At 40.0% G+C, this 109,811-nt stretch overlaps 9 protein-coding genes across 10 annotated transcripts in view; 3 read left to right on the forward strand and 6 right to left on the reverse strand.

Moving 5' to 3' along the window:
* Positions 1–633: 633 nt before the first annotated feature.
* On the reverse strand, positions 634–17,111 carry LOC139458836 (proteasome subunit beta type-1-like). Of its 2 annotated transcripts, XM_071240265.1 has the most exons (7): positions 9,665–9,757; positions 9,096–9,349; positions 5,594–5,695; positions 3,670–3,751; positions 2,832–2,961; positions 1,763–1,869; positions 634–1,363 (listed from the first exon to the last, which is right to left on the reverse strand). In XM_071240265.1, exons 2-7 carry the CDS (start codon positions 9,269–9,271, stop codon positions 1,184–1,186), a joined length of 777 nt encoding a protein of 258 aa, XP_071096366.1. In that variant the 5' UTR covers positions 9,272–9,349; positions 9,665–9,757; the 3' UTR covers positions 634–1,183. The 2 variants fall into 2 exon arrangements, with proteins under 2 accessions (XP_071096366.1, XP_071096365.1); XM_071240264.1 differs by lacking the exons at positions 634–1,363; positions 1,763–1,869; positions 2,832–2,961; ... (1 more) ...; positions 5,594–5,695; positions 9,665–9,757 and adding exons at positions 11,794–12,533; positions 13,512–13,609; positions 17,048–17,111 and having other exon boundaries at positions 9,217–9,349.
* A 4,056-nt stretch (positions 17,112–21,167) lies between these two features.
* On the reverse strand, positions 21,168–25,402 carry LOC139459576 (proteasome subunit beta type-1-like). Its single transcript, XM_071241130.1, has 6 exons — positions 25,230–25,402; positions 24,309–24,416; positions 23,656–23,737; positions 22,900–23,029; positions 22,264–22,370; positions 21,168–21,492 (listed from the first exon to the last, which is right to left on the reverse strand). The coding sequence occupies exons 1-6, from the start codon at positions 25,337–25,339 to the stop codon at positions 21,307–21,309; spliced, it is 723 nt and encodes a 240-aa protein (XP_071097231.1). The 5' UTR covers positions 25,340–25,402; the 3' UTR covers positions 21,168–21,306.
* Positions 25,403–25,582: 180 nt separating this feature from the next.
* Positions 25,583–31,111, forward strand: LOC139459577 (U6 snRNA-associated Sm-like protein LSm2). Its single transcript, XM_071241131.1, has 4 exons — positions 25,583–25,607; positions 27,561–27,628; positions 28,900–28,990; positions 30,090–31,111. Exons 1-4 carry the CDS (start codon positions 25,605–25,607, stop codon positions 30,216–30,218), a joined length of 291 nt encoding a protein of 96 aa, XP_071097232.1. The 5' UTR covers positions 25,583–25,604; the 3' UTR covers positions 30,219–31,111.
* A 2,525-nt stretch (positions 31,112–33,636) lies between these two features.
* Positions 33,637–37,948, forward strand: LOC139458838 (myogenesis-regulating glycosidase-like). The gene is made up of 2 exons (XM_071240266.1): positions 33,637–35,434; positions 37,235–37,948. Exons 1-2 carry the CDS (start codon positions 33,637–33,639, stop codon positions 37,501–37,503), a joined length of 2,067 nt encoding a protein of 688 aa, XP_071096367.1. The 3' UTR covers positions 37,504–37,948.
* A 6,344-nt stretch (positions 37,949–44,292) lies between these two features.
* LOC139458839 (uncharacterized) lies at positions 44,293–50,254 on the forward strand. The gene is made up of 5 exons (XM_071240267.1): positions 44,293–44,332; positions 45,593–45,640; positions 46,843–46,925; positions 47,584–47,655; positions 50,024–50,254. The coding sequence occupies exons 1-5, from the start codon at positions 44,299–44,301 to the stop codon at positions 50,141–50,143; spliced, it is 357 nt and encodes a 118-aa protein (XP_071096368.1). The 5' UTR covers positions 44,293–44,298; the 3' UTR covers positions 50,144–50,254.
* Positions 50,255–52,157: 1,903 nt separating this feature from the next.
* On the reverse strand, positions 52,158–70,280 carry LOC139459439 (probable glutamate receptor). Its single transcript, XM_071240887.1, has 12 exons — positions 70,211–70,280; positions 64,731–64,912; positions 63,864–64,016; positions 62,528–62,686; positions 61,325–61,425; positions 60,397–60,484; positions 58,312–58,678; positions 57,404–57,621; positions 55,840–56,102; positions 55,121–55,319; positions 53,888–54,028; positions 52,158–52,247 (listed from the first exon to the last, which is right to left on the reverse strand). Exons 1-12 carry the CDS (start codon positions 70,278–70,280, stop codon positions 52,158–52,160), a joined length of 2,031 nt encoding a protein of 676 aa, XP_071096988.1.
* A 5,758-nt stretch (positions 70,281–76,038) lies between these two features.
* LOC139458840 (glutamate receptor ionotropic, kainate glr-3-like) lies at positions 76,039–82,758 on the reverse strand. The gene is made up of 9 exons (XM_071240268.1): positions 82,692–82,758; positions 82,243–82,424; positions 80,175–80,325; positions 79,538–79,704; positions 78,935–79,035; positions 78,576–78,663; positions 76,999–77,386; positions 76,450–76,667; positions 76,039–76,305 (listed from the first exon to the last, which is right to left on the reverse strand). The coding sequence occupies exons 1-9, from the start codon at positions 82,756–82,758 to the stop codon at positions 76,039–76,041; spliced, it is 1,629 nt and encodes a 542-aa protein (XP_071096369.1).
* A 4,834-nt stretch (positions 82,759–87,592) lies between these two features.
* On the reverse strand, positions 87,593–97,873 carry LOC139459440 (probable glutamate receptor). The gene is made up of 9 exons (XM_071240888.1): positions 97,801–97,873; positions 97,231–97,409; positions 92,009–92,170; positions 91,427–91,527; positions 90,617–90,704; positions 89,066–89,453; positions 88,498–88,715; positions 88,091–88,353; positions 87,593–87,818 (listed from the first exon to the last, which is right to left on the reverse strand). Exons 1-9 carry the CDS (start codon positions 97,871–97,873, stop codon positions 87,593–87,595), a joined length of 1,698 nt encoding a protein of 565 aa, XP_071096989.1.
* Positions 97,874–100,673: 2,800 nt separating this feature from the next.
* The window catches only part of LOC139459441 (probable glutamate receptor), a 10,964-nt gene continuing 1,826 nt past the window's right edge, over positions 100,674–109,811 (reverse strand). The window contains exons 3-10 of the mRNA XM_071240889.1: positions 107,582–107,732; positions 106,984–107,150; positions 106,441–106,541; positions 105,615–105,702; positions 104,327–104,714; positions 103,781–103,998; positions 103,376–103,638; positions 100,674–100,755 (exon numbers count right to left, since the gene is read on the reverse strand). Coding sequence (XP_071096990.1) covers positions 100,674–100,755; positions 103,376–103,638; positions 103,781–103,998; positions 104,327–104,714; positions 105,615–105,702; positions 106,441–106,541; positions 106,984–107,150; positions 107,582–107,732 — 1,458 coding nt within the window. The remainder of the gene's footprint in view (positions 100,756–103,375; positions 103,639–103,780; positions 103,999–104,326; positions 104,715–105,614; positions 105,703–106,440; positions 106,542–106,983; positions 107,151–107,581; positions 107,733–109,811) is intronic.

Below are 109,811 nucleotides of genomic sequence, written 5' to 3' on the forward strand. Positions count from 1 at the left end.
TTACCATGGTTACAGTAATCTGTCATGGGACAGAATGGTATATTGGGACAGTGCACCACTGTTCAAAGAGGGATTAACCAACTCATCAACTACAAATATCTGCATCACTTGGGGTTGTCCTCCCACATCAAGCTGACAAGCCTAAACCCAAACCCCCAAACAAATAAATTCCACACTGAAACATTTTGAAAACACGCGAATTGTGACTCTTGATACTCTAGTGAAGGATGCTTGTGTCAAGATAGGACAACGTGAATGAGGATTCAAACTCAGACACCATTATTGCAATGTTGCATTCCTTCAGGTCTCACTACCACATACATTTTTCTTTGTTTTCTGTCAGTTAACCGGAAAACTATTTCCCAAATTATACTTTGCGTTTTCTTAGTGTGGGTGTATAAATGGAATGGCATTTGCAGTCATTCTCCTGTACCTCTTGCTCCTCGCCTTTAATTTGAAGTGACTGTAAGGGACGGGAAATATACTGACAAGTCAATACTTGTTTTATGGCTCATAAATTTTCAACAGATATTTGATTGTACTATATATGGATGAATGTGTATAAAACACAAAAACAGTCTTTGGAATATTTTAATATTAAATCAACATTATATTGCAACAGTATATGGCTTTCATTTGGTCCATTATCTTAATGGAGTCTGTTTCCAGTCTGTGGCTGATATCGGTGTGTCTGTCCAAGCTTGGGGTTGGGGATTGGGTTGTCATGGTGTCCACAAAACAAAAACAAACACAAATACTATATTTTTAGACATATCTTGTGTCTAGTGTCAACTGGAACACACCCACCCACTGTAGCTACAGTTTCAAACAGTGATCCCCATTCCTTCCTTTCCCATTGGCCTCTGTCATCCATTAAAGAAAATCAAAACCAAAGTCCCTGGCTATAATCACAAGACACTAATATTTCTCAACATTTGCGAAGGACCAAAATAGCCATGTTTAGTCAAAGGTGTGGTCTTTTGAATATGTATATGGTATATGTGCGATTGGAATAATTTGGGTTGGGGTATTGAATATAGGTCAAGGCCTTTCTGGAACTTTCTTCCAACCATGTAGACACTAATATTGCGGTTTTGGTAAATAAGTATAAAAATAATATATTGGTAAATAAAGCTATGATGATGTACAGTATAAAAAAGAGTGGAGTGTGATATTCCCTTCCTTAGTCCTTGACCCGCCTGAACTGCTCCATAGTGCCGGTCTTGGTGATGGTGTAAATGACGACAGCATGGCCGCGGAATATTCTCTGTTCTTCCGCCTCACTGAAGACGGAGGTCACAAGGTCAGCAGCCTCGTTTTCGTCCTGGGACACATGGATGGAACGCTGGTTCTTTAAGTTTACCTGGAAATGATTTATTAGAGGCGATGTATTAGAGGTAACGTAATGTTTGTTTGGTTTTTGTTGTGTAACGCCGTACTCAGTTCTATTCCAGCTATATGACGGCGGTCTGTAAATAATCGAGTCTGGACCAGACAATCCAGTGATTGACATCATGAGCATCGATCCACGCAATTGAGATCGATGACATGCATCAACCAAGTCAGCGAGTCTGACCACCCGATCCCGTTAGTCGCCTCTTACGACAAGCATTGTCGTCGTTTACGGCGACAATAAACCAACCAACCAATCATTATGTTATGGGGTGGTAAACGTCTAAGACCTGCATCACTTCGGAGTTGCCTCCGACACCAAGGTGACACACCGTGATATAACTGGAATACTGTTAAAAGTTGGGCTCACCTTTCTGGCTAACAGCCTGTGCATGTTGAGTGAGGACGACCCACCGGCGCCGAACGCCTCTCTCTTGAAGCCGCCCAGTTGGTCGAACACGTACAAACAGCCGCCATCTAAACACAGTACAATTTCATGCACACAGGTACAATGTCATGAACACAGGTACAAGGTCATGATTGGTTTGTTGTTTTACGCCGCACTCAGAAATATTACAGCTAAATGACGGCGGTCTGTAAATAATCGAATCTGGATAAGATAATCCAGGGATTAATATCATGAGCATCGATCCACGCAATTGGGATCGATGACATGCATCAACCAACTCAGCGAGCCGGACACCCGATCCCGTTATTCGCCTTTTACGACAAGCATAGTCGCCTTTTTTTGGCAAGCATGGGTTGCTGAAGACCTATTCTACCCCGGATCTTCACGGGTCTACAAGGTCATGAATCGATGTACTGTTTTTTTCCTAATCGGGGCGTTGGATTAGTCTAATGGCGTTGTCTCGTTACACTTAGAAGCTAGAAGCAGCTAATGACCTGAAATTAATGTTAATTTCCTTATATACCCAATTTGCCGGCAATCGTAGCTGATTCGTGATTGGATCGTGAGCTTTGTACCTGCGTGTATTCGTGGGATTCGTGACAGATTCGTAGCCGATTCGTCGTAAAACCACAAATTCACGAATCCCCGAATGAGTTAAGAATACCTACGAATGCCTACGAATCGATTACGATTCAGTTACGATGCCTAAGAATGCATTACGAATTTGTTACGAATTAACAACGATATTTTTGAATCGGGAGTTCGTGGCCAAAACTTTGAACAGCTCAAAACTTTTGCCACGTATTCCCGATAGCTCAAGAATTGTAAGAACTAACTACGAATATGTGCGAATCAGTTAAGAATTTCACGAACTGATAACGATTCAACTACGAATCCTAAAAGTTATCAATTCGTGGGATTCGTGGTCTGTGTGGAATAGTAGCATAAAGTATCTTGCGAAGTTTGAAAACGATTGAGCCAAGCGTGGGAGTCCCCGCCTTCTATGTACTTGTATAATGGCGGCACGCACCGTGTTGGTCTACTCCCGCGAGGATGTTGCACTTGAAGTACGTGTAACACCGCCGGTTGTACAGCAACGCCTTGACGATACCCGCCGTCCCCAGAGTCGACATCTGCTTCTTCAACGTCGCCTCACACTCCTGCAACATCGTCAACGACCGAAAATGAAAATTATATTCAAAGAATTTTATCGAAAACAATACATTATCCCCGAAAATAACTGGTTAAGTAGCTGTAGGTGAGTTTAATTTTGATACAAACTCCCACGACCCTCCCTCCAGAATATCAAATGGTCGGTCCCTAAGATGAGAAAGAACACGGGAATAGATGAGCATTAAGCATGTCCTGGGTTGTAGCTTTATTAAGAGAGTTTGTAGTCTGTTCCACTATCTTGATAAATACCACCAAAACAGTGGTGTAGACAGCAGCAGCAGCAGCAGCTATACGCCGTCGGGGCAGGATGCCCTGTTCTTGTCAGTGTAACAGCTGAACAGTGCCCCTATCACAGGGTACATATACTGGAATGATAACACGGCTGGAATCTGAAGTTCTCATTATATTAATGGGGGCGGTAGGGTAGCCTAGTGGTTAAAGCGTTCGGTCGTCACGCCGAAGACCCGGGTTCGATTCCCGACATGCATGGGTACAATGTGTGGAGCCCATTTCTGGTGTCCTCCGCCATGGTATTGCTGGAATATTGCCAAAAGCGGCGTAAAACCATACCCACTAACTCATTAAATTAATGAACTTATATGACTTTCTACTACCAATCCCAAACTCAGATTATGTGTTCAGTAGTAACACTCTCTACTTGTAACTGTTCCTACGATCAGTACCACTATACCTACATCTATCTTATTCCGAAGGTCTTTGTTGAAGTTGAGGACGTCATTGTGGAAGCCATGAGACGCTAGGATGTTTTTGTCGTTTCTGCAAATAGAGTAAACAAATTTGGATTAACAAAGTGTGCACAAAAACAAACTCACTTTTGAAATTTTGTGAGTGAGTGAGTGAGTACGGTTTTAGCAATATTCCAGCAATATCACGGCGGGGGACACCAGAAATGGGCTTCACACATTTTACCCATGTCGGGAATCGAACCCGGGTCTTCGGCGTGACGAGCAAACGCTTAAACCACTAGGCTACCCTACCGCCCTTGAATTTTTTTGACATCATTTATCAACATCATGTCATTTAGGGGCGGTTAGGTAACCTAGTTCGGCTAAAGCGCTGGCTCGTCACGTTGGCATGTAAGAGCCGGATTCGATCTCCCTCATAAATCCAGTATGTGAAACTCTCTTTAAGTGTCCCCTGTCGCTTCTGGTAAGAATATCGCTTCGGTGCACAACCAAACACACCGGTGATATTATAATAATCAATGGCAAATTTCTTAGCCCATTTGGATCAGCTGTCCTCTACGACAACCAAATATGGTCACGTCGATGCCCCGGATCAATGAAGTAACAATTCTTATATCATTCCAACAGCTTATTGTTTCTGACCATTTCATATCCTGGGGGATGGGATCTTAGAAAATCCTAAAAAACAAATAAATTTGCGTCAGAAATTGTCTGCCACAAAAATTACATTGTTTCAAGGTCCCTTTATTGAAAAGAATATATGGTTTTACAGCTGACCCAGACAAAATCCACACACACACACACACACACACACACACACACACTACTCTCCTCCCCGAATATCAAGTGGTCGGTCCCTTATGTCTACATAGACTGAGTTGAGTAGGTTCCATTCCCCTTGAAAAAAATTCCGACAGCATCACAATTTGAAACACGAAGAATGGGCTTCACACATTGTACCAACGCCAGGATTCGTACGCACGTCTTGGGCTTTAACCACTCGTGTCTGTACCCGGCCGTTCACATCATACGTAAACCTGAACCACCTCCAGATGACAATAATGAGATAGAATGGGTTAATTTAAACCATGCTGGACGGTGCGCTGAGCAAGGAGTTCCCCCTGTTATGATTGGTTGTCATTGGATTGTAATTTCACATCTTTGTTCTCTTCTACACGTCAAGGTGCCTAAACAACCAATATGTCATCAGGATCACTGAACAAAATCTTGACACTGAACAAGTTCTCTCCCGAATTGGAATACAACCCCCGTGACGGTAGAGTGGATGCCCCAGACACAAAGCCCACTCCCCCTCTACACTTACAGTTCGACAGTCTTATTGATCCGTGATTTATGTATATACAGGTGTTCTATGTATACTGTGTATAGTACATCCTGCAGGCGATAACCAACGCCCACAATGGTCGATGTCAGTGTCAAGCCTACTTGTGGGCGATAGGTAGTGGTTGAGTGCCGGGGTTCGATTCTGCTCTTGGTGTCTTTTACGGCGTTCTAGACAATCGTATTAAGCCACCGTCAGCAATATTCCAACCATATCAAGGCGGCCTGTTAATGATTGAGTCTAAGACAGACAAACCACGCCGTCTTGTTTCTCAATATCGACGTTTAGGTACAGTTTATAGGTGACGTCACATGACACGCAATCAGCCTCGTCCCCAACGTGACCAACCAATCCATGCATTTCAGCCGTCACTTACCCTAAGCATAAGCTGCTGGAGACATTTTGAAAGTCTTTCCATACACGTTACTGTATCAAGAAATGTCTTTTATCAATTATTTTCTTCAAATATTTAGGTATACTAGGTATAGATACTTCATAGTGCCAGATTGGAAAACGAAAATCAGACATTTCAACTGTAAACTCCATTTCTCTGTATCGACGTTTACGTACAGTCTGTAGGTGACGTCACGTGGTGGAAGCGCCTGACCTTCACCTTGGCCAACCCCGCACGCAATCACCGTGTAGTTGGCCCCGGCTATGGCAAGCACGTAGCTGTTGGGAGAGAACAATTGAATAAAAAAGTGGAAACTATCCCAGGAATATTTTGTACACGTTAATCATCGTTTTACTCATCCGTAGTGTTTTCTATGGCCGTTAAAACAAATAGCATGTACTCGGAAATGATTCATCAACATCTTATCATCTTACAGACCAGCATACAATGAGTGATGGGGGTTTAACGCCGAGTTCATCAGTAATTCAGTGATATCACGGAATATATGTCAGATTAATGTAAAGCAGTGAGTGAGTGAGTGAGTGAGTATGGTTTTACGCCGCTTTTAGCAATATTCCAGCAATATCACAAGGACGGACACCAGAAATGGGCTTCACACATTTTGCCCATGAAGGAATTTGAACCCGGGTCTTTGGCGTGACGAGCGAACGCTTTAACCTCTTGGCTACTCATCCACCCTAATGTGCTGGTGCACAGGTTTTGGTTTGGTTTGTTGTGTTACGCCGCATTCAACAATATTCCAGCTATATGACGGCGGACCAGACAATCCAGTGATTAATATCATGAGCATCGATCCACGCAATTGGGATCGATGACATGCATCAACCAAGTCAGCGAGCCTGACCACCCGATCCCGTTAGTCGCCTCTTTCGACAAGCTTAAACGTCACCATCGTGTTCCTGTGTCTCAGAGTCTCTATGATAGATTGGTATATATACGGACAGAATCAGATCCTCAACACACGACCATCGGATCCAGGCACGGCTAAATGACCAGTAATCTCCATTTGCAATGAGATTGTCTCCATTTGTAACTTTTTTCAGAGTTGTCTAGTGAATATTAATCTAAACATACAGTAAAGTACGGTTATAACGAACTCAAAGGGACTACTCTTTTTAGTTCGTTATAACCGTAGTTCGTTATAAGCATATATACAGCAAATAGTCGGGACTAAAAAGTTAGTTCGTTATATCCGTCAGTTCGTTATAAGCGTGTTCGTTATAACCGTAGTTTACTGTATTACAGTTTGCAATAGTGATGGGTAATGCAGTGTTCTGCGGGGTAGCCACGTGTCACACCAAACACCTTAGTTCGATTCCCCCAGGGCATAATGAATATAGCCAATATCCTCGGTACCCCCCGCCGTCATACGCGGGAATATTACTTAACGCGACGTAATAACCATAACCACTCAGTGTAATGTCCGCAGACACAAAGGACATACAATAAATATTGACTGCAGCAGTTATCCATTAGGCAACCTAAGACGCGCCAATCATGCATGCAGCTAGAAATGTTGAACATCTCTGATCTCGCGGGGACAACCGATTCCCCGAGGCGGTGTCACGTGACATGATTGTTTGCGTACGTTTCCGTTTTTCGTGTGATTGCTGATGTGGTCGGTGTTTAGTTTCAGGACATGTTTGCTGTCGATAATCATATTGCGACTACAGGTGATAAATATAGGCCTCCTTGTCGATGTCAATTGATACTATGTATTGACTCATTGAGAAACGTTCTAGTGAGAGGGTAGTATTTGCACTAGCAACGGTTATCTAGTTGGGAATTATATTCAAGATTGTCTTGGGGAATGGTGTGGCCAATCATATTTTTTTCTTTACAGTGGTTGAAGACAACATTGGTTGGCTGTGTTGTAAATTTGTTGTATTTTACAGTGATTAGTTCTATTTTATAACGTTTGGTTAACCACTACTGCTACAACTACTGCATCTGCTACAACCACTATTACTGCTGCTACAACCACTACTGCTGCTGCTTCTGCTACTGCTGCTACTGCTGTTGCTACCACTACTGCTGCTGCTACAACCATTACTGCTACTACAACTACTGTTGCTGCTGCTACCACTACTGCTACAACTACTGCTGCTGCTGCTACAACCACTGCTACTGCTGCTAAAACCACTACTGCTGCTACAACCACTACTGCTGCTGCTACTGCTGTTGCTACCACTACTGCTGCTACTACAACCATTACCGCTACTACAACTACTGCTGCTACAACCACTGCTACTGCTGCTAAAACCACTACTGCTACAACTACTGCTGCTACCACTACTACTGCTACAACTACTACTGCTGCTACAACCACTACTGCTGCTGCTGCAACCACTACTACTGCTGCTAAAACCGCTACTGCTACAACTGCTGCTGCTACCACTACTGCTACAACTACTGCTGCTACAACCGCTACTGCTGCTGCTACAACAACTACTGCTACAACCACTACTGCTGCTGCTACAACTACTGCTACAACCACTACTGCTGCTGCTGCAACCACTACTACTGCTGCTACAACCACTACTGCTACAACCACTACTGCTGCTGCTACAACCGCTACTGCTACAACCACTACTGCTGCTACTGCAACCACTACTACTGCTGCTAAAACCGCTACTGCTACAACTGCTGCTGCTACCACTACTGCTACAACTACTGCTGCTACAACCGCTACTGCTGCTGCTACAACAACTACTGCTACAACCACTACTGCTGCTGCTACAACAACTACTGCTACAACCACTACTGCTGCTGCTGCAACCGCTACTACTGCTGCTACAACAACTACTGCTACAACCACTACTGCTGCTGCTACAACAACTACTGCTACAACCACTACTGCTGCTGCTACAACCACTACTGCTGCTGCTACAACCACTACTGCTGCTGCTACAACTACTGCTACTGCTGCTACAACCACTACTGCTGCTGCTACAACCACTACTGCTGCTGCTACAACCACTACTACTGCTGCTACAACCACTACTGCTGCTGCTACAACCACTACTGCTGCTGCTACAACCACTACTACTGCTGCTACAACCACTACTGCTGCTGCTACAACCACTACTGCTGCTGCTACAACCACTACTACAACCACTACTGCTGCTGCTACAACCACTACTGCTACAACTACTGCTGCTGCTACAACCACTACTGCTGCTGCTACAACCACTACTGCTGCTGCTACAACCACTACTACAACCACTACTGCTGCTGCTACAACTACTGCTGCTGCTACAACCACTACTGCTGCTGCTACAACCACTACTGCTGCTGCTACAACCACTACTGCTGCTGCTGCAACTACTACTGCTGCTGCTGCTACAATCACTACTGATCGTGCTACGACTACTCTGACGTGGATGTATGTACTGGTACTCCTACAATTACTACTTCCACTACCATAACCACCACCACTATACTACTACTACTAGTTACTTTTACTACTACTACTACTACTTCTGCTGCTGTTACTAATGTTACTGTGGCTACTAAACAAACCTATAATGATCCTGACACTGACAGTTAATCCCCCTGTCCAGCAACTTTCGGGGAGAGGCTAATATCAACACAATAATGATAACATATTACACTAATCGATAACAAATCAGCGCTAATCGATAACCAATATCCTACCCTCTGTATTTGGGGAACCGGTTTCCACGTGGGTCCTCCTTCATTTCGCTGGCTCGGATGCCGTTTCGCGGGGGAAGAGCCCGTCCAAGCTTCTCAATAGTAATATTGTCCACAAATTTCCTTTCCAAGCCTTTCTTTTTATCTTCGTCCGTTTTACCTTGCTCTGTGGCCTCCATGTTGATCCTTGACTCCTGTCAGTACTAGCGGAAGGAGGATCGCCCCAGCGTCTCTGAGAGCCCCCATGGGCGTGTTCGCTTTAATAAGGATAGCGCGGTTTACAACGTTATAAAATTGGCTGAGACATGAATTTACGATTTATAGGTAAACAAAACATACGAGATGAGACACGCTCCTATCTCGTCGTCATATATATAAGCCAATATTTGTTTACATTTTGACCTCACCGTATGGACACACTCGAGATGTTAATGGGTGGCACTGTGAACATCATACCTCTCTCCTTCACCACACAAACATATCTACCCGTATATCAAAATGATGTAAAAAAATATCGTTCATACTATCTTTACAAATACAAAAACCTAGAAGTATTAACTAACAAAACCTACCTGATGAAAACAAGCTATGAGAATATACGCACACCTGTATATTTAACAGGTATTCCCGTGCAGGTACCCCAGGCGATACGAGGTCTACCGGAGTTTCTCAACATACAACTGACGTGTATACATCACATCACATCATCAGGCCTCGAAGGACACCGTCCTTAAGTTGTCATTGCCGCATCATGTAACCATGGTAACATAATCAATACATCATCTGTACTAGAGCGGTTATGGTTCATTGTTCTCAATGAGGAAGGAACCCTCAGGTGACTGAGACTGAATGGCATGTCAGCCAGAAACAAACACGTCTCGGCTGAGTGATATCTGTTATGCACCTTAGGGTAGTTTTATGTTACGTTGTTTTCTGTGGTAGGATCTACCTATTTGTTCGTTTCTTATGAACGCAGTCACAGACAATAGAATCTTAGTCAACAGAAACTGAATTCTTGTCATTGTATACCTGCGTTTGTATAGATCCCTGGCTAAATGATAAGTTGTTGATTCGGGGCTCAAGGCTAATGCATTCTGTATACAGGTGTTGCCGTTAACCATATGTGGGAACATTGACGAAAGCACATCGTATTGCGTGTCAATATGAAATAAAGGTTTATTATTAAAACACCATGGGTATATTAAGAAACATGTACAATTGACATGCTCAGCCAGTGACACTGACCCGTGAAGATTCCGGGGTAGAATAGGTCTTCAGCAACCCATGCTTGCCGTAAAAGGTGACTATGCTTGTCGTAAAAGGCGACTAACGGGATCGGGTGTTCAGGGTCGCTGACTTGGTTGATGCATGTCATCGATCCGAATTGCGTGGGTCGATGCTCATGATATTAATCACTGGATTTTCTGGTCCAGACTCGATTATTTACAGACCGCCGTCATAAAGCTGGAATATTGATGCGTGCGGCGTTAAACAACAAACCAACCAACCAACCAGTGACACTACAGAATTCTCTAGTAATTATGTGATAATTGTGTAGGCAGTAACGACCAAAATATAAAATGAAGGGTAACGTCCCTTGGATGCCTTGATCCACCGCGTGCGAGTTCGAATCCGCTTATTTTCGGAGTTCACCAAAATGGTACGGACAATATGATTGGTTAAAGTAATAGAGATCATAAAACCAATTTCAGTGTTATTTGTTTTGAAATTACAATTAAACAGTTAAAACAGTGTAACCTCATTACTATAATGATCGTGGTTAGAATAGGTCTTCAGCAACCCATGCTTCACGTAAAAGGCGACTATGCTTGTCGTAAGAGGCGGGTGGTCAGGTTTGCTGTCTTGGTTGATGCATGTCATCGTATTCCAATTGCGTGGATCGATGCTCAGGATGTCAATCACTGGATCCCCAACAACATCTTCTGACCCTTGTTGTTTATTGTTTAGAGCGGTCTGTACATAATCGAGTCTGGGCCAGACTAACCAGTGATTGACATCAGGAGCATCAACCTACGCTATTGGGATACCAGACATGCATCAACGAAGTCAGCGAGCCTGACCATCCGATTCTGTTACTCGCCTCTTACAAGCATGGGTTGCTAAAGACCAATTCTAACCCGGATTAATGACAGACAGTCGTCGCATAGCTGCAGTTTTGCTTTATGCTTTGTCAGATAATTCTTTTCAAAATGAACTCTCAGAAATCGGACCAAGGGACGTGAATCAACCAGTCGCTGTGTGGATGAAACATTGCCCGTGCGACGTGAATCAACAGGTGGGGTGAACCAGTCGCTGTGTGGATGAAACATTGCCTGTGCGACGTGAATCAACAGGTCAACCAACGCTGTATAGATGAAACATTGCCTGTGCACGTGAATCAACAGGTCAACCAACGCTGTATGGATGAAACATTGCCCGTGCGACGTGAATCAACAGGTCAACCAACGCTGTATAGATGAAATATTGCCTGTGCGACGGGATCAATAAGAATCATAAAAAATAATCAGCAAACCTACTTCCGACATTATTGGCCGTTTGGTTTAAATCGGCTGGTCCGTTTTCACAAATGTATTTTTTACTTTATTGATAAATTACAAAACCGATTCTTATGACAGTTATTAACACTGATTACATTTGATCCAACTTAACCAAATCTGGTTCATCACAGTGAGCTGCTTACCCGCTTAGTCTTGTACAGCTCCAGTAAGCACTGAAACACACTTTCCCCATTTCTCAACATATCCACACAAATACCGTCTGGTTCCTTTTCGTCTTCCCACAACTCAAGTTCAAGGTCATCCCCACAGTTACATTCTTTTCTGTACCACATGAAAGCGGATTTGAGTTTTAACGGTCGCAGAGCAGAACCCGCGTTAGTTTGACTTTTCTCCCTTTTAACTAAACCATCACAACAATATTTCAAATAGTTTGTAAAATTCAGATGGAAGTAAGCGTCCGTATCACTGTAAGGGACTTCCCCTACTGACACCTTGCTTACACGTGATTGGTCAGACGGCCTCTCCAGAGCGTGGAATCTCATTGGCTCGCCGGTTCCACACAGGTGCCCGTATGTATTCTTCCACTCCTGGGGAATCTCAATCGGCTTTCGAAACGTGGTATCTAGTAGTATTATCTGACTTCTAACTCGTGCCAATGGAATGTCTCCCGCCTTCATTGCTGTCTCCATGACGAACGTGCTCCTCCCGACGTTGTTGATGTTGCCCTCGAGACACAGAGGAGCCTTCACGACATCCTCATCATACAGTTTTTCGTGAAAGTCCGCCTTTGAAGTGACGATAAATGAATGATATTTCTGGAGTTTATACAGGCCGAGCATGGAGTCCCTGCCGTCAGCTGGTTGTAGGAGACAGGTTTGTGTGGAGTCCATCAGGTTCACCACGCTCCACGGCTGCGGGAACGCTGTGAATAGAGAGGTGAAGATGAAATAGGGTCTCGATCTTTTATTATTTATTATAGTGACATGCATGCACTTGTGTGTGTGCCTGCGTGTGTGCCTGCGCGCGCGTGTGTGTCCGTGCGTGTGGTTGCTTGTACTAGTCCAGTCTAATGCCGGTTTTATGTGATAGCCCACTGAGATACCACTGAGATAGTTTGACGTGGAAGTCTGACATAGTATACTGACTTGATTTATCCCCATATGTCGAGCGCCAGACCTGGTAACAACAAGTACAATTTATTGACGTGTTCAGGTATGACGCGCTGGGGATCGAACCTCTATCCACTAGACAACGAGCGAACGAACGCTGCGATTATCAATATAATGAACTACTACAGTATATATAGTTGAGGCTTGTGGATAATCGATATTTGAGTATGGTTCAACGCCACTTTAAGCATGACTTCAGTTACATCACGACGTGTCAGTTTGAAGTGTGTAGAAGTGAGGTGAAATGTGGTTTAACGTCGCTTCCAAGATTATTGCACTTATATAGCGACGTGCATGCACGTGTGTGTTTGTGGCTGCTTGTCCGGACTGGTGCCAATTTGTAGTGCTAGCCCACTGAGATAGAATGTCGCAGTTTAACATGAATATCCCACTCAGACACTGGATACTGACTCCGAGCCGACCAGCCCTTGTTTTAGCCCAATAATGCCGAGCTCCAGACAGGGTAACAACAAGTACCATCTTTTAACTTATTTTGGTACGACTCGAACCCCAGACCTTCCGCTCTCCGGGCGGACACTCTACAACTAGACCACGGAGGCGGTCTGAAGTGTGAGGAAAGCCACGCAGTCATATCACATTTTGTTACGATTCCTATTAGAAAATTATATATTGTACCATACAGTGCATACGACAATAGACACATTCTTCCTGGAGGTTTTGCTGACACACTTCTATTAGTTCCAACCCTAACGACAAATATACTGACTCACAGTGCCCGTCAAAGGCTGTGTAGGGCAGGCCAGGAACGATAACTCGTCCACAGTTAGGCGCCGGGAAGGTTCTTTCATATCCAAGCTGTTTAATAATTCTGAAATATAGAAGATTGTAAGCTCACACGCATGGAAATATATAGACTTTATTAGACCACTCAACCACATTTACATGACATGTGACTATAGTATTTGACTAAATAGCTAAACGTTGTTATTATTAAGTATTTTCATAGGTTTAAATAGTCTCAAAATCACAATGTATTTTTCAAACAAGTATATATATATATATATATATATATATACTTGTTTGAAAAATACACAAAATATTGGTGTCACAGGAACTTTTGTAGTTGAGTATACATATGTATGTATGTATGTATGTATGTATGTATGTATGTATGTATGTATGTATGTATACTCAACTACAAAGGCTCCTGTGACACCAATAATTTGTGTATATTTTGTGTATTTTTCAAACAAGTAAAGTTTGGTTTTCAATACTGTAGTACATGTATGGAATCAAGTCACAAATACGCAACTGCTACAGATAAACATGCATTCCATGCAAAGTTTTGTGCAAACCCCATGCATTTCACTACCCAAGAATGGATATAAAAACGTGCGTTAACGGGATTCCATATGCATTGTTTAGCATCGTGCTGACAACAACCACTCAGAAAAACAACAAAATTACGCGATTATTCAACATTACGAAATGCCCCGCCTGTCCGAAAATGAGCGTCTGCGTGCCATTGGTATGCTTGAAGCAGGATCGAGTCAACGTGATGTGCAAGACAATATAACGTCCACAGAAACACCATTTGGTGTTTATGGCAACGTTGGCAACAGACGAATGCAGTCATAGACCATCCTCTGAGTGGCAGGCCGCGCGTAACCAATAATCGACAAGACAACTGGATTTGAACAACACACCTACGAAATCGATTCCAGCCAGCAACAGTGACTGCGAGAAGCATCCCTGGCCTTCAACGAATATCTTCACAAACCGTACGTCGCCGCCTCAGCACGTCTACAGTGGTGCAGACAGCGTCAACGCTGGACGGCCATGCAGTGGGGACAAGTTCTATTCACTGACGAGTCTCGTTTTCACCTCAGCCACTACGATGGACGGATTTGAGTGTACCGACGTCGAGGTGAACGTTACGCCAATCATTGTGTCATGGGAGAAGATCGGTTCGGGGGCGGCAGCGTTATGGTATGGGGTGGGATTACAGCAAGACAGAGGACCCGTTTGATAGTGGTAGAGGGAAATCTCAATGGACAGCGCTACCGCGACGAGATCATCGGCCCTGTTCTACAGTTTTTGCGTCGTCATAGCCTAGGCATTACCTTTCAACATGACAACGCCCGGCCTCATATTGCTCGACTTGTTCAGGATTCTCTTCAACAAAACAACGTGAATGTCATCCCCTGGCCAGCACGCTCGGGGACTTGGTGTCATCATATCCCGATCACTGGTTTGACCGGTCTATATTCGATTCTTTACAGGTCACTGGGTTCGATTCCCTTCCGCGTAATACCAAAATAAGTTAAAAGATGGTACTTGTTGTTATCCTGCCTGGCTAAAACAAGGACTGGTCGGCACGGGGTCAGTATATACTGTGTCTGAGTTGGATATTCATGTTATACTGCGGCATGGTATCTCAGTAGGCTAGCACTATAAAATGGGCCTCAGCTACAGCTAATGGTTTACTCCCATCATGTTTGGAAACATCCTCTATATCTCCATGGCCCGTATTTCGGGTTACCTACTGTAACCCCTGGATCCAACCCATGGTTCTCGCGATCCCAAATTATCGGCCCTTGATTTCCTTCGGCCGATTTGATTTGCTACACAACTCTGTCTAGAGGACCAATCAGAATGCGAGTACAAGCCAGCCTCAATGTTGGGTTGGCGATGTCAACATGGATAAGATAGAGTTTGCGAGATATCCAACATTGAAAAACTGTATGACACGCTAAAGAAAGCCCATTTCAAGGGAAATCGTATTACTGTATCATTGTATTATATACTCCCCGCCGAGAGAAACGCGAACCATAGAAACATAGTGAGTGTGTGAGTGAGTATGGTTTTACGCCGCTTTTAGCAATATTCCAGCAATATCACGGCGGGGGACACCAGAAATGGGGTTCACACATTGTACCCATGTCGGGAATCGAACCCGGGTCTTCGGCGTGACGAGCGAACGCTTTATCCACTAGGCTACCCGACCGCCCCCATAGAAACATAGAGACGTATGTACGTAAAGAAGAGATGCTTCTGATGTGTACCGGCCCTTGAAGATCCGATCGGTTGGTTGGTTTGTTGTTTAACGCCGCACTCAGCAATATTCCATTCCGGGAACGCTGTTAACATTCTGCCAACCATAAATTTACTATTGGGTCAGTTTGACGGTGCACACAAAATATGGATCGACACTTGATATAGGCTATGTCTTAAATTAATAGCATGAACTATCTTGACTGAGGGCAGATTTTAAATATATATATATATATGTTACAGTCAATGTGTAAAATGTGATTCACTTATGCAATTTACAAACTGCCTAAATATTTCTGTCATTTTACAAATTGACTGAAAAATAAGTCCAATTATATGACAGACTGACCAAACATTGCTAAGAAGGTCAAAACGGCTCAAAGACATCATCGACTTATTATGATAAGATTAGAATAAAATAAATTATATATACATTGACGTCGGTTTTCTTTTAATCCTGGGGCGGTGGGGTAGCCTCGTGGTTAAAGCGTCCGCTCGTCACAACTAAGAATCGGGTTCGATTCCCCACATAGGTACAATGTGTGAAGTCCATTTCTGGTGTCCCCCGCCGTGATATTGCTGGAATATTGCTAACAGCGGCGTTAAACCATACTCACTCTTTTTATCCTATGAATTTTAGTCACATGGTTATGAACTTAAGCATCAAAATGTTTAGAATTCGTTATCATGATAAATAAATGGAAACTTGATATAAAATGGCTGAACTATTTCAGCTTTTTGTAAATTTCCTTCATGATAAATAAATGGAAACGTGATATAAAATGACTTAACTATTTAAGCTTTTTGTAAATTGCCTACATGATAAATAAATGGAAACTTGATATAAAATGACTGAACTATTTAAGCTTTTTTTAAATTGCCTAAGTGACAATTTCAGTCATTGTACACATTGACTGTAACATATATTTCGCACTGGGGAGCGGACACTTCCGTCTTGGAATTAATCCCTGTCGTATATAACATTGGGTGCTTATCTAAATGATTCCAATACTTACAGACCGCCGTCATATAGATGGAATATTGCTGAGTTAAACGAGAAATACGCAAAACAAACATAAACAGAACCTTTAATGGAAACATTACGGTACAGTGTGACCTCGTTCCCTCACCGCCGAGAACAATCTACAGTGTTGTACGCGCCAGTTTTGAGAAAATCGGTATGATATAGGTGGAAAATGATGGTATTTACATCGACAAGCATATAGAGTGTTTTTGTATGTATGATAGTTACCTTGAAAAGCCTGTTGTCATCTTTGAGAAGAGAAACCGCGGGATAAACAATGACGTGTGTTCGGTTCCGCGTATCTGGGTCAAAGGTAAAAGTTCATGTTTATGTCACTGAGGCTCCTGGGATCGATGAGGCACAGCCAACACATCTGTTCCAGTATACTATGTATCGGGGTATTCCACGCTCGTATAACCTGTCGTGTACGTCATCAAGCGATTCACTGTTTATATCGATGCTAATATACACAGGACAACGGATAGCCATACTATACTGACTGTACTGATTACATTAAAAAAAGAGAAGGGAGGACACCTCCGCTGATCGAAAACCGAACAATGTTTCCATCCCATTTTTTTAATGTAATCAGTACAGTCAGTATAGTATGGCTGCTATCCGTGGCCCTGTGCTAATATAGTCCCGTGCTAGGAAAAGTTGAAAAGTTCGATGTAGGATAAAACTCTTAAATTCTTATTTATTTAGATTAAAAAAAATAAACATCTGAAAAATGAATATCTTCGTAGGATTTACACGAGCTGCGTGTAAAATAGTCAAATTAACATATTCAATATATCTTCGATTTGCAAAGCCAGGGATATTATTAAATACCCTGAGACCATTAGTCACCATAGCTTTGTTTTGGAGTGATTATGGTTTTACGCCGCTTTTAGCAATATTCCAGCAATATCACGGCTTCACACATTGTACCCATGTCGGGAATCGAACCCGGGTCTTCGGCGTGAAGAGCGAACGCTTTAACCACTAGGCTACCCGACCGCCCCGCTTCGTTTTGGAAGTGTCCCCGTTTTTCCAATCTCTTAGCACCCATTTCACCCACACAGGAGAGTAATAACTCCGATATTTGCACATGTGCATTTTAGATATTCTCAATGTTGATTGGTCAGCCAGTACTTCATTTTTTACGACAATAACGTCATCCATTGTTAATGACGTCACAAACTAAGTACGTTACGTCATCTGAAGAACAATATATTTCTTCCATTTTAGCTCGAAACATGCTACAAAAGTCAGTAATATACAGAATAACCTACAAAACACTCGCCTAAGGCTCAGGATTAACGCCATTTATTTACTCGGGTAGATAATCCATAATTGGTCGTAGCTCGTTGGTTATTGTCTAATTATTAGTATGGTTCCATTCGAATCATGCCCCAATCAGAGGTCTAATTTGTTTTGTTTAACGATTCACTCAGCTAGCTGCATGGCGATAGCCTATATATAATGGAGGCTAGACTAGACAATCCAGTGATTGATATCGCGGGCAACGATCCTCGACGTAGGGGTATGTTGCCACGCCATCAACCAACTCACCAAGCCAGACCACCTGATCAATAATGTTGCATCTTACGGACTAGTACTGAGGTTGTTAAGGGCCAATTATGACACGGAATTCCAAAATTAGTGGCTTCCTACGACTGGCAGTGGGATCCTGGCGATACATTCTACCTCAGGAGCCAAACCAGGGACTTCTTGCATAGTTCATTCAGCTGATGGAGAAAGTGCAGTCTTGTTGTTTTAGACAGATGGCTCTTCCTGCTATAGGTACAACTAACCTTTGTCAGCTCCATGCATGTCTGTGGTCCTCATACAACTGAAATATAGCTTGCCTGCTGAGTATGTCAACATTCACTCACTCCATGTGGCTCTGCTTGTTTGTTTATTTGTTGTTTAACGCCGCAATCAGCAATATTCCAGCTATATGGAGGCGGTCTGTAATTAATCGAGTGATTGATTTCATAAGCATCGATCCACGCAGTTGGGATACGATGGCATGCATCAACCAAGTCAGCGAGCCTGACCACCCAACCCCGTTAGTCGCCTGTTAGTGCAAGCATGGGGACACAGGTGTGTCGTCTAAAGCACAATCGCCAGAAACCTATGATTGTGGGTTCGATTCCCGATTCGCCCCGATTGTTTCAAGAATTTTCAGCACCATACCCGTGTTCGTGGGTTTCACCAAAGTAGTAAACGCCACTTCGGGCTTTCCTGCCACATTTATCTGACATGAAGTGATTTAACTGGGATACTGTTGAAAGCGGGCGTTAAACTCATCTCACTCAACTCAAAACAATCTTAAACATAACATTTTAGTTGAAAACTAGAAAAGTGTTTGAAACAGAAGCAGACGATCCTAGAACGCCCTTAGAAATCATTACACACAACCGCACATTTCCAGTGTGATATCATTATCTTCGGTTTGGTGAAATGCTTGCTTACATCACACCAGATTAAAGTATGTCGCCTCTGGCTAACATCCCGAAGATTCCAAAGGCTTTCCCACTGAAGTTACAACAGTTCAACTCTAGTGGCATCGTCTCTGACTCAGAAAGTCGTATACCTCTAGTTATGTTATAAAAATGTTATGTCCACTTCCAGTTAAAATATATCCACTTCCAGTTAAAATATATCAAAGATATGTAGTGGGATCTAAAAAGAAAATGTCCTATACCTCCAGCTACTTTAATATAAGTAGTAATGGTTGCTTTGTTTGTTGTACCTTGTTTGACTCTGCACTCAACAATATTCCAGCCATATGACACTTAACGGCCTGTAAATAATCGAGTGTGGGCCAGAAAATTCAGTTATTTCTGTTGCGAGCAACGATCCATACGACATACACCCGTCATTTCTGCTGAATATACGTAGGTTTCTTTGAAGAAATACTGTGTGGGGTTTTGGTTAAAACTCGAAATTTCTGAATCTTAGAAAGCTCCGACTGGCTCGCTCATACAAGACTGTCACAACTCTTCATACAAACGTAGTCAAATAAAAGAACTACAGCATGCACGTCTTTGATATTTACAGAACAAGCTGTTTGAAAATGGTAAAATACTTGGAAGGATCTTATGACCTTATTCATAGGTCACTCCTTACCTATTCTTGGACCTGTCTTATGATATGCAGTGATCTGCAGTTAATGCTTCTTTGGTGAGGGAATTAAACCTTTTTACAGGTCACGATATTTTGAGGATGACACAACCCTTCACATCAGTGACCAAAAACGTTTCTCGGGACTAAAAAGAATACACATAATACATCCTCTTTCCTTTATGACGTCTTCAGTAACAACCAAAATCACAGGGGTGGAAATGTCAGGAAGTCTGACAAAGGACAATGAAAACTTCCCTGCGAAAAATGAAATAAAAATCTCAACCTTGTCTTAAAATTAAAAAACAGTAACTCTTTCACCACAATGCTGCCAAATGGTGTTGGTGTTAAAAGTGATGCTTTTACTACTATGCTACCCAATGTTCGTGTGACAAGCAACGCTTTTACCACAATGCTGCCAAATGGTGTTCGTTTGACAAGTGATGCTTTTAGAACATAAGGTACCCAATGTTCTTGTGACAGGCGACGCTTTTACCATATGCTACCAATGATGTTTGTGTGACAAGTGATGCTTTTACCAATATGCTACCAATGATGTTTGTGTGACAAGTGATGCTTTTACCACAATGCTGCCAATGATGTTTGTGTGACAAGTGATGCTTTTACCATATGCTACCAATAATGTTTGTGTGACAAGTGTTGCTTTTACCAATATGCTACCCAATGATGTTTGTGTGACAAGTGATGCTCTTACCAATATGCTACCAATAATGTTTGTGTGACAAGTGATGCTTTTACCAATATGCTACCAATGTTTGTGTGACAAGTGATGCTTTTACCATATGCTACCAATGATGTTTGTGTGACAAGTGATGCTCTTACCAATATGCTACCAATAATGTTTGTGTGACAAGTGATGCTTTTACCAATATGCTACCCAATGATGTTTGTGTGACAAGTGATGCTTTTACCAATATGCTACCAATAATGTTTGTGTGACAAGTGATGCTTTTACCATATGCTACCAATGATGTTTGTGTGACAAGTGATGCTCTTACCAATATGCTACCAATAATGTTTGTGTGACAAGTGATGCTTTTACCAATATGCTACCCAATGATGTTTGTGTGACAAATGCTTTTCCATTATGCTACCCAATGATGTTTGCGTGACAAGTGATGCTTTAACCACCATGCTACCCAATGATATCTGTGAGATAAGCAACACTTTTACCAATATGCTATCCAATTATTGAATAATAATCAGACAAGACAAATGAGATATGAAGTTTAATCATATTTTCATGGTATTTACAGTAATGTAGAAGCACATCACATATACATGAGAAATGGAACAGCACTTGATATTTGGGTCTACATGTCGCAGTGATGTTAAATGAAAATGATCTAGATTGTTCAGTCTCTCCGTAGTGGGAATTTCTCCACCCTCACGCCGTCCTTGGTGATGACGTTGATGACGATGCCGTCCCCTGTGTAGATGTCCCTCTCAGCGGCAGAGATAAAGACGTCTTTAACGAGAGCTACACACTTCTCTTGTGAGAGGGGAACCTTGGTTACACCCTCTTGGTTCTTGAAGCCGATCTGAAATTATTAACATTATATAAAACAATTTAGTACTTTGATGGTGTCTGCACTATTTCAGTCTGCGACTTTAGCCACGAGCCTGAAGCCGGAGTCTTGTAAACTTCTGTTCCGTCTATTAACTTCAGCTGATAACAGTCCATAAAATAACACTAAATTCTACTGAAAAGGTTGCTAGGGGCCATGTAAGGGCTAATAGTTTCAAAAGCTTTTGGTACAGACATGTACAACTGTTTGCTGCGACAACTGAATCTTGGCAACTGGTGTCACATAGTTACACAGAGGAAGGGAGGTAACTCCACCTTGTTACTCAAGCAAACCCAAGAGCATGAGAAAACCAGAGCAATCATAAAGATGTAAGGCAAATCGCCTTAAAACATTTATTCAGTCAATCTGACACTGCTTTTTTAAACACTATTTCTCTTATATCACAGCATGACAATTAAATGAGAGGAAATCCTAATGTCATGCAGGCTGTAGATGATTACCACAGTATCAGCAATGATACAAGCAAATGATCATAATCAAGGTGATCCAAGGTGCCACACAACCGGCCATGTCATTGCTCCACTTCATAATAATAACCTAATTTCAGGATGGGTAATTTCCCAACTTTACCAATTACAGAGACAATCATTATATCACATATTCTTTCTACCGATGGGAACCACAGGTTTGTCAGGCCCAGTATGAGTATTTACAGATCCATATATTGATGACTGTGACATGGAAGGACAACAAACTATACTTCCGTGTGTGTCCCTGACTCACCTGGTTGTCCAGGAGGGGCTGCAGCATGGCACTGGCTGACCCCCCAGCTCTGTATGCTTCTCTCTCATAGGAGCCCACCGGGTCAAAACTGTACACACACCCTTTACCTGCAACACAACGGGAGTACAATTTACCTCGGAATGTACATCATGGTAGCTTTCCCTATTGAACATATTCAGCAAAATTACTAATATTCAATAAACTTAGTTGGCCAAGTTAATTTCCTTTTAGCATGTTTAACTTTACTGATTTCTCTGTCCATGTGCCAGGATGCAGGAGGCAAAATTGACATTGTGCTAATTGCCAGCTTACAGATACATAACGCCATATGTTGTATAATTTAGGGTATACATATATTTTGTTCATCAATTTCCATTAAAAAGCCAAAATTAAAATAACTATAGTAATATGAAAGAATGTGGTGTTCTTGCCCTTCTTCTTGGTAGTATGTATGTACATTGTATACAATGCATTTGATCAATTATTAATTCAATGATTACCAGTTACTTGTTTGATTTTTGTAGATCCATCAAAATTGAGACTTTTGGATTGCAATTTGTAAACCTAAACATGAATATGCACACTGCCTTAGCATGGTAAGATCTTACTTATCAATGTTTGACAAACATGTTCTACCTTCGTCGTCAAGACCTCCGATTATGTTGTAAACATAGTATGGAAAGAATCGTCTGTAGTACAACATTGTTGACAGCATAGCTGCTATAGCGGATGTCGTCATCTTCTTGTGGTGATCATGGTCATAGATCTGAAGAAAACAGTTCAGGATAGCAAAAGAGGTGAGATGAAATGGAGGTTTAACGTCACGTTCAAGATTAATGCACTCATCTAGCTATGTGAATGCCATGCGTGTCTGGACTAATGCCGGTTTTATGGTGCTTTTGTTTGTTTGTTGTTAAGCGCAGCACTCAGCAATATTCCAGATATATGATGGTGATCTGAAAATAATCGAGTCTGGAGCAGACAATCCAGTGGGAGACATCATGAGAATCGATCTATGCAGTTGTGATATGACATGTATCAGCCAAGTCAACAAACCTGACCACCCGATTCTGCTGCCTCTTATGACAGCCATAGTTGCCTTTTACGGCAAGCATGGGTTGCTGAAGACTCACTTTAACCGGATCTTCACAGGTATTATTTAGTGCTAGACCACTGGAAAAGAAGTATTACCACGTATGAATGCAAAACCTATCTGGTCTACCAGAACTACAAAGCTGTGGACAGTTTTACAGAACTGTTCTGAAATTCATTGAAAGGATTCGAATGACTACTCTCAGTCTCAGTCTACAAAGCATCGCTTAAAATGTCCTTGGTATATATACTCAACTTACTCTTTTGATATTTATGATATTGTCATAGGAATGAACTTACCTTTAATCTTGCCTTGAGAACTTTAGTAAGTGTCAATACATCACCATGGAAACCACAGGCACCCAAAACAGTGTTATCAGTCCTGAAAAATTTATTATATGTTGTTATTTCTAAAGTAAATATTTTTGTACAGTTCATCTGTCCATTTTACAGTTAGTTTTCAAGAAGAAATGATTCCATTTCATGTTCCATTACGAACAGTGCAAAATCTATCAATAGACTAAAATAGAACATTATTTCATCTTCTTTCATAGACATATCTTCACTTCAAACAATGGAACTGAATGATATTGCAGGATTTTATTATCAATCAGATTCTCATGGTCCAAAGTGTGTTATTGAGTGAATGATGTGTAACATTACATCAGTGCAATCTGTAAATATCAAGTCATGGCCAGAGATACCAGTGGTTGCAAAGCAATGACCAAAATATATACCTGGTATACTCAAAAAGTGTCATATGACAGTAATATTTGTTAACAACATGACTTAGCTCCTTTATTGGGGATAAATCACTTTTCTGTATAATTATATTACTGTCGCAAATCATATATTTTCATATTCCTTTACCAAGAATAAAAGTTAAAGATAAATATTATTGAAAGACAAACGTTCTGCCTGAATACAATAACCATAGGTAATGGTATACTTACATCTGATAGGTCTTGGGCATCTCTCTGGAGTGAATGGAGAATCCTTCACTCAGCCTAGTATCAGATGCAACCACTGAAAAATCCTCTCCCGCTATTGCCAGAACAGTGCTGAAAGACAACACAGCATGAAATATGTTTGTCATTACACTTACAGATGAGTGAGTGAATATTTGTCATATTATAGCATGGCAGCTCAATGTGAGTGAGTGAGTGAGTGAGTGAGTGAGTGAGTGAGTTGGGTTTAACGCTGCTTTTAACAGTATTCCAGTTATATCGCGGCGTATCAGCTTAATGTTGGAGGAAAGCCCGAAGTGATGCAGGTCTCAGACGTTTACCACTTCGGTGAAACCAACGAGCATGGGTATGGTGCTGACAAACCTAGTAACATAATCGGGGCGAACCCGGATTCGAACCCACAATCATTGGTTTCTGGCGTGCCCATTGGACGCAACTCTGCACAGCGAATCACAGCGCCTCAGACGACTGGGCCACCTGTGCCCCCCAGCTCAATGTGAAAGGGGAGTTCAAAGTGATGTTGGTCAAATATACACTAACCACTCAGTGTCAGGTGACACAGCCAACCATGTCCCAAGGTGCTGGTATACAAATGATGATAATCATCATAATCATGGTGAACATGGTGAATCTGGGATACAATCAAATCAAATCATAACATAGTCAGTACTACTACAACTACTAGATCTAGAGCATTATCCATGTTCAACAAACGTTTGCTGCACAATTTTACTTCTTTGTTGAGGATGTGCTATTGGAACTCATACACTAAGTATGTGCCTCGATCAAATGTTGAGAATAGGCTACATGCTACATCGAAGCCTATCCAACATCATCATTCAACACTGTTCACGTCTTGCTTGTAGCCTATTAAAACCAAGTGTAAGTGTCCAAATTCCTGCTTACCCTCCGTTAAATGTGTATGGGTTGAAATAAGCCTGCTTTGGATTCCCGTACTGATACATTTCTCCTCCTTCGGGATAACCCTGAACAATTGCAGGATCCATCCTCAGCATTTTCAAAGTATGACTTAGCTCTTCTGTTTGGGAAAATGGCAGACGAAATCTCGTTTCACTTGTCACGTGACCTGACCATATTTGTTCGTTGACAAGTAATAAAGGACGATTTGTGCCTTTACTACTAAACGCACACTTAAAAAAGTAAATAGTCACGACATGGTTTATCGTAACACTTAAGTATAAGGTTTTCTTGGAGTCTTTATCTTTATCTTTTAAGACAGATCTCGCCTCTACGAGACTTCATAGAAGCGGCATATTCAGCATGGTAATTTGAGTTCGTGATAGATTGTCACAAATACAATCGCAACGGGATATTTTCGTCCTTTTGAATATGTCACTTCAGTGCATGACTGCAAAGTATGGTTGTTCATCATGTGTTCAGAACTAATTTAGGCGACATCATGAAATAGTTACGCTAGCGTTGATTTTGTAGCAGGTGCTTGTAAGTTCGTTACCCGATCGTAAACGTGACGAACCTACTATATCTTGAAGTAAGGGTTTAATAGGCTTTATTATGATCTTAGTGACATAACCTTTTCAACTCTTGCATATTGTATCGCATTGTTTCATTGATATATATCTATGACAAAAGAAATGTTTAAATAAATGTCAGAAGGGACATAAAATCACTCAATGGTGGGGCCTCGCATTGTTTTCTAGAACTGTGTCGTGCATCTCGTCTTAGTTTTGATTTTAAGGGAGTCAACAGATTGGCCACATCGTCTATGCTTTATTGGCATGAGGCCAGACTGCAGATTTCTTGTCAAGTTGCATCCCTTTTGTAACTGGCATGATCTGCTGATTGTCGAGTTGTATTCCCATTTGCCCCGATTTAGTGAGAATGATCCTTGATCTTTGTTTCTCAACATGATTCACATGATAATCGTCTATAACCTGCAACACATTGCACTTCCCGTCTATAGCTTTGTAGTAGTTGGACCATACACTGATGCTCCAGTTGATTGCAATATTTTACTTCTCGATACAAGTATCGATCGAAATCGCACACTAAGTATTGGTTCTTACCTTAAATGTATCCTTTAATAAATGTTACACCAAACACCAATTTCTAATGAAAATGAGTAGTGAAAACATTTTCATCAATATTTTCATCCATTGTGCCATATTTGACACTGACACTGACAAATCGTTAGTGTGCCAGGTATTTGGCCACCCTGTCTATGAAAAAGATGGCTTATGCACCACAGATAAGGGCACATAGAAGTATTGTGATACATATTGGATTGCACAAGTGGCGTATCGTCCCAGCCCTAATAACTTGCAACACATTGCACTTTGCACTCTCCGTCCATAACCTTCCCCCTTTATTGTAACAGTGTGCAATAAAACTGAAATACAACCCAAATAAACCAATTCATTCACTTGACAGAAAAGGTTCCCACTGCATAGGTGTTTTGTTACTAATTTTACATCCATCCACAAATTCTCTGAGGCCCTTTTACTGTAGTTAACCATGGTACTTTGGCAGGTTACTCGTGATTATCCGGGTTAGAATGGGTCTTCTGCAACCCATGCTTGCTGCATGTGCTGTAATAGGTGAATATGCTTGTTGTAAGAGGTGACTAACGGGATCGGGTGGTCATGCTTGCCGACCAACGCCGACTTGGTTGATGCATGTCATCATATCCCAATTGCATAGATTGATGCTCATGATGTCAATCACTGGATTGTCTGGTCCAGACTTGATTATTTACAGATCGCTGCTATATAGCTGGAACATTACTGAGTGTGTTGTTAACCAACAAACAACAATCTTTGATAGGTTGGTTTGAAGGGCAGAGAAAGGCTGTGAAGCAAGGAAGATAGGCATGCTGAGTAAAATGCACTATTCAGTCAATGTCTGACTTCCCACAAATGTGATGTAAACACTTCATTCATATTCACATGGGGCGGTTGGGTAGTCTAATGGTTAAAGCGTTCGCTTGTCATGCCAAAGACCTGGGTTTGATTCCCGACATGGGTACAATGTGTGAAGCCCATTTCTGGTGTCCCCCGCCGTGATATTGCTGGAATATTGCTAAAAACGGCATAAAACCATACTCACTCACTCATATTCACATGTCATTGTAATATTCAGACAACCAAAGGGAGATAACTCTACAAACTTACATGAAAGTATTGGCTCAGATTGTTAGAAGAGCTTCGCTGTGCATCTGTTTTTGTCACTGATATATGTTTCAATATTTTGTCCTTTCAGCTATTCTATTCCTTTTTCAAGTCCCTTGTTGGGAAAGATGTGGTGGTAGAGTTAAAGAATGACTTGAGGTAGGTACTTTTGTTATGATGCATTTGGGGCCATGAGTGGCCCAGTCATCTGAGGTACCGTAATTTGCTGTGTCAGATTGTGTCCCTTGGGTTTGCCAGAAACTGATGATCACTTGTTTGAATCTTGGTTCGTCCTGATTGTGTTTTTAGGTTTTGTCAGCTCCTTACCTGTGCTCATGGGTTTCACCAAAGTAGTCAATGTCTGCATCTCTTCCTTCCTCTCATATCAAGACACACGCCATGATATATCTTCAATACTGTTCAAAGTGGCATTAAACCCAACTCACTCACTCGGTCACATACAGTGGTTTGTTATAGTTACAACTTTAAGCATGTGTTAACTCCCTTATATGTGTATGAAACAGTACTTGTATGATTCACGACTGGGAGTACCTATTTCCTGTTTCAAATGATAATTATCATATTCCATTTTGATAAGAACAATACAGAGATAGACACCAATGTCACTGTGTTGTAAATTAGAATGTTTTACCTTACACAATAGGTCTGTAGTAATTGTAATCATGGTAGCCACACTCAGGGTTAGCAGCATTAGAAATGGTCCTTGTCCAACTGTCCAATGGTTAAGGTATGACAAGGAAAAGTAGAATTAGGCCGTTTTTAAGGGTTTTGCTATGTGTAATCATTATAAAGGCTAGTGAACTAAAACTGTTAGTTTCTACCACTGGGTTAGGGTTAACCCTTATCACTGAATGTAGGTTAATTGTAATACTCTTCAACAGCATTATCCTACCTTTTATGAAACACTTGGTCTGGCACAAATTTAGTCATCATAGACTGAATGCTTGTGTCACTGACTACATCATGAGTTGGATGGAAACTAGTCCATGGTTATTTTGGCCTACCAGTTTACATTACTAGATATTGTGAGAATACAGCTAGTGCTTTCAGATTTTCACTACAGCCTTAGAAATTCAACTTTTTTAAAACTACTCCAGATGACTTGGAAACCTTTATTCACAATTCCTCAGACTTTGCAGGTAGTCCTGTTTGAACAAGACCAAAATGTTTACCATGTTTACATTTTCTGTTAAGTTTTGTTCAGTTCCACAATGTAGAAAAATTGTAGTCTTAAGACCTGGTTCAGAAGTATGTCACTCAAATGCTACTAGTCAATGAAGACTACCATCATTGGATATTTACTTGTCCTCAGCACCATTTAGTTGGGGCAAGCGAACTAGCGTTAATTAGGAATGTTGCTCTTGTGTGTGATAGATGATATGTTTATGTTCTTCATGTGTTTATTTCAGTATTTGTGGCACCTTACATTCTGTGGACCAGTTTCTCAATATCAAGTTGACAGATATCAGCATCACAGATCCTGACAAGTACCCACACATGGTGAGCCGCCCAGTAGGAGGAAACTATGTCCTACTGGCTAGCATACTTCCAGTGTTCATAGTATCATATAGCAACACATGCTTGCTGTAAAAGGTGACTATGCTTGTCGTAAAAGGCAACTAACGGGATTGGGTGGTCAGGCTCGCTGACTTAGTTGATGCATGTCATCGATCCCAATTGTGTGGATCGATGCTCATGATATTAATCACTGGATTGTCTGGTCCAGATTCGATTATTTACAGACCGCTGTCATGTAGCTGGAATATTGCTGAGTGCGGCGTAAAACCAACCAACCAACCATAGTATCATATTCATGTATAGAAAGCATATCCTGGACCCTTTTGCCATCATAGCTTTGCAGTCTTGTTAGAATGACATGATAAATGATAAATAGCTGTCCAATCAGTCTTTCCTGATTGAAACAAGCAGTGTCATCACCAGTACATGACATCCATCTCTAATATGACTGAGCCTCTTGCAGCATAATGCTTTCACTCTCCTTGTCTAATAAATTAAGAAAACCTCTATTCCAGTTAAAAGTTCATGGAAGACAATATTAACTTATTATTAAATATATGATGCACTCACTCATATGGGGCCACTGTTTTGAATGTGGATTAATGACAAACGCCAATTCAGAAGAGCTATTTTGATTGGTTGTCAAATTCAAGCTCAAGAGCAAGAGAAATTCATGATGGTGAATGGGTCCAAGGTATTTATTAAATTATTATAATATATTGTATATAAAATAAGCTGTATATTTATTCTATGACTAGGCAGGTTTCACTGCTGAGAAGAGACACTGTTTACTTTACCATCGAAATGTATCCTGGGTACAAAACGATATATATCTTAGTGTACCCTGATTTTGGACGTCTTGCAATAGTTTGTCATAAGTGTATTCACGGTCAAATTACAGCATTTAACAACATGGTCACTCCCTCCAGACTGTATGTTGTGGGTGGGTTACTGGCAAGAATTCTTTCAAGTTGTCAATGCCAACATTAAATAAACACTACTGCATTTTCCCCCTCGGCAAGAGGCTGCCGCTGATGGTCAGTTTGATCCCGGAGTTAATTCCTCTAATGTTCCCTTTCAGTTGTCAGTGAAGACATGCTTCATTCGAGGATCTGTTGTGCGATATGTTCAGCTGCCTGCGGACGAGTGTGACACACAGCTGCTGCAGGATGCAGCACGCAAAGAGGCAGCTCAGAACAAGCAGCGATGATGCTCCGCTCACAGGACAGTGAGAAGCACTGTGGACTTCAGTGACATTGAGAGAATGTGGACGTGTGTGTTGGAGAGATTGTGTTGACATCAACGGAAGCATGGAACTTGCATCACCTAGCAGATCATTGTCAATACTTTATGGGTTTGTATACTCTATGTTCCTCACCTGGGAATACATACTGTGGTATAGTTTCTCATTTTAAGCCAGGTTCATTATAGAGGGAACCATCTAGTGCTCCTACCAGAAACAGCTATTATGTCTTGTGCACATGTGCCTGCATCTACATACTGCTCTAATCCAGCACAGGTAAGCTTCATACATGCTACCTACATCCCATGAAGATGGGGTAAGGATTTGCCTTCAGCAACTGATGCTTGTCATAAGGGACGACTAACGGGATGGTTTTGCATGTGACTATTACTATTACTCCACATCTCTGCCCAGTGAGGCAGGTGAGGGAGGAACCCAGTGTATACAAATCTGTGAAGTACTGACGATGCCAGCTGGGGACTGTTGTACAGAACATGGACTATGTCTGGACTGGCGCCTTCTTTGATGAAGGGGTTGTAACGTCGGTTTTATGAAATATCACATTCGGATCATACAAATGTTGGAAGTTTTTTTCAGCTGTTCTTGAAAAACCGAAGGATCAAGGTTTTAGTTCAAAATTGGTAATAATTTACATCAGGGTCAAAATTGATGGTAATATCACCTTTGATTGGTATTTGACACAATTTATTGCAGTCAGGTAATTGATTTGTTTACTGTATTGAGAGAATTCTTTATTGACTTTTGTTGTCAAAGTTTTTGAAAAATGATGTGAGAATGTGAAAAAGTTAATTTTTTCAGTTTTATGATACAAGTTAAATCTTTTGTAAATAAAACATATACATGCTGAAATTTGTTTTTCTATTATAAGTATCTTAAAGATGTGAAGATGGTTCTTCAGTAGCATAAGAGAAGCTGTCACCACATACAACTTGCATATCCTGAATGGATCCAGGATTATGAATAAAGAGGAGGCTGAGGTGGAGTGAATGACAACTGAATCCCAGTCAGAAGTCACACACTTGAGGAAGCCACTGCCTTAGGGTTGTCATGTAGGGTGTCTGAAAAACAGGGGTATGCAGTATTTGAATTATTCATTTGTTATACCCCATACTGGGTTTATCAACATTAGAAATTGTTTTGCTAATATCCCGGCTGATGAAATTTGCTGAAACTGACATGAAACATGAAAACAAGTATGGTTTCATACATGACTACTACAGTACTTACAGCTTAAGTCAGCCTCAGGGGTACACTGGTTAATGGCCTTACAGTGAGTGAGTGAGTGAGTGAGTGAGTGAGAGGTGTTTAACGCCCCTTTTAACAGTATTCCAGTTATATCACAGCATGTCAGTTTACCACTTCGGTGAAACCCACGAGCACAGGTATGGTGCTGACAAACCTAGAAACATAATCAGGGTGAACCACAATCATAGGCCTCTGGCGTGCCCAAGGGACACAACTCTGCACAGCGAAGATCAGCGCCTTAGACGACTGGGCCACCCATCCCCCAGCCTTAAAATGAAAAGGATGCAAGTTTGAAACCCTGGGCATCATGACTTGTGTTTTGATAAAAATCAGGATTTGGAGGAAAACATTAACATAAGTAATCTTAGCATGGCAACACCTTATAAATGTAGGGGTATTATCATGAAGCCTGTATGTTTGGAAAGGTTGGTTGGTTGGTTTGTTGTTTAACGCCACACTTTGCAATATACCAGCTATATGACGTCTGTCTGTAAATAATCTAGTCTGGACCAGACAATCCAATTGGGATTAATGACATGCATCAACCAAGCGAACCTGACCACTCGATTCCGTTAGTCGCCTTTCACCCTGGATTTTCACAGGGAAAGGAGGTACAATCAACTCAGAAAGAAGAAGCCATGGCGACGGGTATTGGACACACCAACATTTCAGTAGCGATAAAGCCTCTTCTATTACACTGAGCATGATCCTTGGAAGATTTATGGACAAGAGAGATAACTCGCTGAATATTTCACCTCCGTAGATTTGTTTGTTGTTTAACGCCGCACTCAGCAAATAATCAAGTCTGGACCAGGCAATTTAGTGATTGACATCATGAGTATCGATGTACACAATTGGGTAGCTTCAACAAAGTCAGCAAGCCTGACCAACCGATCCTGTTTACAAGCATAGACGCCTGTTAGGGCAAGCATGGGTTGGTAAATACAAATTCTATCCCAGATCTTCACGGGTGTAGAGAACAAAGAGAACTTTCATTGACTTATAAACATGACCGACAAGGTGAAGGTTTCTGCCTCCAGATAAAATGTCTGATTCTAAATAAAGAAGAATATCAAATATTCTGACTAAAGCAAGACTAGATGATTACCTAAGAATGCCGGCCGCTAAAGCCCTGTGAAACATCATATAACAAATTTCTTCTTTTGATGGGGAAAGCAAGACCTACAAGATACCAAGATAGAATATTTGGTTGATAATCATAATTTAGAATTTAGAACTGCTGAACATAACTATTTTTAATCAAGTTATAAATATGCCTTTCTTTACAAAATATGAAACATGAGGGCTTTATGATTATTGGGGCACGCGCTGCCCAGTCGTCGAAGGCGCAGCAGTTCAATGTGCGAATGTTTAAATTTGTGCTATTTTGAGCATTTTGTGTGTTTTTTTCTCTCATAACTGTTCACCAGGCCTTCGAGGGCATTTAGTCATTCATGAATGGAATGTTTGCTGTTTTATTTACACAGCAACAGTTTGGTTCTCCATCTGCGTACTTTGGTTTCGGTTGTGGAATAAATGGTAAGACTTTCGACCGTATTCCCCCTAAAAAAATATATGATTAAAAGGATTGAGCGGCAATGCATAGGAGATATAAGTTTTGGAGGGGATATATGGGCGGAAGTCTTTCCTAATAAATCTTATTGGGGGTAAAAACATCTTCACAGGTCTGCTAAATTGCCCGAACCAAGTCCCACTACGAGTGACATGACATTGCGTCACGTTCACCCAAACAGTGCCCCGCGTCGATCAATAAAGATCATGTGATCAAAGTGCCCACGTGACACGTACAGGCTCAAAGCAGCGCTTCAACAGCAAGTACCGTACAAAGAAAACCATTGAGGCTATAACAGAGGTTGAAAAATCTCACCCATTCTTGCACCCGATTTACTTGCAAACATCTCAAATAAAGAAAAGGTTTGTATTCTGTCAGACTGTTGTGTCGAATCTTGATTATGTTATGTAATTCCTAAGGGCTTCCTCCACACTGAAAACAGTTGTCTACGAAATTAGTATAGAAACATTAAACCCTATATGGGCCCCAAACCCAAACTATTAATAGATACTAAAACTTCTAGTTCCGGTTCCGGCTAGGAAGCCAATGGCAATTCCAAAACGGAAAATGGGAAGATTACTTAAAATAAGTGGTGTAATTGTGATTTTAGCATTAGTACTTTTGATATGCCGCTCTTTAATAAGGAAAAAGCCAGTCCTCGATATAGATCTGAATCTTTTTGACTTTAGACACAAGTTGGGCCATGTTTATTTTGACTACAGCCAGAGAACCATCACTTTCTCCGAACATAATGATGGTGACTCATATTTAACAGTAACTTTTCCTCAAGAACTACAAAGTGCGCCTGACTTGACTTGTGATTCGAAAGATTCAAACAGCCTTTGTTTAAAATGGCTACACAGAGGAAAGTTGGAGATAAAAGAGTCCATTTCTCAAAATGCAAGGTGTTATAATATTGTTTGGACGCCCAAGAACAATGGTTTTGTGCCTTATGACTGTTTCCCTTTATCAGACGCCCACTGGTATGGGGGAAGTGCACATTACACACATGACTGGCCAGTAGAACAGCTGAGTGTCCCGCTACAACCCTACATATCATCACCTCTCCATGTTGCCAGGGAAACAGGCAAAGAAGTGTTTGGTCCTGTTCTTGAGCGATACTGGTTCAGTTCAAAAGGAGTAGGGGTGTATGTCGACAATTCTGTTCCTTTGCATGTGGGCATCAATGACAACAATAGTAACAAGATGTGTTTTAAAGCATCATATATCACAAACCGTTTCCAGAATCCTGAAAATCTTCCACCAATTTTGCGGTATTTTGTGTGTAAGGCTAATAATGCTAAAGAAATCCATGAACATATGTATAAAAAATGTTTTAAAGTTCCCACTCGCATACCAGATGAATTGAGAATGCAAAATCCCATGTGGACATCTGCGAAATTAAGAGACCAAACTAAACAATCAACTGTGTTAACTTACACAAATGAAATCAGCAAAAATAAATTTCCTAAAGGTTTCTTTGAACTTTATGGCAGATATTTCAGAGCATATGGAGATTATAATTTTGATGATAAAAAGTTTCCAAATGCACATCAAATGATTGGAGAATTGAAGTCCTCTGGTTTTGAAATCGGAACATGGGTCACTCCTTATATGGATCTTAAGTCACTCCATGCTGAAACTGGGAAGAAAAATGGATATTTTGTTCATGATGCCGACTCGGAGACATTGCCAGCCAGCATAGCTTGGAATGGCAATGTATCTTTGTTTGTAGACTTTACAAATGAACAAGCTTACAAGTGGTTCCATGATATACTGGAAAATATACAGAAAGATTACAGAAATACTGCTTTTGTATTTGATGGAGGCGAGTCTTCGTCCTTTGATCTCAGTCAGTCAATGAAGACTTTTATTCACAATCCATGTGAGTACAGCACGAAGTATGTGGAACTTGCTGCCAGTCTCGGAGACAAAGGGACAGTGAAGGTTGGATACCAATCCCAGCAGTATGCCATGTTTGTCGAGATCACAGACAGACAGTCCAGCTGGGATTACAACAGTGGACTCAAGTCAATCATCCCGACTGTTCTAACTTACGGTCTCCTCGGTTACCCTTTTATCAACCCTGGTCCTATTGGTGGAAGGGGAAGTTTTTCTCTGAAGCCGTTCAAAAATGAAAGTTTTGAATCCAAAATTCTGCCCGAGTCCGAGCTGTATGTGCGATGGATGTTGCTGTCAACTTATTTACCCATCATGCAGTTCTCCTATGCCCCATGGGAATACAACAACGAAACAACACTATTAGCTCTTCAACTTGTTCAATATCATCGAAATAAGGTCTTCCCACTACTAAAGGCTGCTGCGAAAGAAGCAGAAGTGACAGGTAATATGCTTGATCAGTTTCGACAGTTCCTTATATATGAGGGGGATGCACGGGTGGCCCTATCATCTAGGGCACTTCAATTTGCTATGTAGGGTGACATACCTATGATTGTGGGTTTAAAGTCCAGTTCACTCTAATTATGTTTCTAAGTTTGTAAGCATCATACGAAATAAGTGGAACAATGTTCAAAGCGGCAGTAAGTCCAACTCACTCACTAACACATTACGACAAATTTAGTTGGTTTACAGATTTTTATCCAACAAATACTTGAACACAGAGTAAAAAATAAAAACTTTCTGAAGTCAATATGCTCAACATGCTCAATCATTTCTGGTGTCCCCCGCCGTGATATTGCTGGAATATTGCTAAAAGAGGCGTAAAACAATACTCACTCACTCACTCACTCACTCAACATGTTCAATGACTAAATTTGTTCACCTGTGAAGATCCGGGTTAGAATAGGTCGTCGGCAACCCATGCTTGCCGTAAGAGGCGGAAATGCTTGTTGTAAGAGGCGACTAATGGGATCGGGTGGTCAGAATCCCTGACTTCACATCCCAATGGTGTAGATCGATGCTCTTGATATCAATCACTGGATTGTCTGGTCCAGACTTGATTATTTACAGATTGCCGTTGCTGAGAGCGGCGTTAAACAACAAACAAACACACAGACAAAGGAAACTAAATTTGTTACTGCATTGTACCTATTGACACGTTTTCTTGTTGGGGTTATTATAATTTGAGACTAAACATGCTAAAAGCTGGAGAGAACATACACTGTGAAAATGTTAAAGTAATTGTATATATTTGGATAATAGGCTACTAAGGCAAATATTTCCTTTTATCAGATTATGCAATTTGTAAATTTCTGTTGAAGTTTTGACTTGACACAAAACTACTGGTGCATTTGCAAAATAAGTAATAAAGTTGGTCTTGCTTTATGATGAGATGTAATGGTTAATTGTTACAAGTTAAGGCTGTGTGTTCAATACCAGGGATTATCAAGGCTTTTAAACTTAGTGCCCCTGGCAGGCAAATTGGGAAAAACATTGTTACTTCGTTTGAAATAGGGATTTTTTAAAGTTATTTTTTTCTTAAATTCAGATGTTTGCCTATTGTAACATTGAATTTTGAGATTGCATTCAAGGTGATAATATGTAACTAAGCATAACAACCTCTTCCTATTTATTTGTCCTGTTATCAGTGAAATACACTTTATCTCTACGAAGCCATAACATTATCTATTTGTTATAGATATTAACATAAATTGGGAAACTTTTAATTCCATTTTGCAAGTTTCTACTGTCATTTTCTGCAGACTTGGGGCTGGATTTAGGCCATTGGGCAGGTCCAGATAAGTCTCTGAATAATCAGCAACTGTGACACTGACAGATTAACTATAGACCTTTGAAACAATTGTGTGTTCTTCAGCTTCTTTTGAGTAGGGTATATTCAAAATTGATAGGCTCAGGATATTTATTAGTCTGTCTTACAGACCCTAATACAAATATATATCAAATACAGCCCATGCAAGTCTATAATGTTTGGCAAGTCTAGATTACTGCAGTATCTGAAAATGAAGAGAGTCACTGGGCTCCCTTTTATTATATTTTTATTAAGATAACTGAACAACTGTTTTTTCTGTACGATATGTTCATTTCAGAGACTAGATGTTAGTCTAGATATTTATCACAACAGAATTGAGACTGAATACGCTGGATTCAGATAAACACACAACATGAACACAAAAGTGTGGCGTTCTAGGAAGGAATAAATTGTTGCAACTTTCTTTCTTGTCAGGGATGCCAATTATTCGGCCAGTCTGGTGGGTGGCACCAGAGGACATCGTTGCCCAGCGGGTGGACTGTGAGTTCTTGGTGGGGGATGCCCTCCTGGTGGCGCCAATACTGGAGAAGGGGGACAGGGAACGCCAGGTGTATCTTCCAGCTGGGAGCCGGTGGAAGGATAACCTACGACAAAAGCATTATGATGGCGGACAATGGCTGGAGCATTATCGCGTAGAGCTGATGGAAATTGCAACTTTTGAGCGAGAAAAAACTCCTTTGTGATAATATTTGGAAGGAGGAAGAATCTACAGTGTGATGAGTGAGTGAGCTGTTGACATTGTTTTAATCCTGCTATGTGGTGATTAGCAGACATTGATCAGGAGTGCTTTGGGATAGTTATGCAGTAAGTGAGTGGTTTTGTGCAGCTTTTACCAATATTCCAGCGACATCACGGCGGGGGACACCAGAAATGGTCTGCACACATTGTACCCATGTGGGGAGACGACCCCGGATCTGCTGCTTGATGAGCCAAGGTTTTAACCACTAAGCTACACCACAGCCCACATATTTAAGGAAGTCTGAAGAAATTGTTAAATGGTCATAGTTTTTGATATCTGAAATTTCATATACAATTTATACTCACCGATTATATTATCTTATAAAATTGGATTGTCTTGATAAGATTGATTACTTTTTTCTTATTTTTCTATTTCATGATGGTTTTCTGAACAGGTTTTCTAGTCATTGGTAATCATGACAATGTATTGCAATATTTAAGTTAAGTGAATATGCTTGATGAAGTCAATGAATTTGAGAGAATTGTGAGTGGTTGAGTTGGAATGCATGTAAACATATCCTGATTGTGTAGATCAGCTGTAGACTGATGCTGATCATGGCAAACAGTTCATTGTCTTGTTATGACTGCTATTGCCTAGTGTGGTGTTGAACAACAAACAAACAAACTAAATACAGCAGCATGAACTTAAGTTAACTCTTTCAACACCAGTCAACCAGAAGTGTTTACTGCTGGGACACCGAGTTCCCAGAGACTCGTGTGTGATAGATGAAGCCAATATTTACACCCACGGATACATGTTAAAACTGAGCAGCGCAAAACGGACTCAAGAATTAGGTCAAAAAGCTCATGAATGTTTCAACCCTCATGGTCCCGGGCTGTCAGCTGGCTTGGTACACCGCTCAGTACCATACTGTGATGATGTCGAGGTTTCAAAAACCTATACATTGTATCAAAAGTGTTACAACGTTCTTATTTCTTCACACAGTGTAACCAAATTGTATAACATGCAACCCCAGTTGATTGTCTTTCCAACAGTATCTAAAGTCAACAATTGGTTGGTTGGTTTGTTGTTTAACCACTGAGGGAAAATGTGAGTTTGAGTCATTTGAAACATAATTTGGTAAGCTAGCTAGAGTAGTTGTGAAGCTGGGTTGTTAAAAAATTTAGAAGATATTATTTTTAAATCAATACAGAATTATGACATTTTGACCCAGAGATATTTGCCTGTATGCAAGTGAGCTGTGTTTGTATGTACAACATATTACTTGACACAGTTGTGGTCATGCAAATAATCACAGGACAAAAATGAAACGAAGAATAATGTGTTATTACTTAATAATAAATCTGTGTTGTGCATTATTTCTCTAAAAAGATACTTATTGATAATATTACCAAAAAGATGTAAATAAAAATAATAATTTCAAGCAAACAGCATTTTAATCATGTTAATTGTTATTTTTGTTTTATTTTGGAAAAATAAAGTTAGCCTTATGTCATGTATAAGTGAAACAAAGAATATATTGGTCTAGTCTTAGATAGAAATAGCCGTACCCAGCTCAGATGTTTCAAATACCTTTGCCAGAGAGCATTGCCTTTGTTTTATCAGTATTAACTTGAGACTGTGTTTGTGAAGTTCCTTCAAAGTGCTTCCTATGTTGATCCAAGATGTCAAATATTGCATGAGTGTATAACATGATTCTTAACCCAATCTCTTCCGGCTGTCAAGTTTATGTGTTTGATCATGTACTCTATGGATACAGAAGAACTGTTGTGAAGTCAGCTGGCTTTCAGCAACATTTCATGTATATCACACAATTTATACTACTATGCATTTAATCACATTCATAAAGACCTCACTTTTGAGGGTTTGAGGGCTGGGGCTGCAGTGTGGTTGTAGGAAGTAGAAAGTTTATGTTGAACTATGGTTTATGGTTGTACAATCACTACATGGCATAGTCAGATGATACAAGCCACCTGATGTGGTACTGTGGCTCACCGGTCTTGGATTACAAACACATAGGAAGATGTTTGAATCCCCATGTGAGCGTACTTTCTGATGACAATTTCTGTTTAACATAGCATGTGACCCCCTAAACAAGCCCTCAAGAACTTATTTACAACACTCCACCTCTGTCCCCTCTTCCCTTTTGTAGGAACAAGTTTGAATCCCCACCTGAAGCCAATTTCTGTTTATCATAGCATGTGACCCCCTAAACAAGCCCTCAAAGACTTATTTACAACACTCCACCTCTGCCCCCTCTTCCCTTTTGTAAGAACAAGTTTGAATCCCCATCTGAAGCCAATTTCTGTTTATCATAGCATGTGACCCCCTAAAGAAGCCCTCAAGAACTTATTTACAACACTCCACCTCTGCCCCCTCTTCCCTTTTGTAAGAACAAGTTTGAATCCCAAACTGAAGCCAATTTCTGTTTATCATAGCATGTGACCCCCTAAACAAGCCCTCAAGGACTTAAAAACAACACCAATATCTACCCCCAGCCTTCTCACATTCACTCCCCAGTCTCTCTTCTGATCTCTCTACATATTTTGTTATCAGGGTACACTGTTCAGAGTGTGCAGGTTGATTTGTACAAAAGGTTTGATTTATATGCTCAAACCAAGTGTACAACTCCGTACAATGAAACCCTGATGTCACCCAGAGTTCTGTCCCTTGGTGTTATTTGAGGGGTCTGTCTTTTTAAAAATGAATAATAACCGTTAAACATAGTAATATGATATTCATACTGAATATGCCAAAAAACATATTGACAAAATATTATTACATAATAATGTTTAGTAAATGTAATTTTAGAATTCAACGACATAATCATGATAATGGATATTGTACATGTTTACATAAATATTTCTGTACAAGTTATTTGCAAGTTCCCTGCCTCGGGGAAATGATAAGACTGTGTATGTGTGTACTGTACATGTTTTTGTACAATTTTCTTCAAGACAAAATATTAATTTCACGAGTTTTTCAATCCAGTTTTGATTTCATCAGTTTTTTTCCATACTGGACTCGCTGGAGTAACAAACTTATTATTTTTGTATATTCTATTGGACAATAGTTTTTCAATGGAGAGCCAAAACATTTCGTTTCTCACCTGTTTGAATATTGCAGGACACACAGATAAATATATGGCAATTGTTATGTGACATTGCAATTATGTATATTTTTGTTTTTATAACTTAATGAACAATTCTATGTTTTACCCTATCATTCCATGAATAAAGAAGTATTATAATTTGAAACTAACCCCGTGTCTAGTGATTTCACAACATGTAAAGTTGATAGTACAATACTCCATAATAATGGTTTTGGTTGATTGTGTGTCATGATACGCTGTGTATCGTTGCTGACAATATCGATCACTTGATTTCTGGACCATACTTGATTATTTACAGGCCTCCATCATCTGAGATCCGGTGGTTGTGGTGTGGTACTGGACTGTGTCATCCTGTCACCATGACAACAGTCTCAGTTTACAACTGCCCCATTGGGATTCTGAGATAATTAGACCCCAGCAACGTCTGTGTGGTGGGTTATCAATGCAGAGTGATGTGTTTAAAATAAGATTGTTATGATGACACTCACTGGCCATGCTGTCAACTATTCTGCCACAGAATCCCCACAGGGAGACAAGCATGGGGTACTGGGCATCTAGCCTGCCATGGAATCCCAACCGGGAGACAAGCATGAGGTACTGGTAATCTAGTCTGCCCCTTAATCCCCACAGTTAGACAAGCATGAGGTACTGGGAATCTGGTCTGCCACTTAAACCCAACAGTAAGACAAGCATGGGGTACTTGGAATCTAGTCTGCCACTTAATCCCCTCAGTTAGACAAGCATGAGGTACTGGGAATCTGGTCTGCCACTTAAACCCAACAGTAAGACAAGCATGGGGTACTTGGAATCTAGTCTGCCACTTAATCCCCACAGTAAGACAAGCATGGGGTACTTGGAATCTAGTCTGCCACTTAATCCCCTCAGTTAGACAAGCATGGGGTACTGGGAATCTAGTCTGCCACTTAATCCCCACAGTAAGACAAGCATGGGGTACTTGGAATCTAGTCTGCCACTTAATCCCCACAGTAAGACAAGCATGGGGTACTTGGAATCTAGTCTGCCACTTAATCCCCACAGTAAGACAAGCATGGGGTACTTGGAATCTAGTCTGCCACTTAATCCCCTCAGTTAGACAAGCATGGGGTACTTGGAATCTAGTCTGCCACTTAAACCCCACAGTTAGACAAGCATGAGGTACTGGGAATCTAGTCTGCCACTTAATCCCCTCAGTTAGACAAGCATGGGGTACTTGGAATCTAGTCTGCCACTTAATCCCCACAGTAAGACAAGCATGGGGTACTTGGAATCTAGTCTGCCACTTAAACCCCACAGCAAGACAAGCATGAGGTACTGGGAATCTAGTCTGCCACTTAAACCCCACAGTAAGACAAGCATGAGGTACTTGGAATCTAGTCTGCCACTTAAACCCCACAGGGAGACAAACATGGGGTACTGGGAATCTAGTCTGCCACTTAATTCCCACAGGGAGACAAACATGGGGTACTGGGGATGTCTGCCACGGAATTCCCACAGGGAGACAAGCATGAGGTACTGGGAATCTAGTCTGCCACTTAAACACCACAGTAAGACAAGCATGAGGTACTGGGAATCTAGTCTGCCACTTAAACCCCACAGTAAGACATGCATGGGGTACTGGGTATCTAGTCTGCCACGGAATTCCCACAGAGAGACAAGCATGGGGTACTGGGTATCTAGTCTGCCACTTAATCCCCGCAGGTAGACAAGCACGGGCTACTGGGAATTTAGTCTGCCACTTAATCCCCACAGTTAGACAAACATGGGGTACTGGGAATCTAGTCTGCCACGGAATTTCCACAGGGAGACGAGCATGAGGTACTGGGAATCTAGCCTGCCATGGAATCCCCACCGGGAGACAAGCATGAGGTACTTGAAATCTAGTCTGCCACTTAATCCCCACAGGGAGACAAACATGGGGTACTGGGAATCTAGTCTGCTACGGAATTTCCACAGGGAGACAAGCATGAGGTACTGGGAATGTAGTCTGCCATGGAATCCCCAACGGGAGACAAGCATGGGGTACTTGGAATCTAGTCTGCCATGGAATCCCCACAGGGAGACAAACATGGGGTACTGGGAATCTAGTCTGCCACGGAATTGGCACAGGGAGACAAGCATGAGGTACTGGGAATCTAGTCTGCCATCTAATCCCCACCGGTAGACAAGCATGAGGTACTGGGAATCTAGTCTGCCACTTAATCCCCACAGTTAGACAAGCATGAGGTACTGGGAATCTAGTCTGCCATGGAATCCCCACAGGGAGACAAGCATGAGGTACTGGGAATCTAGTCTGCCATGGAATCCCTACAGTGAGACAAACATGAGGTACTAGGGACCTTCTCTGCCGGGTAATCCCCACAGGGATAAAAGCATGGGGTACTGGGGACCTATTCTGCGGGGTAATCCCCACGGGGAGAAAAGCATGAGGTACTGGGGATCTATTCCGCCCTAGAATCTCCACAGGGAGACAAGCATGCGGTACTGGGAATCTAGTCTGCCATGGAATCCCTACAGTGAGACAAGCATGAGGTACTGGGAATCTAGTCTGCCATGGAATCCCTACAGTGAGACAAGCATGAGGTACCGGGAATCTAGTCTGCCATGGAATCCCTACAGTGAGACAAGCATGAGGTACTGGGAATGTCTGCCATGGAATCCCTACAGTGAGACAAGCATGGGACACTGGAATCTAGTCTGACACCTAATCCCCACAGTGTGACAAGCATGAGGTACTGGGAATCTGGTCTGCCACGGAATCCCCACAGTTAGACAAGCATGAGGTACTGGGAATCTAGTCTGCCATGGAATCCCTACAGTGAGACAAGCATGAGGTACTGGGAATCTAGTCTGCCATGGAATCCCCTCAGGGAGACAAGCATGAGGTACTGGGAATCTAGTCCGCCACCTAATCCCCACCGGGAGACAAGCATGGGACACTGGGAATCTAGTCTGCCATGGAATCCCTACAGTGAGACAAGCATGAGGTACTGGGAATCTAGTCTGCCATGGAATTCCCACAGCGAGACAAGCAAGGGGTACTGGAAATGTAGTCTGCCACGGAATCCCCACAGGGAGACAAGCATGGGGTACTAGGGACCTTCTCTGCCGGGTAATCCCCACAGGGAGAAAAGCATGGGGTACTGGGGACCTAGTCTGCCATCTAATCCCCACAGGGAGACAAGCATGGGGTACTTGGAACCTACTCAGCCACGGAGTCCCCACAGGGAGACAAGCATGAGGTACTTGGAATCTAGTCTGCCACGGAATCCCCACAGTTAGACAAGCATGGGGTACTGGGGATCTAGTCTGCCACGGAATCCTCACATTGAGACAAGCATGGGATACTGGGAACCTACTCAGCCACGGAATCCCCAAAGGGAGACATGCATGTGATACGTGGGATATATGAGTGCATAAAATTTAATGGTTCTCAAACAATACCATTCTAATACTTAAATCGCACAAGACTCAAAGGTATTAGTCACGCGTCTCCAAATATCATTTTTTCCAGATCTACCGCACCTGATGAGCCAGGTATTTGTAGTCTCATCTCGGGTCTATATATGGACCCCATGTGCTTTTTGGGTGCCTAGTTCCAGAAATAGCAGATAACAGGCTGGGCCTGTCCCACACATGTCCCGCTCCCACACCCGGCATTGAACCACCATGGAGGCTTTTCACATACTGTGTCTCATCATCGGTGAGTTTCTTTGGACAAACATTTAAAAACTGTTAATACTAATTGAAATCTTGACAGTCGTGTGGTATGCACTTTCTGTTGTGGAAGGGGTTGGTGGGTTGAAACAATGAACTGTATAAGTGAATTATTTTATCGACTCCTCGAGCAATATATGTCAGTTTTATAAGGGTGTGTCAGCTTATTGTAACACTATGAACAGACTTGCAGCGAACAACGAGCACGGGTATGGTGCTGACTGTACAATGAACATTTAAAGTGGTTCAAATTCGATTAGGGGATCCTTTCACGGTGAGGCTACTCTTCAAGCCAAATTGCGGAGCCTTATATACACAGTCGAGCCTGACATGTTCCCTGAAACTGCTAATGACTAAAAGTACATACTTACATTAAAAAAGGTAAGTTATTAATTGAATCATTGAATAATCACAGGACAAGTTCAAGGCCAGATACGGTGGTCGCGAGGGTTCGAGATAATGCGGGGTTTGCGAGACACATGTGATGAACATCTCCAGCCACATGAAGCTGACGAACCGTGATATATCCGAAATACTGTTTAATTGAGTGACACGCCGTGATATAACTGAAATACTGTCCAAAGTGAGTGACACACCGTGACATATCTGAAATACTGTCCAAAGTGAGTGACACACCGTGACATATCTGAAATACTGTTTAATTGAGTGACACACCGGACATAACTGAAATACTGTGTAAAATAACTGACACACCGATATAAAACTGAAATACTGTTCAAAGCGACTGACACACCGATATAAAACTGAAATACTGCTCAAAGCGACTGACACACCGATATATAACTGAAATACTGCTCAAAGCGACTGACACACCCTCATATAATAACTTAAATACTTCTCAAAGCGACTGACACACCGATATATAACTTAAATACTTCTCAAAGCGACTGACACACCGATATATAACTTAAATACTGCTCAAAGCGACTGACACACCGATATATAACTGAAATACTGCTCAAAGCGACTGACATACCGATATATATCTGAAATACTGCTCAAAGCGACTGACACACCAATACATAACTTAAATACTTAAATACTCAAAGCGACTGACACACCCTCATATAACTGAATACTGCTCAAAGCAACCTCGATACTTCACGATTATTGCTCCCAACGGAAGAACATACTAGCTGAAGCACCTTGCACCGTGCTCATCATCATCTGGTACAATAGCATCCCCACTCGATAATGTGGTGATTTATACAATTGTCTGTTTTAGTTGGAGCTGCATTTGTTGTTGCACAGTTTCCGTTTCAACCACCAAATGGTAAGTATTATTATATATAGTACTTTTACTTCACCCGAAGGGTTCTACAGGGTAGCTGTAATTCTCAATACACAGCACATAAACTCGATGCAGTGGTCGTTCAGATAGCCTCTCCTTGAAAAAACTGAGTCTACGCCGATTTGATAAGGCACTTCGCTTGATTGACATTCATTTCTGTTATTATTTACAGATTAAAATAATAAAATTGCAGCAATGAGGGTTTGGGTGATCCTGGCACAGTCAGGCTGGTTTGGCTCATCATCAGTCCAGGGCCCTTGCCCCCCTCTACAGCAGCCAAGACAGCGAAGGGAACTTCTCCCAGGAAGCGCTGCCTAGTCAAACCCAACCGAGAACTTTTCGGAGAATGTGAAGACTCCCCAACACTGCAGCCTTCAGCATTGTCAGACGGGCTGTATTCCCGGTAGCAAAGCCGAGTACTCTTCCAATGTCAGTCAACAAATTGGGAGGTACCAAACTTAAGCCACCGAAAAAAATGGGGCGTCGGACAACTTGGTACTTGGGATGCAAACGTGACATTTCAAAAGCGAGGTGTGCATATTTGCCATGTTTTACCCGTGTCGTGTCAATCACATTAGTGTCAAAGAGGGACAGAAAATTCAATAATATAAATGATTTCATTGGATTTATCATAACGGACAATCAGGTTTTTTTTGCCTGGATATGTCTGAAACAGTATACGGGCTTATTCCAAAGAATTTTGTATTTATCATTTTCCATGACACCCTCTACATATTCTGGGTCGTACCATGGATGGACCACTGAGTCAAAACCATAAGCAAGGTGAAGACGGTAATAAAAGGATCGAGCCACTCCATCATGTCGCTTAAGATACTGTGTTTGTGCCAAAGCTGGGCATCCACTGACAATGTAGTGGACAGACTCCTTAAATTCATTGCATAATCTACATTTTGATGCAAAATCACACATTGATGGTTTCGAGTGGGAAGTGACTGGTCTTGACCAGCAAACAGAAAGCATTCTGTTTCGTTTTTCGAACAAGCCGACTTCACCCAAGCGAAGGACTCTGCAGGGTTGCTGATCTCTACACACTGCACACAAACTTATTTTTCTTCTTATTTTATTGATGATGAACCGACGAAGTAAGATGGTTAAAAAAATATAAAATACGATAATTGAAAAATAAATGAAGGAAGTGAAATCTAACTAAGATTATATTTCAGTTCCCTCGCAGTCCTGTCTGACGTGTACCTATCTGAGCGACCCAGCTGACTGCAAGCATTCCAAGAAGTGTTACCCTGGTGACGTGAGTTACAATGTTACAATGCTGCTACTTACCGATTCAATATGCAAACAATAATGGCATTCATGTACTATGTAATGCATGAATTTAAATACAGTTAGACAGACCCGTGAAGATCCGGGGTAGAATAGGTCTTTAGCAACCAAAGCTTGCCGTAAGAGATGACTATGCTTGTCGTAAGAGGCGACTAACGAGATCGGGTGGTCAGGCTCTACTACTTGGATCGATGCTCATGTTATGAATCACTGGATTGTCTGGTCAAGACTTGATTATTTACAGACCGCCGTCATATAGCTGGAATATTGCTGAGTGCGGCGTCAATCAATCAATCAATCAATCAATCAAATACAGTTAACCTTTTATCCCATATAACTAAGGGTATCTTTCTATCTCCTGGTTTAAGACCATCAGATCAAAAACTTTATTTTGAAATTTAAACAAACAAACAAACAAACAAATACATACAAATAAATAAATAAGGTATGATAAGGAGGGTAATGTAAAAACAGTAGAGACAATTATGTAGTTCTACCTTCCGATTCGTAATCCCATTCACTTATGTTTGGTAGAAGAGCAGATTCTTGAAATGTATATTTTATTTCAAATATTTAAATGTATTTATCACATGCCTACCGTGCATACGACTCTGTCTCTGTTTCAGTCCTGTTTCCTTGGCGAAGTACACGAGGCAGACAATGAGACCTACTACATCCAGTATTGCTACCCTGAACCTGTAAGTCAAAATATATTTTGTCTCAGGAAATAATATGTGTCTTGCAAAATCACGCCAGCAAAGTGTTGAAGCATATTGTTGAAGGTATTGTGTGATGGCCCACGATTCGCTGTGCAGAGTTGCGTCCCTTGGGCACGCCAGAAACCTATGATTGTGGGTTCGAATCCCGGTTCGCCCAGATTATGTTTTTAGGTTTGTCAGCACCATACCCGTGCTCGTGGGTTTCACCGAAGTGGTAAACGTCTGAGACCTGCATCACTTCGGGCTTACTGGAATACTGTCAAAGTGGCGTTAATTTCAACTCACTCACTTTAAATCCAGCAGCATCGGATTGTATCGAAAAAACCCCATTTGTCCCAGAAAATGCTTGAAAAAACTCATACTGTTGCAATGAAAAGGAATTGTCTGCCACAAAAATACAGTATTTAAATAATATGTATATTTAAGCTCATAGCTTTAAGCAAATTAAATATCTGGTTTTGCAACTTAGGTGAAAAATATCTTCTCTCCATACAAAATCCCGGCGCCGTTAAACTCACTCACCCAAAATTCACCGTAACGTAGCCCTGGAACCTGATTCGAATTTCAATAATAAAGCAGTACATACATAATCAGTTACAGCAAGCAAAATAATGATAAATGGGCAAGTGATGTATACTAACCACATACATGGCGTGATACAAACAACATCTAATAATGGTGCCTTCGACGAGAAAGCTTAAGTATGTTATTTCTAGAAACAAACGTTGTTGAACATACACAACATGTATTTCGTCCCATTCGGGAATACGTATCTGAAATTTCAGTTGGTTGGTCTGTAGTAATAACTGATAGACTAGAAACGGAACAGTTAGAAACAGCGAGGGTGGCTGCATATCTTCCAACATTTTCCAAAGCCAGTGAACATTATGAGACAAGATGTTTACGTTAAGTATTAGAAAAACACAGACAGAAAAAAAGCTATGCATATTCTACAAAATTATTCATTGCACCAAGATTATCTTCATGCCTTACCTGAGCTCCTTAGACAATTGAAACTTTCATTGATTGTAAACTACGAACCAAATTTAATCGTTCAATCATCAGATTCAGAACAATAACTGTACAAAAACCTTCATTTATGTTAACAGCTTTGTGTGGAATCAGGGTGGCTCAGTCGTCTAAGGCGCCGCGATTCGCTGTGCAGAGTTGCGTCCCTTGGGCACGCCCGAAACCTATGATTATGGGTTCGAATCCCGGTTCGCTCGATTATGTTTTTAGGTTTGACAGCACCATACCCGTGCTCGTGGGTTTCACAGAAGTGGTTAACGTCTGAGACCTGCATCACTTCGGGCTTTCCTCCCACATTAAGCTGATACGCCGCGATATAACTGGAATACTGTTAAAAGTGGCGTTAAACCCAAACCCAATCAGAAGTAAGAGGAGCAAGTACATTACAAGTATTCAAAAAGAACATACGTCAGAAACAAAGCACTATGCCTTGTTTTTACCCGTCAGGAAACCGTTAACTTTACACGCAAGACTTCTTAACGCTGACGTTTTCAAGGCAAATCTTGTTAAATTTGACTGTAATTGTGAATCAGAATCTGAAAATGTTTCCTCGAATGTCGCAATAACATTATATCGCTATAGCGTTTTCCAAATTTGGCATAAAATGTGGTCTATATACCATTCTATTTTGTGTCAATGAGTTCCAGGTAAATAGTTATAGTTTATCGACTAAAGGATTTAAATAGTTCATGGGTTTGTCTCCAAATATGTTTGTTGAAAATAATACTAATGTTTGCATATATTGATCTTTTGGACAAATTGTACTTTTAAAGAAAGGGCGAGATCGGCCCCTGGAGCTTTTCCCAATCCTTTTAACTGTATTCAATCAATAAATTATGTACAACACAACGAGTGTCACGTTGTCTAACACAGTCCAAGTGAACCTTTACAGTTCAACCATTTGCGACATCCCCGCTTGTAAATCATCGTGTTCTTACACAGTCCATGTGAACCTTTACATTTCAATCAAAGGCGACCGACGTAACATCCCTGTTTGTAAATCATCATTATATAACGCAGTCCATGTGAACCTTCACATTTCAACCAATGGCGACCGATGTAACATCCCTGTTTGTAAATCATCATTATGTAACGCAGTCCATGTGAACCTTCACATTTCAACCAATGGCGACCGACGTAACATCCCTGTTTGTAAATCATCATTATGTAACGCAGTCCATGTGAACCTTCACATTTCAACCAATGGCGACCGACGTAACATCCCTGTTTGTAAATCATCATGTTCGGACACAGCCTATGTGAACCTTTACATTTCAACCAATAGCAACCGAGCTAACATTCCTATTTCCTGCTGTAGGGCTGTTTACAGATGAAGAGTCTGGTCGAGCAGGGGAACAACGAGCTCCGCGGCTACCACTTCAACTGGATCTCCTGCTGCAACACCGACGACTGCAACAACATGATACCTCAACCCTAGACGCTAGTGGTCACGTTTACATTGCATGGCATGTTCATCTTAGTTCGTTATATGACGTCAGCCATTTTGTGCTTTTTGTGTGTAACTTTAATGTATTTTCAAATTTCAGTTGTTCGGTTTGGTTAAGATATTAAAAGAGATTTCAACAAAAAAAACGTTATCTAATCCTTCATGCTCAAAGAATATATTGTTTGTCGAAATCGCCCTTTTTTATAACGAAACAGTTCCCACCGTGTGTACAAGTAATTTTTCATCCCAAACTGGCTCCCACAGGAGATATCGCTTGGGTGAGATCAAGCGATTTATAACTTGTCCGTGAAGAGATCACCCGTTTAATAAACATACAGCTGTATTACACATCGTGTAATACCAAAACGCGTGCTTTTGTACTCTTTTGAAACCTACCAACATCCCTTGGCTTATTCAACGACATTGCGTGTGGAGATGATAGATCACTGAGAGGAGCTTATGCACGTTCGATTACCCCAGCAACCTTGTTGCTAAGCTGACGTCACATGGCATTGTTTCGTCGATGGGTCTTGAAATAAAATTCCAGAAATTACGTCATCGGGTATTGTGACGTGATTGTAAACTTTGATCGCTCGTAAGTCTATGATGACAGTTGTCTGTTGGGCACCCAGTTCTTCTTCAAACAGATGCAAAGGCAAAGAGTTGTCTCCTAACCAAGCGGATTAGGTCGCGATCTTCGCGTCCTGACGTCACACGAGGCCGTCCAGACCTTGGAAGGTCCTTTACCTCATGCCTTTGTCGATGTTTTCAGGGAACGTTTACTTTTACCTTTATATCGCTTATATTATTATTATTATTATTATTATTATTATTATTATTATTATCCACCAGCCTAAATAACATTATCTTCCGTAAAAAAATTATATTAAGAACTAAGAGGAGCATTACATTCAGGGAAGTACGTATTAGACAATTCCCATGAATCTTAATTCGTTTCTTCTTACCACAGTATTGAATTACTGGCATACTTTCATGAAACGTTATGTCACTATACACTTTTGAAAGTGTGAAAACGATTTGAAACAACTACCAGAACCATTTAAGTAACAAACCATATCATGATGTAAACAGTTTCTGAGAGAATATATGGAACTGCATCTTCCCGAGGCAAGGGAGTTAACTATGAAAGTCCAGTTTCCATCCTTGCCGAACTAGGCTGGTATTATGAAGTTACATTTTGGCTGGACTAACGAGTCTATGCATCGTCCAATCAAAATCGCGAACCGAAATCGAAATCAGGTTCGTAAACTGTCATGCAGATTTCGGTCGATTGCAGGATTTGTAAAGCATGCGCACCCCCAACTCGTTGTCAACAGATATTTTCTAAGTCTTTTCTAGTTTTAAATCAAGGTGCTCACATGATTTGATACACTTCGCGATGTAAGACCCGTTTTATCACAATATAGATCTTGATTATCGATCAGATCGTCTAGTCTGGGCGCCGCCTTTTTTGTTCTCATTGTTTACATTGCGGAAGTAGGCTAGGGTAGAAAATAGGTCACAGCCTTGCTTCGATTAGGGAATTCCCTTTTCGCTTTTCGACTAACGGTTAAAGTAAGGGAACAAACATTTTGAATATGCCTACCAAGTAGAGGCTAGATGTACGCAGCAACAGTAACTGTCAGTAATGTCAGTAATTGTGTTATACCATGGATGGAACTCTGTGTCAAAACCACAAGCATGACGAAGACAGTTATAAAATGATCGAGCCACTCCACCATGTCGCTTAAGAAACTGTGTTTGTGCCAAAGCTGTGCATCATCCACTGACAATGTGTTGAACAGTCTCACTAAATTCATTGCATATTATACATTTCACACTTTTATTTTGATTTATAAATCAATGCAAAATTTCGAGTGGGAAGTGACTGTTCATGAGCAGCAAACAGAAAGCCTTCAGTTTTACTTTTCAGGCCAGCCGACTACATCCAAGCGAAGGACTCGGCAGGGTTGCTGATCCTCTCAAGACAATGCACATAGACTCGTTACAATGGTCGTTTAGGTAGTTTCTCCTTGAAAAACTGAGTCTTGTTGATTTGATATGGCACTTCGCTTGGCTGACACTCATTTCTGTACTGTTCAGCAGTACAGAACCATTAACAAAATCAACACTGACATTGAGATTATGTCCCACATCCTTGGCTCATTTATGAAAACTGTGGAATGCCTTATTTTCATCATGAGTCTTGACATCCTTCACAAGACGATCATCAGACAAATAAACGTTTACAAAAGTGCACAATACAATTCCATCATGAAGTACATCCACGTTAATTAAACCACGCCATCCCATTATGATGGGTAAATATATGCGTTTGAGGGAAGAGCGAGTGTAATGGGATCTACTGTCTGACATGATTCTTTGTGTGAGGGTGTCAATACCCTGAATTTCTTGTTTCGCCTTATCAACAACACCAAAAGAATATGAAAGGACGGGTACAGCATAAGTACTTGTGGCTTTAACTTCATTGCGAGGGTTCAAATCTGAAATCCAGATTTTCTTAAGTATCAATTTGTACTCTGCCCAAAGTGTTTCCTTGATATGGGCATTCTGAATCTTGCCCCTCCCCTGCATCCCTAAGTTCTTTAGTCTGACCTTCCATGAGATGGTCAATAACTCCAAGTGAACTGACCGATCCTCCTTCTTCTACCTTGCCACGTTTCAGATGAAGAATGGTGCATTTGTCAAGTCCAAAGACATGCCGATACCATTAGAAAAAGACCCGACACGAGGAATCTGTTTTTTAATGTGGCTCCTCCATTGGCAATAAGTTCAAGATCATCCATGTAAAGGAGGTGAGTAAGGGGTGTTGGGGATCTGTGCTGAGGCCCATGATGAAAATCTTCTTCTGTGCTAAACAAAAAGCTTAAAGGATTAAGGGACAAACAGAAAAGCAAAGGACAAAAAGAATCGCACTGAATTATTATTATTATTATTATTATTATTATTATTATGCACTGAATTATTATCATTTTGCACTGAATTGTTATTATTATTCACTGAAATATTATTATATTCACTGAATTATTATTATTATGATAATACAAGTTGACTTTATTTTTCGTTCAAGTTTGGGTTCATTACAATACAATGTTTTATGGGTGTTATGTGTCATTAATGATCAATGCAATGAATTTTGGCTGCACCTGTTTCAAAGACATTTCTTAGTTGACGGGTGACAAAGTAGACACAGTTAATGGATAACAACTGTTTTATTTACTTCCAGGCGACTTTTCTACTCGACCTTCTTCGAACAGCAAGTCCGCGCACCACCCACCCAACCCATTTCATGGTAAACAAAAGTCGACGACACCTTTGTCATCCTTAAACAAGACCAACCCTGCTGCTACAACATCTACCTGACATCATCCCCGAGTACAGTTCACCATTGAAACGGAAAAGAATAACTACCCTTTCTTGTCTCCAGAACCCCAACCAACAGAGACCCGTGAAAATCCGGGGTAGAATAGGTCTTCAGCAACCCACGCTTGTCGTAAAAGGCGACTATGCTTGTGTGGCCAGGCTCGCTGACTTGGTTGAAGCATGCCGTCGATCCCAATTGCGTGGATCGATGCTCATGATGTTAGTCACTGGATTGTCTGGTCCAGACACGATTATTTACAGACCGCCGCCAAACGTCTCTACCCCCACCAATTGAGCCATCAACCTTCTTCTTCTGGCCCCAAATCTGAGATCGATCAAGTCTATACTCACCTCAGCAATTATCCACCCAAACTCGTCGACAAAGTCATCGCCCTCCAATTTAGAGGGAAAAATCCCCACATCATCAGCCGCCTCCTCAAATAGCGAGTCAGTACTGACACCTACTTCACCAGATACACCACCCTCAATACCCTTATGAGAGTTTACGGTAGAAACACGCCAACAACCTAAAGGTGTAGTTTATTAAATTGACTGTAACTGTGGACAATCCCATTTGGGTTAAACATTCCGCCATATCAACTCCAGAATCAAAAAGCACAAGACATCAACCATCAAATCAGACAGAAAATCAGCCACCTCGGACCACATCAGCAACTGGGAAAACGTCCAAATCCTATCCAACAACTTCCGCGACTTCACTAAAAGAAAACTAACAGAAGCAGTCCACATTCGCCACCACAAGCCATCAATCAACAGAGACCAAGGTTATTTCATCCCATCCGCCAACTATGAATTCATTAAGCAATAATCACCCCACCTGAAAACTTGAAACTGTTTGATTGGCTTCCCATCTCACTGGCTACCCCATCTTGTGTTCGTTCTCCTTCCATCATGTTGTTACAGCATAACAGGCAGACATGAGGGTATTGCAAGAGAACACAGACTTTGTAGAATTTGAAAAACTGATTGTATTGAAGTTTTTTATGTGTATGTCCAGTATATAATGATTTGAGAGCGAAATATCTAAATAACTATTTCTACCACAACCCTAACGGTAACAAATTTTGCAAATTAATGACATGTGATTGTACAGAAACTGTGAGAAATTTATCAATGTCCATTTATCATGCTATGAAACTAAGAAAGTACTATAGGACTTTGGCCTCATCAGTGCCATGAATAAATATTGATTGAGTGAGCATTATCCTTCTGTTGGAATTATTTAATCTACTCATGTAAATCTCACTCATTTATGCAATTGTTGTTACTGTTAATCCACCACATACAATGTAAATTCTGTACCATGTTCATTATTCAGCCTTGCTTGAAAACAGTAGAAGGATCTATTCCGAAACGACGCCTGTACAGTAAAACACGAAGGTGTTACCCATAAATTTCGTCCACTTTGAAATATCACAATGTTCATTGTTAATGATGTTCACGATGACTGAGCACAATTCAATTGACACGGTTTCCGTTTATTCGGAACAATATTTTCTGCGAATGTCAGATTTGGAAAAAGGAGATGGCATTAGCAATTATCTTTGAAAGATCTTGTTTTACCTTGTACCATACAATCTCTGCAACCAGTATCAGGAAACTGCAGATCAGCCCAATTCCCACAGCAAAGAACATACTCTGGATCTTGATGAGTGACACAGCTTTAGGGAAACTCTCTACTGGACATTTGACCTTCGGGGCAGACTGAAGCCATTCTTGCATGGTACGCTGCAGGATACCACTGTCGCGTAGATGATACATCCTGGCAGTGACAACGATTTACATAGGATTACATCCCAAGGATTACCAAACAAAAGAACGCTAACGGTCTAACGGTACAATGTAAAGCGTTGTCAAAATACACAGAAATCATCAGATGAAAACAGAGATTCTATTTATTGATGGAAAAGAAAATGACTTGACTATCGTTTTATAGGGGCAGTCAGATGGTACGACTAGTTTATTGTATCGGGTCAACAGCTATTCCAATGAGCACCAGCCTTGTAATATTTACATATCCATTTTACAACGATATGGCAAACCCTATAACTGAGTAAATATGTAAAATAGTATAAATTGTCAGACCGGTAAATATTCATAATTCTAAATGAGGAAACTTCAAAATTAAACGTTAATGCAAGAGGATACTTCTGTGACAATTTGAAAGAAAACTCGATGAGGTAATTAACTAAGTATTATTTAATTATTAATTAAATAAGTATTATGTACACTCATTATATTCGTCAATCTATTAAGTGAACAAATGATCGATTCAGACCTACGTTTTTTCCAGATCCTGTTTGAAAGGAGAAGACTTTGGAAGATGGAAGGCTGTGTAGGAATGTCCAAATTTAGTGTCGAGTAATTGCAATCTGCAATCAGCATAGCTTAAAGGGACAATGACTGTGCCCGAGATGAAAGCGTATTTTCCCTCATGGACTCTTTGCAGGTGCTTGGTGATGTTGATACCGAGTACGTCAGGATCTGTGACAGATAAGTCCCGGACTCGTTGTACGACACCCTTGATATCTGATTGCTTGGTATTCTGAAAATCATTGTGGAGTGGTCACATGTCTTAACACTAATCTAAATCTCTTTTAATGCAAACGTATGTATGTACAATAATTAGAACTGCGTTGCACATACCTATGTCTTGAGTATTGCATGTAATCTATGTTCTTATGGGAAACAATCACGTGTATAGTGTAGACCTGTCAACTGTTCCAATCGTATCAAGATGATCCATTTTCAAGCCCCGTTTTTAATTAGATATTGTAGGTATTTGTCATCTAACACTATATTAAATATACCATGTACATCGACAGAACTGAAGCGAAATGGAAATCCTTTTCGTCTACAGAATGAAGACACAGTTGACATGGATTTCAGTTTCAAGCAAGTTGATAAGGGCACTAGCACCTGTACTGACCGTGAAGACCCGTGAAGAGAATAGGTCTCCAGAAACCCATGAATGCCATAAGAAGCGACTATGCTTATTGTAAGAGGTGACTAACGGGGTCGGGTGGTCAGGCTCGGTGACTTGGTTGACGCATGTCATGGTATCCCAACTGCGTGGATCGATGCTCGTGATATCAAATATTGGATTGCCTGGTCCAGACCGCCGGCATATAGCTGGAATATTGCTGAGTGCGGCGTTAAACAACAAACATACTGTGCTGAAACGTCACAACTAAAGAGCAAGAGGGACTGAAATCCACAAGTCAACATTGTCTTCACTGTTAGTACATGCCACTTGAACATACCACTACAGACGAAGAATCAATACATGGCTGGGTCACGTGTTCAAATTTTCACATTGAAAACACCCTTCCTTCGTTCTATTCGTGCTTTAGTGAAAAGTCTGTGCTGCAAATACTTGTGTCAATAAATGTAGGACATCGTATCTCGTTTCAAACACAGCATTATTGGAATTAAAGATTATTTGTGGGTGAAAACGAACTGACACTCTATGTTCCATTCCACACAGTCAGTCATCCTTGAGGATAACACAAAACCATCTCTCAAGTTACATTTCAGGAGATATGGATATACCTCATGGATGAATGGCTGTGTCCATAGCTATTGATAATTAGTCAAAACATTTGGGTAAGTTTTCTTCCAACTTTTTTAATTGCTCTTATTGAATTTTAATCTTTGTATGATAGTGCAGAAAAAAAGTATTGACAAATGTGACATTCTTAAATTTGATATAAAAAATCGATTTAAAGAAATTACTAATTTAAATTCCAATAAAGGAGTTATTAAAACAATGAAAGAAAGACGGGATAATATAACGGTGCCTCATATATGACCACTTGTTAAATAACGTTGACATTTTTTCTTTACCTGGAAAAGGTTTTGAGTAATGCTTGATGAATCGTAGCCTATTTTGTTGTCTTCTCTGGCTACAAGTTCAGTCAGGTTTGAAAATGGTGGCTTTTCTAATTTTATAGCAAATGTGGCCACGATGGTCCCAGAGTAGACAGCAGAGATAATGGTTGTAAACATCCACCATGCCGCAACAAAGATCCGATCCGAGTCATGTGATACATGTCTTTCTGATCCTGTATATGAAACGTGATTATAAGCAACACATTTATTCAAGTATTATACTCATTCACTCATAAAGTAGGGACATAAGCTATTAAGTCAAACAATTTGTTGTAGTCAAATAGATCACTTGACAAAAAACATTTGAATCTGGAACTTGCAAACCTATCCAAACCTAGAATAATACAAATATCTTCTTTCAAAATGTGGTTATCTTTTAGCATGCACTTAGAGACTATCTAATAGTCGATGTAATGTCGAACGACATTTTGTTGTAGATGAGTACGGGAGTGTGTGAATGTTGTTGAACAGCATAATTAACAGCAATATTCGAGCTGTATGAAGGCGATAATATCCAAAAAATAAAGAGACGGAAAGATCCACACATTCAGTGTCGAATGGCGCGCAATCAGCCAAGTCACAGAGCTTGATCATTCAATCAGTTCAACTTGATTCTTGTCACAGGAACCGGTTCAAAAATAAATCGGCGTGTGTGTTTGTGCGTTCGTGCGTTCGTGCGTTCGTGCGTGTGCGTGATAATTCTCCACAAGAAAAGATTCATCAATTGCATATTTCAATCTTTTTGCTTTATACATTATGTTTGATAAATTTACTAAAAACATAAGAAGTATCTGCTAAACGCAGAGTACGAATCACAGTGGTTTACTGGTTGTTTTAACAACAACAGAACAATATATTCTTACCTTGCTTCAAGCAGGCCCCATATAGTTCAAATGTTGTTGATGTAACAGTGTCCATGTTATTTTTCCACGATGGGCACAGTTTTTCAGTTCGCAGATTGTGGTCCACATTCTTATCCTTGGAACTCAAATGCGACTTAATGAATCTCACAGAGGACAATAAGACAGTAGAAAAAAACAGTGACACTCCAAGCACAATAAAGACATGAGATTGGAACGGTCTGAGAAAGACCAGCAGATGGTCCTGATCAGGCTCTTCCTTCCTGAACAATACAATGCGTTTGTTCTCAAACACGGGTGGCAAGATGAAATCCGCCACAGAGTAACGGTCGATGTGGATTGTGATATGGTCAGCTGCCAAGTCGGCCTCCTGTGTTGACGCGCCAGGATGATTACATGAAATGAGTTTGACATAATATATCATAAACATTAATATCAACCGTAAAAAGACCACTGATGTCAGAATCAGTGACTGCCATATGTCATGAGTAAACACGTATGGAAATATATGTATTTCTGGGCATGGTATAACATATCTAGACTAGTTTTAACTAAGCTTGGTTTTCATAACGATAAGGTAGCACCTGCCCTAGTCACTGTACAATAAAGCGATAAAACCCTTCCATGATCATAAGAAAGCTCTGCTAAAGAAGAGTCCAGGGTCAAACGCATGCAAAGGCAAGTCAATGATTCACCTGAACAAATATAGGAAGATATGGTACAAGACAAAATAAGAAATTGCATGGGACATAATTTTAGTCACCGATGCTTCAAGTGTGGAAATATCCTCCACGTGCCTACCATAAAACTTTGTAAAAGGTTTACTTTGACCTTGAATGTTGTAACCCTAATCAAACGTTTGAGCAAGAGTCATGTGGTACTGATATGACGCTCTTAGTCGAGCAAGCACGATTTCACGTCAAACGTGTACCAGAGGCATTAGCTGTTCGAATGTTGCTTGGAATATTTGGATTTTCTTAAACGTTTTTGTCACTTTCATAAAAGAGTTCTAAAAACAAATGAGGCGTTTTCCCTATTATCTTTTATTTCCATTTCCCTTGGGAAAATCAGTGGAGGGGAATTGGTTACTTGACAGTTTAATTTAATCAAATCATTGATATATCTTAAACGTTATTTATATCTGTTTTCAGTTTGCCAATCCGAGAAGAAATTTCGATTCACACGCATAAAGAAACAGATAAGTAAGAAGGGAAACACAACTGGTGCCCATGGGGATGCCTACTTATTGGCTAAATGTCCTATCTTCACATTTCAGATAGATGTTATTTATCAGGAAGTCCAACATGTCACATATTACCTTCTCATGAAACCGCAGATGACATTTGTTTTCACGTTAGTCAAATTGCCCCGACCCTTAGAAGATAGAGATGACGAATTCCATAAGGATCAAAAGAGGCACTGGATATACATCCTCTTCCCTAGCAGGGATATCTGCCTAACAGAGGCACTGGATATACATCTACTTCCATAGCAGGGATATCTGCCTAACAGAAGTACTGGATATACATCTACTTCCCTAGCAGGGATATCTGCCTAACAGAAGTACTGGATATACATCTACTTCCCTAGCAGGGATATCTGCCTTACAGAAGTACTGGATATACATCTACTTCCCTAGCAGGGATATCTGTCTAACGGAAGTACTGGCTATACATTTACTTCCATAGCAGGGATATCTGCCTAACAGAAGTATTGGATATACATCTATTTCCCTAGCAGGGATATCTGCCTAACATAAGTACTGGACACACATCTACTTCCCTAGCAGGGATATCTGCCTAACAGAAGTACTGGGCATACATCTACTTCCCTAGCAGGGATATCTGCCTAACAGGTCTCATATCTTGTAAACGTCAAAAGGTGAAATTTATACTTTGTAAACGTAACTTTTGAAAATTGTTGACAAATGGACGGGTCATGTGAACAACAAATAGCCAATCACATTACCGGAAAACTCTTCAAAACTTCAAAATAGTTTGTTCTATATAAACTACTGTATCACTAGCCTTGTATTACATATTGCCTGTACCAAGTATGGCATGTTCTTACTGGTCTGTCTCTACTTACCCTTCTCTGCAACATGCCGAGCACCCCTGTCCACGAACCATTCTTGTTCTTGCCCCATACACTTTCTCTTGGCGAGATGACCTCATAACTGTTATACGTAATAATAATAATTATATTGCTTGTTCAGAAGGTTAGAAATTGCATTTAATGCTTCTGTGAGCAGTCTGTTATATTTTCAAATAATACAATAAGAGAGAACCAGGAAGCACTAATGTGGGTCCAATAAATTTCCACATAGTGGAACATACTTTAATCTGCCTAACAAAACCACTTCAACCAAACAACATATGGGCAAGAAAGAGTATGTACGTCAAAAGTTGTGACATGTAGACACAAAAGGCAAGATCCGATGGAGTATGAGTTTCAAGCTGAGTATTGTCATACAATCGTGTGGATAGTTTCTTTTGTCTCTCTGAATCTTTATGCATAGATCTAAATATTAAACACATGAGGCGGTTTCACTTCTTTTTCTTTTAATTATTTCACACACTGCCTCCTCAGGAAACCTGAGATGACGTTTGCTTTTTTGACAAATCTTCCCGAACCTTAGAAGATAGAGAATTAACTTTACGTCTATGGACAACGTGTGACAAATAGATCATGGAACGAATTTTTCAGCGCAGGTGTGTCGTTAGACAAGGTGGTTAGCAAAGCCACTATTAGGATGAACAACTATTTTTTAATGATGTCAGTGCTTTATCAATTCAGCATAAGTTCTTTTGCAGGGTCTATTAATGCATGAAACAGATTCCCCATTTTCTATTTCTGTCTGTGCTGAATGCATGTTGAAATGCATACATTCAGTTCTAAGATTAAAATTGCGGAGATATATCACATTGCACCTTATTTTTTTTCATATCGGAGTCTCATATGTTTTAAGTTAAGATTGTGTGCAGCAACTTACAGATGTCCAAAGGATAAAGTTCACCTGAAATTTAGATTGACTGCCAACATCTGCAATATGTGGAGTGACAAGCTGGACACCTTCCGCTTGTTGACAATCTCGTAGCCATAGTTCCATGGATGAGTCTGCAATTACACATATGGGTGAAGGTATGAGAGTTTACAAATATACAGCAACACAATCCTTTCCATAATCATAAGAAATCTCTGCTAATACCAGACTACACTGTACGATTACGGCGAGGTATGTGATTTTGAAATTCTTCTTTTGTACTGGACACCAAAGCTCTATAAAAAGCCGTACAATGAGGGATATATTGGTGGGTCGAGCAAATGAACCGCCAAATCCTTGTCTCAAAGATGATCTAATCCTTAGTGGAATTATGAAAGGACTTCCTTAATATTCACAGAACGTATTTGAGAAGCAGAAAATACGATCAGTCCAATAATATAATGATGCGACAAGACTCTAACCTTTACAAAAATTAGGTAGCGTTAAGCAGTTGCTACATTTCGCTTAGCAGTTGCCCTGCTGATCTGTTTCTTAATGCGTATGAATCAAAGTTTCTTCTTGGATTGCTAAAATAAATACACAGGAATTTGGCCAAGACGTTTAACTATTGCTTCAGGTACATAGATGATCTGATATTTTTCAATAGTGGTGAAATACCCAATTCCCTTCCTCATGAAGTAAAAGACAGCCTCTTATGATTCATATTTAGATCTCTGTATAAAAATTGACTAAAGTGCAAGCGTTTGGTAAACTTTTAAGGAACAATCGAGCTTGCTCTCACGAAGATTTCAAAGAGCGTCATATGACTCTTGCTCAAAAGTTGTTTGATAGTGTTGCAAAACAAAAGTGCAAACGATATTCCGCGACTAGGTCTTAAATTGAAGTTGCAAAACTTATTGAACACCTCTCGTATGTCTTTGAAACACTGCCATAGCCTTTCGGCATAGTAGGAAATGTTTTTTACATGCAAGTGAACACGCTCAGTTCTAATCTAACAGATAGAGTACCAATGCACGGTGACTTGGCTGATGTTAAGTCATTATACCCTGGCGGAATAGGACGTGATGTTCTCGATTACTTACATGCCATGTAGTTTTGAAACAAAAACAAGAAACAACCCACCGAGTCACACATAACCGGTACGTTTTCTGCAGCTCTTATAATCTGCAGTAGGTTCTGCCAACCTGGATGTACGTGACTTAATGGATGGGGTACCTTCATGACGACTGTCAGTTGCCGGCCATTGTAACCGAACCTCACGTTGGAGAAAACTTCTGTGACATTTCCTTCTACATCAGAGAGAGCCACGTCCGCAAAAGCTCGTCCATTGGGGTGAATCATCAGTGTCCACATCCTTGGCTTTGTGAAATCTCCCTGTTATCAGACAACCATGTATACGTATGCCATTGAATTATTAAAATAACTTAATGGTTGGGACAGTCAAGATACATTATAAATAATGTGTACAGTCCCTTTGAACTCAGAATAATTTATTAACACTTATAACGTAATGTTACCACGATTCTCATTTGTTAATACTTATGCAAATTTAATAGACCATGACGACATACACGACTACTTCCTTTCCTACCCGTTACTGAATAACAACCAACTATTTACAAGAATGTATGACAAGAAGGGTGACTTCAACCTTCACTTTATGCCGAACATAATTCCAGCAGATCTAACCTTTGTGTTCACATTTCACAACTTTTGAGTTAAAACTCGAGAATGGTCTTTCTACGAAGATGTCAAAGGGCGTCATATGACTCTTGACCGGGGTTACAACTTTAAAGGCTAAAGCTTTCAAAGGGTCTTATGGAAATGTGTAGTTTTGATGTATTGGTGACTCAAATGGCGTCTGGTGCAATTCCCTATTTTGACTTGTGTCATATGTTCCCGTGTTTTTTAGGAGAACGTTTGTCTTGTCTTTGGATGTTTGTGTGACTGTGACGGGTGCCGTCACTATTTGATAGCGAATAATAAACACAATCTCATGCTGATGATAAAGTCGGAATCATAAAAAGGATTCTGCTTTCAGCAGAGATTTCTTATAATTATGGAAAGGGTTTTGATGCCTTTATGGAAATACCATAATGTCATCCCCTTTATCCTATATGTATTTTCTTACCCCTATACATATATAGTATATTTTTTTTTACCCCTATATATTGTATCTTATTTTCATTGTATCATGACACATACGCTGGACTCATTCCCTATTGCAGCATTGATTTGAGTCCGGTTGAACATATAGCCGTCCAATCTTATCAAACTCGTGTGCGAGAGAAATCCGTTATCGGTTTTATCTTGCCACATACCTTAATGGAGGAGGAAGAACAAATAGCATGTATCAATGAAAGGTTCTGTCAAGGATGATAATGGAGGTGAATCAGGGATTCAAAACTCGGATCATGGCAAATTATGAGGCGCCTTAGACAACTAATCATCAATACAATCAATACAATGCACTCTAAAATATTTAAATATTTGGCCGTTTTCACCATTGAGGATGAAACTGGCACCATCCAACTGTTTAAAAAGAGCATACTTGTCCTGTAGGCAGTTCCAGCAGTGCCACATTCTCCAGTTTAATGTTGCTGTCCAGGAGTACAGGTAAATCATCTGATTTACCGACAACCAGCACCCGTGAGACGTGGCACCAGTCAACCGAGGAGTTGGATCTAGTTCCACAGATTCCAGACTGGCTAAGAGAAACTAGTTTTCAATTTCATTCAATGATTAAACAGAAAGTGGACATTATTTTACGAGAGATAAAATGATTCTTTCACTAAGTTTCATCATGATCTTTGCATTTTTTATAAAAAATATATAGAATTATGTGTTGTCGAAGACAAACGCATTGCTGGCTTTTGAACATGGGACCGATAAGAATTTTCTTAGCGCCCAAAAGTCACACGTTTTATATAACGTACAAGTATCGACTTAATGACATTCGAGTCTTAGAATTTATGATATTATTGGCTACAAATCTCTCATTTATCTAACACATTTCCCTAACATTGCAACTTAACTGCTTGAGGTCGTAACAACAACTGATAGTTTTAGACGTGTAAAATTTCTCTGCAACTCTGCTGTGCGGAAATAATTTTGTGATGTTTCAAAAGCCTTGCTTTTATAGAAAATGATTGATGTAATGAAATATTACATGCTGAAGAAAAAAACATATGTTGTTTATATAGTATGTGAAAAAGAAATCTTTATGAAATTATTTCTGCACTGACAAATTGTAGAAGGAAATATTTGGCAAAACAAACTCTCCCAACTTGCAAAGTCTCATACTCTTTACAAAAGGTTACAATGAATCCAATTTACGACTATTTGAGATTAGAACAAGTGGTAACTGAGTTCTTGTTTCGACGTTGTTCCCTATTGTGTTTTCCCATGCGTGACGAACCAGTTGACGTAAGACCGAAACAGTGGTTGTGACGTCACAGAGAAGCAGCACATGGATGTGGGGCTGGAGGACATTCTCTACATCTCTCAGCATTGTCAGCAGGTCTTCCTCTTTTGAGGAGCTAATGTCATAGTCCACATAGGAAATACCTGATGTTTCCAACGAGTGGGGGAAGTGTACACCTGAAACGTATAATACATACTTAATATGAACGAGATTTAGGATTTTCAGTGATCCATTCATATAATTTTTACCTTTATTTTGCCTGCTACGCCTAATGGAATCTGTTTCGGCAGTAAATCGAAATGATTTTATATTTTCGTTTTTTGGAAAATAGTAGGAGTAGTTTATTCCGAGGTAATATAGTCCATAAGCCCAAGGTGCATATTGAAAGAAACCGAGTGCGAAAGTATATTATTTTGAGACAGGTGAGTTGAAATTGGATTTAACGTCGCCTCCAAGATTATTGCACTTATATGCACGTGTGTGTGTGTGTGTGTGTGTGTGTGTGTGTGTGTGCGCGTGCGTGCGTGCGCGCGCGCGCGCGCGTATCAAACCCCGGACCTTCCGCTCTCCGGGCGGACGCTCTACCACTAGACCACGGAGGTGGTCATTTTGAGACAGTCTCACTGATATGGCTTCATAAATATATATGAGAGGTGACAAGCGTTTCCAGATGGTTACATTTGATGATGACATAAACATATTAAATTTATGGATTGTTGGATAGCCATAAAACTTTAAAGGAAAGAACAATTGTAATACTTGATATTTGTTCCAAATGTGTAAGACGTGATAATCATCTTTTATCTAAGGCAATTTACAGATATTACATTATATCTCAATTCCAGCTTTTCCAATATACCTGCCAGTTTCTATTCATAGTTTATGAGAACCAGAACTGAACTGAGCAAGAGCACGTCTATATTTCAAATAGTTGACTCTGCGGATTTATAGTTCACTACCAAAAATTCGTACGAGTATCCAAGTGTTTATGTGGCATTTAATAATGCAGAAAGCCAATAGTTCTGTAACGAAAGTTCTAGTCTACCTAAAACTTTATTTAAAAATGTTCTTGCCATACAAATCCGACTTCTTAGGCTTGAAATCTATGTTGAATCCTAGATGCCCAAATTTGACAACCAACGCTTTCATTGACTAGGATCGTATGTTTCCGAGTTTGTTTTACGTGAACAGTTCACTTGTCTTTGCGTGTGTTTATGACGTGTGCCACCGGTGGGTCAGGGTACCCTTACCTTTTCGCTGACACATGGTATCATAACTCAATCTGTTGTATGATGTATTGTCGGCGTTTAGCAGGAAACGTTTTCTCTTTTCACGAGAAACATGGTTTCATCACTGACTTCAGCGATCCGTTCATACTATTTGCACTCCTTTTTTTCTCCTTGCACAATGGACTTTGTTTCGGCGGATAATCGAGACTGGTTATTTACGTCTTTTAACAATCCAGTTACCTCTTCTAGATGATCTTGGCAGTTGACTACTTCCATAATGTAACAACTGTTATATTTGGGATAACACTTTCTTAGTAAAGTACAGATTCTCGTACTTTTTGGGGTTGAGTCCCGTCCGGGACACATTCTTAAGGTGGGCCGTTGCATGATATTAAATTAATACGTGTCAACGTTTGACCTGCTTAAAGTTGTTTTGTTTAACTCAATTGGATTATGCTATGGATCGCGTAGATGACTGCCTATATTCACACACGACATTGAAATTCTAAAAAAAGGTTTTAAACGGCAAGTAATAAATAAAATACTAAACTCGCCCCGTTCAGTACCAATTTAAATGCAACTCGTGAATAGTTCTGGTATCTGACTCGCTTTCGCTCGTAAGATACCAGAACTATTCACACGTTTCTTAAAATTAGTATTACACGCGAGCTCGTTTAGTATTCTATATTTATTAGAAAAGTCATTTTCCGAAGCAAAGCTACTTGAATTACGTCTGGTAGGTACTAAGACTGGTACCAAGTTGTAAAACGATGCCTGCGCAACGCATCTACGAAACACTCCCAGTCTGCTTGAGGGAATCGTTAAACAACACAGTGTACAGCAGGCGATGCATTGACTTAGCGAAGCACATGTCGTGAGAAATGGCTGTCACTAGCGATTTCTTGACATTCAATGTTGACAGTCGTGAAACGGAGGAGGGAGGGGAATAATTAGAGATAAGCAGTGGGTCTTCCGATAATGGACCAGCTGCTAATGCGCTTCAACTGATTTACCCACCTGAACCAGAAATAAAGGAAACCGGCTCGTCCATTTCATATTTAGGTCTATGCATAGACTGTTGGAAGCAGTCAAAGACCGCCTCCGTGGTCTAGAGGTAGTGCGTGCGCAAGGTCCAGGGTTCGATCCCCGGCTGCGTCACACCAAAGACTTGTTGTTACCCTGTCTGGTACTCGGCATTAAGGGGCTAAAACAAGGGCTGGTCGGCTCGGAGTCAGTATACTGTGTCTGAGTGGGGTATTCATGTTAAACTGAGGCATGGTATCTCAGTGTGCTCGCACTATAAATCGGCACCAGTCCGGACTACTTCAAGCAGCCACACACACACGTGCATGCACGTCCCTATATAAGTGCAATAATCTTTGACGCGACGTTAAACCATATTTTACCTCACCTAATCAGTCAAAACGTTCAATTGCGTATTTAATCCTCTCTACGAAGATATTTACCATAAGAAATCATCTTTTGTTCCACCTCTCGGACCAAATCAAATCTTGCCTGCTTCTAATATTAAACTTCAAGATACAACTCCCACTCAACATTCTTCATCCACTCCTTGGCAAATGGTAAAGCCAGTGGTAGACCTTATATTAACCAAACTATAGGAATCAGATACTAACCAATTAATTTACCAACAAGAATACAACCAATTAAGAAATATTTTTGACACTTATAATATCTTCAAGATTACCAGATAATAATTCAATATTCACAGCAGAATCAAATGCCATTTTAACAGCCATGAAATATATCACCAACCAATCTAAGCATAAACAGTTCATATTTTTTTCAGATTCTCTTTCGAAATTGTTGAACCGTTTAATGATCTTGCTACTGGATAATACGATGTAGTTTTTTGTTGGTTACCCAGCTACGCTGGAATCATGGGTAACACAATGGCTGATGCTGCAGCTAAAGGAGTTCCCAGAACAATCTCTTATACCACTTCTACTTCTATACAATGGTTATAAACCTTTGATCAGATGTCACATCAAGGATCTTATGCAAAAGAAGGGGGACACCCATGTAAGTATCAATAAATTACATCAAATTAATTCGCTGTGATTCGCTGTGATTCGCTGTGCAGAGTTGCTCCCCGTGTACATGCCAGAAACCTATTATTGGGGGTTCGAATCTCTGTTCGCCCCGATTTCGTTTCTAGGTTTGTCAGCACCATACCCGTGCTCGTGGGTTTCACCGAAGTGATAAACGTCTGAGACCTGCATCACCTCGGGCTTTCCTCCCACATTAAGCTGACACGCCGCGATGTAACTCACTCACAGGTAATATTGTCCTTTTAAAAAAATAAATAAATAAAATTACTTTATAAAAGTGTGTTATTTCAAAATTTGGTAGCGTTAATTAGTAAGTTAAATTGTCAGTTGCTGTACCCTTGAGGAGGGTAACGTAAAAGTATTGTACCTACAAGAGGGTATGTAAGTTCCATGTCATTTAAAGTACTCACTCACTCACTGTAAACTATAAAATGTCCAGATGAGTTACACAATTAGTGAGGTTTTTATTATGTTATGTATGCTTTTCGCAATCCCGCTCTATTGCTTGTTCAACAAACAATACACACAAAAATATGGATGGCCTGATAAGATATCTGCGATGCATAGCTGAAAACATAGTCGAAAACACATGGTGAACGAGAGTTTATATCTGAACACCTTGTCTATCACCGTGTGAAAAAGGTTTAACAAAAGCTCCAATCCATGCCCTCCAAAGTTCAGTGGAAATGACAATTTGGTTTGGTTTTATGTTCATGACAGTATATTGACCCTGTTTTAAGCAGAAATCTGAGAATGTTGTTGAAAATCCACACACAACAAAAACTTCCCAACTTTCTCGCTTTGGGGAGTTCAATCTAATATCATACTGGAGCAACATGATACCAAGTGTATTTCGATATTTAAATAAGCATTTACATGAAATGACGTTCCTAACTGTTTGCTGATGATACACCATTATCATTATTGATCACCCATTATCAACAAGTAGTTCAATTAATCATGATTTGTAATGTATTTCTCAATGGACTAAAACTGGGAAAGTAAAATTTAATCACGATAAAACAGAAGCAATTCAATTTTCAAGAAAACGTAACGTCACTGTCCGGGCTGATCTGTTCATGAATGATGTAAAAATAAAGAATGTTAATAGCCACAAACACCTCGGGCTAACTTTACAAAGTGATGGGCATTGGTATAGCCATATTGAAAATCTAACTGCCAAGGTTAGCTCATTGATAAATTGCTTTCGTAGTCTGAAATATCGTTTGAACAGACACAGTCTACATTCGCTCTATTGTTCATTCATATTACCCTTGTTTGATTACTGTGACTATATATGGAATAATTGCACAAAGGGTCAAGAATTGTCCTTAGAAATGTTACATCTAGATGCACTCAGGACAATATGTGGTGCCACGAGGGGCACGAGTCATACAAATTATATAACGAAACCGGTCTATCCTCTTTGGCTGAGAGACGATACTTTCACAAATTATGCATTTTATAAAATGGAAAGTGGGACAGCGCCAAGTTATTTATGTGATATGGTACCTGTAGAAACCTTGGATCACCCACATTATGAAACACGTAACACAAATGAATACTCTGAGCCTAATTGCCGAACTGAATTATTTAAAAAATCAGTTTTACCTTCCACAGTCTCCGCCTGGAATGTACCAGATTCTTCTTAGAGAGAAGCCCATTCATTTTCTCAGTTAAAAAAACCCTGTATAAGTGTAATCCTGACATATTTGAAAATATTGGTTCACAAAATTGAAAGATGTTTTAGCGATAATGCTGAATGTACATGTGCTTTTTTCAACAGAAGTGCTTTACACTACCTATTTACTTGCCCAACTTATACTGAGATTAGATCTGAAAGCTATCATTGTGTTAATGGATATGACCTACGAACCGTCCTGTTTGGTAACGTCAGCCTAGACAAAGAAAAACTGACTCTGTACATCATTTCTTCTCTATGAGCAAAAGAGTTGTCTAAACATATACTCTTATATAAATCTCACTAACAACTGTTTTATCTTTGATGTACCACATATGACTTAATACCAAGTCTATACTACTAAATAATTATACTACTGAAACTTGTTCGGATTTTGTCGGGGAGATATATTTACGAGTATATAGGCTCTGCCTGTTTATCAATCCCCTTTCACTATACCAAGTGGAAATAAATATTGTTTAAAAAACTTACCTAACTCAAGTTCACGTAAAACAAGAACGGACTGCCAGTTAAGAGCAATCAGAAGATTGACGAGCAGCATGGCCTTGGGTTGTTACTGATAACTGCGATAGTTAACTTCTGAATAGTTTTTAAATAGAGGAAAAGTGGAGGACCAGATATATATTAACAACCAATTAGATTGGAACGTTTGTCAACACATTAGCTAAACAAATAGATACTTAACTTTGAATGTAATCCTGATCCTATTTCGTATTTCTCTTTATCTGTTTACTTGTCCCTGTTTCACAGTACAGACTTGTTTGATGAGTTTTCCGAAGAGTATGGTCAACAGAGAATACAAATTAACATTACTGACAGAGACAGGCTGTTTTTGACATATTGATTTTCTCGTCAATGTTTAATAACCATATTACATTAAGTATATTTGTACTGTATTTACAAAGCCCTCCAACTGTGTGAAGTATAACCGGTCGCCTGGTTACAGGAGATAATGATCTGGAAACGACGATCATTATATTGTGATAAGTGACTTTCATATTGCTCGTGGACTTGATATTTCGGATACAAATATGCTTATTCCAAAAGTACATACCCAAAGAACATAAAATGTTTGCATTTTATAGAAGCATTTACACATTATCTCTTGTTAATTTCGGAGCGCTCCTTGGCAACCCCGGGTAGAATGTGTCCCCAGCACCCCATTGCTATTCTTAATAGGCGACTTCATAAGGCAAACCGTTTGCCGTGGGATGCGCTCCTGTGTCAGAGGTGGTCGGTGAGTCTGGTGGTTGAATGTCTCTTTTCCCAACACACCTCTTCGACCCTAACACCACCCAGACGGGTGGTATGATGGGCCAAGTTCTAGTCATCGACTGGATAGACCAATCCCTGTGCATTATATTTTGCTTGCACAAATTTAATTCCTAATTTATTTTTGGGGGATATTGGTCAAACTACTTCACTACACATGTTGACTTACATTAAAATGTTTAATTTGCCTAGATCCGCATACCCAGGAGGCAGCATCTTATTGGGCAATCAGAGACTTTATGACATATACATCAAAGATCTTATTCTATGTAATACTCTCCCCCATATCCGCATGTCCATCCTGTAACGCCCTCTCACTTCCTTAGAAAGTGCGGAGATAGCTGATAACATCATTACAGCAAAAAATGACCTGACATTGACGTCAGTTGACGTCAATACTCTCAACACCCATTATTTCAATAGAATAGGAGCAGATATAAGGCATTAGAGAGAACATTCACGTCAGTCAAAATCCTTTCCCTCACCATATCCTCAAGCATATCATGCGAATCACCGGTTTCAGTCCCCAACTCATCACCCAGGTCATCACAACTTCAGCTGTATAATCAAAGACCCCAACCCATACCCTTCAACGACTCCATGATATTCCCATGTAAATGTAACGCTTGATCTATCGAACCAGTTCCTGCTTTTGTAAACCTAGTGCTAAAAACCTAGTGCCTAATCAATACCTGTCAACGGTCTTTTAATAAACATATGATTGAATATCCTTGTAGTATAGGGGTCTCTTCACTCTGCCATCACCTATTGTCATGTGTGTGGATTTGAAGAACAATAAGAGTCACCAGGGCTCATCTCGACATTTTATTGCACATTGGTAGATAACTACACATGGTATACTGCATGTTATACAGACTATTTTAAGAATTCATACATTCATACATTGCACAGCAAATAATATGATGTGTCTACATGTCATTATAGCTTATTAATACATGTATTACTATATACACTACACAGCCCATAATAAAATTCAAAATTACAAATTATAGCCCTACAAGATGTGAAACGGAACCTGCATATTGTGCACGTGTCTGGTCGGCGTCTTCAATGGCATACCACCAGACGTTGTCCGTGTCACCAATCCTCACCAACGGCAAGACACAAGCACGTTTGACATACAGGTTCACGACTGGGTCAGTATTGAATTTTGTCTGTAGTCCAAATCTCTAAATGATTTAATACTTTCATAGAGTAAAAACGACTTATCTACCATCAACCTGCTGCCTCATGAGATTAACTGTGTTCACTGTTAGGGACCTGTAGCTATTGATTGTCAAAGTGAGATCAGTTCACCTGCCACCTTTGGACATGCTCCCCTTCCTTGTGAAAACACCACCACTGTTAATCCCCACAAGCCTTGTGTCAAAGCTAGGATAAGCCGTATTATATATGGCACCCTTGGTCTGAGTGTGAGGCAATGGTGTTGTTGTGTTGAAGTGAGTTATATCATTAAACGATGTCTTGAATACAAGATGTTTGAGTTTTGACATTATATAGATACGTGACTGCACGGCGTAGCGCGTGTGATTGTGAGTGTTCAGACATTATGATGTAATGTTTACATGTCTACTCAACCGTGATGATCCGTGGTAGAATAGGTCTTCGGCAACCAATGCTTGCTTTAAAGGGCGACTATGCTGGTCGTAATTGGTGTCACATTTACACGGACGGATCCTCAGATCCGACCTCCAAACACACGGGTTTCGGAGTCCATACCACACAACCAACTAAAACCACACAATCCTTCCGACTCCCAAATAACCAATCAATATTCACGGCAGAACTAATGGGCATGGCCTCAGCCCTCCACAATCAAGAATCCAAAAACCACCAAAAAATCCTAATACTTACTGACTCCCTAAGTGGACTACAAGCCCTCCAAAACAAAAATACCAAAAACCGACCTAAATTAATGAATCAAATACTTAAAAGCTCCAACGACCTAACAAAAGCAGGCAAACAAATAACCTTCTTGTGGATACCCGCCCACGTAGGAATATACGTTAATGAAAACGCCGATAAAGCAGCTAAACTGTCCCTCAAAATCCCAGAAATAAGCTTAAACTTACCCATCTCAAAATCAGAAATTAAAAGTGTAAACAAACAAAAAATCACAAAAAAATGGCATAACCTATATCTAAACTCAAATAGCCAAATCAAAAGAGTGCTCAGCAAACCACTAACCAAACCAAAAATTCTCCATCCATCAAAAAAAATCGACAGAGTAATCACTAAACTCCAAACAGGACACACCAACCTAAATAACCACCTAAATGTTTTTTAAAAACACACTACAGGTAACTGCCCACACTGCAAACAACCAGAAACCCCAGAACACGCTCTCATCCACTGCACACACTACCTAACACATCGAACTGCATTACAAACCACCCTCAATCTAAACAAGGCTCTCACTCTAGAAGCAATACTAAACCCACAAAATAAACTAGAAAACTTCAAGGCCTTAGGCGTATTCTTAATAAAAACGGAACTAATAAAACGCATCTAAAACCATAATAACCTACCAAATCAAAATCACATAAACAAACAATCATCCACCATACCCAGCTCCCTTAGTTCTCCTCCCCAACCCCATCGGCATCTATTCCAAATCTCAAAATTCCCAAATTCTATATAGGCAACCCCTAAAGCCCCCTCTTGGGTTGCACAGACCACCCTCGCCCCTTTCGGAAACACATTAAATGGCCTGGCCGGGCCCGTGTGCGAAATACGCATCAGTCGGAAAGCGCACGTTAAATCTCCAAAGTAAGTAAGTAAGTAAGTAAGTCGTAAGAGGCGACTAATGTCCACTAATCATTGACAGGTGTCCATACTTGCCATTTTTCATTAAAATTAAAACAATAGTGTTCCTTAGAAACTTTTCCTACCCATTCGAACTAATTTCCATGCCTGTTGTACCAAAGTCTTTTGAGTAAGATACCAAGAACGAGAGGACGATAAATGCACACCTAGATATTTATAACTAGGGACTATGTCAATGACAGAATCTCCAATCCTAAACTTTTCATAAGATCTAAGTTTGCCGCCATTCCTGAATATAATCACTTTGCTTTTTTGAGTATCAATAGTCAATTTCCATTTATCAAAATATCACAATACCACAACATCAAGACGTTTCTGTAGGCCATTAGCTGTTACATCTAACAAGATTATATCATCTGCAAACAATAGAATAAATAATTCAAAAGGACTTAAAGTAACACCATGAGCTCCCTCAAAATTCCAAAATTTCAGTGAGGTGGTCAATGGCCGGGATTTAATTGATACGATTTAATCGATTGTATATTTATTTGTTATTAATTTTGATCATGTTTGTTTTATTCAAAACAATTATATACCTAACTGTTTTACTGTCCTTTGTCGACATATATTTTATAATGAATACCTTGTTTTCATTGCTTTTTCATATTGCCGATGCGATGTAAAATATTAACTCACTCACTCGATTTCGGAGCTGGAAATATTTACAAAAGTAATGCCCTGAATATTGCTCTGAGATCGCCACAGATTGTTTCAGGTTTTCCAGTCCTTATAACGGACGCAAGGAAGGTTTGTTGGCATTTTTGTACAATACAGGTTGCAAAAGGGACCACCTATCCCAAATGCGTGGACCGATGCTCATATAGCTGGAATATTGCTGAGTGAATGAGGCGTTTAAAAACAAACAATCCTAAACATAGCTGACCAAGGAATATAAGCTTATATTTTAAACACACGCTTGTGTTTCCACAAATGGTCCAAAGTTCAAAAGTGCATTCATGCGAGGACAGCTATATATGTCCTTATAGATAGATCCTTTTGTTTGGCCTGGATATCATTACTCTACATCCGAAGAGACAGGTTTTAAGTATAATTCTTGGGCATATTTTCACAATTGACACTGGATGAAAATCGTGCCACCCTTTTCATAAACAAAGGTATTTATCGCGTATTTGCAGTAATCTTCAATCGTTTAAACACCATCCTTCCAATAGTCAACTTTATGGGCAAATAATATTTCCGCACAAGCCCTTGGTGTCTATATTTCACAACTTTTAAGGTACAATCTAGCATGCTCTTTCTACCAAGATTTCAAAGATGATCATAACACTCTTTGATCAAGGTTTACAACATTCAAGGCCTCATTAAAGCTTTCGTAGACATGCGGATGCCATTTCCAAATTTGACGTGTCAGTGACACAAATGGTGTCCGATGCAATTCCTAACTTTGACCTGTACCACATGTTCCCGTGTGCGTTTCAGATGAACACTTGACTTGTCTTTGCATGTCGCTGCAACGTATTTGTCTAAATTTTGTAAACATTTCCAGCAAGCCTCACCTTTGAATAAGGAGAAAGTCGTTGATGTTGATCTTTACTGAGCTTTCGCTGACCAAAATGTATTGCCGGGATCCTTGCTTCTAAGGAATTCAAAGGTTATATCAGCCCCCATCTCTGATTTCTTTACTGTCTTTTCCTTTTCCTTCAGACCCTCTCAAAACAAGGAGATGACGCTATGCAAACCCATTTATCTTTGATAGAGTTTCTGTTTTATCTTATGCCAAACAATCTCTGCCATCAGCACCATGGAACCACAGATCAATCCTATTCCCACAGGAAAGAAGATACTCTTGATCTTGATGAGTGACACGCCTCTAGGGTAATCCTCTTCCGGACATTTGTCACCTGGAGCGGACTGTGACAACTTTTGGGTTCGCTGCAGGATGCCACTATCGCTGAGAAGGGACATGCTGGTGAGAACAATATCAAACATATTATTTCGAAAGTTTACCATATTCAACAGAGTATGGAACGAATCATTGGATTCTATTCTAATTCTATTAGGTTCTTCAATGCACTGATGTCTCTGAATTACTGACTACAGCTGACGAAACTCAATCACCCCTCCGAACGGAATATACCAATGTGGTGTGAACAGTCTAGGTAAGATCGACACTTTCCTTTCGGTATGTGTTTTAAAATAATAAACACATCTACAGGATCCTACCTTTCTTGGAAATCTTGTTTGAAGGGGGACGACTTTGGAAGATGGAAAGCCGTTAAAGACGTATCTAGTTTGGCATCAATCATTTTAAGTTTGCAATTTGAACTTTCCAATTGCGTAAGGAATACGCCTGATATGTAAGCGTATTTTCCCTCCCATACTTTTTGCAGGTGCTTGGTGGCGTTGCTGCTGAATACATCAGGGTCTCTGGCAGATAAATCTTGAACTCTTTGTTTGATTGCCATGACATCTGACTGAATTGAATTCTAAAATTAATAGAAAAACGGATTGGCTTGACTTTGTATCTTTAATTTGGTGCCAGAAATATTAATATGACTGCACTTAAGTCATTGGCGTTATAATATATGTAGATTTATATTTCTAAACATTCTCCTTGTCATTCACTTTACCTGAAACAGATTTTCAGTGATGCTTGATGAATCGTAGCCTATTTTGTAGTCATTCCTGGCTGCTAACTCAGCCATGTTAGAAAATGGTGGCTTTTCTGATTTGACCGCAAATATCGCCATGATGGTCCAGCAGTAGACAGCAGAAATAATGGTTGTAAACATCCACCATGCCGCAACAAGGATCCGATCAGAGTCATGTGATAATATTATTGTTGATCCTGTATGCAAAGTGGTACATATAAAGCACATAGTAACGACTGGGACACCCGTGCCCCCTTCTAAACAGTGAAAGTCCTCCAATCCTTTTTACCCATTATTATCCATTCATCCACAAGTGACAATTTATCTGGGAACAATGCCTATCCTTTTGAGGGGATTCACGTCAGTGTCGTATTGAATAGCAATATACAAAAGTCCCCTAACTACGTACACGCATCGGTAACGGAACAAAAAAAGACGGAACAATTCTTGGAAAATCTAAAATAAATACCAAATATAGGAAACCATAGGTTTTGTCAGTTTTAGTCTTGGAATGCTGCATTTGCTCACCTTGCTTCAAGGTGGCCCCACAAGTGGCCAATGCTGCTGCTGTACCAGTCTCTATTGCACTGGTGTCGGCTGGACAGTTGATTTCTAATCGTATATTTCGTTCAGTTTCCTTGTCTTTTGAAGTCACAAGAGCATTAAATTCGCCCTTATTATGAATTAATCGTATAAAGGACAGAAGGATAATACATGTAATCAGTGACACACCAAACATACAAAAGACATAAGTTTGGAACGGGCGGAGAAGGATCAGCAGATTGTCCTCGTCAATAATATCCTCTTTCTTGTACATAATCATATGTTTGCTTTCACCAATTGTAGGCAGGATGTAATCAGACACCTTAAAGCGGTCAATGTGGATTGTTAGCATGTCCGCTGCCAAGTCTGCCTCCTGCAACAAACAAATGTGCAGTACAAGCTGGGCCTTAAAGTTATTCACCAAAAATCTGAACCCGATTTCTTGAACAGATAAAGGTATAAAGTCAAAGATATTCGGGTTAAAGGGTATTTTATTACATCACGTCTTTAGCATATTGTGTTATACTTTACCCAGTGAATAAAACTTCACCTCACTATCCCCTCTTACCTTGTTTCCTGATAACGACTCCTATTTCTCATTAAGTGCAATGTAGGTTTCCCCTGAAGTCGAACATTATTCCAGCAGCTTCAGACTTTCGTGTATTAGTATTACAGAGTGATGAAAGCTATCCACAAGACACTTGTATGACAAGAGGGATGACGTCAACTTTCCAGTGGTCAACTTTCCTTAATGTCGAACAATATTCTATACAACTTTTGAGGCACAACCGAGCAAGCTTTTTCTATGATTTAAAGAACGTCATACGACTCTTGCTCGGAATTTTGATGAGGGTTATGAACCATTAATTATCTGCCGACGTAAACCTTCTCGGAAACATCACAAACACTTCTGTCCATAAGCTATTAATCATGGGCTACTTCTAACCATTCTCTACAACATCCTAAACACTTCTATCAAGAACCATTTTTCATGTGCCAAAGCTTATCCTTCTCTACAAAATCCCAAACATCACTGTCATGTGCCACACCTACACCTTCTCTGCAGCATAACACACACTCCTGGCCATTAACCATTAATCAATCATGTGCCACACCTACACCTTCTCTGCAGCATAACACACACCCCTGGCCATTAACCATTAATCAATCATGTGCCACATCTACACCTTCTCTGCAGCATAACACACACTCCTGGCCATTAACCATTAATCAATCATGTGCCACACCTACACCTTCTCTGCAGCATAACACACACCCCTGTCCATGCACCATTACTCACGTGCCACACCTACACCTTCTCTGAAGCATCACAAACACTCCTGACCATGCACCATTCCTCACGTGCCACACCTACACCTTCTCTGAAGCATCACAAACACTCCTGACCATGAACCATTTATCATGTGCCAAAGCTTATCCTTCTTTTGAACATCCCAAACATTCCTGTCTATGTACCATTAATCATGTGCCACACCTACACCTTCTCTGAAGCATCACAAACACTCCTGATCATGAACCATTAATCGTGTGCCAACGCTTACCGTTCTCTGCAGCATCCCGAACACTCCTGTCCATGAACCATTTATGTTCTTGCCCCAGTCATCTTCCCTTGGTGGTATCACCTTGTAACTTTCAAATAAAATCATGCTATGATAGTTGGTGAGAATGCGTGCCATACTTTTAGCAGTGTACCATGTTAAATTTAAATGTTTAAAATACATGTGTATGTGAAAGGTTTTTTTTATGAACTGAAGGTCAAAGGCCCACAACACAACGGAAATTGGTCGTAGGGGGTGAGTGATAAGTTTTGTTCAACATTTTGGTGACGTTTATAATTTTCTTTTGACGTTAGTACACAAATTGTATGCACGGATGTTTTGTGTATTAATGATAAGCTCACCTGAAGTTCATAGCTTTAGCCAGCAGTTTCAATACACGGAAAGGGTATGAAAACAACCTCCGCTTATTCACTACCACGAATCCGTATCCGTAGTGGTTGTCCTGTAAGTAAATATGACGATCCCATCATCACATATAATGGATCAAGAGAAGTGAGTGGGGTGGTGGAGCAGTTAGGTGCCGTAACCCCTACCCTTTTCTAAGCATGACGACATTTCTACTTTTACATGTTTCATTTAAGATCGGATATACCAGGTCTGAACGTATTACCACACTATAATTATCTAATATGGCGATATGTTTTCCACAAACATCACCAAATAAAAGTTTTTGTAATTTCCATTCCTCTGGAACTTAAACTACGATAAAAAACTTTTTAATGCATTCCTCCATATCCAGGAATCCCCCTTCCTACTAGAAATACCGCACATTATGGCATATTATAGGCACATCATAAGACATGGCAGGCACAAAATAGCAATAAGGATGGACGGATGGATTGTTTGACTTCTGTGAAACATGCTGTGGAAATTAAGATTATACAATTAAGTCCACTGGTATTAACCTTAATTAAAAAAAATATGAAAATAATATTTGTTGCTACCTTCATGACAACAGTGAGTTGCCGACCATTGTAGCCGAACTTCACATTGGGAAACACTTCGGTAGGATTTGTCACTGTCTCATTGGAGAGAGCCACGTCTGTGAAAGCACGTTCATTGGGGTGAAACATCAGTGTCCACATCCTTGCCTTTGAAGAATGTCCCTGGTATCAAACATACATGTATTAGTTAACCTGGCAATGGCTTGGGAGCTTCAGGCCATGTTAACACAGTGGAGACTCCAGAACAACTCTATCACCTGGTTACTCGTTATATAAACAAATGACAAATCATTATTTATTATGTGAAAATGTATTGAGACTGGAACAACGTTCGTGGAGGTCGTCGAGGTGCTATCATCGTACCCAACAAAGGTTGTTCAGTGTCGACACCCAATGCTGGAGCTGCTGGGATATTACTCGACATAATGGAAAAGTTGACTATTGGAAAGTTAAAGTTATCTCTTTTGTCACACCGTCCTGTTGATATTCTTTGAGACTCTGAAATTTTATGCACTGAAAGGATTTACAGCTTTGCAATTATGTATGAGTTTCAACATTCTCTACAACATTCACTCGTATAAGATCATGGGATTAAAGTCCATCAATCATACTCAGTTGTTGAAACAATAGCTCACCTGTCTTGTAGACAGTTCCAGCAATGCCACATTCTCCAGTTTAATGTTGCTGTCCAGGAGTACAGGTAAATCATCTGATGTCCCGACAACCAGCACCCGTGAGACGTGACACCAGTCGACCGAGGAGTTGAATCTTGTTCCACAGACTACAGACTGGTTAATGAAATCAATTTAATTTGTCTCAATGTTTTAATAGATATTGCTCAATGAGGAGCTCCAGAGAAATCCCACTGAAAACTCAAAAATTCAAAAATCATTATAATTAAAATACTTATAATCACTGTTGGAACCATTTCATATTATCATCGCATGATCGTTGTATACCGCTTGTAAATCGGACTATCCATTAAAATCTCAGAAAGGTTGAAAGGATGGTTGTTTGCACGAATGCATTCTTTTTGGATATAATCAAAGCTACCGTCAAATGAAAGTCGTACAAAGTTCCAACTAAATTACCGGTGTGAGTGAGTGAGTGAGTGAGTTAAAATTTAAAGTCACATCGGCAATATTTCAGCCATATAGTGACTAAATCAAGTTATAAAGTAATAATACATACATATAGACATTAAAATCTGTCGACAAAGGATAGTAAAATCACTAGATTATCACAGATGTAGATTTAAAACTAGCATATCATCATAAAATTTGAACAATTCATAACAGTACACAATAAAAATGGGCTATAGATCACCAATAACCAAAGGTAGGTCACCATACTAGGGACCATTGGGACATCATATCCGGATTGGGCAAACATACCCAATCCAGTAAATCTTGAAATCCGAAAGTCACATTTCTCTAGCTACCTTAATAAAAAAGGTGCCTACAGTTCTGATTTAATGGCATTTAACCTTTATGCAACTTATGAAAAAGGTGAATACCTCTGGGTGGAAACAAGAGTACTTGTTCTCACAAACACCTGGTTATCGCAAACAAATATGTTTTTAAACTTGGTGATCTCGTAGGGAAATAATTGTACATGTAAGCTGTGGGATGCGTACTACGAAAGTCTAATGGTGGCACGTTGGTAGCATAATTTTCGAGTATTTTTCTTGTTATTTAAATTATTTAATATGTTTTCGAAATTTCTCTCTCGTTATTTCAAATGTTTCCTCGTAATTCGACATCTTTTTTCCAATATTACAAATAATAAAATTACCAAAGTGGCGTACGGGATTTACGAACTGAACTTTCGTATACGTTCGTTTAAAGTTTGGTGTGGACATGAGTTATAACACATTGGAGTTTTGAACACATCCCAAAAATGACTGAAATGTGTTAACAAACATACATTATTATGCAAATTGTGTCAGTGGCAGGTGCTACCGCTAGGGCAGGACATATTTACCCTTTTCGCGAACACGTGGTGTCATCAGTGATTCTCAGTTATGCATTCAGATAATATTTCGCCATTATTGCGACATTTAGTCGCAATGGAATGTGTTTCGGCGGATATTCAAGGTACGGTCAGATGGATAAATCTATATTGACAGTTCCTAAGAGTTTGAGGTCGTAATATAGTGAGTGAGTGGGGCTAGCTTCACGCCACTTTACACAGTACTTCAGTTGTATCACATCAAGTCAGCTTACTGTTGGTTGGTGGTTACGTGATGGTGGTTGCAGATGTTAATCTCTTTGGTAACATCAGGCATGGTTCTGACAAGAATAATTATCTTGGAGAATCTGGGTTTCCAGCTCACGACCAGCGTATTCTGGATTGGCTGTCAGAACACGGCAGCATAAAACATAACTCACTTCGATACCAGGGCAGTCGGGTAGCCTAGTGTTTAAAGCGTTCGCTCGTCACGCCGAAGACCCGGGTTCGATTCCCGACAATGTGTGAAGCCCATTTCTGGTGTCTCTTGCTCTGATATTGCTGGAATATTGCTAAAAGCGGCGTAAAACCATACTCACTCATTTCGATACAAATGCCTTGAGATCTATCCATATTAACATCACCCGAAACGCGTTGCTCTGGATATCTGCAATTTATTACTGGAAACACACGAAGAATAAGTTCCTGTTTCCTTTCTTAGCGATTGTTATATATGTATATATTTTTTAACGTACCATTTGACGTAAGACTGAAACAGTAGTAGTGACATCACAGAGGAGGAGTACATTGATTCTGGGCTGGGGCAGCTTCTCCACATCTCTCAGGATTGTCAGCAGGTCCTCCTCTGTTGAAGAGCTAATGTCATAATCCATATAGGAAATACCTGCTGCCTCCAACGAAGAACTAATGTTGGCATCTGAAATGTATTACGTATTGAATACATATGCAATAATATCCCATAAATAATATTTTATGGATTATTTGAGGTAAAACAGTAGTACATTTGTGATGTTTTAGCAAAGGAACCAACTATAACAGCCGTTACTACACATATACAAATATTTTACCTCTCTCCTTTAACCTAAAATTAACTCTAACAACCCTGTTAAGACTTCACTTTGTGTTTAACCAAGGTTGTAAAATATTCTTGAAGAAAGATCAAAGAAGAGAAACTTACTCAGACCATGCTCATGTTCATGCAACACAAGAACGGACCTCCAGGCAAGCGATAGCAGAAGCTGCACAATCATCGCGTTATGCTGGTATTGACGACTGTGTCTTAGATATATATGTAATACCTATTATAACCACTTAAATACTTTAGCCATGATAAACGTAGGTGGGAGGGGTATAACTGTATATACTAAGTCAGTATTACTTGGAGCGCCCGATTCATTTTACTATGTCTCGAAATGTCACAAAATGCAAATCTGACTATTGTCATAAAATGTTTCGTGTTCAAATATCTTAATCGGATCTGTTCGATACCTTTCATCAATGTCAATGTTTATATGTCTAGTATAGTCTCTATTTTTGTCTCGTCTTGTTATATCATTCAACATTAATGTCCATTATCGCTAACTTACATGTAGCTGCTTGCTGCCCATAAAACACAAAGACGTGTGTTAAACATATCTGTTGTTAAGAATAAATGTAGATTTTAATTGGTAATGTTTGAGGTTGTTTACATTTATGTCATCCAGGCTGTTTAATTGTAATCTGTGTGTTTATACATCCTGTTCTAGGTGTTGATTCCTGCTGACTGACTGCTAAAGCATTTAATCAACCGCAATAAGTCCTAATTTGCTGAATATTTTCCATCCTCTGAAACAATATCTGGTAAATATATATGTTATATTTAGCCATGTACTGTTTAGGATACATTTAGAAGCACAAGCCTCACTTAGTTTTTGCTGTCCTTATTACTCCCTATTATGAGACATTCATAACACAGATAATGTGCAAATGGATACTCTTTATGTGGCAGTAACAGGTTTTTTTTATATTTCTTGTATTTTACATTTTAAGCATAATTCATGTACATAGTTAATGCAGTTTATGCAGTTCATCTTGTTTAATTGCTCAGCCTACCTACAACATTCACTTTCATTTATATCCCCTTTTCTAAGCATTCACACCCTGTGCACTAACACAATAGCCTGAGCCCTTTCCCCACACAGGACATTTTGTCTATATGGCCTTCTTGGGTACTCATCTAAGCTATGGACTGGACAATCGGTGGTCACTCCACATATATTCTTCGAAGGATAGACATATACATATATCTATATTCTGACTTGTGATTCGTAAGGCCATTCTCTTTAGATCGTTCTATGGAACATTATATCAAATTCCACAGTTAAAATTTTAATGTTAAATAGGGGATTATATTCTTTAATTGTATTTGTAATAGTGTCTATATGGTTCGATTTTGGATATATGTGTGTTTAGACCCGAATACACGGATTCTGGATTCGTGATTATTGTTGTATCATAAATTCATTAAAACGTGTTTAAGTTTTAAACTTGGTGCCCACAAAACACAAAGACGGCGTTAAACATATCTGTTGTTTAGAATAAATAAAGATTTCAATTGATAATGTTTGAGTTTGTTTACATTAATATCATACAGACTATCTCAAAAGAAATATTCATATTTTTAGTATATCTCATCTATGATATAAGAGGTAAGGCTGAGCGAGCATGCATGTAATGAATGAATGAATGCATGAATGATTGAATGAATGAATAAAGGCAAGCATTAAAGATTGAGTGAAGGTAAGCATACTTGATTGAGGTGAAGGTAAGCATAATTATTGAGTGAAGGTAAGCATAATTATTGAGCGGGGGTAAGCATAATCATTGAGCGAAGGTAAGCATAATTATTGAGTGAAGGGAAGCATGATATAATGAATGAAATTATTGCTCTACCATGCTCAGTTACATGAATACTTGACTATATGATAGAAGGTATTCATGCCGAGTTCTATACTTCTTATTGGCATGTCTGCGTGTACTGTATGTATTGCTATTTTACTCGGTAGATCGTCCCAAGGTGTAGTATCAACCCAGCCCAGCATACCTGGCAGGTTTGCATGTCGTTTATGTATCGTTTATATGTTATTTATTAACTGTGTATATTGTCTATCTGGTGTATGCATTTGGTTATATATCGAGACAGAACTACTTTTGAGATGTACTTGTATATGAAAGTGTATTTACTTGTTCGTAACAAGTATGTATTTACATGAAAGTATTGAACACTGACAACTATAACCTGTGCATTTACAGGGGCGGTCGGGTAGCCTAGTGATTAAAGCGTTCGCTCTTCACGCCGAAGACCCGGGTTCGATTTCCGACATGGGTACAATGTGTGAAGCCCATTTGTGGTGTCCCCCGCCGTGATATTGCTGGAATAATGCTAAAAGCGGCGTAAAATCAAACTCACTCACTCACTCACTGTGCATTTACAACAAATGCTACCAACTGCATCAGTATGTTTATAAAGTGAAGTGTATATCTGTGTTGTCATATTTTTTATATATATCTGTTATATCGTAGAACTGATTGTTTCAATGATAATTTTCATATCAATGGCATAAACATATCGGTATAAACACAGCAGCGTCTGTTGTCTGTCCGCGGCATTTGATGTTAGTGTCCTAAACTCACTCATTGTTTCGGGAGTCAGTGAAAGTCAGCATTGTAGATGATTTTTCTCTGGTGCAGTTTAAAGTGTTGGTTGATAGTCAAATGTTTAGAACATTCATTTTCCCACGATAATTGGTGTTCCTTACCATGATATAACTCACAGCTTGGCAACGTCAAACCCAACTCACCCAACAAATGAAGCCTTAGGATTATGTCGAACTTATAGGACACATTGGTGAAATAATCCGATGAGCTTTTCGCAACAACCTTACTAAACGTGGTTAGCCACGATGACCTGGCTGATTGCGTGTCATCATGACCTAGTAGGTGGATAATTTCTCCCTGGTTTGTTTGGCCAACATTCGAGTACTTACAGGCCACAGTGGCACAGATGAAATGTATTTGACCGTGGCGTTAAACACCATTCACTCACTCACTCATGCGTGTAGATAGCGTTCAAGTTGTTGGTCCTGAAAACGTTTCTCCCTTGGAGTAAGTAGTTGACTGAAATGTAGATTCTGTATAATATATATTTGTAATTACATTCTTGTTTGCTGATAATGTATACTGATTTGCATTATCCCAAAGATAAAGTTGTTGTTTTTGGTTGCACAATGTATCGCATCTATAGGATATAATCTTTTGGAACCAGACAACCTGTTGGAGTGTTTTGTAAATGCGTCGTGGAATGTGAATGAAACACGATTATTGAATATTTACCAAAAATCTCAACATTGGCATTAAGAGCCTGTCGTTAAGTTCAATGTCGTCAATGTCATCATGAAAACTCATCTGTCAGATTATGTACTGGAAATCACAGATACACAAACAAGCAGATTGAAAAAAGAAACAAGATTGGTATAAGATTCCAGGTTAAGAACATATTTGCTTTGCTAATGTATTGCTTCGTGAACACATTAACCTTGTAATACTTTTATAAAGTTTACTATCCCAGTGAAGTTCAGTCAATCAGTGCAAAAAGCTCAACATGATGATATTTCTTCTCATATCATCTTCGCACTGTCAGTTCTTGCCAACTCATCTGTGGCAGTTGGTCAGGGTGACAGTGGACCTAACTTTTATTAATCACATAAACAGACCAGAAACTAATCAGTTAATATATCAGCACAATGGCTGATGCTGCAGCAAAATCAGCCCTCAACCCGTGTTTAGTTGTCACATCATAAATCTAACGCATGTTATTTAACAATGATGGTAACTGTGTTGCATTGTTTTTGTTGAAATTCGGTAGTAGTGGCATTTAATCAAAGCTCTCGACGGGAAGTTACTATTATTAGATGCTAGTGTGGTGTGTAAACTTCCGCACACGACGAGACTGGTCCCCATTGTATAGAGCCTTACAGCATGGTCGGAAAAGTTCTGGAAGCTAGATAAACTGTGAAAATAGTAGGACAAGACAGCGCCTGCCTCATCTCTTACTCATTCACGACCACTTTCGCCCCTGGATGAATATACATTATTATCACTGACTTTTGCCATCACCATTATCAAGCAACTTCTTTGAAGGGTCTTTTTTAAAAAAAATGTCAGCGCTCATTTAATTATCTTTAACATAAATAGAATTATTATATACGGTTTGAGAGTATTGGAGGTGGTGCCTTGTTCTCATTGCTATGTGGCATTGTGATATTGTCGATGCGATTTAAAATGTGAAATCACTCACTCGATTTCGGAGCTGGAAATATTTACAAAGGTAATGCCCTAAGTATTGTTCTGAGATCGGCACAGATTGCCTTTGGATTTCTAGTCCTTGCAACGGATGCAAAGAATGTATATTTGCAAGGGTTTCCAATGCAGGTTCCATAAGTGACCAAGGAATAAATGCGTTTATCAATTCACACTTATGCAAATACAGATATATATTTCCTTTTAAATAGATCGTTTTGTTTGGCTTGGATATCAGAACTACTGTATATCCAAAGAGCCATTGCACAGCATTGGGGATGCCACTAATGATGTAATCGCCACAACTGTAGCTGCTGAAGTCGATTACGTTAGGTAAAATAACACCCAATATGGGAGTTTTGTTGCAATTTACGTTGCAACAGTGTCATGTTACGAAGTGAAGGACATTGAAGTAGTGGTTGTGTCCTGCTGTGGTGTTGCAGGGTCTGACTTGTTTAGGAGTATCCCTGGTGGTGCCTTGTTGCCAATGTCTTGTCCAAAGTCAGAAAAGAGTTTTGTAACCCTTTATCAGTGGTACCTTTTATTTTCGTTTAGCAACATTGGATACATTCCATCCACAAAATGTGACAAAATTATTCGACTAATTTTTGTGAACAATTCCAGCAAGCATCACCTTTGAATAGGGAGAAAGTCGTTGATGTAGATCTTCATTGAGCTGTTGCTGACCAAGATATGGGATCCTTGCATCTGAGGTATACACAGGTTATATCAGCCCCATGAAACCCATTATTGTTGATAGAGTTTCTGTTTTATCTTATGCCAAACAATCTCTGCCACCAGCACCATGGAACCACAGATCAATCCTATTCCCACAGGAAAGAAGATGCTCTTGATCTTGACGAGTGACACGGCTTTAGGGTAATCCTCTTCCGGACATTTGTCACCTGGAGCGGAGTCTGACCTCTCTTTAAAGGTTCGCTGCAGGATGCCACTTTGGCTGAGAAGGGACATGCTGATGAGGACAATATCAAACATTATTTAGTTTCTGTTGAGTTTACCATATTCAGCAGAACATGAAACGAATCAGTGGATTCTATTCTAATTTTATGAGGCTCTTCAGATCACTTTTATAGCTGACACCTGATACCTGATAGCTGATAATGTTACTAAAATACTGATTACAGGTGACCATCCGAACAGAATATACAAATGTGGTGAGAACAGTTCGACACTTCCCATTTGGTATGTGATTTAAAAAGAATAAACACATCTAAAGGGTCCTACCTTTCTTGGAAATCTTGTTTGAAGGGGGACGACTTTGGAAGATGGAAAGCCGTTAAAGCCTTATATAATTTGGCATCAATCACTTCAAGTTTGCAATTTGAACTTCCTAATTGGGTAAGTATTATGCCTGCCATGTAAGCGTATTTTCCCTCCCATACTTTTTGCAGGTGCTTGGTGGCGTTGCTGCTGAATACATCAGGGTCTCTGGCAGATAAATCTTGAACTCTTTGTTTGATTGCCATGACATCTGACTGATTTGAATTCTAAAATAAATAGAAAAACGGATTGGCTTGACTTTGTATCTTTGCTTCGGTGCCAGAAATATGAATATGACTGCACATAAGTCATTGGCGTTATAAATTATCTAGATTAATCTTTCTAAACATTCTCCTTGTCATTCACTTTACCTGAAACAGATTTTCAGTGATGCTTGATGAATCGTAGCCTATTTTGTAGTCGTTCCTGGCTGCTAACTCAGCCATGTTAGAAAATGGCGGCTTTTCTGATTTGACTGCAAATGTCGCCATGATGGTCCCGCAGTAGACAGCAGAAATAATGGTTGTAAACATCCACCATGCCGCAACAAGGATCCGATCCGAGTCATGTGATAATCTAATGGTTGATCCTGTATGCAAAGTGATACATGTAAAGCACATAGAATTGCGGCACCTGTAACGACTGGGACACCTGTGACACCTACATCATAGTGAATGTCCTCGAATTCTTTCTGTCCCTTATTATCCATTCATCCACATGTGACGATTTATCAAAAAACATTTCCTTTCCTATTAAAGGGATTCACTGCAGTGTCGTATTGAAAAGCAATGTTCAAATGTCACCTCATTACGTACAAGCATTGGAAGTACCGGAAACAAAGAGAGATGGAACAATTCTTGGAAAATGTAAAATAAATACATACATATAGGAAACCATATAGTTTGTCAGTTATAGTCTGGCAGTGCAATATGTGCTCACCTTGTTTAAAAGTGGCCCCAAATATGGCAAATACTGCTGCTGTGCTGGTCTGTATTGCACTTGTGTCGGTTTGACAGTTGACTTCAATTGGCATATTTCGTTCAGGATTCTTGTCTTTTGAAGTAACATGATAATTGAATTCGCCCTTATTATGAATTAATAGTATAAAGGACAGAATGATAATACATGAAATCAGTGACACGCCAAACATACAAAAGACATAAGATTGGAACGGGCGGAGAAGGATCAGCAGATTGTCCTCGTCAATAACATCCTCTTTCTTGTACATAATCATTTGTTTGGTTTCACCAATGGTAGGCAGGATGTAATCAGACACCTCAAAGCGGTCAATGTGCAGTGTTAGCATGTCCGCTGCCAAGTCTGCCTCCTGCAACAAACAAATGTGAAGAAGAAGCTGTTCCTTTAAACTATTCACCAAATATCTGAACACAATTTCTTCAACAGATAAAGGTATAAAGTCAAAGATATTCGGGTAAAGGGTATTTTATTAGATGACTTTCATATGACATGTTTTATACTTTACCAAGTGAATGAAACTTCACCTCACTAAATCATTCTCTACCTCCTCAAACCTTTTTTCGTGATAACGACTCTTATTTCTCATTAAGTCCAATGTAGGTTTCCCTTGAAGTCGTATTCCAGGAGCCCCAGCCTTTTGTGTCTTAGTATTACAGTGTGATAAAGACTACCACAAAACACTTGTATAAAAAGAGGGATGACGTCAACTTTCCAGCAGTCAACTTTCCCTTCATGTCGAGTGTTCCAGCATTTTTTGAGCTTCAATCGAGCAAGCTTTTTCTTTGATTTAAAAGAACCTCGTACGATTCTTGCTCTGAAGTTTGACCAGGGTTACGGCATTCAATGTCTTAGTAAACAAGTGCAAAAACCTTTCAATAATCAAAAGCATGAACATTGTACGATTCCGATTATATCACAAGCAAAGGCGAAATGGTGAGCGTATCATGTCCCACCGATGGCTCCCGTCAACCGTGTATTAACATATGTCTATGAACCATTAATTATCTGCCACAATTACCCCTTCTCGGAAACATCACAAACACCTCTGTCCAAAGACCATTTATTATTGCCTACACCTTACACGTCTCCAAAACATCCGAAACACTCCTCTCCATGAACCATTATTCATGTGCCACACCTACCCCTTCTCTGCAGTATTACAAACACTCCTGTCCATTAACGATTAATCATGTGCCACGCCTACCTCTTCTCTACAGCATTACAAACACTCCTGTCCATTAACGATTAATCATGTTCCACAGCTTACCCTTTTCTGCAGCATCCTAAACACTCCTGTCCATGAACCATTAATCATGTGCCATAGTTTTACCTTCTCTAAAGCACCCCAAACGCTCCTGTCCATTAACCATTAATCATGTGCCACCAATTACCCTTCCCTGAATCACAAACACTCCTGGCCATTAACTATGTATCATGTGCCATAGTTTAACCTTCTCTGCAGCACCACAAAAACTCCTGTGAATTAACCATTAATCATGTTCTACGGCTTACCCTTCTCTGCAGCATCCCAAACACTCCTGTCCATGAACCATTAATGTTCTTGCCCCAGTCATCTTCCCTTGGTGGTATAACCTTGTAACTTTCAAATAAAATCATGCTTTAATAGTAGGTGAGAATGCGTGACATTCTTTTAGTAATTGAACATGATAAATTTAGGTCTTTAAAATACATGTGTATGTAAGATTTGAAAGTTCTGTTTTCACAATTGAAGGCCATAGGTCCACAGCACAATGAAAATTGGTCGTAGGGGTGAGAGATAAGTTTTGTTCAACATTTTGTTGACGTTAATAATTTCCTTTTGACGTTTGTAGTAAATAAGTTTTTAGGTCTTTATAGTGTGTTCATCGAGGTATCACACGATCTACACAATAACACAATCTACATTTTTCATTTCCATTTTCAGTGGTGTCAAACATATTTTATAAGAGATCAGATCATTGTCATCACATTGATATTGCGCTATTGTTATTCTTAATTTTAATTCAGATATTTACAAACCGTAACACATTTTTCACACACTGAATGTTGTTTGCCCAATGAGTAGGAGGATGTACATTTGTTATTTAGTATATTTCCAGTCAAATCATGTTGAAAACAAAATGATTACACCGTTGTTGTACAAGTGATAAAATCATTGAGACATTTCTTGCTCCAACCATGGATGTCCAATGCCTAATTCAAAGAGTGTAATGGTCGAGACCATGAAAGATTTGTGTATGCAGTTCAAGCAACCACTACAGTTGATGTTTCATGAAGTATTTGCACCATGACTTGTGTTTTATGTATTAATGTTAAGCTCACCTGAAGTTCATAGCTTCTGCCAGCAGTTTCAATACACGGAAAGGGTATGCAAACAACTTCCGCTTATTCACTACCACGAATCCTAATCCGTAGTGGTTGTCCTGAAGGTAGATATAACGTTCCCATTATCACAAATGACCGGGGATGGGGTGGTGAAGCAGTTAGGTACCGCAACCCCTCCACGTTTCTAAGCATGACAGCATTTCCACTTTTACATGTTTCATTTAAGATCGGATATACCAGGTCTGAACGTATTACGACACTATCTTCTTTCGCAATATATTTACGACAAACCCCACCCACTAAAACTTTGTAATTTCCATTCCTCCTTTTCCAGAAATCCCCTTTCCTACCAGAAAAATCGCAAATCATGCCATATTATAGGCACATCACAAGACATGGCAGGCAGACAATAGCAATATGGATGGATTGATGGATGATGGATGATGGATGATGGATGATAGATGATGGATGGATGGATTGTCTTATGTGAAAATGGCTGCGGAAATTAATATTATCCAATAAAGGCCAATGACATTTACCTTGATATTTTCAAAATATGAAAATAATATGTTTAGCTACCCTCATGACAACAGTAAGTTGCCGACCATTGAAACCATACTTCACATTGGGGAACACTTCGGCAGGATGTGTCACTGTCTCACTGAAGAGAGCCACGTCTGTGAAAGAACGTCCATTGGGGTGAAACATCAGTGTCCACAGCCTTGTCTTTGAAGAATGTCCCTGGTATCAAACACACATGCATTAGTTAACATGGCAGTTGTTTGGGATATTCAGGCACTATTAACCTTGTAGAGATTCCAGAACACCCCTACCATCTGATGTGGATCGTGACTCGTTATATAAACAACTGACAAATCGTTACATTACTAGTAGTTATTTTTGGCCCACAGGTATCTGCTTTATTGATAAATTGAGAATGGAACAAGCATGTGCAACGTTCCAGGAGGTCGTCGAGGGCGCGAGCATTGTACCTGAAAAGGTTGTGTAAAGTAGACACCAAAGGCTGGATCTGCTGGAAATTGCTCGACATAATGGGAAAATTTACTATTGGAAAGTTGAATTCATTCCTTTTCTTTGCGATCTTGTATGGGTGTCTACATTCTCTACAACTTTCCAGCATGTAAGATCTTGAGATCCAGCAATCATACTCGGTTGTTGAAATAGTAGCTCACCTGTCTTGTAGACAGCGCCAGCAACGCCACATTCTCCACCGTAATGTTGCTGTCCTGGAGTACAGGTAAGTCTGCTGATTTCCCGACCACCAGCACCCTTGAAACGTGACACCAGTCGACCGAGGAATTAGATCTTGTTCCACAGACGCCAGACTGGTGAATGAAAGCAGTTTCATATCAACTTGATTTGTCACAATGTTTTAACAGATATAGCTCATTAAAGTGTTCTGGGGAATGTCAAAATTAATTCATCGAAAGCTTACAAATGTACTTTCTTAACTCTTGAAAATACTTATAATCACAAATGGCAACATTTCATATTTACATCACCAAACTCAAGGCATGGCATGATCTTTGTATACCGTTTGTCCATCTGACCATCCATTAACTTCTCAGAAAAGCATATTTCTCATAACCTAATTGAGATGTTTCTACAACAAAAGATCCCATAACTAGCTACAGTTATATGCACATCCTGTTTCCTGATATCGCCTGTTTAGGAAATAACATATCAAATGAAGTCCCATACCTCAAGCTACCTTCATGAGAAAGTCGGGTAAAGTTCCAACTTAATTACACCATATCAGGATTGGGCATACATATCCAATCCACTGAATCTTGAAATGCAAAAGTCACATGTCTTCTAGCTACCTTAATAAGAAAGGTGCATACAGTTCTGAACCACGTTAAACAATCTAGATTTCTGATTGGCCAGTATCCTTCTTGTAAATAAACCTTACAGACTGGCTGATTGATCTGTACGGACATAATAAACCTGATAGTTGCAAACAAATAATTTAATAACTTTGTTATATTGTAAGTAAAATTTTTTTTTGTAAACTGTCGGGTTTGTACTCCGAAAACCAAATGTTGCCGATTTGGTAGCATAAATTTCGAGTATTTATTTTTTGTTATTTCGATTATTAAATATCTTTTTCGAAATTTCTCGGTTTTCCCTCGTAACTTCGATAGTAGTAAGGGGCCGTACCCTGGTATCAGGAAGTGGTTCTGCGCATGCGCGAAGACGGGCACTGTGGGTAATGCGTGACGTCACTTCCGGTTCCAGGAGGGCGTGCGCATCCAAGATGGCGTCACTTCCGGTTGCGATAGGCGTGCGCCTCCCAGATTGCGTCACTTCCGGGGAGGAGGAGGACATAAGAAGCGCTCGTAAACGAAAAGAAGAAACAGAAGCGCACGTAAAATCCTCCACTTTGAATAAAAAAGCGCGGCGACGGCGGCGGAGGAGGAGGGGGAAGAAGGGAGGGAGGGAGGAGGCGGCGGCGGAGAAGGGAGGAGGAATGAGGGAGGGAGGAGACGGCGGTGGTGGTGGCAGTGATGGTGGTGGCGGCGGCGGCGGTGGTGGTGGTGCAGGAGGGAGGAGGAGGATAATTATACAGTCCACTCCAACAGTCGGGGATGACAACTCCGCGTTGTATAGTTCGTTGTAATGCTGTAATAGCCCCAGACTTGTTCTTAAACCAGTGCGGGCTCTGCGATAAGATCGTCTCCGATTTATCAGGTGGGTAGACCACTATTGTCCACGAATAGACTTAACTCATCCACGGACATTGTTGACTGTTGGTCTGGCACTTCATACAGCTGTATCGAAACAATGATGTGGTGGTTCAAGAGGCATCACCAGATTCGTTTAGTAACGTACATCATAAGTAGATGCCCCATAAACCACCGCCAGTCTGTTAGTAACGTACATCATTAGTATAGTTGTCACGTGAACCATCTGCAGAATCCCTTAGTAACGTACAACATTAGTATAGGTGCCTCGTGAACCATCACCAGAGTCTGTTAGTAACGTACATCATTAGTATAGGTGCCCCGTGAACCATCCGCAGTATCTGTTAGTAACGTACATCATTGGTAAAGGTGCCTCGTGAACCATCACCAGAGTCTGTTAGTAACGTACATCATTAGTAGATGCCTCATGAACCACCACCACAACGAACTATACAACGTGGAATTGACATTCCCGATCGATGGAGTGGACCGTATTATTATCTAGTATCGAGATAAAGGAAAGGTCGCATTATTATCTAGTATCGAGATCAAGGAAAGTAATGTAAAACAGAGACGAGCCTTGTCCAGTTTCGAGTTTCCAGTTTGTTTCCAACGGCCTTTCAGGGCCCCCCACTCTCCCGAAAGAATGCTTTCATCATTGCTTTGCCAACCAGCAAAACACACACACACACACACACACACACACACACACACACACACACACACACACACACACACACACACACACACACACACACACACACACACACACACACATATGCACAAACGAACACACACACACGCACACGCACACGCACGGACGCACGCACACACACGCACACACACACACACACACACACACACACACACACACACACATCCTCCTCCTTCACCACCACCACCATCACCGCCGCCGCCGCCTCCTCCTCCTCCGCCACTTTTTTCGCATTTAAAAAAATGAAAGTGGAGGATTTTACTCGCGCTTCTGTTCCTTTTTTACTTTACGAGCGCTTCCTAGTCCTCCTCCTCCCTGGAACCGGATGTGACGCCAACTTGGATGCGCACGCCCTCCCGGAACCGAAAGTGCCGCCATCGTTGATGCGCACGAATTACCCACAATGCCCCTTTTTGCAGAACACCCATATAAGACTGACTGTACAACCCTGTAAGACTGTCTCTACACACCAACTGTCTCTACCACTTCCGGATACAAGGGTACTACTTTCGATTTTTTTTTGTCATTTCAATTATTTTCTTGTAAATTCAATTCATTTTAAAATTCGAAATTTCGATTTTTTAAAATATATTTAAAATAACGAGACAAAACTTGAAATTTCGAGAAAAGACTGGCTGATCGATGTATACGGACATAATAGACCTGATTGTCGCAAACAAATAATTTTTTTGTAACTTTGTTATCTCGTAAGAAAAAAATGTTTGTAAACTGTCGGATGTCTATACTCCGAAAACCAAATGATGCCACTTTGAGTGCATAATTTTCAAGTATCTTTTGTTCTCGTTATTTCAATTATTTAATATCTTTTTCGAAATTTCTCGTTTTTCCCTCGTAACTTCGAGGATTTTTTTGTCATTTTCTCGTAATTTCAATTGATTTTTTAATTCGAAATTTCGAATTTTAATATATCTCCTTAAAAAAACTTGAAATTTCGAGAGAATAATCAAAATAGCGAGACAAACCCACGAAATTTCGAAAAAGTACACACAAAAATGAAACAAAACGAGTGAATGAGTGAGTGAATTGGGTTTAACGCCGCTTTGAACAATATTCCTGTTATACCCCTGCGTGTCATCTTAATGTGTGAGTGAGTTATGATTTAACGTCACAGACGTTTACCTCTTTGTTTACCACGGGTATGATGCTGACAAACCTAGAAACTCGAACTCACAATCATAGGTTTATGGCATGCCCAAGGGATGCAACTAAACTCCTCAGACGGCTGGGCCACCCAGTTCATAGTAACAGACAGATACCAATGTTCAAAGAATCCTTTAAAGGTTGGTGTGCATGGATGTGAGTTACATGTATAACACATCACAAGTTTTGAACACATCACAAATATGGCTGAAATGTGTTAGCAAACATATATTCCTATATTTTCATGTAATAGGACTTATCATATAATGGGTAGGTTTCTCGGCAGGATAAAGCCAACGGATAAAAACGATGTCCGTTGGGGTCAGAGATGCAAACATCAAAGGTCAAGTAGGACTACTTTCAGTGTTTATAAACACACATGGCGTCGCCCTTGTCATTCAGCGATCGGGTCAGAATTAACCACCGGGTATATGGATAAACTACAGGGATCATTGCTATAATTATCAAAGGAACAGTCTAATATACTGAAATCAATATCTAACTGTGACGTAGCAAAGGCATTTTATAAGTTTTGGCAACTTTGGAGATATAGATTTCGAAACAATTTTGCCAGGGCACTAGGCCTAGCCCAGCGGGATCAGTTGCCATATCTGTGCTTGTCGACTTCTGTGTCTTGAAAACTTTTTTCACAAATAAAAAAAAGTTGGATTTGGTCGAAATATGTTTGAATTGTTTCCTTGTTTCGTTTTGTCGCTGTGTTTACATATGACTGCATTTCCTAACGTTTTGACGGGATAGGCCGACTGTCAACAACGTCTGAACGTGGCCGTGATGTCTCATAGACTAGGGTTAGAGTAGCTTCCCTTTGACAAAGGGCAGTTACTCTAGCGGACAGACCGATGCATTACCGCGAAAGGCAAGTAAAATTTTGTTTTGTTTTGCATATATGTTGCTTCGCCACAGTATATGAAACATATTTCAGTTGGAACTATATTGGCTACTGTCACTGTCCGACTGACACATCACTTACCCTGTGACGTTATAAATATTAAAGCGCGCATTCCAGGAAAACTCGCAAATTTTCGGTTATGTTTGAAAGATTTTCAAGCAGAGAATTAAAGAATGACATTATATGATAAAGAGATTATCACGCTTGTGTGTTAGGGGATGGTAAATATCCTATATCAGGAAAAAAACACTATGTACTTAGCTCGCCAAAATATACAATATTTATTCCTAATGTTTAATGCTTAACGTACCATTTGACGTAAGACTGAAACGGTGGTTGTAACGTCACAGAGGAGAAGTACATTGATGCTGGGCTGGAGTTCATTCTCTACATCTCTCAGAATTGTTAGCAGGTCTTCCTCTGTTAAGGAGCTAATGTCATAATCCACACAGGAAATATCTGATGCCTCCAACGAACTTATGTTGGCATCTGAAATGTATTAAATATTGAATACATATGCAATAATATCCCATGTCTAATATTTATGGAATATTTGCTGTAAAACAGTAATACATTTCTGACTTTTTACCAAAAGACGCAACCACCCACCGATGACAAAAATTAAAGGAACTTGAAGGAACTATGGTAAAGCAACGTTAAAGTAAAGTACCAATGGTCGTCGTATTATAAACTTTTAGATTTTTCATGGTAGTTCTTGACAATCAAAAATCGTATCGGACGGAAACAGCCGTTACTATACATACAAATATTTTAATCCCTCCCCTTTAACCTGAAATTTACAACCTTGTTGAGACTTCATTTTGGGTTCAACCAAGGTTGTAAAATATTCTGGAAGAAATGCGAAAGAAGTAGAACTTACTCAGACCATATTCATGTTCATGCAACACAAGAACGGACCTCCAGGCAAGCGAAAGCAGAAGTTGCGCTATCATCGCGTTATGTTGGTTTGACGGCTGTGTCTTAAATATATATATGTATATGTCCATAACACAAATCACCGGAAATGTGGAAATGAAATGTATTTGTCATGCTGTTTAGACCGTAAAAGCAAACAGGCAGCTAATGGTGATAATTGCAAGTGGACTTAGATCAATAAAATAAACTTCAATTTTACCGAATAGTCCTAGGCGGCTATATTCATCAGAAGCAATGCATGATCATAGTTTAGATAAGGGTATAGACACTTAACACCCCAGCCAAAGAGGAAATAGGCAGTAGGCGTATAACAGGTGAACATTAAAGCCAGAGTGAACAAAGGTAGGAGGGATATAGCCAGTCAATACTTGAGACTGGGCGAACACAGATGGGTGCATTTAGTCAATCTGCACCTGAGTCAGAGTACATACAGGTTTGTGGGTATAGCCACTCAGCTCACAAGAGACGGGTGGGGGTCGGGTAGTCAGGCTCTATAAGAAAATAGAATCAGTATCACGTGGTCCGTCTGATTCAATATCACCTAGTCCGTTTGATTCAGTATCATTTGGTCCGTCTGATTCAGTATTACCTGGTCTGTTTGATTCAGTGTTACCAAGGCGACCTGTGAAGATCCGGGGTAGAATAGGTCTTCAATAACCCAAGCTTACGCAAAAGGCGCCTATGCTTGTCGTAAGTGGCGACCAACGGGATCGGGTGGTCAGGCTCGCTGACTTGGTTGATGCATATCATCGTATCCCAATTGCGTAGATTAATGCTCATGATGTCAATTACTGGATTGTCTGGTCCAGACTCGACTATTTACCGACCAATATAGCTGGAATATTGCTGAGTGTGGGGTTTAACAATAAACAAACAAACAAAAATTACCAAGTCCGTTTGATTCAGTGTTACCTCGGACGTCTGGATCAGTATTACTTGGGGCGCCCGATTCAAGCCCTTTGATTTGATGATTGGAAATAGTTCTTAAACTACAGCATTAGTATTCATTTTGCTGCATGCACTAGCTTCAAAACGACATTAAACACAACTCCCTTACTCACTCACTATATAACTGCAATAATCTTGAACGAGACGTTCAACCATGGCACTTCATCTGTGGTTAACTTGATTTTCAAACGTTTTCCCTTATTGAGTTAACAACCTCCACTCACTCACTCACTCAGTGTTTGCTGTCCTTATTACTCCATATTATGAGACATTCTTAACACAGGTAATGCCCAACATACTCTTTATGTGGCAGTAACAGGTTTTGTATATTTCTTTATTTTACATTTCAAGTATGATACATGTACATAGTTAATGCAGTAATTGCTCAACCTACCTTAAACATTCACTTTCAATTACATCCCTTTTTCTAAGCTTTCACACCCTGTGCACTAACACAGTAGCCTGAGCCCTTTCCCGAAACAAGACATTTTGTCTATATGGTCTGCTTGGGTACTCAGCTAAGCTGTATGCTGGACACCTGAGAAGGTCCGTGGTCATTCTTCGAAGGATAGACATATACATATATCTATATTCTGACTTGTGATTTGTAAGGCCATTCTCTATAGATCGCTTTTTGGAACTTTATATCAAATTCCACTGTAAATATTTTAATATTGGATAGAGGAGTATATTCATTAATTGTATTTGTAATATTGTAGATAGAGAGAGAGAGAGAGAGACAACTAAACTAAATAAGTATTCAAAATTCATTGAAACGAGTATAAGCTTTGAACTAAAAAGTAATATTAGTAATTTTAGTATGTCTGCTTTTGTGATATGAGAGGTAAGTCTAAACGAGCATGCATGTGATATAATGAATGAATGGAGGTACGCATAAATAATTGAGTGAATGAAGCATAAATGAATGAATGAAGGTAAGCATGATGGAATGAATGAAAGCAAGCATGAATGAAGCATTTTATAGTCTCTACCATGCTCATCTACATGTATGCTTGACTATATGATATGAGGTATTCATGCCGAGTTCTGTACTTGTTCTTATTAGTATTTCTTGCATGTTCTGTATATATTGTTTTTTAACTCGGTAGATACTTGGCGCGGCATCGTCCCCAGGTCTGGTATAAACCCAGCCCAACATACCTGGCTGGTTTACATGTCGTTTATGTATCGTTTATATGTTATTTATTAACTGTGTATATTGTCTATCTGGTGTATGCATTTGGTTATATATCGAGACAGAACAACTTTTGAGATGTACATGTATATGATAGTGTATTTACTTGTTCGTAACAAGTATGTATTTACATGAAAGTATAGAACACTGACAACTATAACCTGTGCATTTACAACAAATGCTACCAACTGCATCAGTATGTTTATAAAGTGAAGTGTATATCTGTGTTGTAATATATTGTTGTATATATCTGTTATATCGTAGAACTGATTGTTTCAATGGTCATTTTCATACCAATGGCATAGACATATCGGTATAAACACAGCAGCGTCTGTTGTCTGTCCGCGGCATTTGATGTTTCTATCCTTAACTCACTTATCGTTTCGGGAGTCAGTGAAAGTCAGCATTGTAGATAATTTTTCTCTGGTGCAGTTTAAAGTGTTGGTTGATAGTTGAATGGTTAGATCATTCATTTTCCCACGATAAATGGTGTTCCTTACCATGATATAACTCACAGCTTGGCAACGTCAAACCCAACTCACCCAACAAATGAAGCCTGAGGATTATGTCGAACTTATAGGACACATTGGTGAAATAATCCGATGAGCTTTTCGCAACAAACTCACCAAACGTGGTTAGCCACGATGACCTGGCTGATTGCGTGTCATCATGACCTAGTAGGTGGATAATTTCTCCATGGTTTGTTTGGCCAACAATCGAGTACTTACAGGCCACAGTGGCACAGGTATAATGTATCTGACCGTGGCGTTAAACAACATTCACTCACTTACTCATGCGTGTAGATAGCGTTCAAGTTGATGGTCCTGAAAACTTTTCTCCCTTGGAGTAAGTAGTTGACTGAAATGTAGATTCTGTATAATATTTATTTGTAACTATATTCCAGTTTGCTGATAATTTATACTGATTTGCATCATCCCAAAGGTTCATTTGTTGTTTTTTGGTTGCACAATGTATCGCATCTATAGGATATAATCGTTTGTAACCAGGCAATATGTTGGATTGTTTGTATATGCGTCGTTGTATGTGAATGGAACACGATTATTGAATATTTATCAAAAATCATCAACACTTGCATTAGGAGTCTATCTCTGCCAATAACGTTAAGTTCAATGTCGTCAATGTCATCATGAAAACTCACCTGTCAGATCATGTACTGGAAATCACAGATACACAAACAAGCAGATTAAAAAAAGACACAAGATTGGCATGAGATTCCAAGTTAAAAACATATTTGCTTTCCTAATGCATTGCTTGTGACCAAGCGCACAATTGACCTGGTAAAACGGTTAAATGTTTACCATCCTCGTGAAGTCCAGTCAATCAGAGGTCAGGAAAAGCACAACATGATAATCTTCTTCGGACTGTCAGTTCTTGTCAACTCACAAATGGCAAGTGGTCATGCCGACAGTGGACCTAACTCTTATTAATCACATAAACAAATCAGAAACTAATCAGTTAATATATCAGCACAATGGCTGATGCTGCAGCAAAAGCAGCCCTCATCCTGTGATTAGTTGTCACATCATAAATCTAACGCATGTTATATGGCAGTGTGTTCTGTTATTTAACAATGCTGTTGCATTGTTTTTGTTGAAATTCGGTAGACGCTCATTGCATTGTATTTTGGCAGTGATTAGTCGTCAGGAATGCATTTAATCAAAGCACTCGACAGGAAGTCACTATATTTAGATGCTAGTGTGGTGTGTAAACTTCCGGACACGACGAGACTGGTCCCCATTGTATAGAGCCTTACAGCATGGTCGGAAAAGTTCTGGAAGCTAGTGTATATAGTTGGACAAGAGAGCGCCTGCCTCTCACTCATTCACGACCACTTTCGCCCCTGTATGAATATACATTATTATCACTGACATTTGCTATCACCACTATCAATATACCTTTTTGAAGGATCTTTTTCAAAAAAATGTCAGCGCTCATTTAATTTTCTTTCAAATAAATAGAATTACTATATACGTTTTGAGAGTATTGGAGGTGGTGCCTTGTTCTCATTGCTATGTGGCTGTGATATTGTCGATGCGATGTAAAATGTTAAATCACTCACTCACTCGATTTCGGAGCTGAAAATATTTACAAAGGTAATGCCCTAAGTATTGTTCTGAGATCGGCACAGATTGCCTTTGGTTTTCTAGTCCTTGCAACGGAAGAAAAGAATGTATATTTGCAAAGGTTTCCAATGCAGGTTCCATAAGTGACCAATGAATAAAAACGTTTATCAATTCACACTTATGCAAATACAGATATATGTTTCCTTTTAAATAGATCGCTTTGTTTGGCCTGGAAATCAGAATTACTGTATATCCAAAGAGCCATTGGACAGCATTGGGGAAGCTACTAATGATGTAAGCTGCTGAAGTCGATTACGTTGAGGTAAAATAACGCCAGCGTAGGACCCTCTTGCTGGGATTATAGCAGCTCATAAACGGTTACGGACAGTGAGAGCAGATATGGGAGTGTTGTTGCAGTTTATGTTGCAAACAATGTCATGTTACGAAGTGAAGAACCTTGATGTAGCGGTTGTGGCCTGCTGTGGTGTTGCAGGGTCTGACTTGTTTAGGAGGATCCCTGGTGGTTCCATGTTGCCAATGTCTTGTCCAAAGTCAGTGGTACCTTTTATTTTCGTTTAGCAACATAGGATACATTCCATCCACAAAATGTAACAAAATTATTCAACTAAATTTTGTGAACAATTCCAACAATCATCACCTTTGAATAGGGAGAAAGTCGTTGATGTAGATCTTCACTGAGCTGTTGCTGACAAAGATATGGGATCCTTGCTTCTAAGGAATACACAGGTTATATCAGCCCCATCACGACAAACATATTTATCGTTGATAGAGTTTTGGTTTTATCTTATGCCAAACAACCTCAGCCACCAGCACCATGGAACCACAGATCAATCCTATTCCCACAGGAAAGAAGAGGCTCTTGATCTTGATGAGAGACACGGCTTTAGGGTAGTCCTTTTCCGGACATTTATCACCTGGAGTGGACTGTGAGCTTTCTTTAAAGGTTCGCTGCAGGATGCCACTATCGCTGAGAAGGGACATGCTGATGAGGACAATATCAAACATTATTTAGTTTCTGTTGAGTTTACCATATTGAACAGAACATGAAACGAATCAGTGGATTCTATTCTAATTTTATGAGGCTCTTCAGATCACTTTTATAGCTGACACCTGATACCTGATAGCTGATAATGTTACTAAAATACTGATTACAGGTGACCATCCGAACAGAATATACAAATGTGGTGAGAACAGTTGACAGTCTGGCTAAGATCGACACTTCCCATTGGGTTTGTGATTTAAAAAGAATAAACACGGCTACAGTTTCCTACCTTTCTTGGAAATCTTGTTTGAAGGGGGACGACTTTGGAAGATGGAAAGCCGTTAAAGACGTATCTAGTTTGGCATCAATCACTTTAAGTTTGCAATTTGAACTTTCCAATTGCGTAAGGAATGCGCCTGATATGTAAGCGTATTTTCCCTCCCATACTTTTTGCAGGTGCTTGGTGGCGTTGCTGCTGAATACATCAGGGTCTCTGGCAGATAAATCTTGAACTCTTTGTTTGATTGCCATGACATCTGACTGATTTGAATTCTAAATTTAATAGAAAAACGGATTTGCTTGACTTTGTATCTTAGCTTCGGTGCCAGAAATATAAATGATTGCACTTAAGTCATGGAGGTTATAAATGATCTAGACTTATCTTTCTAAACATTCTCCTTGTCGTTCAGTTTACCTGAAACAGATTTTCAGTGATGCTTGATGAATCGTAGCCTATTTTGTAGTCGTTCCTAGCTGCTAACTCAGCCATGTTAGAAAATGGTGGCTTTTCTGATTTGACTGCAAATATCGCCATGATGGTCCCGCAGTAGACAGCAGAGATAATGGTTGTAAACATCCACCATGCCGCAACAAGGATCCGATCCGAGTCATGTGATAATCTAATGGTTGATCCTGTATGCAAAGTGGTACATATAAAGCACATAGAATTGCGGCATCTATAACGACTGGGACACCCATGCCCCCTTCTAAACAGTGAAAGTCCTCCAATCCGTTTTACCCATTATTATCCATTCATCCACAAGTGACGATTGCCTTCCCCTTTGAAGGGATTCACGGCAGTGTCGTATTGAAAAAATATACAAAAGTCCCCTCACTACGTACACGCATCGGTAGCGGAACACAAAAGACAGAACAATTCTTGGAAAATCTAAAATAAATACCAATTATAGGAAACCATAGGTTTTGTCAGTTTTAGTCTTGGAATGCTACATTTGCTCACCTTGCTTCAAGGTGGCCCCATAAGTGGCTAATGCTGCTGCTGTACCGGTGTGTATTGCACTGGTGTCGGCTGGACAGTTGATTTCTAATCGTATATTTCGTTCAGTTTCCTTGTCTTTTGAAGCCACAAGAGAATTGAATTCGCCCTTATTATGAATTAATCGTATAAAGGACAGCAGGATAATACATGTAATCAGTGACACACCAAACATACAAAAGACATAAGTTTGGAACGGCCGGAGAAGGATCAGCAGATTGTCCTCGTCAATAATATCCTCTTTCTTGTACATAATCATATGTTTGCTTTCACCAAGTGTAGGCAGGATGTAATCAGACACCTTAAAGCGGTCAATGTGGATTGTAAGCATGTCCGCTGCCATGTCTGCCTCCTGCAACAAACAAATGTGCAGTACAAGCTGTTCCTTGAAACTATTCACCAAACATCTGAACACAATTTGTTGAACAGATAAAGGTATAAAGTCAAAGATATTTAAAAGATGTCTTTCATATAAAATGTTTTATTCTGTCAAACATCACGTCTTTGGAATTGTGTTTTATACTTTACCAAGTGAATAAAACTTCACCTCACTAGATCATTCTCGACCTGCTCAAACTGTTTTTCGTGAAAACGACTCTTATTTCTCATTAAGTCCAATGTAGGTTTCCCTTGAAGTCGTATTCCAGCAGCCCCAGCCTTTCGTGTCTTAGTATTACAGTGTGATAAAGACTACCACAAAACACTTGGATAATAAGAGGGATGACGTCAACTTTCCAATAGTCAACTTTCCCTTCATGTCGAGTGTTCCAGCCAACTTTGGAGCAACAATCGAGCAAGCTTTTTCTACGATTTAAAAGAACGTCGTACAATTTTTGCTCTGAAGTTTGATCAGGGTTACGGCATTCAATGTCCTAGTAAACAAGTGCAAAAAAACCTTTCAATAATCAAAAGCATGACCATTGTACGATTCCGATTATATCACAAGCAAAAGCGAAAAAATGAGCGTATCCTGTCCCATGTCTATGAACCATTAATTATCTGCCACAATTACCCCTTCTCGGAAACATCACAAACACCTCTGTCCAAAGACCATTCATTATTGGCTACACCTTATACGTCTCCAAAACATACGAAACACTCCTCTCCTGGCCTTTATTCATGTGCCACACCTACCCCTTCTCGGTAGCATCACAAACACTCCTGTCCATTAACGATTAATCATGTTCCACACCTACACCTTCTCTGCAGCATTACAAACACTCCTTTCCATTAATCATGTTCCACAGCTTACCCTTCTTTGCAGCATCCCGAACACACCTGTCCATGAACCTTTAATGTTCTTGCCCCAGTCATCTTCCCTTGGTGGTATAACCTTGTAACTTTTAAATAAAATCATGCTATGATAGCAGGTGAAAATGCGTGACATTCTTTTAGTAATTGAACATGATATATTAAAGTCTTTAAAATACATGTGTATGTTTAGATTATAAAGTTATTTGTTCACAATTGAAGGCCATAGGTCCACAGCACAATGAAAATTGGTCGTAGGGGGTGAGTGATAAGTTTTCTTCAATATTTTGTTGACGTTTGTAAAAATATTTATGAACTGATAGACAAGAGATGAATTTTGGCAGGTATAAAACAAGTCTTTAGGTCTTTATAATATGTTCATCAAGGTATCACACGATCTACACAATAACACAATCTACATTTTTCATTTCCATTTTCAGTGGTGTCAAACATATTTTATAAGAGATCAGATCATTGTCATCACATTGATATTGCGCTTTTGTTATTCTTAATTTTAATTCAGATATTTACAAACCGTAACACATTTTTCACACACTGAATGCTGTTTGCCCAATGAGTATGAGGATTTACATTTGTTATTTAGTATATTTCCAGTCAATTCATGATTACGCCATTGCTGTACAAGTGATAAAATCATTGAGACATTTCTTGCTCCAACCATGGATGTCCAATGCCTAATTCATAGAGTGTAATGGTCGAGACCAAGAACATAGATTTGTGTATGCAGTTCAAGCAACCACTACAGTTGATGTTTCATGAAGTATTTGCACCATGACTTGTGTTTTATGTATTAATGTTAAGCTCACCTGAAGTTCATAGCTTCTGCCAGCAGTTTCAATACACGGAAAGGGTATGCAAACAACCTCCGCTTATTCACTACCACGAATCCGAATCCGTAGTGGTTGTCCTGAAGGTAGATATAACGTTCCCATTATCACAAATGACAGGGCGTGGGGTGGTGAAGCAGTTAGGTGCCGCAACCCCTCCACGTTTCTGAGCATGACAGCTTTCCACTTTTACATGTTTCATTTAAGATCGGATATACCATGGTTATCTTCTTTCCGAATATATATACTACAAACACGGCCAGCTAAAAATTGGTTATTTCCATTCCTCCTTTTCCAGAAATCCCCTTTCCTACCAGAAATATCGCATATCATGCCATATTATAGGCACATCACAAGACATGGCAGGCAGACAATAGCAATATGGATGGATTGATGGATGATGGATGATGGATAGATGGTTTGTCTTATGTGAAAACGGCTGCGGAAATTAATATTATCCAATTAAGGCCAATGGCACTAACCTTAATGTTTTCAAAATATGAAAATAATATTTGTAGCTACCCTCATGACAACAGAAAGTTGCCGACCATTGTAACCGAACTTCACATTGGGGAACACTTCGGCAGGATGTGTCACTGTCTCACTGGAGAGAGCCACGTCCGTGAAAGAACGTCCATTGGGGTGAAACATCAGTGTCCACAACCTTGTCTTTGAAGAATGTCCCTGGTATCAAACACATATGCATTAGTTAACATGCCAGTTGTTTGGAATATTCAGGTACTGTTAACCTTGTAGAGATTCCAGAACACCCCTACCATCTGATGTGGATCGTGACTCGTTATATAAACAACTGACAAATCGTTACATTAGTAATTTTGGGCCCACAGGTATCTGCTTTATTGATAAATTGAGACTTGAACAAGCAAACAGCACGTGCAACGTTCCTAGAGGTCGTCGAGGGCGCGAGCATTGTACCTGAAAAGGTTGTGTAATGTAGGCTGGAAATTGCTCGACATAATGGGAAAATTGACTATTGGCAAGTTGAATTCATCCCTTTTTTTGCGATCATGTATGGGTGCCTACATTCTCTACAACGTTCCAGCATGTAAGATCTTGAGATCCAGCAATCATACCCGGTTGTTGGAATAGTAGCTCACCTGTTTTGTAGACAGCGCCAGCAACGCCACATTCTCCAGTGTAATGTTGCTGTCCTGGAGCACAGGTAAGTCATCTGATTTCCCGACCACCAGCACCCTTGAAACGTGACACCAGTCGACCGAGGAGTTGGATCTTGTTCCACAGACTCCAGACTGGTGAATGAAAGCAGTTTCATATCAACTTGACTTGTCACAATGTTTGAACAGCTATAGCTCACTAAAGTGTTCTGGGGTATGTCAAAATTAATTCATCGAAATCTTACAAATTTACTTTCTTAACATTTGAAAATACTTATAATCACTTATGGCAACATTTCATATTTGGATCACCAAACCCAAGGCATGGCATGATCGTTGTATACCATTTGTCCATCTGACCATCCATTAACTTCATATTTCTCATAACCTAATTGAGATGTTTCTACAACAAAAGATCCCATAACTAGCTACAGTTATATGCACCGTCATAGATTCGTCATGAACCCCCACCAGAGTCGGTTAGTAACGTACATCACTAGTAGATGCCACAGGGACCACCACCAGAGTATGTTAGTAACGTACATCATCAGTATAGGTGCCACGTGAAGCAGCACCAGAGTCTGTTAGTAACGTACATCATTAGTAGATGCCTCATGAACCACCACCACAACGAACTATACAACACGGAATTGACATCCCCGATTGTTGGAGTGGACCGTATTATTATCTGGTATCGAGATCAAGGAAAGGTCGTATTATTATCTAGTATCGAGATCAAGGAAAGTAATGTAAAACACAGGTGAGCCTTGTACAATTTCCTGTTTCCAGTTTGTTTCCAACGGCCCTTTTCGGGGCCACCCCACTCTCCCAAAAGAATGCTTTCATCATTGCTTTGCCAACCAACAACACACACATACAAAAAAAACCCCTCCTCCTCCTCCTCCTCCTCCTCCTCCTCCTAATCCTCCACCACCACCACCGCCGCCGCCGCCGCCGCCGCCGCCGCCTCCCTCCTCCTCCTCCGCCGCCGCCGCCGCCGCCGCCGCCGCCTCCTCCCTCCTCCTCCTCCTCCGCCGTCGCCACTGTTTTTCGCTTTTTTATGAAATGAAAGTGGAGGATTCTACGTGCGCTTCTGTTCCTTTTTTCATTTACGAGCGCTTCTTAGTCCTTCTCCTCCCTGGAACTGGATGTGACGCCATCTTGGATACGCACGCCCTCCCGGAACCGGAAGTGCCGCCATCGTGGATGCGCACGCATTACCCACAATGCCCCTCTTCGCAGAACACCCATATAAGACTGACTGTACAACCCTGTAAGACTGTCTGTACAACTCAGTAAGAACCACTTCCGGATACCAGGGTACGGCCTCTAACTACTTTCACGGGTAGTTTGTACGGGTATGATGCTGACAAACCTAGAAACATAATCCGGGGGAACCCTTTTTAAGGTTGGTGTTGATGTGAGTTACATGTATAACACATGGACGTTTTGAACACATCACAAATATGTGTAAGATTCCCCGACCACCAGCACCTGTGAAACGTGACACCAGTCGACCGAGGAATTAGATCTTGTTCCAGTCCAGATTCCAGACTCGTAAATGAAGGAAGTTTCATATCAACTTGATTTGTCACAATGTTTTAACAGATATAACTCAGTAAGGTGTTCTGGCGAATGTCAAAACTAATTCATCGAAAGCTTACAAATTTACTTTCTTCACATTTGAAAATACTTATAATCACAACATGGCAACATTTCATATGTGTATCACCAAACCCAATGTATGGCTTGATCGTTGTATACCGTTTGTCCATCTGACCATCCATTAACTTCTCAGAAAAGCATATTTCTCATAACCTAATTGAGATGTTTCTACAACAAAGGATCCCATAACTAGCTACAGTTATATGCACCTCCTGTTTCCTGATATCGCCTGTTTAGGAAATAACATATCAAATGAAGTCCCATACCTTAAGCTACCTTCATGAGAAAGTCGGGTAAAGTTCCAACTTAATTACACCATATCAGGATTGGGCATATATACCAAATCCAATGAATCTTGAAATGCAAAAGTCACATGTCTTCTAGCTACCTTAATAAGAAAGGTGCATACAGTTGAACCACGTTAAACAATCTAGATTTCTGACTGGCCAGTATCCTTCTTGTAAAAGAACCTTACAGACTGGCTGATTGATCTGTACGGATATATTAGACCTGATTGTCGCTTTGTTATCTCGTAAGAAAAAAAAATTG

Source organism: Haliotis cracherodii, unplaced genomic scaffold, assembly GCF_022045235.1.
Source record: "Haliotis cracherodii isolate W230 unplaced genomic scaffold, xgHalCrac1.p SCAF_13, whole genome shotgun sequence".
Lineage (NCBI taxonomy): Eukaryota > Metazoa > Mollusca > Gastropoda > Lepetellida > Haliotidae > Haliotis > Haliotis cracherodii.

Coding starts and splice junctions, on each gene's coding strand:
- LOC139459439 (XM_071240887.1), bottom strand. CDS start 70,280: ATGCTGCTCGTCAATCTTCTGATTGCTCTTAACTGGCAGTCCGTTCTT. Junction 64,017..64,730: donor TTTCGGTCTTACGTCAACTG/GTTCGTCACGCA, acceptor TCTCTTAGCCAG/TCTGGAATCTGTGGAACTAG. Junction 56,103..57,403: donor TTACTCAAAACCTTTTCCAG/GTAAAGAAAAAA, acceptor AATGATTTTCAG/AATACCAAGCAATCAGATAT.
- LOC139458838 (XM_071240266.1), top strand. CDS start 33,637: ATGGCAATTCCAAAACGGAAAATGGGAAGATTACTTAAAATAAGTGGT. Junction 35,435..37,234: donor GAAAGAAGCAGAAGTGACAG/GTAATATGCTTG, acceptor CTTTCTTGTCAG/GGATGCCAATTATTCGGCCA.
- LOC139459440 (XM_071240888.1), bottom strand. CDS start 97,873: ATGATAGCGCAACTTCTGCTTTCGCTTGCCTGGAGGTCCGTTCTTGTG. Junction 92,171..97,230: donor TTTCAGTCTTACGTCAAATG/GTACGTTAAGCA, acceptor GTTTGATACCAG/GGACATTCTTCAAAGACAAG. Junction 90,705..91,426: donor GCAGAAGCTATGAACTTCAG/GTGAGCTTAACA, acceptor TTTATTTGAAAG/TTACAAGGTTATACCACCAA.
- LOC139458836 (XM_071240264.1), bottom strand. CDS start 17,067: ATGACAACAGGCTTTTCAAG. Junction 13,610..17,047: donor ATGACAACAGGCTTTTCAAG/GTAACTATCATA, acceptor TCTATATTTCAG/AATTATTAAACAGCTTGGAT. Junction 9,350..11,793: donor AGCTGTACAAGACTAAGCGG/GTAAGCAGCTCA, acceptor TCCTTATTAAAG/CGAACACGCCCATGGGGGCT.
- LOC139459577 (XM_071241131.1), top strand. Junction 27,629..28,899: donor GAGTTAAAGAATGACTTGAG/GTAGGTACTTTT, acceptor TGTTTATTTCAG/TATTTGTGGCACCTTACATT. Junction 28,991..30,089: donor CTGACAAGTACCCACACATG/GTGAGCCGCCCA, acceptor GTTCCCTTTCAG/TTGTCAGTGAAGACATGCTT.
- LOC139458840 (XM_071240268.1), bottom strand. CDS start 82,758: ATGATTGTGCAGCTTCTGCTATCGCTTGCCTGGAGGTCCGTTCTTGTG. Junction 80,326..82,242: donor TTTCAGTCTTACGTCAAATG/GTACGTTAAAAA, acceptor TTCATTAACCAG/TCTGTAGTCTGTGGAACAAG. Junction 78,664..78,934: donor GCTAAAGCTATGAACTTCAG/GTGAGCTTATCA, acceptor TTTATTTGAAAG/TTACAAGGTGATACCACCAA.
- LOC139458839 (XM_071240267.1), top strand. CDS start 44,299: ATGGAGGCTTTTCACATACTGTGTCTCATCATCG. Junction 44,333..45,592: donor CATACTGTGTCTCATCATCG/GTGAGTTTCTTT, acceptor TGTCTGTTTTAG/TTGGAGCTGCATTTGTTGTT. Junction 46,926..47,583: donor AGAAGTGTTACCCTGGTGAC/GTGAGTTACAAT, acceptor TCTCTGTTTCAG/TCCTGTTTCCTTGGCGAAGT.
- LOC139459576 (XM_071241130.1), bottom strand. CDS start 25,339: ATGCTGAGGATGGATCCTGCAATTGTTCAGGGTTATCCCGAAGGAGGA. Junction 24,417..25,229: donor CCATACACATTTAACGGAGG/GTAAGCAGGAAT, acceptor GTTGTCTTTCAG/CACTGTTCTGGCAATAGCGG. Junction 22,371..22,899: donor CGGAGGTCTTGACGACGAAG/GTAGAACATGTT, acceptor GTTGTGTTGCAG/GTAAAGGGTGTGTGTACAGT.